Source organism: Antennarius striatus, chromosome 6 (genome assembly GCF_040054535.1).
Source record: "Antennarius striatus isolate MH-2024 chromosome 6, ASM4005453v1, whole genome shotgun sequence".
In the NCBI taxonomy this organism is placed as follows: Eukaryota; Metazoa; Chordata; class Actinopteri; order Lophiiformes; family Antennariidae; genus Antennarius; species Antennarius striatus.
In genome coordinates this window covers 24,964,758-25,086,653 of record NC_090781.1, presented here as the reverse complement: position 1 = coordinate 25,086,653, position 121,896 = coordinate 24,964,758, and the positions used below count along the sequence as shown (strand labels likewise).

At 43.0% G+C, this 121,896-nt stretch overlaps 3 protein-coding genes across 8 annotated transcripts; 1 reads left to right on the top strand and 2 right to left on the bottom strand.

Annotated features, from left to right (window-relative positions):
• Positions 1 to 1,408: 1,408 nt before the first annotated feature.
• Positions 1,409 to 35,424, bottom strand: LOC137596317 (SPRY domain-containing SOCS box protein 4-like). 3 transcript variants are annotated; one of them, XM_068316713.1, is made up of 4 exons: positions 35,273 to 35,424; positions 25,043 to 25,132; positions 13,098 to 13,965; positions 1,418 to 2,789 (listed from the first exon to the last, which is right to left on the bottom strand). In XM_068316713.1, exons 3-4 carry the CDS (start codon positions 13,804 to 13,806, stop codon positions 2,662 to 2,664), a joined length of 837 nt encoding a protein of 278 aa, XP_068172814.1. In that variant the 5' UTR covers positions 13,807 to 13,965; positions 25,043 to 25,132; positions 35,273 to 35,424; the 3' UTR covers positions 1,418 to 2,661. The 3 variants fall into 3 exon arrangements, with proteins under 3 accessions (XP_068172813.1, XP_068172814.1, XP_068172812.1); XM_068316712.1 differs by lacking the exons at positions 25,043 to 25,132; positions 35,273 to 35,424 and adding an exon at positions 19,653 to 20,323 and having other exon boundaries at positions 1,409 to 2,894; XM_068316711.1 differs by lacking the exons at positions 25,043 to 25,132; positions 35,273 to 35,424 and adding an exon at positions 19,653 to 19,894.
• Positions 35,425 to 40,361: 4,937 nt separating this feature from the next.
• LOC137596939 (solute carrier family 25 member 36-A-like) lies at positions 40,362 to 50,321 on the bottom strand. 2 transcript variants are annotated; one of them, XM_068317770.1, is made up of 7 exons: positions 49,912 to 50,321; positions 48,298 to 48,462; positions 46,975 to 47,052; positions 44,756 to 44,856; positions 42,992 to 43,058; positions 42,442 to 42,731; positions 40,362 to 42,358 (listed from the first exon to the last, which is right to left on the bottom strand). In XM_068317770.1, the coding sequence occupies exons 1-7, from the start codon at positions 49,950 to 49,952 to the stop codon at positions 42,165 to 42,167; spliced, it is 936 nt and encodes a 311-aa protein (XP_068173871.1). In that variant the 5' UTR covers positions 49,953 to 50,321; the 3' UTR covers positions 40,362 to 42,164. The 2 variants fall into 2 exon arrangements, with proteins under 2 accessions (XP_068173871.1, XP_068173873.1); XM_068317772.1 differs by lacking the exons at positions 44,756 to 44,856; positions 46,975 to 47,052; positions 48,298 to 48,462; positions 49,912 to 50,321 and adding an exon at positions 43,470 to 44,737.
• A 14,463-nt stretch (positions 50,322 to 64,784) lies between these two features.
• Positions 64,785 to 77,078, top strand: pxylp1 (2-phosphoxylose phosphatase 1). 3 transcript variants are annotated; one of them, XM_068318191.1, is made up of 6 exons: positions 64,785 to 64,929; positions 66,782 to 66,925; positions 70,399 to 70,584; positions 71,766 to 71,892; positions 75,137 to 75,276; positions 75,384 to 77,078. In XM_068318191.1, exons 2-6 carry the CDS (start codon positions 66,820 to 66,822, stop codon positions 76,370 to 76,372), a joined length of 1,548 nt encoding a protein of 515 aa, XP_068174292.1. In that variant the 5' UTR covers positions 64,785 to 64,929; positions 66,782 to 66,819; the 3' UTR covers positions 76,373 to 77,078. The 3 variants fall into 3 exon arrangements, with proteins under 3 accessions (XP_068174292.1, XP_068174293.1, XP_068174294.1); XM_068318192.1 differs by having other exon boundaries at positions 64,787 to 64,929; positions 66,789 to 66,925; XM_068318193.1 differs by lacking the exons at positions 64,785 to 64,929; positions 66,782 to 66,925 and adding an exon at positions 69,421 to 69,572.
• Positions 77,079 to 121,896: the final 44,818 nt, after the last annotated feature.

Here is a 121,896-nt window from a genome sequence, read left to right as displayed (position 1 = left end):
CGATGAAAGACGGAGCAGATGTTAGGAGTTCCATCCTGATCTGCGATCTGTGTTTGGATGAAGTAGGTCAGACGAGCATCCCTCGCTTTGAGGAGAGAGGTCTGGAGTCGAGGAGGAAATACGAGATGTAAGCTTTTACGTGACTTAAGCTCTGCAGGCACAGGACTTTTTTTTTCCTCCATAAATTATGGATCTGTGCCTCCAGCAGACAACCAGTCTGTGTAAACCACCTCCTCTACAGCCACTCGTATATACGTGTGTATGCTGGAACACCTTTTACCTTCCATCCAAAGAGAACAGAGAAACGACAGGCCCGCCCTGATACATGCATGACAGGGAAAGGGGGGAAACTTAAATATTCCAGGCATGGGGGGTGAAAGGGAATTTAGCAGGAGGAGGAGGAGGCAGAATAAAAGACAGCGAGATGAATTGAAGTGAAGCCTCACTGTCAAGAGGCTGCTAAATATGGATCCAGCAAAGACAAGTGACTCTTAACCAGATCAAACATCAGCTTTAACTCTCAGGCTTGTTCAATGATCGTCTAAAGTGCCGCTCTCTGCATTATTGAGCAGCACTCTGGGCTGGAGGGGGAGACGCTACGGATCAGGATCGATGGTGAACCGAGCCCACAGCGGATCGGAGCCAAGGCCACGTCTGGACAGGAGGGCGTACTCCAGTCCAAAAGCCTTCTGTAACAAGTCATTCTGGAGACGCTAAGCGGCCATCGGTTCTCTGCAGGCAGACAGGAGGACACCACGAGGAGCTGGGGTGTGATCACACCACAGGCCGCCTGGTGATCAGAGGCTCACGTCGACACCAAACCGGCGTCTGAGGCTCCATCACAGTGGGCCCGGCGTTTGAGGCTCCGTCACAGTGGACCCGAGGCTCGACGCTACAGAAGACTCCTCACCACCTTCATCATCAACAACTGGCGGTTCTCATGCCGTTCACTCTGCAGCGACTACAGACCATGTGATCTTTAAAATCCACATCCTGGGCCAAGTTATAGTTGGTCAAGTCGACCAAATCTGTGTATTTTAGACTCAGCTATAAACATTTTAATCTAGTTTTAAAATGAAACCACTGAAATTCCAACTTTTAAATGTTAGTAAGTTTAACATTTCAGGCTACTAAGACAAATACAGGTTCGTCGGTTCCAGGAGATGCGATGCGACTTTTAAAAACGTTAGTTGAACTAGTCTCTGAACTTGATTAATGAACGTATTTTAATAATATTTAGCTAAAACAAATCTATTTACAATTAGATTTTTTTAATATAGTACAGAAAAAAACGTCTACAGCTGCTTCTTCCTCATTGTGGGTCACGGGGGTTGCTACGGGCTACCGACATGTTTTTATTCTATTATTTTTATTTCATGTGGTTTTAATGGTTTCCTAGAGATTTTAGGATTCCGATATTTGTGATTGACGGACGAAAGATGTAGTAAAATGACGTAAACTTGTTTTTCCAACAAAAACTGACGTATAATCAGAACGTAAGCAGAGGTTTTCCTGTATATGACGACAAAAACGTATATCCTGTATATCAGGCTCAAAAATGGACATTTCAAGATGATAGTTTTACCTTAACATCATTGCTTCAGTTTGGGAGTGAAAAATACTCAACTTTGGTTAAGTGAGTGATTTAAAGAGCAGCTAGTAGCCGTTAACACATTAAAAAAAAAGAATCACCAGAGACGGGTATATATAAGCTTAGCCGACTTTATTCTTGTTCACATTAAAAAGACTCATGGAGACACATTCTTCCATCTCCACCTGTGAGACAACTGTTCCACAGACAAGTGTCAGAATCCATAGAAAAGAAAAAAAAAAAAAAACATTTTAAAAATCTCACCATAAGACCATTGTTCTCAGAAGAAAAAAAAAATTCAGGGATTAAAATAAACCCACATGGGAGGAAAACGGAAGAAAAAAGATGGATAAAAAGCAGCATTTTAAAACTTTTAGAAGACAAAAAAAAAAAGAAACGTCTTCCGTTCCAACAGAAGACGTCGTGTGCTTCTTCTTTTTTTGTTTTTTTTCTGAAGCAGGAACACATCAGCAGTCGGAGACGGCTTCACCTTCCAGATCCACCTCCACGGAGGCTGGAATCAAACCGACTGACGAGGCTGGAGGCGGCGGCTGACAAGTTGTGTTCTTACGACAGTTAGGGCTTTGATTCTGCACACACACACACACACACACACACACACACACATGCAATCCATGCATGTTGCACACACACACACAAACACACACACACACACACACACACAATCTCCCATGGCTTGGAGGGATTGTTGTGTCTCCACAGATCCTGCTGCGTAGCTGCGACTATAAATACCGACGAGTTTCCACGCCGTCGCCCCCGACGACGTGGAGGCCGCCGCCCCTCCAGTCGCGATTATCAGAACCCTAGAATTGCAATATACTCTTTAAAATCTCACATTCATTTCAGTTCCTCCGGTAATATCAGTTTGGGAAAGACAATAAAAACAAAAACTGCTGTAAACAAAAACAAAAACAGCCTTTGTAGCTCCGCCTTCCCCGCCCGGCGTCATCCAGTCGATGCTGATGTCTGCAGGTCAGTCCGCGTCGGAGGCACCATGTGATCAGATGGGCCTCTCGTCGTCGTCCCGTCTGTGGGGGTGTGTGGGGGGGTCACTGGTACTGGAGGTAGTTCTTGAGCGTCTGCGGCAGCGGCAGCGCGTCGATGTGATGGATGCGATCCCGACCCAGCGCCAGCCGAGTGACCCGCCGGCACAGGTCCATGAGGGGGAGGGGCTCCGCTGCGGGACACAGGAGACACGGTGAGACAACGGGATTCCAGGCGGGAATGTGGAAACACGGAACGATTCGCACGCAAAGGGCCGATCACACGTCGCAGATGAAAGCTGTCAGAGGAGAAGAGGTTTAATGTCATCGAGCTGGTTTTTATTCTTTATTCTAAGGGCGCGTGACTCCAGCGAGGACAGAGGAACCATTGAGACGGTCTCCGATCGGTCTGATCTTCGAGCGTCAGGGAGGGGCTCGCCTCCAGGGAGAACGATGGAGACGAGCAATGAATGACAGGATGTTAAATGGGGTTATTTCATGAATGTACTAGAAATAAAGATAAAGTAGAACCTCGAGATGCGGGGTTAATCCGATCCGTGACTGAGCTCGTAAGTCAAACATTTAGCCATTTAAATTAAATCATTTTAATCCATTCCAGCCTGAAAAAAAAGTTCCAAAGCCCCTAAATTATGAAAAAACAAAACATTTTTATCAACCAATAGACACACAGACTTTACTTGTGTGTAATTAATGATATATAAGTTACATAAACAATGATAAAGAATGAAAAGAAACACAAAAGTCACGAGAACACACGAGCTACGTCTTTACTCCACCAACGAGAACGAGATCCGGTCTCACTGATGTTGTATCCATCCACCAACACGTGGGAAAGAACAAGATACGGTCTCACTGATGTTGTATCCATCCACCGACACGCGGTAAAGAACGAGATCCGGTCTCACTGATGTTCTAGCCATCCGCCAACATGTGGGAAAGAACGAGATACGGTCTCACTCACGTTGTATCCATCCACTAACTAGCAGTGGTGTCCTGAAGGAAACGATCGTCTCATATATATGTAAACAAGTAGAGACGTCAGCGAGAGATGCTAAAATTATCTCCGTGCTAATCGCACGCTAGTGGAACATGGCAGCGCCCCCTCTGATTGGTCTGGAGGCAGGTGATGTCCATGAATGTCAGACACAGACTCCTCCACTCAAGCTTCTCCACCTGGACGCACCATCTGGTCGCGCGAAGCTCCCGCTGCTCCGAGTCCGCTGAAGTCACCGTGTGAAGGACGTGAGCACGGCGTTCACACTCAACCATAGACATCACACACACACACACACACACACACACACACACACACACACACACACACACACACACACACACTAGCCGACACGATGGACCTGTCCTGGCTTATCTTGATGTCTTGTCTAAAACAAAGTGCATCACATGACACCAGGAGACCTCAATCATCGCTCCCCTCTCTGAGAGCGCCTCTTAAAACTCTTTCTACTTTTTCAAATTTAAATTTTGGACTGTTATTGAATTTATCTTCCGTGTGACCTTCGGGAGGAAATAATGACATCCCCGCTAACCAGCGGCTAACGAGGCGTGCAGACGTGTCTGGATCCATCAGACCGTCGTTTGCTTAATGAAGAGCCCGTCTAAGAGCACCGTGGGGACCTGAGGTGTCTGTCGGTCTCATCTCCAGCCACATCGACGTGGTGAGCGTCCCGGAGACGCGTCGACTGAATTCAACTGCAGCGATGTGCCCGCAACGCGGGGCTTGTCAGCTTCTGCTAATGCTTTAGCGCTCCAGAGTCAAAATACTGGTGGAACTGGTTTTGGACTCTGAGGAACTAGTCTCCATTTACCCTGCACCTTGAGACCACCTGAACCTGAATCTCAATCAGTCCACCCCAACCAGCACAGCCCCCCACATGTAAGGTAGTTCCCATAGCAACAGTCTCCTCGCACCACAGCTGTGTGATGTCACGGCTCTGCAAAGTGTAGGTCAGGTGTGTTACATTCACTATATGTGATGTTCTGGGGAGCCTTATTAATAGATGATGCTCCTAATGGGCGCCAGCGGTGAAGCGCGTTAGCATTCCCTGGAAAGACCTTCCATTTGACGGGTGTTAATAGACGTGTACACATTCACTCCTTCTCGAAAAGCCCGTGCCATTAAAACCGATTAAAAAAAAGTGGACCATAACTTTAAGTGCAACACTTAAATTCCCCGTCAAAAGTAAGTTAAACACGTCCAGAAACACGAGTGACGCCGTAACGGGGAGCATCATTAAACTCTGACACGGCTCTCTGGAGCGGGGGAGATGACATAATGATGGGAGAAACTTGCTGAAAACTGGCCAATCCCTGCTGGCGCAAGCCGATCTCCATGGTAAGGGTTGCCCCGGGTGACAGTTGGTCCTGTCAGACGGCAGTGATGAGCAGAGCCAGGAAGAGCACACCGTCCGTCAGCAGCTATCTGACTAATAACGCAGCTAAACGGATTCTATGGCTGGAATGAAATTGCACCGTGATTTATGAATTCACAGGATGTGTGGATGTAAATTCCTATTTCTAGTTGTCTATACAGACTGTTGTTTGGAGGTTTGTTGTTCCTCAAAGCATTTCAAGACTCATTAACTCACTGAGAAACTGGATGACAGCCCCTTAACAGAAGTTGAGTAACGGCGCTAACGGGACGCACCGACTCATATCAGCAAAGCATCACTGAAGAGAAATCCACATAGAAACGTATTCTTTGTTTAGAAAGACCCATGTTGATCTTGAGAGATATTTAGCATTAACTCCATCTGTATATACAGAAGAACCTCGAGATACGAGCTGCTTGACACACAAGTTTTTTTAGATATGTGCCGTCGCTCTCTTTTTGTTCGACATATCAGTGAGACCGTATCTCATTCTTAACCACGTTTTGGCGGATGGATACAACATCAGCGAGACCATATCTCGTTCTTTACCATGTGTTGGTGGATGGATACAACATTAGTGAGACCGGATCTCGTTCTCGTTGGTGGAGTAAAGACATAACTCGTGTGTTCATGACTTTTGTGTTTTTCATTCTTTATCATTATTTATGTAACTTAAATATAATTATACACAGGTAAAGTCTACATGTCTATTGGTTGATGAGTATATGATTTTTTTTATAATTTAGGGGGTTTGGGGCTTGTTCACAAGGTTAGAACAGATTAAAATGATTGTAGTTATTTTAAATGAGAAGAATTTGCTTGGCTTACAAACGGAAGGGATTAAACTCGTATCTCATGTTACTACTACAAGACTTATTACTCACTTTTCATTCATCTCTCTCTATCTTCAATCACGTTTAAAAATGAGCACTTGTCCAGTGTTTAGATGATCCCGCCCCTTAACAGACACGTTTTATAGCAGATCACACATTTCACAGATTACGAGGCAGCAATTAGCGTGTTGGTGACGGGAATGTCACCAATGCCATCCCAGCACATCCAAGAGACCTCTCAGCGTCAGCCATCTTGACCTTAATGACCACATTGAGACCACCGGACAAATGTTTCTGCCCCGATTTCAGAAAACCAGCTCAAGGTGACTCAACTCGAAGATGGTCAATCATCTCCTTACACCATGACAGCACAACTGCGACAACTACTACTGAAAGGAAGTGGACTAACATCCAACTGAAGGCGATCAACTCCATTGAAGGGGCAGATATCAAACATATCTGCCCCACACCTCTTCAGATCTCTAGAGGAGTAAGTCGTCTGCGTGGATAAAAATAGTCCGACATGTTTTATGTTCTCATGAAAAATGGGAGCATCATAAACAAGCTGTGTTTATGGCATAAATGTCACATCAACATAAACAAGTGTTTCCTTATTTAAAATCGACCTGCGTGTCCACGTCGTCTTCCATACACAAAAACACAAGCAGCTTTTAAAAGACAATTAATAATCAATTAATGCTAACCAGCCAGAGGCATTGAGGTTAACTCCAGGTGAACGATAGCACTTCCTGCTACTTAATATTTCCTCTTCGATCCAATCTGTCATGTAAATGTCTGTCTGCACTCTCCCCATTTCTCCAAGCACTTAAGTCTTTTTTGGAATGGCCAGAGTCCTGTTTCTGACAGATTTATGGTGCAGTAGAGGAAATGGAGGGTGGAAAAGTGCAGTTAAGGACGACTGAGCGCCTGATGCGCCGTTTGCCAGGCAGGTGAACGCCCCCCGCCCAGCAGCTAATGGAATGGAGGCAAAATTTAGGCCGTCAACAAATTGAGTTCCTATCAATTTCCTTCTTATAGTCACCTGAGTGGGTGACATGTGAACGGCATACAAAGACAACATGACCCAGTTACGTCCCATTTTAAATTATGCCACCAATCTTTTCGGCACAAGTTCCGATTTTCCCGTTCCCCTAACTCAACCTCTTCCACCTGCACACCCTTCATTACGAGAGAAGGTGGTAACAGGAGAGGACGCAGACTCCCCAGCCATGCTTATCTAATAGATTAGCATAAAACTGTTGGAGCTGTCTGACCTAGTTTTAAGATGACGAGTCCGCCAGCTTCGCATAGGCAGGCCTCAAGGTACACATCTGCTTCGCTTTCCAGCAATAAGTCAAAAGATATATAAAGAGGAAGTTTTATCTATGGACAGATTTAGATCAATAATCTACGGCACAGAAGAAAATTGGAGCGCAGCGGTGTTGTCAGCACCAGACTTTAGAACGGTGAGGCGAGCAGCAGGCCTCGCTTACAACAAATTGGAAACGCATGTGTCCAAATTGAATCGTCCACTCAGAGCGGAAACCAATTGTTCACTGAACGAGTTATTCCTGCCACTGGCGATATCTGACTGACTATTACATCACACGGCAAGCTAGCGAGGTCCACAACGACGGTCTCCGGCTGCTCAGGAGAAGAAAAAAAGAGTGCAAGTGTATAGTGTGGGGGGTTTGTGTGTGAACACGCACCATTTAACAGCCATGCACACAAAGAATAGCTGCGAAATTGGAACATCTTCGTTTGGGTTCAGCAAGTTCTTGAATAGGTTTTCTTTTTTAAACTAGCAGAAGTGTTGTGAAATTATTAGCATAAGGAACTGAGCAACCACCAAAATAGTCCACTTTGTCTACGAACACTTAAAGTTCATGAACTACCTCAATTTTAATTTAGTTTCCCCAAACACTTAACGTTTCCACCCTGATAGGATCCCTGATGGGATCCTGAAAAGTGTCGTTTGCCTAAAACTTCGAGATGAATTTGAACGAAAAGTTGAAAAGGTGAAGGATTGAAACACCTCAATTCCTCCCCAACAATACAACAATACACTGTTGTTCAAACCACATTTGCCTGTGGGGAAACGGTGCAACAGAAACGGATCGACAGAAAACAGATGCATCACCAACCCTGTGCAAACAACAGACAAAACCTCAGACAAATGTGTCCCAGACGCAGATGTGGCCGTCCTGATAGGAAACAGGTGGAACACAGTTTTACCAACAAGTCTGACTGGGAATACTTCAAAGGCTGTTATCACACTCCCATTGTATCACCGTTTATCAACCGTTGATAGAATCACATCTCTATAGACCTGGTATGTGACCGCCCCCTGCTTATTCCAGCATTTCAAGTCTTGCTTTAATCACCGTTAACATACCGCAATTTATTCCCTGTAAAAGACGCCCACCCATCTACCGCGACCAGCAGGGGTGGGAGACCCATGAGCAGCCAATTACTGCCTTTAATGTCCATGCACCGCTGCCTTCTTATTCAGCCTTTAACTGTCACTGCATAATTGGTGTGAAGAGACTTTTCCAGACAACATTCATTTACTTCTTCAAGAGAAAAAGGGAATACTTGGGAAACTACAGTGCTCCAAGCAGGAAGAGAAACACCCAACACATACCAAGTGTTACCCGACGCAAACCAGTGTCAGAGGAACATGTCCAAAGCTTCTTGAGATCACGAAAGTTTCACCCCAACACCATGACATCTGTACTAACATGGTAGTGGGAGCAAACGCCGTTATCTTGGTAGAGATCCACAGGATTTCTACCAGGATGAGTCCAGACAATGACTTTGTTCGTGAAAGACAAAGAAAGCAGGGAAGTACTCACAGCAACGTTCACTATGTTGTCCCAAACATGGCAGAAGTGATAAATCCCTGACCACCGGTAAGTCTGCCCGTTTCGTGATGCTTTAGGAACATTAAACATCAGTGTCGTCTAAGTCTTGTTACTTGTCTTAAACTTTTGAGGTACTATTTGGGAGTTTAACTTCTTCATTACACTTCATACTTCAAAAAGGTAAACTACTGGCCAACCTCAATCATATATTTGCTTTTTTGTGGTTTTGCACTTTACAGGCATGTCTTTTTTTCTTTCTTTTTTTTTAAAAAAGGTTTTGCACTTTACAGGCATGTCTTGACAACCATTCCAGAATTTCTTTACACCAACTTCCACAGAACAGGATTCTGGAGTGTTATTCAAGCCTCTTATTCACTAACACAATAAAGACTAATAATCTAACCACCACTGACTAGCTGATGTAGCATCTGGGGTTGTCTTCTGCAAAGTTCTACTTTACGTTATTGCTTGAATCAGTGCAGGAAATCCTGTTGACAGCTCTGAACAGCAGAGTCTATTTGTGTAGAGCACAAACTGGACCGACAAACGAGCGAGCAGGCTACCTGGTCAACCTCCCACTTACCCAGTAAGTCAGCTTAACCCGGCGCTGCAGAAATGTGACACCACAGCAGGGGGTGTAAAATGTCAAAAGGAGGGATTAATGCTGAAGACAAAGAACTACAAAACACAGCAGGAGATACAAGATGGAACACAAACAGCACGTTTTACACAGCTGACTGTTGTGTACACCGTCTTTTTGATTCACGCCGAACAATCAAAGGTGGCACAATGCTGTTCCAGCGTGTTTTCAGACAGCACTTCGACATGCGAAGTGGAATAACAACGTACAGCACAGCAGTACATGTTGTGTGACATTTCACTTGTGGAAGAACATGGCAAATGCGATCAATACCTTTCCTGTTACAAGGAGGCTAATCACACCTTCAGGTAAAGGGCATGTTGGGGGAAATACCCTGTCGAGAAACGGAGTCCGACAGGGTTCATTTACAAAAGACGGCAAAAATAAGAGCAACTCTTCGTCTCTAGTGTTCAGCTAGGTTTTTCCCGTTTTCATAAGAAGGAAAAAAGGAAAATTATTCAGTCATTCTGATGTTTAGAAATTAGGGATATAAGAAAGAGCAGGCTGACAGTGGTGCGAGTCCGTGGTGTGAAAGCAATCATCATGTCTCAGTAGGGTTAGCTTTCAACAGCTTTTGCCCTCAGTCTGTGGGACTGAGGGCAAAAGCTTTCATAGAAGGACTGGAGGGAAGAGAGAACCGCATTAATGCAGCGCATTAAGAGACTAAACAGGAGGGAGTAAATAGTTACCACACGGAATAACAAATGAACGCAGGAGACGCAGGAGAGGGAATGGACGACACGACAAAGAGCAGAACCAGAAATCCTTAGTCCTTTTGACAGGATGTACAATGACAAGATCTGGGAATGGGGTAACACCTGGTTCCATTGTTCTTATAACACAACATGGAGATGAATTCATCACCCGGTAGAATAGAACAAAGTTCTATCAAGAGGTCTGAGTCCAACTGAAGCTGTTGCTTTTAGTGTGTGCCTCCTTGGTACAAAGAGATTGCAAATCATGCACCATAATTTAATTTTACAGGTAAACCTCGGCTTATGTGATTCCCAAGTATAGATTGGTTTAAAAAAAAAGGGGGGGGAGACACATCATTTTCCTCCACTTTATATCTGTCTGCCATAAATACTGGAATCATTAAATCCCTAGTAAACCCTAAAACATACATAATGTTACTGTACAATAAATCAGAATAAAAATATATCATTAGCCCGTAGCAACCCCCGTGACCCACAATGAGGAAGAAGCGGCTAAAGACTAGACGGAGACGTTTTTTTGTACTATTAAAAAATGAAATGAAATGGTCTGTAATCTTAAAATACAAGTAGATTCCTATTAACCAAATATTAAAATGCATTCATTAATAAAGTCCAGTACAGAACTGAGAAGAGTTATCTTCAGGTTAACTTACTGGAACTAGTAAACAACATAAACCAAGGTTTACCTCTACAACCATTTACACGAGGCGTCATTTCTATTTTAGTAATAAACTGTTATGGTCGTTCACCAAAAGAATAACAAACACAACCAGAACTCCAGATTCTGGTAGGACCACTTGGCCCAGGACTGAATGGCGGTCCAGCCATTGGAGTAAAGTGTGTTAGTGGTGCACATAAAAGAAGCTTTAAAACGTTTCAACCCAATCAGCCCTGAACTCGCATAAAACACTTGAATGCACTGCAGTAGAGCAATTACAAGTTTGTGCTGTACCCACAAAACTCAAAGAGTCGTGACAGGAAGGCTTGAGGATTGAAGTCGCCTGAACACACCTCTGCTGCTAACACTACAGTAAAATAGTGCCGATATTTCAACTCAAGTGGCAACGATATACCAAAATACATACAGGATTCTACTCTGCCACATGTTTTAACAGAAGATGAATGAGTGCCACTCTTCATTATGTGTGTTTCAGCTGTGTAATGTGTGTGTACACACACACATACACATTTAACTCGACAGACCTCTCTCCGCATGGCCAGACGCTGAGCTCAGGGGCATGATGGGACATCCTCCAGAATTCCTTCACTACTGGCCACTTTCCACCAATGCGTGCGCACACAAACACACACACACACACACACACACACACAGACATGGCTCGAAGCCATGGACATGGTGTCCATGCTTCGCTGTCGGCGACGCCTCCAGGCCGCTCTGGGTCTTTGTACAACATGCAGGTTAAAGTAGGAAGTGGACTAAACCCCATTGCACGAAACACAAAGACGAGCTGCGACACACAAACACCAACCATGGCAACTTCAGGACGACGGTGGATAAAAATGTGCCGATTATACAAGAGCCTTTGATGCCGTTTAGAGAAAAAAGCAAGGTTGGAATGGAGATAAGGCATGTTAGAAGAAAGAAAAAGCATCCCGGTATTGCACACACACAGCGCTAACTGGAGATTAGCAACCATTTGTGGTATGATAACTATTTCCAGAGTACAGCGCCCTGCGACACCGGCGCACCGCTACTCCCAGTGCGAGGAAAGTTTGAGGGAGACTGTCTGAAAGCCTGGGAGACGACTCAGCGGTGTTGGAGGCAGGCAGGCTAGAAATAGTACCCGTTGAAGCCGTTTCCTGTTGGTAAACAAAGCAGCTCTTCTCATGATGGGCTTTTAATAGATCAGTGCAGACTAATATGAGCTGAATATCAATTCGCTGCACGCCAAATAAATAATGAGTCATCAGCGTGTAAAGCTTTCCTAAATCCTGAGCTTCACGGCCGACCAGCAGCGAAGTATTTGCAAATCAGTCACGCCGGCGTTGCTTGAGCAGATTGTTTTTCCATCTTTAAAAGATCCGCTGTATTTTGAAATAATGAGTCAATTCAGCCGTTCTTAAGATGTTTTCCACTGACTTCCAAAAACTTCAAGAGTTTTGCTGTTTAACTCTCGTTCGGTCCGCCTTCAAAAAAAGTCGGACGGATGAGATGCGCATCTCGTACGTGAGGTCAAAATTAAGGCACTGCAATTTTTGGAATGCTCACTTTTGTGACTGTATCTCGTTCTTTCCCGCGTGCTGGCCGATGGATACAACATCAGTGAGACCAGATCTTGTTCTTTACCGCATGTTGGAGGATGGATACAACATCAGTGAGACCGCATCTCATTCTTTCCCACATGTTGGTGGATGGATACAGCATCAGCGAGACCGGATCTCGTTCTCGTTGGTGGAGTAAAGACGTAGCTCGTGTGTACTTGTGACTTTTGAGTTTCTTTTCATTCTTTATCATTGTTTATGTAACTTATGTATTATTAATTATACACAGGTAAATTCTGCATGTCTATTGGTTGATTAAAAAAAGGTGCGATTTTTTATAATTTAGGGGGCTTGAGGCTTTTTTCACAAGGCTGGAATGGATTAGGATAATTGAGATAACTCTGGACAGTTTAATTAAGATGGGACTCAAACGCCACAGGAAACAGTTAAGAGACCTCTTCAGCTTTTCCGTGGTTGTGGTTTATGGAGCGGCGCTGCAGTCGGTTTTGGAGCTAACCAAGTCATCCTTGGATTTCCTGGGATTCCGTTCCATTCTGCGTACCAACCACACACACTTGAAAACTGCACTAGGTCAGCTGATTGCGTGGCCTAGTACTGTGGGAAAAGTAGTCCCTGCATTTTAAAGTTGTTACCCCGAACTTGGTAGAACACAAATGTCACGCTGGGTGTTAATAGCCGAATGTGTTAGACATTAATTTAGGAGTTCAGCAGCAGTAAACCAACAATTTGTTGCGCATTTTAATTCCTGTGTCGTCCTGATTTTTCAAGCGTGTGTGTGTTTGTGTGCAACTTACGATCCAGTCCGTTGACGTAGCGAATAGAAACCTCGCAGTGCCCCCAAACGGCGCTGACTATGGGATACAGTTTCTTGCCCTTCAGCCCTCTGAAAGCCACCCCTAGATACTGTCCGTCCACCATGAAGCTCAGCGTCCCTTCGTCCATGTCCAGTATGACCGTCAGAGCGTCTGGAAGTACAAACGACTCGTCCGGCTCCAGGAAACAGGGGTACGTTGGTGCCGACGTGGCGGCGGGACGGTTCTTTCCATCGTGATAGAGTCTGTTTCGACCCAGATCCCACCCCCAGGACTCGGAGTCCGAGCCCACCAGGGCCGTGTAGCCCACAGAGTGTAAAGACGCCTCGGGGGTGGCCACGCCTACGACGGCGTGGGTGCCTCTCTGCCTGGACGGCCAGTGGATCCTCCAAACATGGAGACCCCTGGTGTATCCCACCTTCCCTCGGATGCAGTCCGTGCTCTGTGCCACCGGGTGGCGATGAAACGTCAGCTTGTCATCCTCCTTGACGAAGACGTTGAGCGAACGGTCGTCGGGGTTCCAGGCGTGGCGAAGTTGGGTCTCGGGTGTGGCCGACGGCATGTCGAGCAGCAAGTCCAGCCGGGGCGGTCGACAGAAATCTGGGCCGCGTAATTCGCGGCGTACCGGACGATATGACGACTCTCCGCGTACATCCACTGATTTGATGCTGCCGGAGATCTTCTGTCCCATGATTGGCTGGTCCAAGGGAGGAAGGAGGGGTAGAGGGGTGGGAACCGGATGGACCGAGGGTGGTAAAAAGGGGGCAGCGGGTCTTGGCGTTACCTCATGTGCGTAAAGGTGGCACAGTGGGTCCTGGATGGAAGGGTTCAACCAGGAGGAACCAAACTCCTGAAACAAAAGCAGAAAATAGTTTCAGCTTTTTATTTGGCAACAAGAAATAATCACAACTTAAAATCTGAACAAATAATTTGATTTCCCGCCCAAAGAAATTTAATATAGATGAAAGTTATTTCGTGGAGACAAATCAAAAGCGATGACTTCAAACTTCTTCGAAATGAAAATAACTACCATCTCTAATTTGGCCCCACAAATCCGACAATCCGATTTGCTTGTCAAATCAGTACCTCGAGATTGGAAACTGTGCGATGAAGAGATATTCAAACCTGGCTCTCTCTGCTGCACATTTACACTCAACGCTGGATGTGCAAAAATCTCTAGGCACCTCGAGATTCCACTCAAATCCCAGACAGAGAGTGGTGATGCAATGACGAACAGAATATGGATGAGTGGTGATGCATCAAAATGATGATTTCATCACCGTGTGACTGCCTGCTGTGTGAAAACCACGAGTTTATCAGTAAAACTTTCACTAGCATCCAGTGAAACTCCTCTCCAGCAACCTTTTCCTTCATGGAATGAAATTCTTCCATGTTCTAGAGGTAAAAGGAAGGAGATACGAATCTTGATCGATCTACAACCAAGCCAGAGTGTTAACATTCTACCTCCAGAGATGGAGAGCGGCGTCTTGCCAGCACCGTTTGTTCCCAGGAAAGCAGTTTTTAAGTGAAGCAGACAGAATGCAAACATTTTTCTAAGGCATAATTGGCTTAAACAGTTTAATTCTACAGCGCGTTGATCAGCTAGGTTCCTGCTTTGTGTCTGGGTGCTGGAATACGAACAATATACCAAACATCTGCCTTGCAAATGTCATTATTTCAACATTATATCACACTTATCAATGTTAATAATGAGATTTTTTCATGCACCACTTCCCCAACTCTTAAAGAAACACCATTAAACCCTCAACTCGTGAATGCATATTAATAAATTTGTGCTTTTTTACGTGAAACCAATGCTATGTGACAATAAACTGTGTGCCGACATCCCTATTAGTCATCCAGCATTTCCAAATGTTCTGCTCTGACACAACTCCTCACCCTGCCTCTCACTCTTTCCGATACGCAGACCTTCAAGTGTTTTAATTCGCCTATAGTTTCTCAGGAAACGGCACCACGTGTTTCTTCCAAGGGAAAGTCCAGAGAGTTTACCGACGCCGACCCTCAAGGGAAGTTTTGAACCAGACCAGACAGAATCAGATGATTAAAATCGGAAAGTCCAGTTAGGCAAAGGCCATTCCGATGCAAGAAAGAGAAGATAGTCATTTCAATCCGTCGGGATTGGTTCTTACAGAATCAATCGGAGATGTGAGATGCAGGGGGGGGGGTGGCCATGGCGCAGATGCTAAATGAGCCAACAAGTCACAAGACTCATGACTCAACACATGTAACGGTTGACAGACAAAATGTTATCTCGTGACAGAAAGCCATTAGAAGTGACAGGCGCTACGCTCCCTCATTAATTAATGCCTACCATCTGACGTGATGCATGGATCCATGACAAATAAAGATACTCATCTGACAGTTCAATTTAGCTACAGGCGCTAATCCGTGGTGGTCAAATACACACTTGACATTTGCTCATTTGTACATGTGACATACGTGACAAACACAAGCCCTTCTGCTGTTATGTATGTTTAGGCTCGCCAACAGTGAGCGAAAAAAATCTGGGGGGTAGGACGACATAATGAGGAAAATATTTTCTTTTATTTAGCTTTCCATATTTACGGAGACGAACCAAGCTACAATTACAAATCCCGGCTCACACACACACTTCTATATTTGTAGTTTTTGTGAGTCATGTGTCTAAAGTCTGCTTACACAAGAATGAAGGCGTCTTTGATATAATTGTGACGATTGCACTTAGCAACGGTTGATTAATTTGAGTAACTAGAAGTTCCAACGTCTGAAAGTGCAATAATTTGGCTTGAAAAGGCAAACAAACGTCATCCCTAGACGGACGGCCCGACTGCATCGCGTACATAAAACTATCAAGCTCATATTTCAAACCAATCAGATCCTGCGTGCATCAGCGATTTGAGGTTCTTGCTGAGGGCGTTTGAGAGAAAGGACAATTTATATCCTTGTCAAGGTGGGACCGGTGCCACCGATTGAAGAGGGGAGAGGGTTGAAATGTTGATAACTTGTGTGCATGGGGTTCAAACCAGATGACATATAATGCAGCTAGTAGCAGCTAGCAGCTAATGCAAAAGAATGTAAACCAAGAAGACAACAAAATGGTTAATTCGTGCATGCTAAATACAATCGCACACTCAAGGTGTTGTTCTGTAGTCTCGTTCAGACTAGACATGTAAAGTTGGGCAGAAGTGGTCGTCGAAACATCTCAATGAAACACACTAGTGGAGTATTAGAGGTTAGTCGTTCAACGTGGAACACAATGGGAACTTCCTGCTGCTGATCACCCACTTTGACCGATTCTCCACGAGAAGAACCGCCAGAGGCGTCGAGACAAACCAACCCAAACTCATTCAAAGTCTACAGAACAGGCTAATAATACATCAGTTACGTAATTACAAGAGGAACAGACGCCAACATTGTTCCTGCTAATGTAGTTCCTAGTTCTGTGGCCTGACAGTTGTTAACAGTGGAAAATGGCGTGAAATCCTCACACATTTTAATCAACATCTGTCAATTTCTTTCTGAAACATTTGCGATTGATGGCCAGAGGTACGTTTTTATCCCTCTACCTTTGACTATGCGTTAGGCAGCTAGCTTCCTATGTAAACATTTTTTATTGCTTCAGGGGTCAGTCAGTCATCTTCAGATTACCACCGCTACATCCGCCGCAGCGGGTCACGTGGAGCCGGAGCCTATCTCGGCGGCATAGGGCGTGAGGCGGGGGACACCGCGGAGCCACCCAGTGCACCGCGGAGCTTCAGGGGTGACAGATAGAAATCAATCAATCTCAGATGTCAGATATTACTACTGATTAAACACCTTTCTCTCAACACTTCACCGTCTTGCAGTAACATGTTTCTAACGCTCATGAAACAGTCCCCTTACACATTAACATTCCGGATTGACTGTCTCCAATTCCTGCTAATTAATGACTTCTTTTTCATACTTTCTAAGGAAGCAGTAATTTTTTCAGCAGCATTGGATTCACAACCAACAGCTGGTGGAAACGGAAAATACCAGTTCAGTCAGGGAGTAGAATAAAGTAGGAGGATTTCCAGCAGTTACTCATCACTGCCAGCATAAAGAAATCAGTTCTTGCACAGATGTGAAGACAGTTGGCTGATTAGTGCAGATGAAATAAAAAAAAAAAAAAACGTTGATGAAAGGACAGATTAAATTTGGGCTATGACAAAAGGTTTGTTGATGAGGACGAAGATGAAGGAGATGAGAAGCAAGGATGCGGAAAGGGGAGTTAAGGACAAATATCAGGTGACTTCAAGGTGATGTGGGGGAAACCCTGAAAGACCTTTTCTTCGGATGAAAATGATTTGAATTCAGTGGAAAAGACGATCCAACACTCATTGCCTCGTCTCCTGTACGTCTTCCCAGAATATCCCAGAGATTCGCTTCTGCTAGGCATGAGAGATGGAAGACAAGGAGAGTCTGGGACAGTTTAAAGCAAGAAAGCCTCTGTTAGCATATCAAACAGACACAGCCTGAAAGAACCCCAAGCAGAAACAAACAACACACACAGATGTGTGTGTGTCCATAAGGCGGGAACACTGAAGTACAACCAACATGAACCCAAGAACCCACGTAGCAACACACCAGCTGGGGCCGACGACGACATGCGAATGTGTGTTCATACACACACTCAGTCAACGAGATGCAAGCAACCTTTAAATAACCATAACCTTTATTAAGGTTTGTGAAGCAAAAGGCAGATAGAAATAGAAGCTAAGCTCCATTTTTAGTAGACAAAGAGGATCATCATGTTTCATGTGTTCAGAAAACAGTGAACGGAACTAGACCTGGTAAAGTAGTACCTCGAGATACAAGTTGAATCTGTTCTGCGACTGAACTCGTAAGTCAAACAACATTTGAACATTAAAATAACTAAAATCATTTTTACTTGTTTAAGCCCAAAACCCTCTCAAGTATTAAAAAATAGACATGTCAACCAATAAAGAACGAGATGCGGCCTCCGCTGATGTTGTATCCATCCGCCAACACGGGAAAGAACGATATCCGGTCTCAGCTGATGTTGTAACCTTCCGCCAACGAGCGGTAGTATCCTGAAGCACAACTCGTATCAGTTTTTGCTCGTATGTCGAACAAAAATATGGACAGAGTGACAACTTGTATCTCAAAAAGCTTGTATGTTGAGGTTCTAATGCATATTAAAAGAGAATTATTGAAAACAGTCCATGACTGGTTGAATTTGTGACTAAATAAATAAATAAATATAGGATTAGTTGGTGCTCTGGCTCAACATTTCTCGTTGCCTTCCCAAAGCCTTTGTGTGGCTGTAACACTTCCAATCTATGATTTTCTGTTTTCCAACATCTTTGAATGTCGGTTCACAATCTCTGATCCAACTGCGAGACAAAACACTGGCAGCTAACTTTATAGCTTCAACCAACAGTCTGCCACTTCCAGTTGGACATTCGAGGGGTTTTTCCATGTTGCCCTGAGTCTATCAGAAACAACTGGAAGTAGATCAGAGATTTTTTTTTGAGGCCCAAAACAAGTAGAGACAAGTTACAGTTGTACCCCAACGACCTGACGTCCTCTTGATGAACTATTCTCCATAGCAAGAAGACGTCTTTGATGAGAACTTTGATGTCATTTGATACATGTCATAAAACGATCACGACATTAAACTACAACCCTATAGCTGGCTGACTGTAATTATTAGACGTCCACCTGTTTTAAGTTTCCTCCCAATTTATTCCCCAATAAACTTCACTCTAACTCGAGTAGCCTTTCAGTTTAACGGCAGTAGTCCGTTTCCAGCCCATTGAGCTCATGAATGAGTCATTCATAACCGATGATACTCTCAAGAGGACGGCGTGTACAAAATGTTTTCTTATCAGTGACATAAGTATGTGGACGGTTCTGACTCATCCCTTCAAAAGAACTGGGATCGAGAAACTTCCACAACCGGAGAGCAGAGTAGTGTTGAAATCCACATGATGCCCAATTATAGCTGTTAAAGACCAAAACCTTAACAACTATTTTATTGTTCTGCTGAACCCACAGTTTATTCGGACCTCCTTTTCACAATCTCTCTGCTCTGTTTTAACAAGACAGAACATCTTACTGCTTTTCTGTGGCAAGTGAATTCAGACATTTAATATAGTATCTAAAAAGTCTGAATAGAACTAAACTGGGATGGTGAAGCGCAGTGTTCCCGTCCCAACACTTCAACATTCAAGTGAGTGAAACAAAGTTCTAACGCTAATGGCTGTAATCAAGTGGACCCAAAAGCATTTAAGATAAAAAAAAGTGACCGACTTAATATTTTAAATTATACAACAATACACAACATTTAACCAACTTCTCAGAAGATGTTAGCGCAGCAGCTCCATCAAACTTTTACAAACAAAACCCTTTGTGTTCTTGTTTTCTTCCCATTCATTGAAAAGGTTTTTCTGGGGCTTGATGAGCCCAGCGACGGTCCAGCCAACAGCCAGACGGGAAACTGGAGGAAAGACAAACAAGCCATCAACTGACTGAAGCCGGGAAGAGACGTCTTACCATGAAAGCATTTCTCCGAACCGTCAGGTGGACTCACAAAGAAACGCGAAACCAGCGGCTGAAGAGCACAGTAGGAATAGTTGCTCCACAGGCTGGAGACCAAAAAATGAGGTCAGCACACCGTCAACCGCCAGACGAGTGTGTGGGACAGTCCACAGGCAGACAAAAACTGTGTGTGGATGTCAGTAAGTCGGCAAGTTCCTGCTTGTGACGTGAGGATGGGGGGGAAAAAACAGCTTGGCTCTGGTTCCCAGCGAAGACAGGAAAACAGCTGCTGGGTGGGAGGGAAGAGAGACGGAGGGAGGGAGAGAGAGTAGGCTTAGTGTGGAGCACGTTCAAAGTCTTTCCCCACAGATGTACCGACTGGGAACCACCAGAAAGCAAGAGGAAAAAGGAATCATGTGGACACGCACGCTAACGGCTGGTTTCCACTCGGGACGCAGGACAATGGGCCGGACAGCGTCAACGACATCAACGACGGCCTTTTGTGTGCTCAGAGGTTATTTTGGGTGTTTCCAGCTGGAGTTGTTGAATTAATTATTCCTCATCAAACACAGTTTGTGAACGTGTCCCCAGCAGACAGTATGGTGGTTTGGTGTGAACACAAGCAGACTTTGTGACAGCTCACACACACTTTAATTTCTACATTCACCACAGGCTCTGTTTGTCAGTGGAGTGCAATAAATTCTAACTGAAACGCTTTTGTTGCTTCGTTCATTTTTACAAGACAAATACGTCGTATGACAATCGATGCAGTTTGTGCATTTCAGGCGTTTGTTCACCAGTCAGACTGATGCTTAAACAGAGATTTAGAAACAGACAAAGGCATCAGTTTCTGCATCATTTAAAAAAGAACAGTAGAACCTCGAGATATGAGCTGCTCGACATACAAGTTCTTTGAAATACGAGACAACGCTCTGTCCATATTTTTGTTTGACATACCAGCAGAGCCTGAGACAAGAGTCGTGCTTCAAGACACCACCACTAGTTGGTGGATGGATACGACATCAGCGAGACCGCATCCCTTTCTTTACCACGTGTTGGCGGATGGATATAACATCAGTGAGACCGCATCTCGTTCTTTACCACGTGTTAGCGGATGGCTACAACATCAGTGAGATTGCATCTCATTCTTTACCACATGTTGACGGATGGTTACAACATCAGCTGAGATCGTATCTCGTTCTTTACCGCGTGTTGGTGGTCTATTGGTTGATTTTTTTTAAAAATTCATCATAATTTAAGGAGTTTGGAGCTTTTCTTACAAGGTTGGAATGGATTAAAATTATTTATTTAAATGGTTAAATGCTTTTTGACTTACGAGTTGAATTTGTTCCATGCCTGAACTCGTATCTCGAGGTACTACTTTATCTGACACTGTGACGGCAATCAGCTCCGTTATGGCAGGGAACCCCTCCCCAGCCATCGCTGCTCCGTCCTGACATCACTCCCCATTCTCTGCCTATGCATGAATGCTTCTCTGCCTCTCATCTTTCTCCCCTGGGTGACAAGAAAGCCTTCCTCTCACGTGCCCCGCCCCCTCGCAAAACACCACACAACGTCATTCTAGTATAAACGCTTACAGTTTCCAGCAAAATGACCCAGCTGAAACAAACTCAAGCCAGTACTGCACTGGATCTTTCCCCATGGATAAAAACCAGCCACATTTATTCCCATTCGCAGCTACACCCACCCCCCACTGAAGGCTGCTGCTCGCCGCAGGACCTCCTTGTTCTGACATTGTCTGCAGTGATAAGAGTGCATCAAGATGGCTTCAAGCAAGAAATGAAAATCAGTTAGCTGTGCAAGAGATTACGTCACAGCAGGAATTGCCTTGCATCATTTTGAATCATTAATTAGTTCTGTCTCAACTGTTTAAAGTCTGAACCATAAAATAATTGCGAGAAAAAGCAATATTTTGGAAAATAAGGTCTAATGTAATTTGTATAATTTTGGCTAAATCCCAAATTTTAACAGGTGGAGTACGATACAGGTTCACCACAATTATGTACCATCATGTGAGCGCCAGAAGAAGGTCCATCCACAATCATCTGTGGCTGGTTTTGCAAGTTTCATGGTAGAATGCTGAACAATAAGCTCACAGATGATTGCTAAAAATAGGTAATACTTCAGGGAGGTACACCCGCAGATGATTGATGCAGAAAGGCTAGCCATTGGTGTTTATGCTTGATCAATCCCCAGTACCGATGACGTCATGGGTTTAAATTACAGATCAAAAAACAAAGAATAATAGGACAGGGTCAGTCCCATGTGACAACTCTTTTGAGTCCATTTAGATGAATTAAATTAGAAATTTGAGTGATTTCTTAACAACTTATGCACAAAAACATGGAGGTGTGGGGTGATTGCGGGGTGATGTCTTGCTGCAGACAATGAGGATTCATGTTTCATTATAACAAGTCAGCATTGTTGTATAAATATACAGTATATCACACACATATATAATTACATATGATTACAGTATATGAAAAAATGAAAAAGGTGGTATATTGGGAGTCAATTATCAAAATTTTTACAATTAAGCACTTGTGTGCAAATAGTGAAAATCTGCTATTCTATACACTTTCAATGACAGCCGTTAAGTCATTTAGAAAATAAAAATGAAATAAATTTATAGGAAAAATTTCATATACTTGGCCTTTTGACTGACTCATTTAGAGAGGAAGACATAAAAACAACAAAAATGTCCGTTTTTGGCCCAAAGTGTATCCATCCCACCGAACTAAAAGCAGACATCCGAGTACGAATGACCCTCGAAGGGTTTACTTCAGCGAGACAAGAAGATCGAGGACTCTCCTCTAAGACAACATGCTGCCCAAATTACTTCCTGATTTTTAACTACAAGCACACAGCAGACGATGAGGAGCAGTTCGAGGTCTCCACGTCTCAGCTTATCCACAAGAAGAATCTGTTGGCAACCACACGTTGGAAGTAAAAACCGGAGCTCGCCCTCTCTGAGAGCCTAATTCTCATGTTCACACATGGCTGCATTCCAAACAGCAAAGACACAAAAGCAAAGACATGCCTCCGTGATAATGTTGTCGTAAAAGTGCAGCAAGGAAATCTAATCACGGCAAAATATGATTCGCAACCAAGAAACTTTGCCTTGTTGCTGAGAAGTTTTTCCAGTAAATAGGGTTCAGGATGGAAGGAATAAATCACCAATAGCGGGATTTCCGGTCTTTTACCCAGCACGCACTGGGCTACTTTGGGTCCACAGTTGTCTGGATAACCATGGAAGTAGTTTGGATACAACTCTGACCATCGGGATCAAATAATTTGGTAAGTATGATAGATTTCCAGCCACTGGCAGAACTGGTTTTACTGGGGCTGAGCAAGAACACATTTATATTTATATTCAATGCAGATAATAACCGGTTACTAAATGTCTGAGTTATGATGAAGCCACAGTCGTGCAGACATGGAGGAAAAAGCCATTTCTGTCTTCATTAATGCAGTGAGTAAAGAATGTGCACGCATAGTTGTGGACCCAGACTGGAAAACTGACAGGATGTGCTACTGGTTGCTTTGGCACTGACTCACATCCCGATCATACTTTCATTAACTAACACACACATGCACGCTGACCACACTCACTTCGTTCCCTCACGTAATTCGATTGAGGCTGCAGACTTATTAAAAGCTGAACCGGAGAAAAATCCGATGGGGAAATTCCAGACGTATGGCCGACGTTTGTACAGATGCAGGCAGAGACAAGACCTGTTGCTGCATCGACTCAGCCGGCCGATAGAGTGTTTTATTTAAATCGAAACATTAACGCATTGCAGAAAACTTTGAGATGTAGTGAATAAGAGCATTCCTGATATTCATACCATTAAACATGGCAATATGGAGATAACTGCAAAGTTGGCAAACATGACAGATCAGGAAATACGGCCACTTGAATACACGTTTATTTCATTTGAAGTCATTGCATCATCACCGAATCAGGAAGTGCAGATTTAGCTAATTTTTACCATCTGACGTCGATGCTTCCAGTGGCTTTCTTCAGTATGGACACCAATTGAAATGTGAAATTAGACCTGAAAAAAGTAAGACTCAAACAAGACTTGTCGAGATGCTTGCCTGGGTCACATGACCATCTTCTTAAAGGGGGGGCCGCTCCGGCTGCTAACACAAAAATACATTACCGCCAAACTGAAACTCCCAAGCTAGCAGAAACAAAAAGAAACAAACGTTGGTCTGACGTTACGAGAACGCTGCTAATAAAGTTGATGCAAACTGGATTCACCTATTATATATATATATATATATATATATATATATATATATATATATATATATATATATATATATAAGGGAAGCATTTCTATTAAAAACTCAGTAATTCATGAGAATGTTTAGTATAACTGATGTAATCATGGGAGCTCAGCTCAATGTACCGATCAGGTTACACTAGTTTCTAAAGATTTATCTTCACCTCAAGGATAGTCGTTTCAACGACTGAGAAGATTGAAACCGCATTTAGTTGAAGTTGCTTTGAAGCTTCTACAAAAGATCATCCCTGCCTGTGGCTGTGCTTTTATTTCTTTTCTTGCTGTTCTACAAACATGCTGCTAATATTCTCCTTTGTTTTTTGTACAACAGCAATCAGCATCACATATCAAACACAATCAGCAACGTGCACTAACTTCCTGTCCGCTAGATGTAATCACTTCAGGGTTTGTGTGGTGATGAGAATAAATCAAGAAAAAGGGATGAAGATATGGCCTTTCCTTGGGGAGGAGGCACCAACCTCAGTCACGTGGATGTAGTTGAACTGCAGTGTTTACAGGGTTTTTTGCATTATTTACTGTGAGATCTTTTTACTTTTGTCTGCAAACATTAAACAGCTTTACTATTCTCACGTCTAAACTTCAATTGTCAATGCTTTCCATCAAAACCTTCACTGACCAATATCTCCTTTTAGAACATGCTTGATTTTTGTCTTATATACTTACAGTAATATAAGTACAAGGTTATGGGTCAGAGACTTCAGAAGTAGGTAACAATTAAGGATGAAACCCTAGCCAAAACTCTTAAGGCCTGAAGTAACACATCTGCTGCTTTTGGGTTTGACTTGTTGAAATATTTAGCAGCTGCCTCGGATCGTTTTCTTTGTCACTACAGGTAAGGCCAAACCAGTCTGATCAGATTTCCACAGCTGGGTTATACAATTCGGAGGTGGGCCAATGAAATTAGTTGACCTGTTTTCACTTCTCTAACCATCAACTGCTTCCTGTCACGGGTGTCATCAGCGAACAAAAGGCGTATCCAACGCTCGCTGGGGTGACTAGCTGGGCTTCGACTGGTTCAACAAAGCAAATAAAGGTCCGAAGAGGTGTAAGGGTGGGTCGTCGGAAACTGACCTCTTTAATCCATCCGAGTTTGGGCGTCTTGACAACCACGTATCTCTGCCAAGCCAGCAGGGCACAGGTTAGACGATGACTGGTTCTATCCTGTTGAGAGAAGATGGAAAGGTACGATTAGGGTGGTGCTGGGAAACACCAGTTAAAAGTCCATTAACAGTCTTTATGTAAAACAAGGGGAAGGTGTGTCTGGAAGGGAGGGAGTTTGCTCAATGCCGTTGGGTTCATTTACATGTGAAAGAACCAACCAACCAAATCATAAATATGTTTGCATTTGCTTTAAAAGAAAAAGACTAAAAATACTGAACAGTGCAGAGGGAGTGTTCTGACAATAGTTTAATTAAGCTCTACATATTAATTAGTTTTACGAAGTTAGCTTGTATTCTCATGACGACCCGTCAGGCTAGTGTAGGTCAAGTTCACGATGACTGACTAGAAGACCCAAGAACTGTGATGCTGACTGGACAACAGACAGCTGGAGAAGGTAGTTTGTGATCGGCTGTCAATCTAACTCAGGTTTGTTTGGTTTGAAAACAAATGAACCGACCAGAAAAAGTCGTTAAACCTGCTGTGCTTGGATCCAACATGTTTGCACAGTGAGGATCCCTGAATTATTACAAGACATCCGATTCTCCTCCTCCCTCCACCGTTTACCTACCATAGACACAATGTGATCAAAACCCATGCAGGGTGTTAGATGTTATCTACGCAAGAGTAACTTGTCTATGCTTTTAGAGTTGAAACTTTCTGTACTTGCGTCTATTCGTGGAAAAACATTTAAAAAACAACGCACAAAAACCAAACAAGTTATAAGATGAATGACAAAACTTCTATAAATCTGTTGTTGTAATGGCTTGAAGGTGATGCCTCTAGATTAGAGGTCCCAAACCTTTTTTGATCCACAGACCAGTTCGACGTCAGACAATATTTTCAAAACAGTCACTTAAGGATGACCAGCATAAAAACTTTTTTTTGTTTGTTTATTGTTGGTTCTGCTAGCTTGGGAGTGTCAGTTTAGTAATGTATTCTGTGTTAGCGGCCCGAGCGGCCCCTTTAAGATGGTAGCCATGTGACCGAGGAAATCATCTCGACAAACATCAACAGTAGACAGATGTGGAGGAGAGAATCCACTCATTTAAAACAAAATATCATTCAGAATCAGATCAGAAAGAAAACAGAAATAATGGAAGTTCACAGACCAAATAACCCAAAAACTGGTACCGACTAACCCAAGGACTGGTACTGGTCCTCGACGCTGGGGTTGGGGACCATGGCACTACAACACCGTGAGAAAATATGTTGAAATATCAAGGTTAAAGTGACCTTACAAGGATGAGTCACTGAACAAATGAACGTGCTTCACCGTGACTAGTTAATGACATCCAACTCTCTAACCACCCAGATAATGCAACCAATTTTCTTGAATTATTGTGGTCATGTACTGAAAATCTAAATGAGAAATGTATTCTGGACCAAATGAACCAGACTGCAGATGAAAAAACAGCATTTAACTTCCAGCTGTTGGATCTTCAATTCCAACATTGCTCCCAGTGGTCAAGCACTATTTTACCCCTGTAATAGTCTCTCGACTTAAGCACTCAAATCAATTCCTACTTTTCCTTGAGTGTAATAATCAGCAGCAACTGTCTGCTCAGCTTTCAGAACCCTTCAGGAGATCAACGATCTGTGTTTGTACACTTGACATCACATCGTTCTTCTTTTACACCTGAATGAGGTCAAATGTGCCTCATCTGGTGTCGTAGTGAAGAGACTATCACAGACTGCTATTTTAATACCAGTTTCTATTTTCCTATCACTTTGCACACAATTCAGCAGATGACTTTATCTTGATTATACATTCAAACGGATAATAGAAGGAATTTGGCAACAAAAGAAGTGGTAGATTGGTGCAGATTGTGAGATTTAACAGTTATCTTTGAGGTCATGTGGGTTCTCGTGTTGATTTCACGGGTCACGAAACTTCAGCGTCAGTGCTCGTCTTGAGGCGCCAATGCTTCCCACATTGAGTTAATTAACGAAGGAACGATGACGTCAATCGCAACTTTAATGAACAACAGATTAATAAGCAGAAGCCACTCCGTCCATCAGTTTAGTTTGTTGTCAACAAGCCAAAGGACTTTTTAAAAAGACTTTTAAAAAACCTGCAATCCAAGCTGTTTTGAGCCACGTCGCAGTGTAATGGCTTTAGAAACGATCGACTGATTCAGGGTGATGACTTTGGGGTGTCCTCGACCGAAAGAGCCGCCGTAGGGAGAAACAAGTAGACACATGCAGACACACAAAGACACGTCTGACGACGGAGAGTGTGTGGACTTACAGACAGCAGGGTGGCTTACGAGGCTTATGCAATAGTCTTCTCTCTAATGCCCCTAACCCCTCACAACCGGTTTGTTCCCAGACTGTCCAGCTTCAATTCGCTGAGCTGTGGTTGAACAAGAGTCAAAGTTTGAATCTACCTTAAACTAACTCAACTTCTTTGCCCCAAATCTACCCCCCCCCCTGCATCCTGTTGGGGCAGCTACCACAGTCAGCACGTACTACATCAATTTGGCTCCAAATCTTGGGAGAAAAACTTAACACGCTCTACAAGAGCACAACAAAAGTGTCTCCAGTCGGAGTTTATGGGACACGGATGTATCTTTTAATGATCTGACATTGTTAACGATGGCGACAGGAAAGAGGAGGTGATCCGTTCTTCGGTATGAGGCCCTTGGGAGGATGCAGCTCTCAATTGTTTCAGCCTCATCTACCCCTACGTCTCAATCCAAAAGGCATTCACGAGAGACCCATCACTGATTGTCTGATTCGGTTTAATCCAAGCCCCGGCTCCAACTGCACCCATCAGCATGGTTATCACCTCGTACAGTAAAGATGTCAATATGGTGTAAAGGTAGACGAGCACTAACAAGCATCTTCTACCCATCCTTATGCTGAATAAAATCCCCATATAAAAACACATCCCTGCCTGATGATTGTTGCAACCGTGAACCCAAACCCTCCTGGAGTGTCAAAGTCAGCCCTCCTTCTGACAGCCACTAGAATTCTGCAACCAACACCCAGCAGTAACAAGATTGTGCAGTTCATGCTGTCTAACATTATACTGCAATACCTTATGAGTGACAGTCTGGTGATCTGCTCCCATTTGCCCAGTTAGTGACCTCACAAGAAATCAACTGATTAGCTTTAGAGCATCTCAGCAGAGAGGAACCCTTCATTTGCTTGAAACTTGTTGCTGGGATCAGATTCAGAAAAAGAATACAGTAGAACCTCATGATACGAGCTTCTTGATGTACCAATTGTTTGAGATACGATCCGTCGGTCTTTCCATACTTCAGTTTGACATATGAGCGACAATCCAAGATACGAGCCATGGTTGTTTACCACGTATTGGTGGATGGATACATCATCAGTGAGACCAGATCTCCTTCTCATTGGTGGAGTAAAGACGTAGCTCGTGTTTCTTTTCATTCTTTATCATTGTTCACGTAACATATATACTGTAATTAATTATACGGAAGTCTGCATCTCTATTGGTTGATAACGTTTTCTATCCACAACAGAACGGATTGAACTTGTATCTCGAGGTTCTACTCTCGATTTAGTGAAACTGATAAAACATTAGATCTACTGTATTGTTCCGTATACACCCGAGGCAATTAGCAAATTATCCCAAAATGTTTTTAACACATCTAACTTGTTTCGCACTGAGGGTTGTTTACCAGCAACATTTTTTTTTCCTTCTTGAAAAGATTCAGAAAAAAAATGAGTAATTGCATATATTATATATTTCTGTAACCTTTGCACAAAAATAGTCCAAGTGCAGTAAGTAAATAATTAGGGCAGATTCCAGCATCTTTGACACATTTCCACCACCGAATCGGCCAATCAGCAGCATTTTCACAACTGTAACTGAAATTACTTGACATGCTGCACATTTGGCCACAGGGTGGTTCCGATGACACATCACTTAACTTGAGTCGTGTCAGCAGATCACCATCACTTCAACATCTAAATGATCCCAAAGCGTTATTATTACGTTGGAGAAAATAAGTCTTTAGTCAAACATGCTGCGAATTAAATTGGATAATTAACAAGGTTACTTGGATCAAACCGTTGACAGTTCTAACTGAATACAAGCCTTGGCCATTAGTAAAAATAACATTACTATAAGTAAGGGAAGACTAATGCTGCAAAGACGACTAGATGACACAAAAACGACTGACTAACATGGAAGTTAGAGGCTGGGCCAAACAACCCCGAGAAAAACTGCACATCAGTTTTGTTTAGAATTTTTCACGAATCGTGGGCACAATTTTTTCTCAAATTGAAATGTCTCTTAATCTATAATTTCTCTCTTGACACTGTCGTCTAATGCCATGTTGTCACCGGTGAACAATGAAGGCATCAGCGTTGCTTTCAGGAGCGTTTGGATTCTGTAGCAGCGTCTGTTTGTGATGCAGGGGATGAAATAAAAACATTTACAAAAAAACCCCCCAGAAAAGACAGATTAGAAAAGGTTGTTGAAATGCATTGTGAAGGGAGACCAAAGCAGACCACAAAGCTGTTTAAAGCCAGTCGGGTAATGGGATTCCAGGAGGGCACAAACGACTACTGTATAATTAATGTCAGGGCGGTGAGGCCAGGCAGCAGAGGCTTACAACGAGGGCTGGATAGCATAGAACAGGATAGAATAGGTACAGCTTTGTGGAAATTCGTGAAATGGTCGTCATCTGGCTAACAAAACAGGAGAAAACGTGACTGGTTTGGTTTTTTTCACCTCGAGATACTAGCTGCTCGACATACGAGTAAACTGAGATACGAGCCGTCACTCTGTCCGTATTTTTGTTCAACATACGAGCGAAGAAGTGTGATTGGTTCTTTTTATTATTTAGGGGCTTTTTTTACAAGGCTGGAATGAATTAAAATGATTTTAGTTATTTTAATTGGAGAAAAGTTTGACTTACAAGTTCACGGAACGGATTAAACTCGTATCTCGAGGTTCTGCTGTATTGAATTTCAAGACAATTTCCCTCACATTCCTGCACCAAAACAGAAGGTGTTATTGACATTACCAAGATTTAATATGGATCTAATCCTGATCATTGGTGAAATGTCAAAAAGTTCCAAAAAAGTTTTTCTTGCACTCAAATACCTGTAATTATGAATTTATGATTGGCCATGAAAACATTTCATACATGTTTCTGTGCGTCTCAGTTTTTCCAATGGTGACAGCAGACAGTATAGGGCAGCAAACCTAGAAATGATCTAAACAAAATGGGAAAAAAAACTTGGATGTATAAAATGTCCGATCGAGCCGTTTCTTCCGATTCCTGAAGCTGACATTTCGAGCTCCCATCTCTGCTGGCTGAAGCAGTAAGAAGCCTTTAAAACCTCACATTAAGTGTTTGAAAAAGTCAGACTTAATTGAGTCCATCCCTCCAGCCATCCTTATCTCTTCTTCCATCTGCTATTGATCACTCCATTACTACCCCTCCCCTCTTCAGTTTTTCATTAAGAAGAATCAAACTGTTAAAGTCGAGTTTCTCCTCAATAAAATCATTAAAAATTATTTGCTTCTGTTGACTTTAGTTTGCCTGGGGGGTGCCGATCTAATCAATTACCCCAGTGATCCTTCTAACTACCCACATGCTGCTAGCGCTCTCCCAGCTGTCTCACATCAAACCGAACCGTTTCCAGGTCGTAAACCAGACCGCAAACCAGCCCACCGCCGAGGTGGAACACCTTCTTAGATCATCAGATGCTAGCCTGAGAAGCTAACAATCGCTGCGAGGACGTGGTTGAACAAAACTCCTGCCAGGAGTCTTTAGAAGTCGATGCAGAGCTTGATTCAGAACTCTAACGCACCAGTATAGAAACACGTGGGTGGAAGCGTCTTGCAGGAGGACGACTTTACATCACATCCGTGTCAGATGTGAAGGATAAGCAGCTCCAGAAACTCATGCATCCATCCGACGACCGACAAGCTGGGCAAGAATACGCTTTTAATCACGCGTCACTCAGCCTGCAGCAACAGGCCGGGTAACCATTTGTTAACATGCACACGACGCCTGAGGAAGATCAGCATCATCATCATCAGAGAAACGGGCTCTTTTAAGAGGCCACTCAAAGTAATCAGATTGCATTACGCGGTGCAAACGAGGGCACCGCTGCTCTCTTTAAAACTACCTGCTGTCCCGTAAAGCCTGGGGCGGGGCCGCTGCCCAGCACCGGATTGCTCTTAATGGGATTTCACAACATTAACATTCTGCTGAGTCAGCATCAGACACACCGGCTACAGCGCCAGACGCACCGGCCCGATCGCTAAAGCGCCCCTTTGTGTGTGTGTGTGTGTGTGTGTGTGTGTGTGTGTGTGGCCTCAGCCAGACGAAGGTCATCATGAGCTCATCATGCTACCGCTAATGCAGAGCCAGACCTTAACCCTAATCTCTCACTGCGCAAATTACAAAAAAAACCAAAAACAAAGGGAGATGCTCGCATCCGTTCAACCTTTATCATTAATTCATAAAAAACAAAACCCCTTCCCTCTCTTTTATTTCTTCAGGTTTTTGTTGAGTTTCATTTTCGCACGTTTTATTCTCCAGACGCTTAGCCGTTTTAAACCCAAGCGGGACCTCTGCTTGACTTCCATCCTGGAACCCGTTCGTCTCTTCCTGGGACGATGCAGCTGATCTCACAGAATGTAAATACTACAAAACGGTCAGTGATCATTCATGAAAGATAGAATCCATCGCCCTGAATCCAAACCCTTCCCCTCCGATACCGATCAGAGCGTTTCTCTCATGAATACTACATGTTTAGGCAATTACAGCGACTAAAAAAGGACTAAAGGATAAATGCAGTTTGAAGGAGCTCCCAGCAGCTGCAATCTCAACTTATTGATATGGAAATGATGGGATGTGAGCATCTACCGTATATGTGGGCGTGAAGGAAGGGGAACCAGATTCCATCTCAGCTGCTGCGCGAGTCGTCCAACCGTCAATGAAATACAGTTCATTCAAATTAAATCAGAAAAAAGGCGAAACACTTGGACAGGAATTGTGTTTTTCTTCATAAACTATCGGTTCTGGAAGAAATTAGAGATGTAATGCCGTTTCAATTGTTTTAAATACATTTCCGTCTCGACATTTTTCACTGACAATTTTGCATGTTCACTGGAAATTTTCTAAACATCAGAATCTCTCGACGTGATGCAGACGACTGATTGCTATTCTTTCGTGCAGCAGCTGTTTGGATCTGAAGCTAAATACTGTTGTCGTTTCTACAGAAATCATTTCTGGAGAGCCTGTTTTTTTTGTTTGTTTTTTTCCATGTGTGTAACATCTTTTATGCAAACCGCCAATAGAAGGCATGTGCACATAAGCAAGAATTAGCACCTGGCTTTCCAACAAACATTAGAACAAACGTACAGATCCATGGATTTACAAAGTACAGTTTAACCTCGGGATAAGAGTACTTTGAGATACGAGTTGCTCTGTACATATTTTTGTTCACCATACGAGCAAATTTTGGAGATACGAGCTGTGCTTCAGGACGCCACCACTAGTTGGCGGATGGATAAAACATCAGTGAGACCGTATCTCGTTCTTTACCATGTGTTGGCAGATGGATACAACATCAGAGACCGGATTTCGAGGTTCTAGTGCATAAATGTCTTCCCCTCTGGGAAATGTTTGTTGGACACAATGAAGTTAGAGTCAGAACTGCTGAGTTCATTGTTAATTATTTGTTTCTCTAAAAGTTGTCCCCACTAAAATGCCAAAACAGAAAAAAGCTCCATTCATCATCCTGTTCCTGGTCTCCTAACAACAACATCGAGGAAAGTTTAGGACGTCTTAATTAGGAGGAAACACCATAAATATGGGCCGAGAAGCCGGGCGTGCTGAAGCCTCATTTTCATGATCAATGCTGGTCTGCCTCCTGTCAGCATCCGGAGACTAAATGAGACCATCAGCGCTGCGTGGACGTCACGCAGATCTGTCATTAGAAGAACGGTCTGCTACCTGACACAGCAGAGACGACGGGCACAGCAATCACTCCCCCCACCTGATCCGTCAGCATCCATTCATTAAATAGTCCAACGTGAAAATGAGCTGCATCATCCAAATGCCACTGATGAAGCATGAAAGCTCCATCAGGACGCCGCCGTTCATCTCCCAGTCGCGTTCCAGGAGGACGGCGTCAAACTCAGCCGTGAGCTCAGTTCAACTGTTTGTTACCAACAGCTGACTTCTGTTAAAGAATCGAGTCAAAGGTAAATATGAAGCAATGTGCATTAGAAACTCGAGAGATGAGTTAGCTGAGATACAAGTCGTCGCTCTGTCCATAATTTTGTTCGAAATACAAGCAAAAAATCAGATACGAGTCGTTCTTCAGGACACCACGTGTTGGCTGATGGATACAGCATCAGCTGAGACCGTATCTCGTTCTTTACCGCGTGTTGGCGGATGGATACAACATCGACTGTGGCCGTATCTCGCTCTTTACCACGTGTTGGTGTATGGGTACAACATCAGCTGAGACGTATCTTGTTCTTTACATGTTAGTGGGTGGGCACAACATCAGCTGAGACGTATCTCGTTCTTTACATGTTAGTGGGTGGGTACAAAATCAGTCAGACCGGATCTCGTTCTTTACCACGTGTTGTCGGATGGATACAACATCAGTGAGACAGGATCTCCTTCTTTACCACGTGTTGGTGGATGGATACAACATCGGTGGGACCGGATCACATTCTTTACCGCGTGTTGGCGGATGGATACAACATCAGTGAGAATGTATCTCGTTCTTTACCACGTGTTGGTGGGTGGATACAACATCAGTGAGACTGTATCTCGTTCTTTACCACGTGTTGGTGGATGGATACACCATCGGTGACACTGTATCTCGTTCTTTTCCATGTGTTAACTCGTATTAAACTTGTATCTCGAGGTACTTCTGTATTTCAAAGGAGGACAAACTAACTTTCCAGCCCACATCGTGTATTTATGTGCAGCTATTCCTTGATACTGATCAGTAATCTGCCGCGTGGTCGAAGATAGACGAGTACCGACGTTCTCAGAGGCCTGAACTCTAAAACATCTGCTCCGTCTCACGTTCCATGGGAGTCCATTCACACCAGATAAACCGTCTGGGGTCCTTACGTGACGTAAAGAACAACCTCTGTTCTGTTGCGCTCTCTCTCACTCTCACACACCCACACACACACACACACACACACACACGACCATCACCTCCAATAAACACACCACTCGCCTCAGTGTCTGTTTAATCGCTTCCTGGTCGACTGCGGGTGAATTAAACATGACAAAGGACCGATGACCTCCGACCGGCGTGAACCTGGGCGCATCTATGTGATGCAAATCAACTGATGTGACAGGGGTCATGGGGTCAAACCCCAGATGGTGGTAAATTACTTGTGGGGGGGGGGGCGAGTCTAGTCCCTGTTTGGTGCATAAGGGAGCGTGAAAGTCATCAACATTCAAACCATTTGTCATCCAGATTATGATGCAAGTGTCAGAAGTTTGATTTCTTTATCTCCCCATCTGACACCAGTTTGTGTGGACGGCAGCCTGTTAATGCCCCGGAGGGGGGCAGCAGATGGAACGTTTACCAGCATTTAGCCTCAAACGCCACACGGAACTGGTAATTAATTAAAACAAATAGTTCCCCTCTGTGGGGATCAGACTGCAATGTTTGCTCACCTGGGGTAACGCGCGCACACACACACACACACACACACAATCTGACATTTAATTAGCGAGCGAAGCCGAAAAAAACGGAGCGTCCCTGAAGGCAGCATAGGTAGGTTCGTGCGAGCCAGAACCGAGCCGAACCACTACCTCCAGTTATCTCCAAACAATCCGCCATCAGGACACTTCCGGTGTGTGTTTAGAGGTGATTCCTACCTGATGCCCCGCGCGAGACAAATCAATAAGTTCGAAAGTGGTTCCAAAATAAAAGCCTCACTTTAAAAAAAATTAATAAAAAAAAAAAAAAAAATCCTACTCGTATTTTAAGCAGGAAGGGAATGTGTTTATTTCCGCTTTAGAACACAACACGACTCACTTTGGACGCGGTTCGGTTCTTCTGAAACCGGAAAGTTTGGAAGCGGACTTTCCGCCTCCTGCACCGTAAACCGATTAAAGTCCACTCAAACCGGTCAGAAGCATTGAAACGACTTCACGTTACCTGAACAACGCGGGTATCGGGACCGGACTCGGACCCGAAGCGGCTCCGCTGACGTCGCGGAGGTTTCCTCGTTCCTCCGCTGGAGTGAACAGGACGGCTTCAGGCGCGGTGGGAATTTTAACAACTGCGTGGAAAAGTGAACCAAAAAAGAAACAAAAAAAAAACCCCCACGTCCGTCCGCGTTTGACGACGTCTCTCCGGAGACGAGCGGCTCTCTTTGTTCGCCCTGCCCGCGGCCTGTGAACGTTATCACCGTTCGTGAGTCCCCGACAGCCGCTGATTGGCTGGAGCCTCGGGATCAGGGAAAGGTGACTGCTGTGAAGCTGCTCAGCGCAGCAGCGGGTGCTGCTAACGGTCCAGCAGAAACATGAACAATTAAAAACAGGTCATATTTATATTTAAAATACGGGAGTGAAGCCAAATCGATATTTATTCATAGTTTTTGTATAACTTCTCGTTTTTAGAGTTTAAAAGAGTTATTAATGATAATTTGGTTCAATTGGATGCTTTAATTGTGAAAGGATCACTTTTGACTTCCTTTTAAAGTCTAGATTTTATCAAACTCGACGCAGAGTGGAGGACACACACACACACACACACACACACACACACACACACACACACTTGATTGTAATCTCACCTATAACGGCATCATAAAATAAAAATAAAAATAATTTTTTTTAAAAAACCAGCGGATTTGAACATGATTGGAGAAGTCAATAATAAAGACCTGAAACTGATCAATTAACCAATCTATCAATCAATCTATCCATCTGCCACTAATGCAACTAATTTTCAACAAATAGGGGAACCCAACCCAACTTTCCTTTCCTTTTGTCAGGTGTTCCACTTCGGTGAAAGCTCTAAAATCTTCAGTCGTGTTTGCTGTCGTGAAATTTTCGTGCATTCGTGGTGCCCTGAGGATTGATTCTAAAATCGATCTAAATGTCCAGTCGTCATTTTTCTCGCCCACTCGGCGCCTTTTGTGGGTGGAAATGTGTAAGAGTCCAAAGTCCAGACCTGTCCATTCAGTCCACAGTGGCTTCAGAGTGGACTTTGATCCCCTCAGAAAATCCAGTTAGACTGAAAACTTTACTGTTTTTTTAACATGGACAACTACAATTTTATTATTAAAGTGTAAAACAATTCATTAAACCATTGTTCAAGTTGTCGGCGATGGTTACAAATAAAGCTTGAAATGCTTCAGTCCACAAGTCCAACTTTGACTTTTTTTTACTATTACCTTTGGTTTTTATCTCCAGACAATTCTACTTGGTCAGCACCAATAGGAAATTGTCTAATCGAGCTTTAATTTGTGTAATTTTTGCTAAATCCAGAATTTTTGCTCATGCTAAATGCCCATGCATGCGTTTGATTGTTTACATGACATTTTTCAGGAGAAAAATATCAAACTTATGACGTAGAAGTTTCAAAATCCTGAAACACGAACTGTATCAGATATTACACACCTGGCTTTAAAGGGTTAAACACGTTACCATGGCGCAACCAGAAGAATGTTGACATTATTGTTTGAAGATCAACGGTCAGAAAAACCTGTCAATATTAGCACTATCACGCTACATGAGCTGCATTGGAAAAACCTTTATTCCAAGAAGTTAGTTTGGAGTTAGCGCAGATGCTAATCGTTTAGTAACATCAAATAAATAAAGAGAACCTGACTAGTTTTCACGTGTTAAACATGTATGACTGTTTGTTAACAATGGTAAAATAAAAGAAAAGCATTGTGTGTCTGTTTCTTAAATTAAATATATTGATTAAAGAAGTTCTAATCTTGGATATTTAGTCAACTGCGACGAGACATAAATTGCTACAGGCTAATAACATGATATTATATGTTTTATTCTGATTTATAGTACAGTAAATTGACGTAGACTTGATTTTATTTTTCCGCGTCTTTTTTTTTTTTTTGAAAACCAACATAATTGAAAACGACGTAACTCGAAAACGACGTAAGCCGAGGTTGACCTGTAGTTTTAATTGGGTGACTGGTTGGTCTAGAGCAGACCTGGGTAAACCGCGGCCCGGGGGCCACATCCGGCCCTTCGTTTATCCCTGTACGGCCCACGTGAGGCCAATCATAAATTATGTACACACAAATTTTATTTTCCCATTTTTTTGTTTTTTGTGGAAAACTGATATACAGTATAATCGAGAACGATGTAACTCCAATCAAAGCAGATTGAAGTTTACCTGTAGACTTAAAAATACTAAAAGCAAATACAAAATAATATATTGATAGATTATGTTATTGGACTAAAATGAATGATGCACTGATTTGTTGATGAAACATGAGCCCATTTCATTTCATTCCCTTTAATTTCCTAAGTGCATGAACTCATAATTACACCTAAGTACAGTGCTTGAAGAAAAATGTAATTAGAACCATTCCAGCAGACATGTGAAGTGGCTGGCTGGGGTCAGACGGAGGCGGATAGGCAGACAAACTCTCCACGGGGGCAGAAAAACAAAGAGTTCACCCAGTAAATTGGTGACTGTCATGATGTCCTCTGGGTAATATTGTGGTTCCAACTGAAGCCCAGAAACCACGATCGAAAGCTTTCATTATAAAACAAAATTCATACAAGGACAAAGAAATGTTGTAACTCCATGTTAGCGTGGGTGATTAGCGTGAGCTGAGCGTGAAAGGGCACTGGACACGTCTGTTCCACGCTGGCTTCTGGTCTTTTTACACACGCTGACCAAATAAACTCAATTTCTGTTGACATCAGAACTCAAATGGAAGCGCTTGTGCGTGTGGATAGTTTTTTCTCTTTTTTACTTAAAAATATAGGGCAGAACATTTAACTTCAGCAATTTCCAGTTAGTTATCAGAATAACTGCTCAATAATCTATTTTAAACTTATAAATTGTATTTTTTAAATCAATTAAATTAAATTAATTTGATTTTTTAATTAATTAAAACCGTCTTCAGCTGCTTCTTCCTCATTGTGGGTCACGGGGGTTGCTACGGGCTAATAATCCGATATTATATGTTTTTATTCTGATTTATTGTACCGTCACATGATATTATGTGTTTTTAAGTAATGATTTTATGATTCCAATATTTGTGGATTTTAATAAGATGTTATATTTTGCATTTTCTGGTTTGTTGTAGCTTTGAATTTGAAATCAGAATTTAAACTTAAATAAAAGATGTTTGTAATGTTCTTGGAGCTGAAGCAGTATATATACTGGAGGCTCTAATATTTAGAGAATCTAGCTTCAGTTTGAATAATTCCTGAAAAATAAATCTGTTATCTGTTCCAATGAAAGTGCTATTCAAAAATACGTAACATGTCTTTAATTATAAATGCATGCTGTGAAATGCGACTCCACTCTGCGCGTAACTAGAGATTAGTGACCAGATTAAACTATACAGAAGGAAATGTCACAGATCCAACAAGCTTGTCAAACAAAGATGGTGGAAATGGAAGGAGAAAAAAAATTCTGAACACTTTTCTCTTCCATTCCAGTTGAGATGTAAACAAGATGCCAGTCATAAAACTCCACTGGACCCAACAGGTATTTTTCTGTTTTTGCACTTTTTCCCCAAAGCTCAATTTAAAAGTGAGCATCAACCAACACCCCCAAGCACTTTGCATTCTGAAACACATTTCTGGCAGGTTGTTGAGCGTGATCCGGGGACACACTCCTACCTATCATTGCGACACTGAGTGAAACCTTACTGAGTGACTCATGCAGGCCCCGCTGGCGCTAACGGGATGCTGATGCTCACATCTGGGGATGAGCTGTGAATCAGCTGCATGTGCTTTACAGCTGAAGTCATGCCATCATTCAAGGTTCAGTTTATGGTGTAATTTTCTGAATTAATATGTCTCACGTTAGATTTAAATTGGATCTGAGAATGCAGGGAAATTTTTTTGTGGTAGACTGATGTATGAGGCAACAGGATCCAGTTATCTTTAGGGAATCTAAGTGGCTGTTAGATGTTTTCATTTTAAAATGCAAAAGTGAAAAACATTTTTTATCCTTGCACAAATGGAAGAGGGGGATAGTAGAAAATGGATTTCAGAATGAATAAAAATCATTACAAAACAATTGTAGTTATTTTTTAAATGTAATTCTTTTTTTTATTAATTTTTTATTTTGTATCATTCTTGTCATTGTTGTTATTACAGTACAGTATTTTGTTTCCAGGGACCGGATGTAATTATCTGTCTGCAAAATAAAAGCACCTATACTGATGTCGGGCTGTCGTTGAATAGAATGGAATTTTCAGTGTTCACATACAGGAATAAAATAGAGAATTACATTTTCTATTGTTAGAATGTTCAATTTTCTCATTGTACAACGTTCCGTTCCACACCTTGACTCTTATTGTGTAGACCGATGACAGCTTCCGGTCCCATAAAATGAAGAAAAAAAAAGATATTTTTTCATTCATGTTTTCAAGCAATATCATTTTGTCTTTTTTAAATTGAAAAAAAACAACCGAAAATATATTTTTTGAAAGTCTGATGGTTTAATTTTAAAAATCAAACGATCCCTTTTAAAAAAATAAAAATCAATTCATGAAATGAAAATTCAAAAAAGATCACTACACCCGGACGCAGCAGGAAGTCCTGCACATACCGGTAAACATCGCCCTCTCGTGGCTGGAGATAAAATTACAACTGAAAGCAATACGCCTTTCTATTTTGTATTGGCAGATTTAATTGTACACATGCTTATTATGTTGGATATATGTATATAATTGATTTTTATTATTTATATTTTTATACCTGCATTTTGCACCAGCAAAGTCTTGGAAAATAAAAGCATTCTTATTCTCTTACTCATGTCTGAGGGTTACAGAATTTTGTTCAGACCTTCAATGAAATACAATTTTAATTTAAAATTTCAGTGAAAGCAAAAAGATAAAATGCATAAAATTTGAGGAAAATAAGCAATGCATTTGTGCTTTTTTACATTTTAGAGCATTTTCATGAACACATTTCTTCACTGCATCTGGGAATCAACTGCATATCAAGCACCAGCAGCACTAATCTGATCAAGTTTGACTTAGTAGGCTCATCAGTGATAAAATGGAAAACAAAACTGCATCAGGAGAAGGCAACAATTTATTTAAAAAGATAAAAACAACACTGTTTGCAGCTTACATGAGAACAAGCACACATAAAACACATGAATGCCGAAGAACAACCACCAGTTGTACAAAGACTGCCGGTGATACGAGGAAGAGAGACGTCTGTAGCCGTCAAAATAAAAATTAAAGTGTTTGTACATTTGATTACGGTAAAATGAGCACCCGCTGCTCCCATCCATCACGGTTGTTGTGTGGAGGAGAAGGTGAAGCTTTTCAGAGGTCGAGCTGCGAGCCAAGCTCGTCCGACGTGGACTGGAAGCAGGGATGCTAACGGATGTGCGACAGGTTGTGTGTTTGGAGGAGTTACCATTTAGGAGCAGCAGCTCGTGCTGCTAAAGTGAGGTGAGAATTTAGCATCGTGTGTATTTGTAAGTTTGTGGTGAAGCAGAGCAGAAGAAACAACAGGATCGACTTTGTCATGTGACTAAAAGAAAGGAAGCTATCGCCACGGTAACCAATATGAAAGGAGGTGCGGCCCCAGAACAATGCTTTATTCTTATTCAGGGTACAAACAACAAGAGCAAGCAGCTTTCCTTTACAGCAGGACGTCCCGGAGCCCAAACAAAAAGCAGAACTGGTTTCCATAGCGACTGAAGTCCAGTTATTACAGGCAGACATGATTCGACACGTTCTCTAAACTTAATGTGCGCTTGTGAGAATTACATTCCTGGACTCTCGCGTCTCAGAGGATCGTCAAGTTGCAACGGAATTAAAAAAAGACGACAGGAAACTCAGACCTGAACAACTTCCTGTTTGGAGCACCGACAAGCGAATCCCACTCCCCCCCCCAGCCACACATATCCAAAAATGCACGTTTGCGTTTTTGTCACTATCGAGCACACAATTGAAACACAATCACGCTTTGTGGGGATTTTTAAATATATCTCTGATGTTAAAAATTGATGCAAAGGGTTAGATTTATTTTTTAAAGTCACAACAAGTCGGTTTAGTACGCGGGGCGTGGATATTCTGGGAATAAAACCTCAGCGTTCACGAGTGCCGGGCTCGCCCCACAGGAGTCTGAACGTCACAACGGATTCGGCTGAAAAACGTAGGATTCTCCTCAACCTTCTCCTGAATTCTGAAACTTCTCCGACCTGAAGGCTGATCCAGGCTAACCCGTAGCGTGAGCCCGGCGTCATCAGCGTACGACTCTACATTCTTTCCAGTGTGGTGACAGGTACCAGGAGCCCCACCCCCCACCCCCAGCGCTCATTGCACGTTGCGTCTGTGTTGTTCTCCGACCGCGCCTCCGTAAGCTCCACCCGTCTGCTCCGTCCCTACGGCACTAAACCAACGTCACGCGCGGATTTCCTTCTCGCTAACCTTCCCTCCCGATGCATTCTGGTCCTCTACCGGCTCTCTGATGGATGCAGAACATGCTGCACAACATTATTATATTACTTTTGAACCCCCGATCGTGTACCCACAAATAGGAACTATTTGAATGACTGTACTGGTCGTTTATTAGTAGGACTGTTAGAACAAACGCTAACTCTGAGCTTCTAGAGGCAACACAAACCGAAGGGAGAAAAAACGGATAGAAATGAACCCAGATTTCTAATCCGACTTGAGGAACGTCTCCATCCTCCTCTACTAGACCCCCAGGGGTTCAAACAAAAAGGAACCAGTTCATTTCCATCACTGACACGCAGGTCAGTGTCCTCTGACAGCTAGCGGGTCACTCTGATCGCTTCCTCTTCCGTTTTTCCAAAACCGGGTAGAGTCGAGGGTTCTTGTCCAGGTGGGGGTGGGGGAGGAGCTTTAACCCTTCATGAGGTAGACCACCACCTCGTAGGTGCACATGGTGATGGCGGTGTTGGGGATCTGTCGCACCAGATGGGTGGTGAGGCCGCGGTAGAGGGCGCGGTAGCCCTCCTCTCGGGGAACTGTCCTCAAAGTCTGGAAGAATGACTTGTACTTGGTGCCTTCCTCCCGTAGCCTCGTCCGGATCACTTCTGCAAGGGGGGGAGAGCAAATAAAAGAAGGTGAAATGAAGAAGAAGAAGAATATCGGCTAACCGCTTATGACCAATTCGTACCGTGTGGGTAAGTGATTGAGGTGGCGCAGGTCTTGGAGGTGGCAGCGGCGAGCATCATCCCCGCAAAGTCTGAAGCGTATTTGGAGCGATTCTCCTCCTCGTCCAGGCTTTGCGGCGCCTTGTACTCCAGGATGCGGCGCTTGATGCTTTCATAGATCACAAAGTGGATCACAGTCTCTGAGATGCCGGCGTAGGACGCCGACATGCCCCGGTAGAAGCCTCGCAGTCCATCCGCCTGATACACCCGACGCACGCACTCCAGCGCGCTCATCCGCTGCTCGCCGCGTTTCCTTGGAGACACGGAAAACACAAAAAAAATTCAAGCAAACGATGACGATAAAAAGTCAAGGCTCACCTTCCACAAAGGGCACTAAATTAATTGGTTCTGGAAGACATTCCGTAAGTAGAAAATTTCGTAAGTACGTATGTAGAGACATTTGTAAGTAGAGGTACCACTGTATAAGGCGCACTGTTTGGTATTTGAGAAAATTAAAGGCTTTTAGGTGCGTCTTATAGTGCGGAATATACTGTAATAAAGCCTCGTATTCACCTGGTGTCCAGCTGCAGTCGGGTCTTTACCAGCCAGATCGGATTAGTCGCTGTCGTGGCTGTAAAACCTGCGGAGGAAAAACACCTGTAGGATTACCTCGACTACAAAATCCGATGATAATATTGTCAAGCTTCAACTGGTACAAAAAAACAACAACAACTAACGTTCTAAGTATGATCTTTAAGCTGCGTTCATGTGAAAAGTTAAATGTACACATTAGTTTTGAATAAACATGGATGTAAAAGTCACAAAGGCAGCTTAGAGAGAGAAAGCAAGCCTCTCTGGAGTCTAAACTATGTGTGTGTGAGTAGGGGAGCGACTGGCTGCCAGAAAACACTGAATGTTGTGCAAAGCAATCGTCTTAAAAACCTGCTTCTGATGCAAACACCTAGACAGAAATGGAGTAGACAGAGAGGAAAAGGAGAGACAGAGAACAAGCAGATATTAAAAGAAGCACAGATCTGTGGTGAGTACTCACGCAGACCCAAGTAACTCCTCACAGATGCAGCTAGAGACCCCTGGTGGTGCGGGGGTCTCATGCCCTTTGCGAGAGGAGAGCTATGGTAGAGTTTAAGCCTAAAACAGACACAGGCTTGTGTGTAGCAAAAATGACCGGCATGCAACCATTTTACTTCCCATTCCCAGACCATTGCACAGAAGTTTTTTTTTGTTTTTTTTAACCACATCCCAGCCCCTCGTTTGAAATGATCGACACCCACCAAGACAACAGAACAGACAGAAAACACCAGAGGCCGTGTTAATTAAAACATCTGCTTTACAACAAACAAATCCATTCGCTGTGAGTGACATTTATGCAGATGACACCACGTTAGGAGGCGTAGTTGGACATGTGATAGCAGTGCTGGGAAGCTAGTATGTCCATTGTTAGCCGCGGCGGTAGCCAACTGTAACGTTAATCTCTGCACTGTCGAAGGATGAAGGATCTAAGTCACACGTGTCAAACTCGAGGCCCGGGGGCCAAATGTGGCCCGCCACATCATTTTATGTGGCCCGTGAGAACATCAAAGGTCAGAGTGTCTAAAATTAGTTTGCTTTGACCAAAAACTACATTTCCCACAATGCACTAAGCCCATTTTAACATAGTCATAAAAAGGACTTGCAACTGTTATGTTTATAACTTTAATAAGTAATAAATTCAGAGTGATTTAACATGAAGGAGTAGTTACATTTATGTTAAGTTACATTTAGTTACATTTATAAGTTACATCTGGCCCTTTGATGTGTGTGCTGACGTGGCCCTCGGTGATCTAAGTCATGACTCGCTAAAAGTGGCGGCACCTTGAACCCAGACACGCAAAGTGTGTGCTGTATGTATGTACACACACACACACACACGCACACACACACACACACACACACACACACACACACACACACACACACACACACACACACACACACACACACACACACACACACACACACACTAAAGTCAGAATTAAATGTAGGCTTTTGATGTGGTACGTTTGAACCTGCTGTCACATGATGGTGAGGTTGGTACCGTATTTAGGTCAGGGAAACAGGATCGTCTTGTTTTTAATACACAGGGTGTTGCACGTCATCGGATTTTTTTACGCTTAATCAACTGTTCTAACGCTGTGAAGAAAGTAACAGCAGGAGCTGTTACGGTAACGCCATAGAGTGTGATGGGAATGTTTCTTTGGGTTTTTTTTAGGTTATTGTAGAGTAAAAAAGCCTCACACGTCAGTGAATGTCACCCTGATGGGATACATGTATAGTTACCTGCCATTCCAGCCGACGCGATGTGTACCTGTTTGGAGTCTGGTTCCAACACACCGTTCAGTTTCTCTTTAGACGTGGAGTAGACGGCGAAGTAGATCGCTCTGTGGAAGGAGAACAAATAGACAAAGAGGAATAAACCTGGTTTCTGTGTCTGAATGCAGAAATAATTCATCCCAGTCACCCGTGGGGGGTGGGGGGGTTGTTCATTATAATGCATAAACCAGTTAAAGCGTCCATGTGTCGGGTTCTGCTTTAATGAGCTTTGATATGTATTCAGTGTGGAGCTGAGAGCAGAAGCAACATCCTCAGCAAATCAGCCTAATGAGACGCAAAGACCTGTTTTCATTTATTGGTGATAATCACCGTCATTATGCTGTTATGTGTGTTTTTTTGTCTTCTAGCTGAGAGACACAACCTGGTCCTCCAGAAAATTATTTGTCATATATTTCTTGTTTGACTGTTAAGAATGTGACGCCCACGGGTCTCTACACGACATCGATCAACTGTTCTGTTCTATGTTTTTCCTCCTTTGGGGTATCGATCGGATGTGATCACGACTGTGTGAGCAGGAAGGAAGTGCACGGAACCAGATATCCTGTGATTGGAATAGGATCTCATTCATATGTGGACATAAACGGGAACCCAAGTAATGAAAGCGTATAAGGGTTCTCCTCCTTCTCCTCCACCTTAAAATACAATTGATGTTTTCCCCACCTCTACTAATGCTTCAGAAAGCATCACTTTGGATAATTATCACTATGACACACTTGTCTGCTTCCTCTGTAATTAACGCAGTTATTGAGTCAAAAACCACAAATTCACTTGAAGAATGTTTCCATAAACCAAAGGAAATGGAGTTGAATACAGAAGAGCTTTGAGACGCAACTAAAATCAATTTAATCCATTCCAACCCCCAAAACCCCCTAAATTATGAAAAAAACAACATATTTCTATCAACCAATAGACATGCAGACTTAACCTGTGTATAATTAATTATATATGAGTTACATAAACAATGATAAAGAATGAAAAGAAGCTCAAAAGTCATGAGAACACAGACAACAAACCTAAATTGTGTACTGATCCTGTGGAGTTAAAATCAGAGCTCTGGACGCTCGGCTGCCTTCCTCTGCTTTCGTTATTCATTCATGCGAGATGCTAACAAAACTCTCCAAATGCTCTTAGCATTGGCACCTGCTAGCAGCGCTAACTGCCACCTGCCCCCATTAGGCTCCGCTTTGCAGCCGTCATTATGGGTAATTAATGATAACGACTGGAACATGCCACCACCTGTCCCTCGGTAATTGAATTTCCAGCACAAAAATGAAATGTTTTCAACGCGCTGCTGCGAAAGCACAGAAGACGAATGAGAGCAGGATGACGACGCGTTTGTGTTTGTCTCACATAGGAGCATCTCTTCTTACGGTTATGTGTCCTGAACTGATGTGGGAACAGAACAAAGTCAATATTTGTGCAAATCCCACGAAGAATCAGCTGCCAACGAGTGAGAACAGTAAACGTTTAAGAAAACTCAGAAGAGACAAGAAGTTCAGGACCCTTCTTCTGTAATTTTAAGTTCCAAACTCAAAAGAACAGCTTGTTTCCCAGGTTCTTAGTCCTGGTTCTCCTTGGTTTATGATCACACTGCTTTAATTGGGGTCAAAATGACCGTGGCAGCTTTGGTTAGAGAGAACTGGCATAAGTTAGGCCATTCAAATGATTAAGCGCTTAGTGCAGGTTAGGCTGTCAAACACTGAGCAGCACAAAACTATTAGTGAACAGTTCAGAGACCCCAGAACTGGAGAACCATCTGGAAACTCTGAACCAAATTTTCTTTGTTTCAAAAAGAACTTCTTCCTTTCTTCTTCATTCGTGTGGTGCAGCGATGTGCTGGCAACGTGTGTGGAGCGTCTCCCCGCCTCCTGCGACCCCCGTGACCCGCGAAGGTGGAAGAAGCGGTTCGGGAAAATGAACGAGTGAATATAAAATTTAATAAAACAGAATGTAAAATGTAATTAAATAAAACCCAAAGTCAATTTCAGGAAAATCTCTTTTTAGCAGATTTTTGCATAGACCTGCTTATATGTGACAAACAGTAATAAACACAAAATACAATGTCAAAAAAACAAGTCGACAGAAGGCAGTACTTAATCGTAGTTTCCAACTCATGGAGGGAAGCAAGGTTAAAAATCCAATAATAAAAAGTCGTGATGTCTTACCTGGAAGGTGCCACACCCACCAGGTTTGGTCCCAAGCCTCTGAAGAGAGAACGAGGTCCTTCTTTCTCCAAAATCAGCCTGAAAATCAAACACAAACAAAGATTCTGACTATCAAGCACAGAGACTGGACTAATTGTCTACTTTATTGGGCAGATTTAATCCCTTCAGCAAATAATCCGGACAAATTAGATCTACAAGAATGATTTATGGGTCCTAGGACCCATAAATCCTGGCAAACCTGCAAAAAATCTTACAAGAAAACAAAGCAGATTGGTGATCAGTGCAGCGTTCTCCTCTGTCAAGGTCACTACATTCTGATATACTTGTCTGAAAACACAGCAACCAGACAAGATTGTTATCAGTCTCTATTAAGATCACCTAAAAGCAGACAGCCTATATTTGACGAGTGTTTTCTGCAAATGCACACAAAATCTAGCATTGTGGCTTATTTCTGAGCAGGCGTGGGCTGGACTACCTGTGTTTCAGAATGGAACTGTAACTGATTTATTGTGGAGCACCAGAGGAGCTGGGATTCTTTCATCTCGATATCGCTCTGTTGCTTTGTCACTGGCGTGACATGCCCAAGTGATTTGTTGTATGACCAGTTTTTCAGTTTGACCGCCTGTTATGACTTTCTACATAAAACTGTCGCTGGCAACAATCTTTTATTTTTGTGGAAAATGGTGTCAAATCCTACTAACAGACAAACACTGGGGAAAACAGAACCTCCTTAGCAAAGGTAAAAATAACCTGAAGCTGGTTTGGCTTAAATGACAGGATATCTAAAATATTTAGTGAACATTTTGACTACTTCCAGATCCTACTTTTAGGGTTTAACTACATGCAAACTTACACACTGGGCAACTATTCCTGAAAAAGTTCACAAAGAAGAAGAATCAGTCTTATTTGCTTTCATGCTCCCTCAGATATTTCAGTAAAACTAGTCCCTCCTCCATCTTTTTCTTTTGAACACATCGTTACAGTTGAGGCGCATTTGACTTTCAGAGCTGGAGTGTTTGCAGTTATGAAGCAAGCATGACCGTATATTCATCAGAACAGAAGGTGGAGGCCATGAAACTCTGAATAAAACCTGAATTCTAAATAAGCGCTTGAGGCGGAAGCCTTTGTCACCCAATTCTAGGGAAAACTTGCATTTACATTTATGATCTTCTGGAATATTATAAATATTTTATCACTGCCTCATGATTCCAGACCTATACAATATATAAAAGCCTGTAAGAGAGTAGAAGCAAATATGAATATATCAATTAAAACCCTGTCAATGTCAAAGACAAAGCAGTCTGAGAAATACTGTACACCCACTTGAGACAGTGCAGGGGCCCGGGCGGGGCCACGCGGGCCACGCTAGCTCCATTAACAGCGCTGAGATGAACCCCAGACACATAGAGAGTGATGGTGGACGACTGCAGACGGGTCTTCAGGACTTCCAGTGGGCAAGTCAATATGGCTCCAACCGTGCCCCCACATCTGGAAGGAGAGACAGACGTAAACGATGATGGTGATACAGTGAAGAATCACCAGTTTCACCTGAGAGAATAAAACAACTCAATACGTTTTAGTGACGCCAGAACCTCAGCAACAGACGGGATTGTGTGCAGGAAGACAGACGTCAGTGATGCAGTTACAGGAATTCTAACGATTCCTGACACGTGGACTTTAAACAGAATAGAAACAAAGAGCCAGTCTGGAATGCTTTACGTTCATTTGGCTTCCATTTAGCACCACATGACATTCCAGACTCACAAAATGCATTCACGTATCAGCATGATAATAATAATAACAAATAGAAATCTGAAACAAAAACTTGTGCTTTCAGTGTTTTTATGGCTGGAAACAATCAGCTGATAGAATAACAATAAATTACAGAAAAACACATAAAACGTTTCATATCTGAAAACATATGAGCAAAGATATTAAAACAAGCATCGGGACATCTGTTTATGATCAGTTTGTGCATTTCTATAAACTTGATATCAACATTTACAATGAACAGGTAAAGAAACTGAATATATTGACCACATCAGCGACAGGATATCAGTAATCGAAATGTTGGGTTAATTTTTAATCCACACTGCAGAGGGAGAAGTCTGTGTGTGTGATTGTTGTGATGCAGGAAGTCTGGAAACAGTTAATATCAACCAAATGTAACTGATAAACATGAACCAGCGGAAAAAAATTATGGTTTAATTAAAATTATTAGTTTTAGAATATGGAAAAGATGCGTTCTGGTACATTTAGGCGATTTTCATGGCGTTACAATTCTGCTAAAAGCCTGCAAATCTAGTGCAGGAAAAATATGATTTTACAAAAGTTCAATAAGTTCCACGTCTGCCAAAACTCGCATTGCATGTCTAGGGTTGCTTGTGCATATTTGTATTTGATTTAGAATCGTTTGCATTGTCATTTTCACCTTTGGTGGAGCAGCGCGACTGAAAAAAACGAGCCTCCAGCGTGACGTTTGAACGTTACATCAGTCGTATTTGAATAAGGATTATTTCCCGAACGCTACGTCCACGCGTGTTTATAGAACCCGCTTTTATAAACAGTTACTCCGTGAAACGACGGATATACACGCGTGAAAGTGACGTGGAAAAAAAAAACCACGTTCCTGTGGAATGACAAAACCGCTACGACGGTTCACAACGAACACGAGAACGAACGAACGAAGGTGTTTTGGAGTCTTTGAAAATGTGACATTGGGCGTTCACGGGTGGGTACACATGGCCACGCCGCCAGTTAGCTGCTGCCGGACATGTTTGTGTTACCGTGGGTCACATCGTTACACAATTCCCACGTAATGAAAAAAAAGAAAACATTCAATTCTATTGAAAAGAACTAGCCAAACAAGCTAGCAACTCTTAGCTGGTACCTAGCATCTAGCTAGCTGTGCGTTGCGTGTCCGTAAAGAATACTCACCCTCCAGCAAACAGATGAACTAAAGTGTCTCTTTGGCTCATTGTGGATCATATTCGGGAACCGTCCACGGGACACCACACGGGGGGTAAAGATGGGGGAGAACGTGCAGAAACACGGTGATGACGTCCCAGGGCTAGCGTGTGAATGTGTGCCGTGGTGGAGGTCAGCTGCGTGGAGAGAGCGAGGACATATAACAGCTAGCTTAGCTCTGCTAGCATGCTTGCTATAGCTGCGATAAAAATGTATCTGCGTCACAGCGACAAAGTCTGATTATCAATAATATTGGTGAAATATTCCAGTCTTCCTGTATCAATATCACCCACGAACTCGCCTTGGCCTCGCCAGCGTCGACATGCCCTACTTCTGTTTAACTCGGTGGGTTAGGTCGCGGTGGTTATTGTCGAATGGGAAACCACAAAACAGAGGCGCTGATTGGCTGAGGCCGAACGTAGACACGCCCCCCTCTCACGGCCGTTTCACGTGATGTGCTTTTATTTTGAAAGGACAATGATTGTCACGCAGCTTGAGAATGTGAAACAAATTGTCGTTTATTATGCAAACAATAAAAAAAATCTAATAAAAATACAGTAAAATAGCATATGAAAATAGAATAATATCCATCCTCGTTGCTAAAAATACAATTACAATACATTAACAGTAAATAGACACACAAATAGGTGATGAGTTCAATACACACATTAAAAAAAAAAAGTGTTACACAACGTATTTGTCTTGGTTATTGTTCCTGTCCTGACCCCCCAGGACAAAATGAAAGGACAACAATCATAATTGTGTCATATCCCGTTGCTCAATAAACATACACAGAACTGTGTAGTAATTACAATAAAAGAGCATTCTGAGAAAATTGAAACAAATAATCACATATTCCGAGTTACCAATACCTAATATAACGCACATGTGGAAGAGTAACATTCATGGTTATTTACTGTTAAATAATACAGTAAAAATCAAGACAACATTATTGATTTGTCTCTCATTGGCGTTATCAATAAAATACCACAGTATACAAGTCATCACTAGCAAACGCAGGCCTAAGTACTTCAGCCTCAATCACAATGAAAATGATGCACCATCGTTTGGGAAAATGTGTCTCTATAGCCACAAAAATTGTATGATATTGTTTTTAAAGATTAAATTAAAAACATTTGAACTTTTTATATACTTCCACTGTTTCTGTTCTCAATAGTCAGGTCCATTGTCTGGTCCAAATATCTACAGGACAAACTTTCCCACTGGAACTATGTTATGTAACACTGCTTGACTTGGAAGGACTTAAAAAGCTTAAAAAGAAAGAGCTGATTGTTGTCGTCTGCCAGCAAATCCTGCTTGGGACACACGTTTGACATATTACACACATATGATGTAGTTATAGAAAAAATGTTATTCAGACGGACTTGATCTCAATCCATTTTGGTGTATCTGATCTAAATATTCTGACACACAGAGGTTCTTTGTGCGTCTACTTTGGGGAAGAGTGTGTTTGTGTAAAAGCAAGGGAAGGGGAGGCGAAGTGACGCACGAGACCCGGAAAATGAAGTTTACCAATTTAGACAACATGATGAAATCCTTACGCCGCTTCATTTCATAATTAAAAACTGGGGTGGATCATGCGCCGCAGTTCCTTCTGAAATCACGTTAGTGTCTAACTGTACTGAAGACGAAATAAAACCAGCGTGCCTCCTGGAGTCAGTGACCTGAGCTTGTTTGCTGACGTCCTGGAACTGTTATCTCAACATCTTTGTCTTGTCTTAATGCACATGACACAGCTATGAGATATTTAGAAGCATAAGTGAAATAAACTCAACTGGACCTTCAGAGAAGCTTGAAGACCATCTGGAACCCACACCCAGCCATACAGGCTGGTCCTTCTGGTCTTTCTGACATCAATTCAAAGCATGTTGTCTTGCATAGCAGCTAAATGGTGTGTGTTTTAACACCTCTTCCATTCTCTCAGCTGGTTATGAGGTCAGAGTCCAGAAAAAACTGTCTTCACACCAACGACTCCGTATTTCTGGTTGCTTCAGGATTAGGATACTGAGGGTGATGCGTTAAGATCTTCATCACCAATCAACATCTACATGACGACTTCCTGTCGTAGACTCCCCTGTCCGGTTGTCTATTGTCTGGTCGTTTCTTTCACATGCATGACCCTCTTGTTGACCCGGCTTTAAATTACATCGTAAATAAATTCCTTTCTTTGAAGTTTCTTTGAAGCTGAGGTGAATTTAATTAACACGATATCACGATATAATTCATGTAGGATAGTGAAATCCTGGACAGGATCCTCTCTTGAGGCCCCATCTGTTTCCGGAGTCCTAAATTCCAGCTGTTGACAGTCACAATGCAAGAATGATTTTTTTCAGAGCAGCCTAGCAACAAATAAAAACAGGCAAAGTCAGATTTATATTGCATTCCGTTGCATTAATGTTAAATTTCGGAGGACGTGTGACAAAACCAAATTTGAGCTGAGAAAATAATACTGCCTGTGTTGTACTGCATGTTGTACTGCCCATTGTACTGCCTAGGTTGTACTGCCTGTTGTACTGCCTGTTGTACTACCTATGTTGTACTGCCTGTTGTACTGCCCATTGTACTGCCTGTTGTACTACCTATGTTGTACTGCCTGTGTTGTACTGCCTGTTGTACTGCCTGTGTTGTACTGCCTGTGTTGTACTGCCTGTGTTGTACTGCCTGTGTTGTACTGCCCGTTCTATTGCCTGTGTTGTACTGCCCGTTGTACTGCCTGTGTTGCACTGCCTGTGTTGTACTGCCCATTGTACTGCCCGTTGTACTGCCCATTGTACTGCCTGTTGTACTGACTGTGGTACTAACTGTGTTGTACTGCCTGTGTTGTACTGCCTGTTGTACTGCCCGTTGTACTGCCTGTGTTGTACTGCCTGTTCTACTGCCTGTGTTGTACTGCCCGTTGTACTGCCTGTGTTGTACTGCCTGTATTGTACTGCCCGTTGTACTGCCTGTGTTGTACTGCCTGTTGTACTGCCCGTTTGTCCTGCTTGAGTTGTGCTGCCCGTTGTACTGGTGTTGTACTGCCTGTTGTACTGCCTGTGGTACTACCTGTGTTGTACTGCCTGTGTTGTACTGCCAGTTGTACTGCCTGTGTTGTACTGCCTGTGTTGTACTGCCCGTTGTACTGCCCGTATTGTACTGCCCGTTGTACTGCCTGTTCTAATGTGGTTCTGAGAGGACTGCAATTTCATCTGTGCTGTATGTTGTGCAGACATGGTGCATTTGACAATAAAGCTGACTTTATTGGCTAAATCCACATTCTAATCAGAATGTGGATTTAGCCAAAATGAAGGACAATGGGAAATTTTTGGGGGTTTCCTGTTTCAGAACCTACATGTCAACAGATAGAAAGTCATAAAACCATTCAGAGCAAAACCAAAACAAGGGCAAAAAAATGAGTTGATATCTGTGATGGACGCGGCCTGAACTCTGGGCCCGCGAGCCGTTTGCCAAACAGAAGTATTTTTGGTCTCTGCTGTTTGTTTTGGCCGTCCGGGCCGAGGCCAACATTTTGGTGTCTTCCGTGAAGGTCAGTCTTGAAATAGTCAAATAAAATGTTAGTCTAAACTTTGAGAGCAAACATTCTTTCTGGGACATTTAGCCGGCCTCTGAACACAAACATGGGTCCTGACACTAAAGTAGGATTTGGACAATGAGGACAACGCTGTACTGTCTTTTCATGTTGGGATTTATTTTGATCTTTTGTTCAAAATGTGTGCATTAATGGAAATTAATGAGAAATGAATTAATTCAGATGGAGAATAATAATGTTTACATCTCTTTCTACAAACCAAAGTTTTATTATTCCTGATTTCAATTTATAAAAAAATCGAAAACACTGCATGTCAATCACTTGTCATGAATTTTAATAAAGCCCCGGTCAGGATGTGCGTTGGTTCCTGTCCCATCTGGATTAGCAGAAAGCATTGAATGACAACCATATTAGGGTGCTCCATTGATTTAGGGAATCCCTTACTGTTAAGTAATCCCTGGCAGGTCCTGTGGACCATATTAGGAACATTTATGTTCTTTATTCACCAGGAAACACTGACTAGTAGATCGGGTGCAGAAATATAAAGGAAAAAGGGCATCTTATGTGTCTTAATGTTTTATTACCTCATAATAATTATTCCATCATCATCACTGAGAGGGTTATATTAATTTAATTTATACAAATGCAGTGTATGTGAATAATGAATTCATCTTTATTACTGTTTGTCTTCTGAATAGATCTGTGACGTGAGAACACCATCAGTGATCGACCATCGTTTGATCACGAGATGAGATCCATACTGTTTATATTCCAGCGTAACATGATGGTGAAACACGGGTTGAACTTTAAACATTTTCAGGGCACTGGGTTTATGTGATCAACGTGACGAAGGAGCTATCAGTACAGATACTCGTGCTTCGCTCACGTGTTACCTGGGTCAGTGCTGCACCTATTTGTGGTCAACTTCAAAGAGTCGACCCTTCATCTGAGGTAGAGGATGATTCTGTGAACAGAGAAAGTTCACATCTGACATTTTGAAAGTGAAAAGTGACCTGTGTGTACAATGTCAACTTCATCACCACATTTCTAAATGACACAAACTCTGGACCCTCTAGTTCAGGGGTGGGCAATTAATACTTACAAGGGGCCACATGAGAAACCTGAATTGTGTCAGAGGGCCACACCAGCAATAACCTGAACTTAATTCTCAACTTTCTTCCATTGTAAAATGAACTAAATTTAATATTTTGAATAGCTGGTGCTGATAATGGGAAAAATAAAACTGAGGTTTACCTGTATAATTACAGATTAGATTTTTTTTTTTTAATGAAAGTCCCCTACATGTAGAAATAATCTTGGTTTGTGGACATTAGCCTGCTCCTCTACCAAGTTTCTTTAAAATGTATAATATAGTCAAAAGACAACCCAATTTTTGCAATGATTATTAAAAAAAAAAAATCAAATATATGGGTTATTCCCTGTCATTTACCTAAAATGTCTATTTTCCCCAGATTTTTCAGTTCCTCTAAACTCTATGGAACATTTTGTCCCCTTTCAGCCCATTGTTTCTGCTTACTGGCTTGAAGCTGCTTAAGTTCCCTCACACACTCCTGTAGGCCCACATCAAATCATCTCACTGACTGAGTTCAACTTTACTTTCTCTGATAGTAATTCACAAGCTGTATAAAATCTTGATCCGCAAAATAATTGAAAACCTCAGCAGTCACATGAAACGTCGATGAAACCCAATGTTTCCCTTTAAATAATTGGCGGCTTAGCAATGGAGTCTCCGGATTTTATTTCTATCTGCAAAATGAATTGTGTTTTGATTTCACCTTGTAAAAATGATATTAAATGTCTATTTTGTTTGCATATCCTGGCGGATGGTTATCTGAAAGATAATCAAGGCAGCTCTCAAGTATGCACTCACTGCAGGCTGTTAGAATTAAATTAGTGTCTCCTGACGTTCACACACATCTGAATGTCATGCGTCATTTGGATTCTCTCTAAATTATATCCACAAAGCGTTAGCATTACTGCAGCTATAGGTCGCTATATAGTATGGAGACAACATATTATACGCTCGTAAGGCCTCCAGAAAATGACATGAAGTTTTTCACATTTCCAAAAGTACATATTACTCCCACATGCCACATACATACCGTTCCAAATCAGCCACACCACCCCCGTCATCCCCGTCCCATGACTTCCATTGGTGCAGAGCAGAGTGGGAGGGAAGAAGGTCATGCTAAGTGGTTGCACGTTCAGCAGCTGGGCTCATATGACTGCCGTACCTTCAGATATTACTGCAATGGAAGCTAAAGCCAATGATCCATTTCCTCTGGAATGCCTGATTCAATCACTATAATAATGACAGATTTCCGTGACCGTTTTGCCGATGCAAGAATCAATTTGGGGCTTTATTTGAAAGGAAGAATCCCACTACAAAATATAGTACCCTAATAATTACATAAGACATCAGCTAAAACGTCATGTGCTCTGAACAGCTGATGTAAGGTCACACTAAACTAATGCAGATTCTTGTTATAATCTTGTTATGTCATTAGCCTCTTATGGTAGCATATAACATCACAGCATTGAAATGTCATTGAGGACAAAGTTGTAAAATGACAAGAGGCAATTTGTGTGAAGAGTTAGATGAGAAAATCGATGCCACTCTTACGTCTCTAATTCCCTGCGAGACCCGAAAAACTAGTTAGCTAGCCTACTTTAATTATTATTGTATAATAGTGACACACTTCCTGAATTGTGTTTTTCATCACTTTTTCTTTTTAGGCTCTTGTTTCTTCTGTTTCAAGATGAAAGATTTGACTTTAGTTACTGACATTCTCCAGAGACGCAAGATTTTCAGATCAGTGGTTTAATGAACAAAAATACAAATCCAAGCTTAACAAGGAGCTACGAAAAGAGAACGTGAAACGAGGACAGGGGGCAAGGGACATGAAAATAAAGGAGAACAGACAGGAAGTGTAAAGCATGGGAGGTAACTTACAAAATAAAATAATAAGCAGTTACATAAAGCCGGAAGACCAAAATCGTGACATAACTCTTGTCTGGTGTAGGGTTTCGTCTGCTCAAATCTTTGGGGTCTCCTTACGTTGCATAATGCGCCAAATATTTTAGATTTTATTTTGTTGAAATGCATGCAGAATGTGGTTGCATGTCTGAAACAAGCAGAACTTTCTCTGAGAAAGTACAGACGTGTGTGTATCCTTTAATAATGAATGCGCGTTCACAAATATGCAGATGAATGCTGCACAAATTCATGCTTGTATAAACTGTCTCCAAGCCATGCGCTCCTTCTTTTCTCCCGTTGGGACATTCTGTGGTCGTCTTTGACATGGAAAACGTATTTTGGTCGACGCCCAAACCAAAACCCAATGTTTTCTCAATATTCGAATGAAACCTGATAAAAGTCAAAGTTTCAACATTAGCCCCGGTCTGCTTCAACACGCGCTGGCCAACGTTTATTCTGGCTATTGTCTCAGTTCATTGGTGGTGAACAGAGTGGTGCATTTAGCAGCTAGAGAGACGGATATTACCCTTTGGGGGGGGGGGGGCTGAATGAGAGCACAGATAGAGCTTACAGATGCATAGTGGATGTTCACTGGGGGAGAGGAACAATAAGATCTCTTCCCTGGAGCTAGCATGTTATGTTGATTTTGCGCTCACAGTGTGTCTCAGCTGCAGAGACACTGGCAGGTTTTGCATCTCAGATGAGAACGGAAGCAGACAAATGAAACTGGTCAGATGAGTTTGTCTGCAGGATCCACTCATGGGCGTCTGGGGTAGCGGGCCAGTCGGCATCAATAACGTTCAGCCAGTAAATACCCCTCATGAGGCTGGGAGTTGAGTGTTGACTTAAGTCATTTTCAGGGTCATTGTGAAACTCAGAATTCACAAAAAGACAGTAGGTAGAGTGTGAAACATCCATCCATCCATCCATGAGAAGACTGCAACAGCCGCTTATCCACCTCGTGGATCATGTGTCTGCTGGAGCCTATCTCAGCTAATGATGGGCGAGAGGCAGGGTACACTCTGGATGAAACGCCAGCTCGTGAAAGACAAACAACTGTGCACACTCACATTCCGTACAGGTAAACTGCATGTTTCTTGTGTTGGGAGGAAGTTGGAGAATCTGAAGAGAACCCATGTAGACACTGGGAGAACAAACTCCACCCAGACAGGAAGTGAACAGTGTTGCCCGCTGCACCACTTCCTGTTAAACTAGAATTAAATTGATCCATACTTATTATATCCAGTCACGTTTTCCTTTCCTGTCAGTTATTCAATTCCCAACAATTGCCAGACCCTGGAATCCCGAAGAAACTGGACTTTTCAGGAAATTTCAAGTTTGAATAGGTCAACTTTGACTTACACTTAAATTGGTCGTGAGTCATATGATGTCCTATTAGGCACACTAACGGCCTTAAATGACTGTAAGGAACCATAACAGCACCTGTGAATCATCTGTAAAGGTTAAACATCCTTGAAGGCCGAATCTGAAGCCGTTGGATTTCTGTGTAGGGCTTGAAGACTTCTGGAGGGAAGTCTTCATCTCAAAGCTCATCCTGTCTACCTAGGTTCCACATAAAGATCATTATATCTCCAAATGAAGTCAGTCATCTACGACACCGATCTACAGAATCAGTACATGATAACAATGACAAGATGCTCGGTGGGGAACATAGACTGAAATACGTCTGTATGCCATTGTTAGCTTTTTCCTAAATGTTGCTAAACCTAGCCATACACCTGTCATAGCTGTCATGCCACTTTGATATCTTAGTTTCTTTTTAGCTTTAATGTCTTTCATTTTATTTCTGATCTCCTCACTTATATAAACCTGTTGACAGTTGGAACAGGCACCTGTTGATATTGTGATGAGAACAAGATCAACAATGTCGGGGTCAAAACGAGGCGAGGACCCTTCTTGTGACGTCGTCATCTGTGCTGGGGATGTTGGTTTTAATGTTCAAAGGAAGATTATGTGTGAATGCAGTCCATACTTTGAGTGAGTAATTTATTGATTATTAATGTGAGCTGATAGAGTTACAGTTCATCTTCTGATAACACTCACCACCAGGTGGTGTCAAGTGCCAAGAACGTGCTTCTTTTTTGGTTTGGTCACAGCCACTGAATTACTTTTCTTTATTCCCAGGTGTCTTTTCTTGTGTTCTGCTAGAGGACCTATTCCCATCCCAGGTGTGTCTGCAGAGGTGATGGCGGTCATCATTGACTTTGCATACTCTGGTTCCGTCTTTGTGACAGAAGAGAACGTTCAAGATCTGCTCATAGCAGCTGATTATTTGAATATACCTGATATTGTAGAGCTATGCAACAGCGTCCTGGAAGAGAATCTCGCTCCAGAGAACTGCATTGGCGTCCGTCGGTTCACCATCTCAGGTCCTAAAGTGCAGCGCAAGGCTCACTTCCTGTTAATGAACAGGTTTGAAGAGGTGGTTTCTAGCGAGGAGTTCCTGGAGCTCAGTTTGCAGGAACTCTCTGACATCCTTAACAGTGATGAGCTCAATGTGAGTGACGAGAAAACCGTGTATGAGGCCGCCGTTAGGTGGATCAACCATGCACCTGAGCAAAGAACCTCACATTTACCTGCACTCTTGTCAAAGGTAAGACAACGTTCTGTCATCACGCTTTGTTTAAATGTTCAGGCTCAGTATTTGGATCATTCTTTTACAGGAAAAATAAATAAAATTATATAAATACCATACTAGTATACTATTATATAAATATTATATGATATATATTAATCATATATTATACATTATTATTATTATTATTATTATTATTATCATCATCATCACATTATTATAATAACATTAGAATAATAATAATTATTATTATATTACAATATCTAAATTATTATATTATAAAAATAATTATATGGTTACACGGGTGCTTTTATACCTGCAGCTAAATTAAATTTTAATCAGGATAAAGTAACAAAAATATATTCTTTGTTTATTTTTTGTGTGAATCCTGTCAATACAAAAATATCGCTAAAGTTAAAAGTCTTAACAGACTGAAACTGCTGTTTTTTATTGTTCACGTCTGTAACAAAAATATGGAATATGAAAATTTCATTCTGTTCCAGTCAAATTCTGTCCCGTTTCCCCTGCAGGCTCGGCTGTTGTTGTGCAGTACAGACGACGTTAAGACCCTGATGTCCGATCCATATTTGAGCAACAACACTCAGTGTGTGAAAATTCTAACAGATGTCTTGCAACTCAAACATCATCTGTCCAATCTCAGACCACCCATTAGATTTTGCTCTAACCTCGTTGGTCGTCCTCGTTTGCCTAGTGCCGTCATTTTTGCTGACGGGGGCTGCAGCAAAAACGGTCCAACTCACATCACCGGGGCTTACGATTTCCGCGCCGATTGCTGGTTGGACATTACAGATCATCAGGAAAAGCCTCGTTGCTATCATGGCACCGTCTACCACGATGGGTTCATCTACTGCGTTGGTGGTTTTGATGGGAAGGAGTCTTGGAACAGCGTTCGCAAATTTAATGTGGAAAGACGCATTTGGCTTGAAGCAGCACCCATGAACCAGCGCCGCTGGGGTGTGAGTGTCGCTCTTTTGGATGGATATATTTACGCGTTAGGAGGTCAAGATGGAGAACATGAACTGAACACTGCAGAGCGCTACAGGCCTGAGACGAACCAATGGAGTCTAATTGCACCCATGAACGATGTGAGAAGTTTTGCTGGTTGTGCAGCATTCAATAAGAAGGTGAGTGAAGGTACAGAGTAGCTGGAAAGAGCTGTGGAGTTGTTCTGATGCTGATAGGGAACATTGTTAGCTGTCATTTTAAATATCTGTGGATTAGACTATATGCTGGAGGTTATTCAATATTTGCACAAATAAGAAGTCTTCCATTATATAAAAGAAAAGAGAGTAGAAAATGAGATCTTTCCTGGGGCTTCTGTCAAGAATGGTGGTATTTATCGACTGCCTTCCTTTTTTTCCTCTCTAGATTTACGTTTGTGGTGGTTTCAATGAGTTTAATCACCTTCAAAGTTGTGAATATTATAATCCAGAGTCCGACCAATGGACACGCTTCTCCAACACGAACACCAGCCGCTGTGGATTAGGTGTCGTGTTGTATGACAACCGGATCTTTGCGGTGAGTAAATGAAGAACTAACCTAGATTGAGGCCAGAACTTGATTTTATCTAGTAGAGCTGACATAAAGACAACGTCCTCTGATTGGTGTCTAGTTGGCGTTACACAAGTTTCTTAGCACGCTGCACTTTAAGTTAAATGTGAACCCAAACACTCACATGACTATTTGATTTTGCTCTCACAGCTCGGTGGCAAAGATGGAAAGAACGATCTAAAAAACGTCGAGGCCTACGACCCAGAGACCGATGAGTGGAATGAAGTACCCCCCATGTCCACCGCCCGCTGCAACTTTGGCACTGCAGTGCTTAACAACAAACTGTTTGTCATGGGGGGCCGCAACGGCTCTGACAACACCAACTCTGTTGAGTACTATGACGCTAAAGCTAACACCTGGACTACAGTCCGTCAGATGGGGACCGCTCGCTGGGGTCTCAGCTGCTGCACCGTCTCCAACCACCCCAGTGTGAAACAATACACCACCAGCCGTAACACCGGGCCACATCTAGAGGGGATGTATGGATGGATGGATGGATGATGGATGGATGATGGATGGATAGTCAGTTATTTAGTCAGTTAGTCAATCAGTTAGTCGGTTAGTCAGTCAGTTGGTTAATAATCACCTTGCAGTACAGACTGACAGCCATGATTGTGACCAAGAATCATAAATCTATGACAACAACGATAAGAGGCTCAGTGAGAACAGTTTGAAGGACGTCTGTCATCATTATTGGGGAATTCAGGATGTATACTGGTTCTCAACCTACAAACCCAACTGGTTCCTGGAGGCTGTTTGCAACCTGAATTGTTGGCAAGTTGTTATTTATTAAATTTCAATCTATAATCTCCATTTGAGGTCATTTAAATGTCATTACTACACTAAATACTGAAGTAATGTCATTACTGATCTAAATACTAAAGTATTGTCATTACTACTGTAAATACTAAAGTGATGTCATTACTACTGTAAATACTGAAGTTTTATTCCCTCAGACTGACCAGAAACACTAATAGAACATTAAAACATCCCATAATAATAAAATCTTGTTGTACTGTAATGTAACTTTAACATCTCTACCTCTGCTGAATGAATTTTCTCCTGGGGGGTGTAGAGGCTAAGCCCACCTAACCTGGACAACATTGGTTCCTACATCATTTAGTTCCTACAGGAGGACAACATTGGTTCCTACATCATTTAGTTCCTACAGGAGGACAACATTGGTTCCTACATCATTTAGTTCCTACAGGAGGACAACATTGGTTCCTACATCATTTAGTTCCTACAGGAGGACAACATTGGTTCCTACATCATTTAGTTCCTACAGGAGGACAACATTGGTTCCTACATCATTTAGTTCCTACAGGAGGACAACATTGGTTCCTACATCATTTAGTTCCTACAGGAGGACAACATTGGTTCCTACATCATTTAGTTCCTACAGGAGGACAACATTGGTTCCTACATCATTTAGTTCCTACAGGAGGACAACATTGGTTCCTACATCATTTAGTTCCTACAGGAGGACAACATTGGTTCCTACATCATTTAGTTCCTACAGGAGGACAACATTGGTTCCTACATCATTTAGTTCCTACAGGAGGACAACATTGGTTCCTACATCATTTAGTTCCTACAGGAGGACAACATTGGTTCCTACATCATTTAGTTCCTACAGGAGGACAACATTGGTTCCTACATCATTTAGTTCCTACAGGAGGACAACATTGGTTCCTACATCATTTAGTTCCTACAGGAGGACAACATTGGTTCCTACATCATTTAGTTCCTACAGGAGGACAACATTGGTTCCTACATCATTTAGTTCCTACAGGAGGACGACCCTGTCAGTAATGAATGAATGTGAACTAACAGCAGATGGTGATAGTTTTCTTCGTCCCCATTGCTTTAACCTGACCTCAATTGTCTTCAGTCACTAAGACCAAGAGTTTGGAAAACGAGGTGAAAAGTACTAACAAATCATGATCAGGAGCCTTAAGTTCAGTGAAAATGTTTTAATGTTTAGAGGAGAAGCTTCTCCAGAATAGATTGACGCAGTTTATGAATTTAAATAAACTGAAAACGAAAACTCAATAAAAAAGCAAAATCGCAGGCGTGAACTTTGTGGTTTGTGTCTTCCAGCAGACGAGGACTGAACTGAGGAATGGGGGTTTTGGCATCCATTTAGCTGTAATTCAACCAGGTGAGCTGACAAAGAATGTGCTGTGACGCACAATGTCATTCTGTGGGGAAGAGAGAACCACTTTAAGCTTGTTTTCCTCTCATTCTTTGAGAAACGTCTCAGAATGTTGTTCTGACCCAGACTGAATGTCAGAAATTTGATACGTCTTTGCAGAATTTGCAAAAGGCGCGAGAGAAGGATGGCAGGAATTCCTGCCAACCACATGAATTATGGAGGGACCAGCTTGTTATAGGATTATTAGATTCATACACTTAAAGCTGACTGTAAGAGTCATTTTACAATGTTTGATTCCACCGCGTTTCTTAAAAATAATTCCTGTCGATGTTGGATGAAAGTAGGTAGTCAAACATTTCTTTACTCTAAAATGGGCTCCTAAAGCAATCATAAAAATCATTCTGTCCAGTTCGAATCTATCAATGAAGGGCTGAAGGCAAGTAGAAGGACTTTAGAGATACAGTATTTTCTAATGGCAAAGTGGGAGAATAGTGGATTCTGCACTCAGAACAATACTTAAGAAAATGTATTAATTGCAGAATTTGCTGCATTGAAGTACCCTCTATAAAATTTAATTATCATAGTTCTGTGTTGTAGAAAATCAATAACCAATCCATGATCCTATTAATTTTTTTGCTACTCAGCTTTGAAATATTACTCTGTCCATAAATGTTCCTCTTAATCTATGAGACATTTTATTTGGACATTTATTCAGAGTTCAGTCTCTCCTCGGTCCCATGGATTCTAACACCAGCTCTTTATGTTTTTTTTTTAAATTTCTTAATTTAAAGCCCCAAAATTCCACGTTCACACTGCCCACTTTGGTGCAGTGCCGCCGCTGTTCCACTAGAGGGAGCACTGGTTTTGGATTTTGCGTGGACTGGCTGCCCACAGCCACCAGCACGACCAGTTTTTCCATTCATGTCAAGTTACAAATTGGTAGCAGAAACCGTATGACTGGCTTTCAAAATAAAATCAATTTTTGACCGTTCATACTAATTTTCTTATAAAAACTAAAACAGTAATATGATTGATTTGTTCAGCATCTCCAATCAGTGTAGATGATGCTAATAGGATCAATACTTCTTTGTCTCAACTAAGTGTGTCTGATCATATGAGCATATGTCAATAATACCTAAACACCTTATATTGGACATGCAGACACCAGAAGGACATGAATGCTGTGATTTGTTAAGGGTGGGTATATTATACTGACATAAATAATGGGGGGGGGGGTAGCCATCAGTATGTTTTTCCCCGGGTAGTCCTCAACCTACGAACAACTCAGTTCTGAGAGGCTGTTCATAAGTTGAATTGTTCAAAAGTTGTTATTTATTCAAATTCCAATCTCTAATCTCCATATGAGGTCATTTGAATGCCATTACTACACTGAATACTAAAGTACTTTTCCCCTTTTATGTTTGATGACTCTGTTTTATTTCATTAAGTTTCTCAGTTAACTCCACCAATAGTTAACATCAACTAGTAAAGCATTCAGAGTTCAGAGGTTAATGCTTCCAGACAGAAACATAACCCGGCCAACATTGGTTCCTACATCATCATCACTGAGTCTGAGATCTGCTGAGTTATTTAACATGGTGTGAAATCTTAATATATGTCACACTGCCCGGCGTGGGGTTGTGGCAAAAAGGGAAACCACGGTAGTCGAACGTAAGGTTGTTCAAATCTACGAATGTTCCTAAATCACATGTTCGTATCTTGAGGACTACTTGAATTCTCTTTTTTGGGGGGGGGCAGGGTGGCTGGAACATATCCTACTCACTAAAATAATAATTTAATAATCTTAAAAACACATATAGAGCATGTTATATGTATGAGATTTTCCATAAAAAGTTAGTGTTTTCCTAACAACTATCCGCCGTTTCGGCTCTTACTGAACGTGTATTTTGAAAGTCCTCACCGGAAGCGCTGCTGCTGAGTGCGTCTGACTTGCCGCAGCCGGTTCGGTCGTGTCCACTCGGCAGCCGTAGCGCTGCAGAGACCGAAGCGGTGGATTCAAGTGTCGGTCGTGGGATCTCCTCGGCTTCCACACACTCTGCTCTCACCGGGACGGACACCCGTGGAAACCGGGAGACCGTGGAGCATCTGTGGCGGTAAGAGATGTGCATTTGGTGTGTGTGTAACTGTTTTAAGTGGTGTTTAATTCCACGAACCGGTAACTCGTTGCGTGGATTTACGTGGATTTAAAGCCACGACATCTTCATTCCGGATTATTTCAGCAACAAGTAGTGGGGGGGGGGGAGTGTGGAAGATTTCCACGATCACTCACTAGTGTGGTGGTCTCCCCACGCCTGAGTGGGGGGGGGGGGTGTCCGGCTGACGTGTGATCACTAAGTAGCTAGCTAACCACTAGCTAACTAGCGTTTAGTTAACCGGTCTTCATTTAAACTGCGTGGATTTGTCCCGTTAAGAAGTGTTTCTACTGCGGGGGTGGGCAGTGTGTGGGAATTTATTTAAATTCCACCAGAAACTCGGGTGTGAGGTCACCGTGGGTGCTTAATCACCAGGACTATACGGTGATATTTAATTTAATAATGTTTAATTTATATAAGAGCGCTATATATATATATGCTTTTATTTTGAAGAAACGTATGCGCCATCAGATGTAATGGTGCGTTTAAGTGCAGGTATGTTAATTGGACTTTGTGACGTTTGTGACGTTTGTGACGTTTACCGCTGGCAACGTTTCGTCGCTTTTATTAAATTAAATAAATAAAGCCACTCCCTGCTGTTTCTATTTATTCACTTCTAATGGTAGGGTTGACTGTAGGGCTGCTGTGCTTGTAGGCTTTTCTCCCACATGTTTCTAATTACAGACTCTTCGTGACAGCATTTAATACCATAAACTCAATAATTCAACGTGTGCTGAGTTGTGGTGTGTTCAGGTACACAACATTTGAATCTTTTATGTTTAAGATCTTTGAATCATAAAACAGATGAGATGTTAGTTTATTTGGCCTCGTTTGTTTTATTCCTTATGGCGCAAACCTTCAATAATTTCAATATAAATAGAGGAAAATCAAATTACATGTTGCGGACAGACATGTTGGAATACTTTAAACTTCTAAAAAGTTGTAACAGCAGCTTCGTAACCATTATATAGTATGTTTTTGTCTTTTAATAACACACGTCATGCATGTGGGGAGGAATTATTGAACTTTAAAAGTGGAATTTTGTCCCATGCTTTTGTAGATGAAGGATTTAAGGTGAATTCTTGAGGGATTTGGTGCTAAATACTTGAGGTCAACCATTCAAACCAGTGGAGGGTGTGGAACAGACGTGGAACAGAGAGGACAGGCAGGGTGAGAAACATCTCAGCTATGTTGAAGGGGAACATATACAAAAGCATGAAAAGCAGCAGCATAAAAAGCTTTATTCTAAATATAATAATGAACAGTTTGGATCAACTTTATTAGCAGCGTCCTCGTAACCAGCACCGACGGACCCAGAGGAGGAGTTAGTGGCGTCTTTGCTCTCCGTCGTGGAGTCCTGAGCCTCTCTAGTCATAATAAACTTTGGTTTTTCAGACGCATCCCCGCCTGAGGGATGGAAAGTCACAGGAATGCAATGTTGGTTTTTCATCTGTTCTGTTCCAAATGGTCTGTTTTCTTTCTGAAGTTAGCGGCTATAGATCCTCAAATATGTTGAAGCTCTCAGTGTCTTTTCTTGCGACTGACTCATCCGCTCTGGAATGCCCTTTATAATACGATCGCCGGTTAACAGTAAACTCTTTTTTATTTATCTGTCAAAATGTTCAACGAGGTGATTTTAAAGAAAACAACATTTTTTGCTCTTTTTCTCCCAACTTTTTAAGAGACACTAGATTAGATCTCTCTCTTCCCAACAAAAACACACCTTTTGGAAAATCTTTTTTGGACTTGAGGAGAAACAAATGCATTAAAACCATTAGCGTTAGCGTTAGCTAATCCACCCTGTTGTGTCCAGGCTGCAGGGGTTGCCTGGGGGGGGGTGGTGACTGGCTGATGGAAAGCGACGTGGACCAGCCCCCTAAGATGCTGACTCGGAACTACTTCCTCCTCCTGCTGATGGGGTGTGTGTTGGTGCTGGCCATCATCAGCCTCCAGTTCTGTAAGTGCGCTATTAAGTCAATTGATTTACCTATTGATTAATCTATTTATTTATCTTTGATCGCTCAGTAACCACCGACTCTGATCCAACGAGCTCGTCTAGCTGGATTTTTTCCTCTCGTCCTCTTCTGGAAAACATTTATGAATGTTAACGGATTTATGTTGAACCTTTGACCTCTTGACTGTGAAGCTGTCATTCTGATGTGGAAAAAAAATTCCTCCTTAAATCAGAAATCTTCAGTTCTCCTGTTGTTTCATGTCTGCACATCCTCTCAAAACAAAGCCGACGCCTCTATAGGCGTCCTATAAATATCCTGCACCAGCGGTGGGATATTTAATGCATTCATGTCTGCCGTGGAACCAGTGGGTTATGGGGTGTTTTCCCTCATCGGGGTCATTGTTCAGCATCTGGAGGGATTGTCTGCACGAGGTTTCCCTGCCCTGCGCAGTCAATGCAAGGAAATTTGGTAAAGAGAGACGTTCCTGCTATTTTCATTTTCAAGCTTTACAGGATCGTACAGTACGTTTATATAAGCTCAACATACAAGTTTAAGCAAGTAAATTGCAGAATTGGTGATGGTGAGACCAAATTAAAGGATCAGAGTCATAAATAATTCTGTCAAACAAAAGATCCTGAGTCTGCTTTCTGCTTTTTTTAAGATGCACTATTAAAAAAAATGTCTTTATACAAAACTGCTTTTATATGAAAGAATTGCTCCTTCATTATGAATGACTCATTCATATATTAATAACCGACGCCAATGCGTAAGCAAATGAAGGCAGGTCTGGATTAACAGTTATGAAAACTGTAAATTAAAACCCTTTTTGAGACATCTAATCCTTTCCTTTTGGGAGCTTAACGTTTAATTTTCTCCTAAATACTTTTCTCTCGCGTTGAGGTTGTGTTCTTAGTCTTCAGGGCAAAATAAAGACACGCTTTTGAGTCGTGTTTGCTGAAGGTGCACACCTTGAAATTCCCAGGCAGGTAGAGAACAGCAGGCTGTTGCCACGGAAACCGCTAAGAACTAGAACCTGACTGATATTTATCTAGAAACCAATGAGCACAATGGATTTAGCATTACTTATTGAGACTTGGAACCTGGTCGTATCACATGTGGTTCAGGCGGTGAGATATTTCTTCAGATTAAAACCAGAATGATTGCAAATGTCAGCATAACATCCCAGATTAAATCTCCCGTGGTCTCCTAGCGACCACATAGCTGAGAGAAGACAGGACGCTTCTTTGAAACGTTGGTAACAGCGAAGGGAAGCAGGATTTGATGTGTGACCGTTTTATTTTTAAGTTATTAAAAAATGAACGAGACGTACGACACGGACGGTTCCTGATCGTCCAACAAAGACAAGCTTATTGTGAAACCAACAGAAATTAGAGCACGTTGAAGCGTCCTCTTGTTCGCATTCCTCACATTCCCACTCCGTCCAGCGCCGGTGCCTCCTGGTGACCCCCAGCGATCACCCCTGTCTCCAGAGGAAAGAGCAAGTCTTCACTTTCTGCTGATGTTTGCTATTTCTGCTGACATTGCTCTAAGTCATGTATAGCAGCTATAAGCACCCCCCCCCCCGGGTTAATTCCAACCTTTTTAACTGCCAGCTCGCAAACCACAACTCTGCGTCAGTGATGAGTTGTCGCATGTACTGAGTGCTGCCACAGGAGGCGCTGTTCTGTACGTCTGCACTATTCTACGCCGAGGTGGAACGATGAAAAGAACGTTCTGTCCCAGGTGTCAGGTCAGGGAAAAGCCCCCACTAGAACAGTGTCAGGGTGGTTGTTTCAGGTTACTATGGTAACCGTTCTGTCCACATGTTTCCATCTATTGGAAAAGGCTTTTAGAAACAACATCAATTTAAAAACTGCTTCAGTACAGTAGAACCTTGAGATACGAGATAATTGAGATACGAGTTATTTGAGATACGAGTCGTTGCTCCGTTCGACATACGAGCGGAAATCTAGGATATTCTGAATGAGAACGTCTCACTGATGTATCCATCCACCAACACGGCGTAAAGAACGAGATGCGGGCTCACTTATGTTGTATCCATCCACTAACACATGGTAAAGAACGAGATGCGGTCTCACTGATGTTGTATCCATCCACTAACACATGGTAAAGAACGAGGTGCGGTCTCACTGATGTTGTATCCATCCACCAACAACACGACTCGTATTTCAGATTTTCACTCGTATGTCGAACAAAAATATGGACAGAGGAACGACTTGTATCTCAAATAACTCGTATGTCGAGGTTCTACTGTATATTTTCATTTAACTGATAGAGAGAGTTGTTCACACACGTTCAGGAGGTGTGTGTGAATCTCGTAGGCGTGTTGTGTCTTACGGTGTGAGGACTATTTCTATGCGTGTCCGCGGCCGTGTGGGGAAGCAGGTTACAAAAGCCTCATTGTGTGACTGAATGAGGCGGCCTTCGAAAGTTTAGTTAGGCCAGTGTGTGTGTGTGTGTGTGTGTGTGTGTGTGTGTGTGTGTGTGTGTGGGGCACAGACCATAGAGAGGGGACAGCTTGTGGTGATGAATGAGCTCCAGTGTTTGCGTTTTGGAACTAAAGCTACCCAGCAGTCACCAGAATGGCGTCCGCCGTGGACGCGTACCTTCTCCTCTTCCTCATCGGCGGTAAGTTTACCCAGAAAGCTTCTCCTGGAGGTCGGAATCTTTTAATGAAGACCTTCCTGCTCACGTGTAGAACCAGAGAAGGTCGTCTCACGAAGCGATCACGTTGTTCCAGGCTCTCACTGCCAGACAGGAAGTGTGGATTGAGTGTGTTTTTGTCTTTAAACTAGGTTTTTGTCACGCTTTGATTGTGAAAAGTGTGTTTTCTGTTCTTCAGCTTTAGTGTGTTTGACTGTTGTTTGGTCTATTTGTGATTTTTCTGTCGTTTTGTGTATCCAAAGTTTAGGACAGCACCTAATGTAACTTTTAGCATTGATAAATTAGTTGTTTACTTGGACATTAATTGTTTATTAAGTAACAAAACAATCTATTCTATACTTTAAATTCAAATGAAGCTCTCCATACCATAAACAGTATTTTTTGTGCAGACGATGCAGCAGCGTTGTTCTGTTTTGTGTTTTTGTTGCATGCATCAGATTCCACACCCCATCGAGGTTACGTCCACAACAACAATCACTGCAAGAAAAAAAAGAGAATCTGAGGCTTGTTGGAACAAACATGACGCCTTCACAGACAAACAGGAACTTTCTCCCCAGCCGGATGTTTTATAGTTCATATTCATTGTTGGGTCCAGTTCCCATACAATTGGACCGTTCCCTCAGGGGTCAAAGGTGACGAGCGTTGGACTAGTTCAGTTCTTATTTAAAGGACGCTGCTCCATTTGGGTTTTCTTGTCGTTGTTCCCATCCATGAATTAATGGCTATAAATCTTAAATGTGAACGTTTAGTCATTTGGATCGTTTCTTTATTCTGTGTTCTTGTCCTGCAGTGAATCTGATCCCCCTCACACCTCTGGAGGAGGAGCAACAGGTCCCCCCTGATGGGGGCTTTCAGGTGTCTCTGATCAAGAGCAGGAAGAGAGTCTTCCCGGCCCCCCATGACCTGAAGCCAGACCCAGTGTCCGAGGCTTACGGCTACTGCAACACCCCCAACCACACGGAGCAGGCCTGGGAGGGTGAGACGCGCACACACACACGCACACGCACACGCACACGCACACGCACACACACACACACACACACACACACACGCACAGGGACCCTGTGGATGTAAACCTGAAACTCAGCCACTGCAGGATTTGTGTTTCTGTATCATTTAAAGTGAAATTATATGAGATCAACGATGGATGATTGAATTCCACTGTCATCATCATCATCATCATCATCATCATCATCATCATCATCATCATCATCATCATCATCGTCATGTATATACTGACTACAGTAGAACCTTGAGATACGAGTAATTTAAGATACGAGTCGTGTTTGAGTACTTAACGGCTAGTTGGCGGATGGATACGACATCAGTGAGACCACATCTCGTTCTTTACCACGTGTTGGCGGATGGATACGACATCAGTGAGACCACATCTCGTTCTTTACCACGTGTTGGCGGATGGATACGACATCAGTGAGACCGCATCTCGTTCTTTACCATGTGTTGGTGGATGGATACAACATCAGTGAGACCGTATCTCGTTCTTTTCTTTATCATATCAGATCTGCTCAGTTACACAAGAACTCGTCATCCATTCCGCTTTACTCTCACATTTCAGCCCAAGGAGGTGTACAAATACTCTCTGATTAAGACGAGTTTTATGCCAGTCTCTATTTGTAGAATTCTGTTTAGAGAAAATATATATATTTTAAATTTATAATGTATTTTATTATGTATTTTGTGACATTTTAATATGCATTTTCTGTAAAGAAGATCTTTGTTTTCGTAAAAACATTTACAAAAGGGCTGTAACAGAGTCAGGTTAATGGTCTGCAGGTCTGCAAGACAAATCCTTTCCACTCCGTATTAAAGAATCACAGTGAGGGAGGGGGGGCGCCATTTAAATACGTGCTTTTAAGGTTAAGTGGTAGCATCTCATAAATAAGATTGAAGGCCCTGCTGTCTGGATGTTCCCGATGTCGGAGGATCAAGTCGACCGCTGCATGCCAGCGCTGAGCGCAAACAGAACTCACGTCTCCTGTCACGACTCGTATCTCGGATTTTCGCTCGTATGTCGAACAAAAACCGTGAACAGAGCGACGCTCGTATGTCATAAAGAACTGGTATCTGGAGGCTCTGCTGTACTTCCTAACGGAGACATCGTGATAACGTGATGCTGACGGACGTCTCCTCTGACAGGACACAGTCCTGCTGACTACAAGCTGCTGTCGGTCCAGGTGATGATTCGCCATGGCGACCGCTACCCACTCTACTTCATCCCCAAAACCAAAAGACCTGCCATCAACTGCACTTTGTCCACCAGCAAGTATGTATGCACGTCTTACATCACCAGATGAATGTTGTCTGTCCATTCAGCTTCCTGCTAATAAACCGAAAAAATAGAACCTACCCGAACTACTTTCCCCCGAAACTCAGAAAAAGAGGAAGGATGTCCTCCCGTTCACTTTCTGCTTCTCATTTTAAATATATACTTTCAAGAATTAGTGATGTGTGATAGGGAGGAGCCCAAAACAAGCCCCTCCCACCTGGAACGCTTCCTGTTTTCTCTCTGTAAACGGAATTCTGCCGCCATCTCAGTTACATCACAGCTGCTTAAATCCTCTAGAAAAACCCCAAAACACCTGGACTATCAGAAAGTAGTTCCGTTTAAGAGAAGGGAGCCTGAATAATCCGTCCAATGACGTGAGTCGTATTAAACTCGCAGACGGTGGATTTGTTTCTAACGTCTGTTAGAAACGGACGAACACACACAAAGATAAACACGTTCGCATGAGTCAGAGTCGACACATTCACCCAGTTTCCACTCCCTATAGGTGGAAAATGGGTGGAATGCACACACACACACACACACACACACACACACACACACACACACACACACACACACACACTCATTAGTGGAAAATCTAACCCTGTGTAATTAATTGCGCTGCATTCCAGTCCAGTACTGTTCGCCCTCTGGCTCGCGTTCCCCCATCATAAGGGCGAGATGAGGCGTCCTGATTGGACGCTATTGAAAAACATACAAAGTCAGCATTTTCATCCTTCTGTGTGCGTTTGTGTTCTTCACACTACGGTGACAAACTCCCCCAGATATTCGACCCAGACGTTTGAGTTTGTTCTGATGTTTTTTTCTGTCCTCTGGGATGTTTTTTTTTTTTTTTTAGACAAAATTCGACCAATCCCGTTCTCCGTTCCGCTGATCTGAGGTCAGATTCAGCCAATGACAAAGCTTCAACTGCAGCTGTGAACATCTGGATGAATCCGCCGCCTCGTAACCTTTAGTGACATTTCAGATCAGCAGGATGCAGCTCAGCCCTCCATCTAATTATCAGATATTTCCAGCACCCTTGACCTTTGACCTGCAGTTGAATTTGGGCCACCAGCTCTGGCTTTCATTCAGTGATGGATAGAACTTGAATTTTGGCTGAGAGCGTCTTCCTTCCTTCCTGCCCGGCTGGAACATTTTGACCGACATCCAGATTCAGATTAACCGGATCTTAAAAGTAGAAAAATCTGCTCCCGTTATCAACGAGCCTGTTCAGGAGGAAGCCGAGCGTCGCCCGGGAAACGGGAGGCGGGAGGCGGCTAAGGGGCTGCGGTCGAGTCGAGTCGATGTTTTTCCAGCAGCCTTCAGTCTGTACAGGAAGTTAGAGGAACTCAGACGTCGAAGTAGATCAGATTTCTAAATTCTGAATAGACGATCAGATTAAAACGTATTTATACTTTTAAAAAATAGATGCATTCAAGGCAGAATATGCATAAAATCGTCTTTCAGGATGAAGATGTGTGCGGCTCTAGTTCCTGCTGTCCCCTGGTAGTCGCGATGGAATCGACGGTTTGAATGCTAAACAGACGATTAGTGATTTCTGCTCAAAGTCCAGCAGAGACGCGTTTAAAACGTGACCTCATAATGATAGAGGAGGTTCTGTTTGCTTTATAGTCCAGGATGTAATTACAGGCATCTGAAGCAGCACATGCCCACGGCTGTGTGTGTGTGTGTGTGTGTGTGTGTGTGTGTGTGTGTGTGTGTGTGTGTGTGTGTGTGTGTGTGTGTGTGTGTGTGTGTGTGTGTGTGTGTGTGTGTGTTCTGGCACCAGCTTTCCGACCCACTGTCTCTGTCTGAGACGCTTCCCTCTCTCTCTCTCTCTCTCTCTCTCCCTCGCTCCTCTTCCTCGTTTCGATGAAGATCCACGTCTCTCTGCACCTTATTTACACTAAATCATCTCCCGTTTTATCCCCCCCCCACTAATCCCTCCCACGGTCCCGTCCAATGACAATAATCTCTGTTTAATGTAATTGGACTCTGTAATCTTTTGTTAGCAACAGTCAGGCTAATAGACAGTCTGTCTGGCTCTTTGTCCCCATCCGCTGACATCCACCCCCCCACCCCCCCACAGTGAAGCCAATTAAACCCCGATCGCTCCCGACTCCCCCCAGCAAACCCATCATGTGATCACGCACCAGAAAGGATCAACGTCGCTTCGTTCCCCCGCTCACGTGTGTTCCGTGTCGTGCAAAAACGACCACGCACCAACGCAGAGAAATGTGCTTTTATTTTGACGGGTCAGCTCTGCCAGGTCCTGCTTGGTGTCTGTGCTGGTTGTCGGTTCCAATCCCTCAGCATGCAGCGTGATTTCAAGAGTCACGACAGAAGGTCGTCGTTGATGCCAAGTTCCTCAACCGGTCCTCGATTGCCATGGTAACAGTGTGTTTTTAATCTGGTCGGGCTGAGCTGTCGAAGTGTAATCTTCAATCATCTCTAATCTATTAGATGTTGGCTGCTCCTCTTGCTGCCCTCATCCCTGTGTTCATGTGTGTGTGTGTGTGTGTGTGTGTTTAGGTATATATATGTGTGTTCTTAAATCTGTATGTGTGTGTGTGTGTGTGTGTGTGTGTGTGTGTGTGTGTGTCCCAAGGTAGCAGAGGCTTTTATCTTTTTATATCTCATCTCTTGTATTCCCTCCCACACATCAGGAACAGAACTCTGGTCCAGTGGTGAAAGAGAGACACCTGGTGGCAGGTGGGGGTAGTGCGCCACAAATGGCCACGACAAAAAGTGCCAATAAAAATGATTTCCTAATAAATTTGATATCTCATCGATTGATTGAATTATTGTTGAATCAAGTAAGTCGTTCTAAAATAAAATTTTATATTGTTGAAATTAAATTTAAAAAAATTCAACAGCGAGTCTGAATTAACGAAGACAACAACAAAATAGAACTCAGCAAGGAATATTGTTTATTGTCACGATGACCTCTGTGTAGCACAGATACGACAATGAATAAACTACAAAAATGTTTTTGAACCACATTTTATTCAACTGGTTTCTTAAATACTAGATTATTTATGTAAATTATAGATTACAGAGGAAGCTCCGATCATCCTGACCTTGAACCCAATGAACTTGGAATGATTTTTCTTATTCTTAATTCTTATTCCATAAAATTAAAGAAAAAAAAAATTTTTGGGACTAAATTTTCAGAGACTGTAGCTTTCTTAAAAAATGGATCCAGACACTTGATGTTTTATCATTTTCTGGTTCCTAGGAGTCCGTCCCACCCCCTGTTGAAGACTTTCATTGGTCACATGCGCCAAGGGGGGCGTGGCCACTGGGACTCCACACTGAGCTCTATTCCACGGGTTCCCAACCACAGCGCCTGTGAGACAGGAGAACTCACGCAGACAGGTAACGTCTGAACCAACCCATCACAGATCAATATATTAATTTATGGATAATCGGATTTTCACTTCCTGTGAGAAATCAATGAATCCAGAATGTTTCCTGCTTCCTAGGTGTGGTCCAACACTTACGTAACGGCCAACTCCTCCATCACGCCTACAAGCGCCGAAGCTTCCTCTCGTCTGATTGGTCGCCTCGCCAAGTCTGGGTTGAGACGACGAGCAAGGCCCGCACCCTCCAGAGCGGATTGGCCTTCCTCTACGGCTTCCTGCCGCAATTTGATTGGTCGAAATTGACGGTGCGGCATCAATGGAGCACGCTGTTTTGCGGTTCTGAATGCGACTGCCCCGCCCGGGGCAAATACCTGGAGGAGGAGCAGAAGAGGCAGTACCGGCTGCGAGTGAGCGACGCCGAGCTGGAAAAGACTTACGCCCAAATGGCGAAGACTCTGGGGGTCCCCACCCGCCAGCTGCGAGCCGCCAACCCCGTGGACTCCCTGCTGTGCCACCTGTGCCACAACATCTCCTTCCCGTGCGTTGCCGCGGGCGACGGCGGCCCCAAGGACTGCCTGAAAACGGACCAGTTCGCCGTGATTCGCCGGCAGCAGCTGGACGACGAGGCGGATCGCAGGAAAGCAGGTTTGTACCGCAAATACGCCGTCCTCGCCATGCACCCCTACCTCAACCAGACCGCCAACAGGATGGAGCGCGTCGCCCGGGATGGCGAGGCGGCCTTCAGCGTCTCCTCGGCCCACGACGTGACCGTGGCGCCGCTGCTGAGCGCCCTGGGGCTGGAGGAAGCGCGATTCCCGCGTTTCGCGGCCAGAATCGTCTTCGAGATGTGGAAGAGTCCGCCGGCGACGCAAAAGCAGGTGAGGAAGAGGGGCGGGAACGCCAAGGCGAAGGATGGGCAGCTGTTCGTCAGGGTGTTGTACGACGGCGAGGACGTGACGTTTCACACCCCCTTCTGTCGCCCCCGCGGCCGCCAGAACGCCCCGCCCCTCTGCCCGCTGAACAACTTCCTGTCTTTCGTCAGGAGGGACATGTTCAGCGTCGTCAACGCCACTTCCTACAAGGAGGCGTGTTACCGGCGCCCCGCTTGACCCGAGGAAGACTGGTTTTGACTTTTCCACACCGTCGCGCTGCTCACACACTCTTGAAGCTCCACACACACGTTGATATTTCTGAGCACAAACACACACAAACACACACACTACTTTATATAATGCTGATATTTTTAACCTTTCTACAAACTCCACTGTTCTATTAGAAGATACTTTTTTTTTCTCGAGTGAATATAAGAGCTAAATAATTCATGAGAAACTGTACGGCACTTTATTCCTACATTCCATATGAACCATGGAATTGTAAAAGTCCAGTATTTCCGCACAGGGGAGAAAAGGGAATATTGTAACTTGAACTACGATGCTGGATGGATCCTAAATGTAAATTTATTTTCTGTATAGTAAATATCAGTGAGACCTGTAGATGAAGTCTTTATTCAATCTTTATTTAATCCTCTAATTCCTGTTAGACCTATTTGAACGTGTCGTCTCCTGTATTTTTCGATGTGTAGGTTTGACGTGTCGTTCATTCGTTCATCACTTTGCATTTCTTTCTTTAATTTTTTTTAATATATATTATGTCAGTGTCTTCTTCGACATTCCACGTTGTTTTATGTTAAATTGTGAAATGATTGCGGTACGCTGGGAACAATGATTACTGTAGTGTTTGTTTTATTCTGAATCTACATCCACATTGCTGTAGTACAGTAACTAATTCCTGTACTGACATTAATAAAAAAAAAAAATCACTCTTTAGTTTTTACTGATTTTAATTCAGATGCGGTCAGTTGTGACTAATTTACTGGAATCCTGCTAATCCTTCTACTCCCCATCCCCATATTAAATCCCCGTGTGTTTTGTAATCCACCACTAGATGGCGCACTGACTCCACCAATTTACTTCATCCCCAGTTGAACTCGTCTCCTACCATCAGATATTCACTGTCATCAGTTCTGCAGAGGCTCAGCACACAGTCGATTCATGAACTCCCTCTAAATCGACACGGTGTGTGTGTGTGTCATCAACACAGAAACACAACACACACACACACACACGTTGTGTCACTCGCCTTCGATCGGTTCCAGGAGACCCGACGTAATTCTAGAAACGACGTTAGTTGAATGAACTGGTCTCCAGACTAAACTGTAGATGAACATTCCCAGTTCTGGTCTGAACTTTATTAAGGAATGTATTTTAATGATCTACAAATCTATTTTAAGCTTGACAAGAAATTTAATTTTGTTTTTTATATGGTACAGAAAAAACGTCTCCGTCTCGTCTTCAGCTGCTTCTTCCTCACTGTGGGTCACGGGGGTTGCTACGGGCTAATAATATAACGTTATATGTTTTATTCTGATTTATTGTACAGTAACATGATTTTATGTGTTTTTAACGGTTTACTAGTGATTTGATGATTCCAGTAAAGCTTGATTTTTATTTATTTTTATTATTTTTGAAAACTGACATATAATCGAGAAAAAAACGTAACGCCAAATGATGTCAACTCAGGTTTTACCTGTATTAATATTAACATTTGCAGTTGAGTGGTAGAGAAACTCCTCCTCTCATCCTTTAAATAATTGTTTTTACAGTTAATGGTGATTATATGAATTTCAAGGAGTTCAGGAGGTTGATTTTCCAGATATCCAGTAATCTATTTAAATGATCTATTGTTGGATCAAACCATCAGGGGGATTCGTTTGCATTCCCATCCCTAAAAATGAAGGATGAAGGGACATAAACTGACTGGAGGTCAGTTTTCTGACTTAACTTCAGGTGGAGCTGCAACAATAAAGCACCACGCGTTTCTGTAATCTTTATTTTGAAGCTGCTGTCATAAGCTGCTATCTCCCAGCTAATGTTTCACACAAGTTAATAACAAACAGACCGACAGCACGGCCTTGGTTTAAGTCCAACCAGTCCTCACAACTATCTGGACACGCAGACAGCGAGCAAACAATCGAATTATTCAGCTCCAAGCATCCTTATTACAGATCAGGTTCCTCCTGAGACCCCAGAATCAGATCCAGAATCAGATCCAGAATCAGATCCAGAATCAGATCCAGAATCCCACTGTCGAGGCAAAAATGTGGAAATCAATGCAAATGTATTCTCCAGACTTTCTCAGGACCACTTCCCATACTGGGCCATGACGTCAGGGTTAATGATAGGAGATAACCTTCCAGCTCCGGCCTGATTGTTCTGTCATCTCCCACCGACGCCCCCCCACCCCCACCCCCCCGGGGCCCTGACACCCAGACCTCTGATGTCATCGCCTGGATCGAGGTGGAGCAGCAATTTTCTCCGGCCGCAAAACTGCTCAATCTTTGATGTTGTTACACCGCCTCTGGCGGTGTACACCGCATGCACGCCGGTGTGTGTGTGTGTGTGTGTGTGTGTGTGTGTGTGTGTGTGTGTGTGTGTGTGTGTGTGTGTGTGTGTGAAGGCTAAGGACAGATCAAGGTGAACATATCAGTGCGTTGGCCCGCCTCAGTGTGCGTCTGGCCTCTGTACAATGTCGACATGACCCAGTCTGTCTATAAAACCTGACCTGCATGTAAATTAAAAGACACTGAGGCTGCATCCGTGTGTGTGTGTGTGTGTGTGTGTGTGTGTGTGTGTGTGTGTGTGTGTGTGTGTGTGTGTGTGTGTGTGTGTGTGTGAGTTATTTGGTGAAATGATGAGAAGACAGATGATCGACGTCTCGACCAGAAGGAGGGAAGCGTTGTGGTCAACACAGGGTAGAAGCGCAGACGGAAGAGGGGGTAGACGTTGCGGCGGGTTCCTCTCTACCCTCATTGGATCAGCGCTGGACTGTCTCCTCTCTCCAAAACCACAGCTGTAGCCACAAGCTGGTCGAACCGTTGGAGAGAGATTAGGTTTCATGTTATGAAGAGGTTTTCAGAGGACGAGCAGCGACCAGACACGGAGTCAAGGAAGCCAATGTTGGACCGGAGGGAGCAGTTCTGGGTTCAGGCTTGGGCACCGGTGCCAAAAGGACTCCAGCTTCCTACGGTGGCTTCCCTGGGTTGTAATTCATAAGAAATGAGTCGGTTGGAGTGTGTGTGAGAATGACATGTCGTAGTCTTCACCCTCAACGATGTTATCCTCCGATGTTATCCGCCGTTTGAAACCGCAGCATTGTCACTTTTAAGGTCATATTTCGTACGGAGCAAATTTTGCGAGCTACAAAAGGTGGGTTTTGCCACTTTTGGATGATCTTTCCAGTTTGAATGAAGCCAAACCAACTGTTTCCAGTCTCAATGCTAAGCTAACCAGCTGCTAACTCGAGCTACTGACACTCTTTTCATCCAACACCTGGTAACAAATGGTCCGGGAACCTGACCAATCGGTGTGCCTGCGTTTCATTTGCTCTGGCGGGTGCTTCTGTCCTGCCCTGGTTCGTGACGGGCCAATCACAACCAGTTATATAACATGAGATGGGCTCGGTCCTTAAAAAACAGTCTGTGGTTCCGTTGCGTTGGGCAGACTCGCCGTAGGAAAACTTTACGGAATTCAGCTGTCCGTAATTTTCCGAACAAATTCACACAAGAAGTAAGCTAAATAAACTAAACTATTAGATTTACAAAGCCTAATTGTAAGGTTCTACGTTAGCGCTAGAAATAGTGTTGAATAATGTTCAGTCCGAAGAAGCCTAGATATCCTGTCCTCTTTCAGTTTTGCGTGTTTTTTGCTTTGATTGATTTGCAAAAAGATTCTCAGGTAAAAAATTATGTTTTTTATAAAAAAAAATTTTTTAACCATTTTTGAAAACCTGGTCCAACTTGACACCTGGCGAGGATGGAAAAGTGATATTCTCAGCAAGGAGGGAGACATTTTTGTGTGATGAGGTTTAGAGAAACGATGTGTGAGGGATAAAGACACCAAAAGAGAGTGTGTGTGTGTGTGTGTGTGTGTGTGTGTGTGTGTTACATGTAGGGTCTGATAATTGGGGTCTACAGAGTGTGTGTCCTGCCTGTCAGTGTCTAGACTCCACCGCCGGTTGTTTTCTCAGATGTGGGGCTTTATTAAGCCCTTCACTAAAGCAAACACCCCGGCTGCCTTTCCTCACCGAGTCGTCGTACTTCTCTGAAGTTTGTGTTTGACGTTCCTCCTGTTTGTGATTTATCGGGAAGCGGGGAAGCTCTCGTTAGCAGAAATAATCAGGATTTATGACTCTCCGTCTGCGGTAAGTGGCAGGCCGAAGTCTTTACCCCACACAGACTCACACAGCCGGGCTAATTGGGTTTGGTCATTACTGTCTGGTTCCTCCATGAAGGGATCGTTGAGTCGGGCATCCATCACAACACACACAAACACGCTTCATAAAAAGCAGATTATTGTCCAGCACAGCCGCCCACTTTTACTTAAGTCGCGTCTGGCTGCCGTTTTTATTAATATATGGTTGTGTGTTTCTGAAGTTCAGCATCCACACACACCCTGACGTCGGCCACGACAGCTCTCGCCCGTCTTCTGCCTACTGGTTGTGTCACATCTAGTAAAATACAGGTAAACCTGTGCTGGAGTTACGTTGTTCCAGTATACGTCTATTTAAAAAAAATATACAGAAAGAAATCCAGTTTATGTCGTTGTACTCCACTTTATGTCTGTCTGGAATCATTAGTAAACCATTAAAAACACATGATATCATGTTACTGTACAATAAATCAGAATAAAACATGATAGCATATTATTAGCTCGTAGCAACCCCCGTGACCCACGAGAAACTATATTAAAAAATAAAATTTGTCAATTTAGAATAGATTTGTTTCATCCAAATATTATTGAAAATAAAATGAAAATAAATAAAGTTCAGTATAGAACTGCATTTTCAGAATTCTCGGTTTAGTTTGGAAACATTCAACAGGGAAAAAAGCAAAGACGAGTTAAATAGAAAGTAAAAGACATCCGAATCAACACAGCCGATAGCAGGGATGCATACAAATGTACAGCGAGCCAGCGGTGGGGAGGGAGAGATGGAGACGAGGGAGACGAGGGAGGAAAGCGCTGGAAAACTGGGTCAGGCCTGTCTGCCATCCTAAACACACACACTGGGTGGAGTCCTGGGCTGAAGAAGTCAGCGTGCACTGGGACGGTTTGGGACGATCACAGCACAATTTGTAATGTTCCCTCGACTTTAACCCAAAAATCAGATCCCACTTTAACCCCTGGCTATGAGGGACTGTTCACGTCTATAAATGCACATTATTAGTTTAAATGTTTTGCTATATTTTTTTTGTTTTTGTTGCAATGTGATGCAACAACTCTTCTCGGACGTTCTTCTTTCGAGGCGCTCCACCCATCATTCAGTCTGACCACGATAAGCCGGTTTCACTCACGTCTTCTTAGCCCTCATGAGTGACATGCTGCAGGACGGGGAGGATGGGGGGGTCAAACCCGTGACCTGTGACTGAGGCTCTGTGATCGGCTCTGACCCACGATGCTGAATACGCTCCAGCCAGCTGCTGTACAGGTCGCACCAGTTTTTTTGTTTTTTTTTACGGTACGCTGCCGCCCGATGAAAGGACGTGGCGCCCGTGTTCGCTGGACTGGAACCGCATCAAAAGAACCAGAGAGGAGAAAAGATGGCGAGCCGGGCTGATGACAGGCGATGAAAGGGTTAACGTCGTCTGACAACACCCAACAATGAGCCACGACGCCGCAGCCTCCCACTGGTTTCGCTTGCAACTTTCTGGTCCCTGAAGCGTGGCACTATTTGCTGTCCAGCCTCAGCCTCGCCGCCTTGTTTGCCTTGTTTGCCTGCATTGTGTGCGCAGCAGCCGTCTGAGCGCCGAGGTAAACACGCTTTGGGAATAGCAGCAAATTCATCACCAGCGTCACAGTGAAATGTTTCCCGCCCCCGGGGGCCCTGCTGCGCTGTGATATCAGGTGGAACCGTTCCACTTCCTGTCTTTGTGGGCAGGTTCCTGGCTGAGGGGGACAATCTCCCGATTGGCCCCTGGTGGTTTTAGTAAGCAGCCCATGGGCGACGCTACCAGTTCCACCACGGTTCTGGACGGCGCCACTCTGGTCCCTGCAAATGTGTGTGTGTGTGTGTGTGTATGTGTGTGTGTGTGTTATTGTGCACTGTATGTGTAGCAAGAAACTTAATTTCCACAACCAAGAATAGATCAAAGGTTTTATCAACATTATTTCGAGTCCAGGTGAAATATATTTGCAGAAACGTAGCATTGATGGAGTGTCAAATTTTGATTTAATGACATTGTGACACACACACACACACACACACACACACACACACACACACACACACACACACACATACACACGGACAGGATGAGTTTTCCTAGGTGAGCTGCATGGATTTTAAATTGAATCCCTCTCATCCTGGCTGTGGGTGACCTTCCCATTCAGAGCTGAGGACTGATCCAGAGAGCCAATCCGGTCGCTGTGATTTCATTCTCACAAAGCCAGACAGTGACGAGCTGGAGAGAAATCCAAGGAGATAGAAGGCGCCTGACGCCCGACGCACAGTCCTGCAGGTTCCCTCTTCCTCTGGTCGCCTTGTTTGACTCTAAATGTGGCACAGAAGTGACGACATACACATCTTAATGTGTTGTTAGCCATGCATTAGACAGTAGTGAGATGGCTCAAGTTTAAATCTGATGAAGAATGTAGTAGAACTGAGCTCGTAAGTCAAACACTTCTTTATTTAAAATGAATAAAATCATGTTAATCCATTCCATTCTTGTAAAGAAGCCTAAAACCCCCTAAATTATTGAAAAAAATCATATCCATCCGCCAACAGGTGGTAAAGAACGAGATACGGTCCCACTGATGTTGTATCCACCCACCAACACGTGGCAAAGAACGAGATACGGTCCCACCGATGTTGTGCCCATCCGCCAACAGGCGGTAAAGAACGAGATACGGTCCCACTGATGTTGTATCCACCCACCAACACGCGGTAAAGAACGAGATACGGTCCCACTGATGTTGTATCCACCCACCAACACGCGGTAAAGAACGAGATATGGTCCCACCGATGTTGTATCCATCCACCAACACGTGGTAAAGAAACAAGATACGGTCCCACTGATGTTGTATCCACCCACCAACACGTGGTAAAGAACGAGATGCGGTCTCACTGATGGTGTATCCATCCGGCAACTAATGGAGGTGTCCTGAAACAGGACTTGTATCTCGGATTTTGGCTTGTATGTCGAAGAAAAATATGGACAGAGCGACGACTCGTATCTCAAATTACTCGTATCTCGAGGTGCTTCTGTATTTGTGTGTATTACTGATGCACAAGCATTTCCAATCTTCCAGTTCAAGTGAATCCAAAAACAAAAAAACAGTGCCTCATTTCCACCCCCACTCAGCAAAAACATCCTTGGAGGTGAACGAAAAGAAACGGTTTCAACTTTTTCGTCAAGGTGTCTTTTTCATCCGCACCAAATGCAACGTCACGACCGCCTCTGAAGGATTTTTGTGGCATGTTTAGCATCTGATGGGTGTTTGTCCAAATCAACAGTGATCAATAATGCAGTAGCTGATTCCTGCACTGCCTCTGCACCAGAGATTGCTGCAGGTTTTCGACCAATCACAAACTTTCCATTTTCTGGAATTTAAAAAGGAATTAATTTGATTCAGTTTTGTTTAATGAGGGTACGACTGTGCTTGTTTGCCGTCCAGTAAAAAAATAGTGCTCCTGTTCGTTCTTTGCTTTGAGCAGCTTTCATCATCTTATCACGCCACCATAAACTAGAGCCCAACCAACTCTTAATGCCGTTAGATGTGTTAGACTTGCTTTATATCATTCCTTAAAAATACAGGGGCTGCTCATTATTATTCCCAAAAGCTAGTCGTCCAAATAGATCCCCTACTGGCCAGGAAATCCATTTTACCTGACAGCTTGTTATTCCTGAAACAAAAAGTCCAGTGTTGTTTCAAAAACACACACTCCTGCAGGAGTCTGGTGTGATAAATTATGAAAGGGGATCTAGGAGTCAGGTGACCTTTATCTTCCTGAAATAACAAAAAAAAAAAAAAATCCTTGGATGATGTTGTGGAATGAAAGTTTGTTCAGGATGAGGTTACAAAACTACTTGGTTATGTTGGGTTCAGTTTCATTCGTAGGTTTGGACAGCAGAGGAATGGTGTTTGTGGATCAATGGGACGTTTTTTGGACTACCGGGGTTTTCGGAATAATATTTATGGCACCTAAAACAAGAAAAAAACCTGACTGTAACACATGATTGTGTGTGATTTGCATTCCTACCAACATGACCAGAAAGAAAACACTAGAGAAGAACTCCCACGTTGGCTCAGAAAAGCTTCGCCACAGATGGCTTCCACAACAACGACACTCAGATAAAAAAATCACTTGTGTTACCGCGGGTGGAGGGAGGAGGACGAATATATCAGCATCCACACAAAGGCAAAGGGTATGTAGTAATGAAGTGCTGCGCTGAAGACAAAATGATTTAGATGTCTGCGACAGGAGCAACATCTTTAGCTGTGATTGGGTTTTCAAGGAGAAAGCAGCATTACATTACGCCGCGTTGCATAACGCTCACAAATAAAGCTCCAAATTGGAGATTTTTACAAACCGAAATCCATTCAAGGTCACACAGAAGATGGAACTAACTGAGAGCTCCTGAAAGCAGTAATCTCCCATCAGACCACTGGACTAATGGGACTTAAACTATTTCAGTCCTGACTAAACGCAGCTTAATGAGCATCAATCAACGCAACTCAGTCTTTGCCTCCAATCTCCAAGTTTCATACATGAGAGTTTTAACTGTGTTTGACTCACCTTGAACGTGGGGGAGATATTATCGCAGCTAATTATTCTGTCTGTCTCCTGAACAAAATACATAATTTATACTCTAGGTCGGGTGTTCGTGGGATCCAAAATATATACAGTAGGATCTCGAAATACGAATGTAATCCGCGTACGTCAAACATTTCCCAATTTGAAATGACTAAATTTAATCTGTTCCAGCGTTGGAAAAAACCCCCCAAACCTCCTAAATTATAGAAAAAAAAACATTTTTATCAACCGGTAGACATGTCATATCTCAAATAACTCGTATATCGAGCTGCTGTTGTATCATTGTGTGATATATCTTCTCTTGTTATTGTTTTTGGTAATTTTCATCCAATAATTTCTGATTTGACCACAATTTAAGATCTTCTCACAAATGCCATTAAAAAAAAAAAATTCAGCTCTGCAGCACCAACATTAGAGAATATAAATCTTCATCTCTTACGGTTCCTCTTAACAGTGCCAGTAACTTATCATGATAAATATAGTACTGTGTCAGGGTAAAAAATGGAAGAACAAAATAACAAAAAGGGCAAAAGTGAAAGAGAAATAAAAAGATGGAATAATGGCACAGCTCTGCATGACTAGTTCCATCCCTGAATAATACATTCTGATGCTCTTTTCTGCTGCTGATATCAATGAGAAGCACGGTGGGAATTAAATCAATAAGTCTCAATTTTGCAGGTGAGCTTGGCTTTACAGCAGAAATCTATAGCGCTGTTCTGAATTATTATTACTGATCCGTTCCTCTTGTTTTCCCCTGCCCCGGCTAAAAGGGGTGGGAAGGTTGTCGAAACAATGAGACCAAATCGATGGCTACAGCAAACAAAGGTCGTCCCGCTGAGCCCCCCAGCGTAGGTCAAGCCGGGAAAATGCAGTATCGCGATTAGTATGATTCAATTGTTCCTCTGTTAACTCCTGGTGGAGTGTTGCCCTCCGTCATGAGTGGTGGAGAAAGATGGAACGATGGATGGGTCGCGACCCCGTCATCTCGATGGTGAGTCGTCCGGCATCCACACACTCTTGAGTGTATCGTCCCCGAAAGGTCGGATGGAGACGGTCACGCAACACGTGGGCAAACCCTCTCCACCATCCCGTCTTCCTCTCTAGTTTAGAGCCCCATCATAAAAAATCAGAGACTCTAGACACAACGCCATTAAAGGATCCACAGCATTAAATAGTGCCGGATATTGATCTGCAGTTTGGAGGCAATATTTAATAACATTAGTCGAATTATGGTGAAAGTCTTTAATAACTTTACTCATATCATGTTTAATTGATTAGAACCCAACTAAAAGAGTTATGGCTCGGTTTGACTAGAGACTAAAATACCCAGACTTGACTAAAGTTGATTAACAGCATATTTGTCAAAGGATTATGACTAAATCAAAAAAGGTCGCAGACAAAAGTCCGTAGAGAAAGGTTAAGGTGTTAAACAGCCCCAATCTCTGAGCAAAGGTGTGTCCGGTCACTTGGCTTAAATGCGATTGCTCTCCATCCAATAGTTTGCAGGAAACCTGCCTTAAAATATCATTCTGTTGGTGCAGAGCAGCTAACACTGAGTTTCTCTCTCTTGCATTAGCGTTTCATTCCCTATCGTGCTCTTCGAACAGTGTTCTGAGGTAGATCCAGTGGAAACTGTCTCTACTTATGGAGTCAGAAAAACCCAACAGCCCCCTACCAACAGTTCTCTAATAAATGACTATCAATGGTTGGGTTGGGGCAGGAACAAGGGCAACAAGCACATGCAAAACCTAAAGAGACAAGAGTGTAGCCACATGCTGTGTTCCTGCAAAAGCACAAGCTTTTACAATCATTTATTTCTGTATTATCTGCATTTTGGTTCTTTTTAAAGTGTTCATGACCAGAGAAATCAGTGTTTTTGTGGTTGAGGAGTTTTTAAATTTAGTTTGTGAAGACCTTCCTGAGCTGGAACACTGATGCTGAGTCAACAGACTTGCCAGAGCTCCAGGGACAGGGAGGCAACCACCAACTGGGTATTTTAGAGCAAATAGACAGATGCTGGAGCCTATGGCACCATATGCATGTCCATACTGCTGTTACTTTCAGTGCTGGAAGGGAGAAACAAAAGCATCACGTTGTAGGTTTGAGGAAGCTTCAGGAGAAATGGACTTCAGCAAAGTCCAAACCCCTGAATGCAACTGATAACTCAGCAAACCCGCTGGAAACCAGCATTTATACTGGAGCTGAGTAGAAAGCATTACTCAATAAGGTGATGCTGCCCAACAAGCAGCAGATCTAGCAATACACACACACACTCACACACACACACACACACACACACTGCTGAGGATTCTGGGTAAGCCTAAGAGGCAGAGGACAGCTGAAGTCTCTGTTTGACAGATGCGTTGACTCTCAGAGGAGCCAGATCGAATGGTTGACATTGTTTGGATGGAGGACTTTCATGCCCTTCTCTCTCTAACACACACACACACACACACACACACACACACACACACACACACACACACACACACACACACACACACACACACACACACACACACACACACACACACACACACACACACACACACACACCTAGCTGCCCGAGAGAACATAAACACATTTTAGCCGTATCATCTCTCGTCGACACTTAATACCAGAGCTCTGGGTGTTAACACACCGCTAGCTGCACTAATGCTGTGTGTCGAGTGTGGTTATAAGTAGCATCGTTAACGTAAAGGTTCAGGGACTCACACAATGTACAGTATGTATAAACTACAGCAAGGAGTTCGCAAAACAAGCAGTTTTTTTCACGTGATATAATTTACAGTTTGTCAGAACCTGCTGGTTCCTCCAGATGGTTGCAGTGCGGGCCAGTCGCTCTTCCTTGTTCTCAAGTGCCCCTCCATCGCCCCCCTAAACAGCGTTACCAGAGGTAGCGGATGTCATCGTTTATCTAGCAACGGGACGCCACTTGACATTGGCAAACAAGTACGACAGTCAGGTCACCCCCCGCCCCCCCACAGCGGTTTGGCAGCACATTCGTTTTCTGGGGTGGAAATCAAATCAGATGTCTGGTTTGCTCATGAAATCATGACAGTTCTGTGCGAGCCTGTCGATGCTACCGTTATCAGCTTCACCTGCAGAACAGAACAAAAAAAAAACAAAACACAAAAATAACACAAATTTCATGTAAAAAATGCCTTTATTATCCAAAAATAAAAGACATTCCGCTGGACTTTTAAAGTCTTTGCAGAAGTGGTTTGCAGATATTTACACACTTCTTCCAGCGGAACGGTAGCCATCTTTGTGCAAAGCATTCTGGGACTTTCTAACCATATATTCCACGTCTCTATAGAGTCTGAAACAAGGGCTAGGATTAAGGGAGAGTACTGAGATTGGACCTTCTAATCCGGTTCGTCTTGCCTCCGTAATCTTGCAGCAACTTTAGTCAACGGGAAGTTTTGTCCAAAATTTGCACATAAATTAATTCACACACCTTTAACGTCCATTTTTTATGGTTCAGATGGGAAAGTATCTCAGTATGCACGTTATGCAACTTGTCCAGGAATCCATAATTGATATCCTTCAATAGCATTCGGTCGTCTCCTCCAACAGAACTGATGACTCCCTGCAAACGCCTGCATGTATTTATCTGCTGATCCGCTCACAGAGCCGAGGATCATCGTCTCTAATCTCACAGCTTCTTTCTCCATCGATTGTCCCTCTCTTTCAATTTCTTTCTCCCTTTATCCCATTTCTGCTCTAACTGTATTTGCTGGCAGATTATTCTCATTGTTTCCACACAGTAACCGTTCTTTCTGTCCCTTCCTTTCCAATCAGGAGGCCTCCTGGTGTTAATTAGAAGATTTCTTTATTGTCTGAAGGGGAACCAGCAGACTTAGATGCACAAAAACATCTTTTACCCTCAACAGTTTCAACTCATATGTCATTGCAGGTTTTACACGCACGAACGATGGTCTACTGGCGTCTGAAGACTCAACATACTTAGATTGACGGTCCAATAGCTCCAATTTTGCACCAATAATCAACCCAGTCTTGAAAAAACAATTATTTGTACCATATGTAAATGTAACTTATTTCCATATTCATTCTTTTTCTGGATTCAGGTGTAAAAAGCAACTCGACATTTGATATAAATCGTATTTTCTGACCGCTACTGGTTTAATTTATCACGGCGCTGCAGGGATGTTAGCTGGTTCCAGGAGACGCAACTTAAATCAAGAAAGTTGAATTAACCATTCCCAGTTGTGTAATAAACTTTATTCATGAATGTATTTTATTATTATTTGGTTAATATTAATCTCTTTTAAGATGAAAAATTTGATTTTTTTTAACATAGGAAAGCAAAAACGTCTGTCTCGTCTTCAGCTGCTTCTTCCTCATTGTGGGTCACGGGGGTTGCTACGGGCTAATAATATGATATTATATGTTTTATTCTGATTTATTGTACAGTAACATGATATTATGTGCTTGTAAGGGGTTTACTCGTGAGTTTATGATTCTAATATTTGTGCAGGAAAATGAAATAAACTTGATTTTTATTTTTTTGAAAGACGAATGAGTGCAAAGGACGTAAGCCGAGGTCTACCGTGTATTTGCATTCCCTAAAGATGATTCAAAGTAAATACGAAGACTTTCAGCAAGGATTTCATCAAACAAACACTGTATGAACTGAAACATCACACATCAATCATTGGTTTAGGATTACAGGCTCCAACAAGACACCCACGCATCAACATTGGAGTCATTTTTCTCTGGTTTTACAATCACAAAACACACACGCTGACTTACATGAGTGTAACAAGATTCAAGTTTTGCAAGTCAATGCTGGGAGTTGAACAAATATTTCCTGATTGACTGCAGTGAAAGAAGACATGAGGCCACATTTTAAGGTCAAACAAGAACAAACCACTGTCGCGCTGCTAATTCCGAGCTGCCAGAAAATCCCTCTTCTGAGACCTGACACATGGACATGATCTCACGTCCACTGATTTCTTCAGAAACCCCCAACCCCTGCTGATCTTAGAATTGTTTCGAGAAAGTTTGGAGGCAGTCATTTCAAGTTCTTCCCTTCCTCTCCGCGGAAAAAAAGTTACAGGTCTAGCTGCTCCAGTCGTCTCTGATGGAGAGATAAAAGAAGAAGAGGTGCAGGAGAAAAGCTTGATCTCAGCATACGAGAGAAATAGATGACTAACCAAATAGGAGGGCCCAGCCAGCTGTGACCACAATCAATGGGCTTTTTCTAAGTGTCTTCGATTTCGACTCACGGTCTTCTCTCCACTGCAATCTCTGTCTTCATCACTCTCTCCCTCTCCTCCCCTCCCTTCTTAACTGCTCTTTTGTTCCCCTCCATCATTATCATTCCTTTTTAATTTTATTACCCTCCCTCTATCCTGCGCTCCTCTCCCTCTCTTTCCTTCATCTCTCCTCCTCTTCCTCTCTGCGGACCCCATCCTGAGCCGGTATCGATTCAGTCCTCACAGCTTCATTAGGATTCTCCCGCTCGCCTCGTCGGATGCAGCCCCCACACCCCCGGGGGGGGGGGGGGGGGCAGCGATCCAGAGGGAGGGTGGGGGGGCATCTCTTGAGAACAGCCCAACTTGGGTTTCATGTCAACTCTTAGCATATTTCACTTTTAGCTGACGTACTAAAGCTTATCTGCTCATTGCAGACGGCTCAAGTGCTTGAAGGACCACCGTGTCCTGGGGAGGGGGGGCTACTGCTGTGAAGATGTGTCAGGCAAAATGGAGATGAAGACTTGATTTAGAAGTGTGTGTGTGTGTGTGTGTGTGTGTGTTAGACCCTTATACAAATGGTATTTTATGACGTAAGGTGATGCATTTAAAGTCGAAAGAGGAACATGTGTGGTTTTTGAGAGTCATGGAAGTGTTCCGTTCCTAGAATCGTTGCTGTGGGCGACATCTGACATGCACACATCAGAGCCCCTCCTGGACAGATTAGGACTGACCCCCAGAGTTCATTTTACCTCCAGAAAGTAGTGCATCCCCAGGATGCGCTTCAAGAAAAATGTGTGCATCCCAACATGACGTTTATGCATCCCAAAAGTAATAACAGAATATACGGTAGATATAGAATATATAAAATATATAAAAACTGAACAAACTTTATTTCAATGTTTTTATTAATAACAACATAACTGTTTAATTACAAAGAAAACAAGTAAAATTATACATTAGTTTTATCAAAATGCTGAAGACCGGTAGTCATTAAAAAAACACTTTGAGGAATAAAGATGTAATACAGTTTTTTCTTTCACTTTTCACTAGTTTTATTTGCCTTTATTTCATGTATTCTCCTGCGGACGCCGCACAAAGCTGACAGAACCTTCTCCACACACATTTCCGTAATATCTGTAGTAACATCTGTCTTTTTTTCTTCATTAACTTTTGATTGAGAAACTTGCACGGGATCAAAACGTAATGCTGATTTCCGGGTTCGAAATTTACGTGGAGAAATGTAAAAATGATGAATATTTTTGTTGAATGGGACATCCAGGTCACATGACACCAATATTGTTGGAGAACAGTCTTGTTCTACTGAAGTTACTTCAACTATAACCAATCAGTCACTGGTTGGTAAACTGGTCTAACAACTGGTTTCGCGCTTTAGCTCTTGGTGCTAAACGTTTCCATTCTGCAGACTCAAGACCTGACTCACAGATCAGTTTAGATCTAAATCATGATGTAATTGGATTAAGCCAAGTCTGATTTTATTGCCCCAGAGCTCAGATGTGTATCTCAGAATCTTTAATACCTGAGTGGATCCTAAATGCCTGAACATCTATATCACCAGTGTGAATCCCCCCCTTAGAAACTAAACCCAAAAACTACCACAGAACATTAATAACTGTTATAGCTGGACTCGACACGCCCTGGTCTGATTACCAGCAGCCCCGGAGGCTCATTCAGGAAGTCTCCACAGATCCAAAGGAAGTGCAGCTCTGTCTCATCTCAATAAAGGTTGATGGTCATGACTCCACTCTTCCACAGACATCGAGCAGAAATTGCATCCATGGGACAGAGATGAGCCAAAAGTCACTGCTAACCAAGAACAATAAGGCTTTTGTGTTTGGTCACAACACAACCTGATGAACTCAAGAGCTTATTGGAGAATATTCCAAAAGAAGTCCACCTGGAAAAGAGTCAGCTTAAAGTTTTGGGGTGATTTTATCAAAGTCAGGGCGTGAACTCATGAAAGTCTGAGGCAGGACCTGAAAAGAAGAGTTTATGTCAAGTCCTTCATGGATCCCACGAGACAGACATTTCTGTACTATATTGAAAAGAAAATTTAAAATAGATTTGTATTAATGAAAATATTATTAAAATGCATTCATTAATAAAGTTCAGTACAGCACTGGGAATGGTTATCTACAGTTTACGTCATTTTTTTGACTTACGTCGCATCTCCTGGAACTAGTTAATGACCTTTACTTGTACTAAACAACATACTGTAAAATGCGGAGAAAAGGGTGTAATTTCTAGTGCAGCTTCATTCATTAATAAGTAAGTAGTTATTTCATTCATTTAGCCTCATTTCCACAAGTTGAACTCAATAAAACATCCATCCAATGTGTGCTCTCTCTCTAAAAATGTCATAAAAAGGCCCGTAAAGCATTACCACCCCTAAAGTATCTCTTCTATCTCTTCTACACATCTCTTCTTCCACTGTGATGTCTTCATATTGAGCACTTAGCAGGAGGATCCCAACACTCAGTCGGCCTTAACAGTAAACCCAAACATAACTCAGTATCCCAGCTGTTCCGCTGAACCCCCCCCCCCCCCCCCCGTCTCCCTTCTGGTTGTGTTTTGCCCTTGAACATTTCCATCCTTTCAGCTCATGTTTCCAGCAGACGATTACTCACAACTTTGCCTAAATATGTCAGTTTGCGGCGGAGTGACACAAAGCAGGAGCGGCGTGGAGGGTATCAGCTGTGTGGGAGTCGAATGGGGGACCCCCACCAACCAGAACGCACCTCCTGATAACTTTACGAACGTGGACGCACCTTTTTTTTTTCCACGTCCTGTGAAATGGCTCCATTACGGCCGCTGGTTCTGGACGCTGAACAGACAGAACCTGCGGTGGAGATGTGTGTTTGATATGTGTTTTAACCTGTCTCCATTCATGCGCTGTGTAAACCACAGCGTGATTTATTGGGGTGCTGATGCGTTTGTGTGTAGACATACGTAGTTTTGGTTTGAGCTCATGTACAATAAATGCACAGGGCGATGATGACTACACAGCCACGTTCCTCTTTAGCCAATCATTTAGTTGTGTTAGCATTGTCGCCAAATCTCACTAGATTTACTTTGCATGATAGGAAAATAATTGCAAAACTTTGCAAAAAGTGTTTTTTAGTTGCCTTAAAATATAAAAATGCAGACCGTAATCGGTGTTCTTTGCAGCTGTTTTGCAAATCACATGGAACAACACGAAGCCAAATGGATGCTATCGTTGCTGGATGTGTAAACAGGCCTGTTTGCTAAAGCAATGCCAGGTTTTCAAGGTGACATCCGGTGATTATTTTTCTAACATTATGCCAAAAACAAAATGTGTGCAAAAGAGATGTTTAAATATATTTACGAAAGCATTACAGGCACATCGAAAAACGCTCGAGCATCGATGAGCCGTTAGCATCACCCTTGACCCTCTAGAAGTTTGTGGTGTTTTTAATAGTTTGCCTTTATGTTCTTATAAAGACAGTAGATGATGTGTAATGTAAAACAGTCTGTCTGAATTTACACACTGAAGCAATAGCAGGATATAAACCTGGTCTCAAATGAAAAGCATATAATGGTAGGTAATACAAATGATTGAGCAAACTTATTTTTTATAATATTATTATTGTGTAAGTTTGTTGGTATTAAGTCATTTTATTCTGAAGGTTCTGTGCTATTTCTTTGTATTTTTGTGACCTCCACACCCATTTCATTATGGTCTACAGTATACTGCAATGGTCCCCAACTCTTCTCTATTTTCATGGACCGTCTTTTGAGGTTTGGTGGATAAATACAACAATACAAAACGATAAGGCCAGCATAAAAATGGTTTTTTTCTAAATATAGATAAACAGAATTCAATGTGTACCAACTTTATTAGCAGCGTCCTCGTAATGTCACTCCGTTTGTTTCTTGTTGGTTCTTCTAACTTGGGAGTCTAAGGTTAGCAGTAATGTGTTCTGTGTTAGCGGCCGGGGTGGCCCCTTTAAGAAGGTAGTCATGTGACCGAGGCAAGCATCTCCACAAGCATCAATCAACTCATTTAAAGGAATGAGAATCAGTACCGACTGACCCAAAGACCGGTTCTGGTCCATAACCCGCGGGTTGGTAAGACGTATCTAGCTGGCCAGCTATCACCAGCGTGGGAGCGCAAATCCCCTCGAATGCAAAGCGACTATCAGCCCTTCCCCGTAAACACGTCGTTATCTGCCTGTGGAACTCGCATCATTCAAACCTTCATATGACTGATGTCTTGCATTAAGTGCCCCCCCAGTCCCACCACCCCTTCCTCCCGCCTACAGGGAGTGCAGAGGAGTTGGTTCTCCAGCCGACACCCTGTTTATTTAGGCTGACATTCCTCCGCTGCTCCCCGACCGGGAGAACCCACGACTGTCTAGTCTCATTCTGACTCGCGTCCAACCGACCGGCTCACAGGACATCAGAAATACTCATGTGTGTTCTGTGAGAAGGTTGTAACGGGGGGGGGGGGCAGTTTGCGTCTATGAGTCGCCGTTATCGGTCAAGTCTTCACCAACACGCGTGACGACAGCTCGCATTCGGAGGTCAGCCTCGTGGTGACAGAAGAACCAAAGTGGCGGTTTGGCCGTCTCACCAATCTTGGAGTTTATTTATCCTTCACTTCCCATCAGGTCGCCCAGTCTCGCCTGGTGCATTGTGGGCCGTTTGAGATCATTGTGTAACCACAATCCAAAGAGGCCCCTAATGACTTATTGGCCTTTTTGTCGTTACGGCTCACGCACGTCGGTATTTGTCTCTGTTTAGGGTTTTCTAACCGATATTGAGTGCAGACTCGCATTCTGGTCACCATGTGTTCGACTGCTTGTCGCTCCAGATTAGCCGTCTTAGCGATGAAGGCGATGTGTGCTCTGCAAGACGTCCTGGAGGTGCGGTTAGCGACACGATTTATGATTAATTTGCTTTGCCTGGACGTTTGGCTGTGTTGGTATATTCTCTTACTCTTTTGGGGTCAACTTTCCATCTCTTTTATCCCTTCTGGAAAGCTCAGGAACATATTTCAATCCCGCGCCGGGTTCCCCCAAGCCAGAGTATTGGTTTTCTCATTAGAGAACGCTCCAACTCTATTACTTAAAATCCCTCTGTTCATGCTTATTTATTACTGTTATGTGTGAGAAAATCGGTGTACTGTTCATGCGGGCGTGTGATTTCAAATCTGTCATGTAGCGTTGGTATGCAAGCGTGTTTTAGTGCCGCGGTGTGGAGGTGTCTCTCTCTCCATGACCAGTTGCTTCTGGCCTGTCTCACTCGTTACCCTGTCATAACAAGCACTCCGCTGCCGTATTTCACATTACATGTACACACACACACACACACACACACACACACACACACACACACACACACACATGTACCAAGATCCAGCTTACACATTGTGATTTTTCCTCACCTCATTAAGCTCCAGATGGGGGAAGACGAGGTAGAGGAGAAAGAGCAAGAGAGCCATAGAAATGGAGAAAAGTGAGCCAGTGTTGGGTTTTCCAATGCCTGTGTTTTCTGTTGTAAGTCTTTCTAGGTCATGTTGCAGCGACTCAACCCTCTAAGTTGTCTTGTGCTTGGAGAAAACACCAAGCCCAAAAGTGCCTTAGTCGGATCCGTCAACCGACCTCGACAGGAGAGCTGGAGCGAAAGGTGGAGAGGGACAAGAAAGATATGTCTTCGCTACAACTCCCAGACGCTGCTCTTTTCACAATAGAGTCTTGCATGGATGAATACGCAGACACACACACTCTGTCTTTCCCAGCCAAAGAGGTAATGGAGTGTGTGTGTGGTGTGTTGTAGGCCCACTAAAATTTTTTTTTAAAGGGTAGTCTCTCAGCAACCGTCCTGGTCCGTCATGCGCGACACATGAGCAGCCGCTGGATGAGGAACTCTGGCAGCTGTCCTCCTCTGGCCGCCGACGGCCACAAAGGGAATTTACTGCAGGCAATGCGATAGCTACCTTGTCTTATTACGTTAATGCAGCCTCAGCAAACACTAAGATGGATGGATGGCCTGAGAATGCTGCTCTACGCATCTCAGTAATCAATTTTATATTGGTTGTTTTTTTGTTATAATGAATTTTCTGGGTTAGAGTTATATTGTGGTCTTTGTGGCGCAGTTTAATTTGACTTTTCTCTACTTGTGCAACACAATCTGACCCCAAACGTCAGTCTGATTGGAGGAGATTCAAATAGTAAGAATTATTCCCAGGTGAGGTAGACATGTGACATTTTCGAGGTGAAGTTCCTCTTGTGGTCGGACATTTCCATGTAAGCTATACTCAGGGAGTTTACCGCTGCTAAAAGAAACAACACTCCACAAAATGAGTTTTGGAAAATCATAAGCATGACAATCGCAACGGTTGCCAAGAAAAATACTTCGTACTTTTAAAAATGGTAATGGATATGCAGGGGATTTTTTCAGATATTCAGGTGCTTGAGAAATAACGGACTGAGTGATAAATATGTATGTGGAGCTCATTACAGGTAACCAGGTGAGCCTCTTGGTGGAGTCTGTCCACCTAGCTTGACGGTACTCGGATAGCATAAGCTAACTCGCTACAACAACTGCATTCAAACAGGAGGAGTAGAACTTTTCTTCCATCATAATTCTGATAAATGTGATCTCAAGGTGTGAATTTGTCTTACACCATGAATCTCGGAAAGTTTTCGGACTTTCATTTACATGCTCTACCAAGTTTGCATCAGCGTTTTGGTTATTATTTATTTATTTGTCTTTCTTTGTTTTAAAGCACAATGATGCAAAATTTAAAAGAGCAAAGTCAAATTCTTGGGCTGATCATCAACTTTGACGCCACATAATACTCTCTACATCTCTAGACAATTTGAATACATGATAAATTTCCAAATTTTATGTGCAATTGAAGTCAAAACAGACCATAAAACATCACAATACATGTCAAAATGGAGATTCAGCACTGCATCCAAACCCAGTTAACAGCACCAGTTTCACCACAACCCGATTAGGGTAACTGTAGGGTGTGATTTGTAAAAAAAAACTGTTTTAGTCATGAAAATGCTTCAGCAGAGGTAGAGAAGTAAAAACCAGAGGGGAAATGATCCCGCCCTTCCGCCCAATAAAATCCACCTTGACTCAGATGTCACAGGTAGAGCTGACCATCATCAGCATCTTAGTTTAACATTCATGTTCTAACATTCTAACACTGACCTGATGACGACCAGGACGAAAGGCGTTAAAGTGCTATGTTTTATCACATGGACTACGAAGGTTTGGCTTCTCAAACCCACAAGTCTGAGTTGAATGATCTCAATCCTGAATATCAACCTGAATCCTAACTTTAAATCTCTCTGTGGCAGAAAGAGGATTTTCCCGTTGTCAGACAGGTCCGGTGTTCTCGCCGCGGGACTGTTGTGGCTGTAGCCCCGAGGTCTGAACGCCAGAGCGAATACGTCAAATACGTCACCCCTAGGTGACAGGCCTGGGTTGAAAACAACATATTCCCTCCCCCCGACATCCAGCCTAAAGCCAGATAGATCCATCAACCTCAACCACAGTCTGGTGTTGGCAGACGTTTCTTACTTCATCGCTGTCAGTCAGGGTGAAACGCGAGATTGCTGGGATTAAATCAGCAGAAAATCAGCAAACATGTCGATGAGGGCCAAATAAAACTAATAGCAATCGAGGGGTTACGCAAAAAAGGGCATTCCTCCCCACACCTTCACACCAATCCCGTCTCCTCCTTCACATCTCTTTATTTCTTCAGTCTATCCTATCCTCGCGTTTTCCCAACTGAGAGCGAGAAAGTAGATCCTTCTCCCTGAAACTCCACATTTTCCTCTCTGCCATCTGCTCCCCAGGAATCCCCTGCCTCGTTCCAATCAAAACTAAAGGAAATGGAGGTGCGAGGTGGGGGGGGGGACAGGAGGTGATGGATGGCTTCTTTGGTACCGTGTTTGTATGGCGCATACCTGGGACTGCTGATGGGAGGGGCTGTACAGTAACCGAACATATGAAAGGGGACCTGGGGTAGCTGTAACTGCGACAACAGGGTGTGTTTGTGTGACAGCAAAGCAATACAAGTGTTTAGTTACGAAGAACGAGACGCCGTCGAGATGTTTGGTTTGGCCGGGGGACGCGGTTCGGCTACGGGGAGGATGACCTCAGGACGTTAGCGGTGTGCGCTCTCTGTTTGGATTATCCATCTCGCGTCTTTGCAGGCTGTCGGGTCGGCGGGGGGCTAATATGTCTCCACCAGATGTGTCTTTAACTCCTCGTCTTCCACTTTACCTTTGGCTTAATTCTTTCATTTTCTGTCCATCGTTCTCTGTCATTCGTGTTCGGTCAGTTTACGGCCCTTTTGGCTTGTCTGCGGTAACATAAGTGATATCCTCTTTATTCAACTGATTGATGTGTCACCAGAGCTCACATCTTGATGTGGAAAGCAGAATTCTTAAAACCTAAATGTTCTTTCTAATCCCCCCACTCCAAAAATAATAATCCCCAAGTCCAGGATCACAGATTCAGATATGATCACACTTTGAGATACGAGTTTAATTTCTTCCTTGACTGAGCATGTAAATGTGGTAAAGAACGAGATACAGCCGCACTGATGTTGTATACATCCACCAACACGTGGTAAAGAACAAGATACGGCCTCACTGATGTACCCACCCACCAACATATGGTAAAGAACGAGATGCAGTCTCACTGGTGTACCCACCCACCTACTTGTGGTAAAGAACGAGATGCGGTCTCAGCTGATGTATCCATTCACCAACATGCGGTAAAGAACGAGATGCGGTCTCAGCTGATGTTGTATCCATCCACCAACACGTGGTAAAGAACGAGATCCGATCTCACTGACTCGTATCTCGAGTTTTCACTCCTATCTCAAACAAAAACATGGACAGAGGGACGGCTTGTATCTCGAATAACTGGTATGTCGAGCAGCTCGTATCTCGAGGTATGACTGTCGACACTCTCAGCAAAGTAATTGTTGTGTTTGTTTGTTGGTTGTGTATTCTACTGGAGCTACTGAACATGTATTAAATTTGGTAGAAGGACGAGGAAAGAACCCTTTAAATTTGGTTTGCACCCAGTCAAACGATTCCTTTGTTCAGGGCTCTGATTCGTGCGATTATACAGGAGACAACTTTAACTCATTCACTCTGTAACTTCTTCCATAACGCTGCTTTTTCTTCTGAGAGGACTGCATGTGCATCACTGTCAACAGCAGTGAAGAAACGCTTTGAGTCTTTTTTCCTTTTCTTGCCATATTTCCTCAAACCCTCTGACGGCTCCCGCATCCCTCATCTTTTCTCACCGGGAGGCCGAGTTGGAAGATGAAGAGCGAAGCGGGTCGACCGTAGGGTCTTTGGATTGTCAGGGATGAGTGAATGATGGGGGGGGTCACGAGGGCGATGCTCAGGAGAGGACCACAGAGTTTATCCACACATTTGACATTGTTAGAGGAAACCTCAGCCCAGAGACGCTCAGCAGGAGCCGTCAGGCAGAAACAATGGGGTTATAATAAAAAACGGGCCTCGTGGATCCAGTTTGGGAGCAGAGTAAGAATTATAATTGGCCTTCAAGAAGAAACTGTATGCTTTTATGTGTTTTAACTGCTTTGTGGCCAGAACATGCAGGAGAAGACACCTCCAAGCAGAATGGGGGGGCTGTGAGGCCGTGTGGTGTGTGGATGGGTTTCAGATACAGTCAAAACAAGTTCATGAAGAGAAACCGCTATTGATCCGAGCTGCTGGGAGCCATATGATATCAATAGTGACTGTGTCACACACACACACACACACACACACACCATTCAGCAGGAATTCAATCAATTTTCTGGATTGGAACACCGATAGATCAGACTGTAGTGACTGATTCATTCTACTATGCGTGTGTGTGTGTGTGTGTGTGTGTGTGTGTGTGTGTGTGTGTGAAACCATAATGCCATTATGGCACAGACCACACGCTGCCTGATGTGAGGTCACCATCGTTTCATTTCAGCATTCATTTATGAAAATCCATCCTGCAGCATTTAATTCAGACAAAATTTCAGTAGTTTGAGAATTAAAGGGACGACCTTAATCATCATCATCTGATGATGATGATGATGATGAGTTGCACAAAGTACGATAAAATACGAGACAACTTTCCTCAGGAATGAAGCTTTGTTATGTTACGCCTCCTCTAATGTGGTGAAGTCAGATGAAATGTAATAAACTCCACTCCAACACATTCTGTTCATTTGTTTTCTTCTCAACTCTGTAAAAACTTCCTTTTTTCCATCATTGTTTGAAGTTTCTTGTGTTCCAGCATCACTGCATCAGTCTGTTAACTCAGTGCATGAAGTGTATTTATCAGCTACATAAACACAGAGCCTCCACTGGTTTCATTACTGAAACACGTTTATAAGGGAGGATGATTATTAAGAGTGAATACAGTTTCTGAACACCATAACCAGTAAAATAATATGCATTAAATGTTTTGTCTCTAAAAATCCCCACTTTCATCATGATTTTATCTTTAACTTGTAAATTTTGCAAACATAGGCCACAATTAAATGCTTCTGTGCTTCCTAAATATACTAAAACCTGGAGATACAAGCTGCTCGACAAGCAAGGAATCTGAGATACGAGTCATGTTTGAGGTCACCAGTGTTAAATCAACTGTAGGTAACTTACTCGCACCCTAGTATTTTTTTAAATAATGCACATTTATTCCATTTTCAGTCACTGTTCCCAAATAAGAGCTTATCTTTGTATGAGACATGGCATCAGGATGGGGGAATCTTTGTTAGACCTGGAGACGGCAAACTTATTGTAATAATTAGACAACCTTTTACTTTAACAAAACCTATAGTTATGGGTGTGGTTTGGACGCCAGAGGAGGCGTCCACGTTCATAGTTTTATTACAAACTAATTCCTTCAACAGGTTGTCAGAAAATCAAACAAAGAACGGACAAAACAGGAAACAAACAAAAAAACCCTTGTAAAACAGGACGAGTCTCTAGAATCTGAACCAGAATTGAGGTCAGAGGTGAGTTTAAGTAGGCGGAGCCTGATTGGAGATGGGGAACAGGTGCTGCGGAGACACAGGTGACAGGAATGAGTGGAATGAGTGTTGACAACAACCCAATGGAAAATATCCTCACCTAATATTTAGCAATCAGGAGAGTGATGCTAACTAACGTAATTATTTATTGCAGATGATATGTTATAATTAGTCTGTCAGAAAATCTTTGCTGCGCGGCTCCTCAGATGCAAAGATATCGAATGGCGTCGGTAACATGAATGAATTCCAGGAACGGAGAGAATCTTATTAAACACACAGCAGTACCATGATAGATTAAAATTTAAAAAAATAATTGAATATAAAATGAATGTCGTGTTGGTTTTCAGGTTTTCCAAACTCAGCCGAGACAATCAGGTCAGCAATTCAGAATTGGTTTTTATACAAAAGTAGTTGTTGTTGTTGTTTTTTTACAGTGTAGATGTACGATTAAACCAACAGCACACCTTAAGTTTATGAAACCACCTCGGAACAATATCCAGAGGACAGGAAATATCACCAAACTAGTGTTTCCCTTCCCCCTAGATGATTTGTTTGCCTATTGTGCTGCCCCTTCTGCCGTGTACATCCTTAGCTTTCTGGATGAGATTCTCCAGGTCTTGATTTGATGTCCAGGCCTTCATTTATCTCCCTGAGGTTCACCGTCTCCCATCTGCAAACTCAGCTCTTTAAGATGGTCTCCCCTTCTCCTCGTAATTCACAAAGTTTGCTTTAAAAACCTCCACACACACTTCTTTCTAACCCCGTCCAACCCTGGGAATAGATTTAAGGAAGAGGGAGAGAAGGTGGGAAGGGAAGGGGAAAGGATGCTTGTTCTCTTTACCTTTATTCATAATTACCTGGTGAGTGAGTGTGTGTGTGTGTGTGTGTGTGTGTGTGTGTGTGTGTGTGTGTGTGTGTGTGTGTGTGTGTGTGTGTGTGTGTGTGTGTGTGTGTGTGTGTGTGTGTGTGTGTGTGGTCTGGTATCAGACTAAATGCTGATGCAGAGTGGAGACAGCTGGGCAGAGGGGAGCAAAAACAACCAATGCACACACACATTCAGCGCGGCGCTCAATGAGTCTTTTATTTTGAAAAGCAAACAAAAGGCAGGCTTAAAAAATTGAAATTGAAGAAGGAAAACAGAGATCGGGGACAGGGGGGGGGCAAACGAGAGGGCAAACCTGGTCGGAGGACGGACGGTGTTTTTAGAAGCTGCATGTGTATTTGTTCAAGAGAGAACTTCTGAGTGCGTCCCAGACAAAGTAGGGGATTATGGGAGATCAGACGCGACCTTGTGCCGTCCCACACGCTGCCCTGCCCCGCTCCCCCCTGTCAGCATGAACATCCCATTCCCATTAGGGGGTCTGTAGGAACTGTGAGCCTTTGTGCTTCAAAGATGCACCGACTGAACGCAAGAACACCTGACAGGACACAATCTGAAGGTTTGATGGAGACCGACGGCGGAGTTTCCTCAAACCTACGACTGCAGGGAACAAACGTCCGACCAGGATCCATGAAACATCTGGGGATTCAATGTTGGCTTCAGAAACGACGATCAAACCGCTAAAAATGAGTGCTTATTTGATTTTTTATTCTAAAATAGTAAAAGAGAACTTTTCTTTACGTTTTTTACCACGTGTTGGCGGAAGAATACAACATCAGGGAGAACACATCTCGTTCTTTACCACGTGTTGGCCGACGGATACATCAGGGAGACCGGATCTCGTTCTTTACCGCGTGTTGGTGGAAGGATACAACATCAGTGAGACCGCATCTCGTTCTTTTCCATGTGTTGGGGGAAGGATACAACATCAGTGACACTGTATCTCGTTCTTTACCATGTGTTTGTGGAAGGATACAACATCAGTGAGACCGCATCTTGTTCTTTACCACATGTTGGCGGATGAATACAACATCAGGGGAACCGCATCTAGTTCTTTACCACATGTTGGCGGCTGGATACATCAGTGACACTGCATCTCGTTCTTTACCGCGTGTTGGTGGATGGATACAACATCAGTGAGACCGGATCTCGTTCTCGTTGGTGGAGCAAAGACGTAGCTCGTGTGTTCTTGTTATTTTTGCGTTTCTTTTTATTCCTTATAATTTTTTACGTAACTTATATATAATTAATTACACACTGGTAAAGTCTGTGTGTCCATTGGTTAATGATAATATGTTTTTTTTCATAATTTAGGGGATTTTAGTTGTTTTAAACTTGTGTCTTAAGGTTCTACTGCTGACAGACAGAAGTAATTTGATGAGTAATACTATTAATAATAATAATAATAATAATAATAATAATAATAATAATAATAATAATAATATTAATGAGTAATACTCTTCAGATCCTGCTGCTGTTTTCCGTGTCAAACAGAAAACACTCCCAGCCTTCATCCCCGGCTGTGGAGTCGGTCCGGTGACTGAGGTTCGCCACTGCGGCAGATGTCAGGACGCATGAAACAAACGTCCCTCCGGTCGGCCTCCCTCCCAACTTAATTTCATTAAATCTGTGATTTGTTTCTGTTTGTGTGCTGCAGAGTTGGGAGGGGGGGGGGGGGGAGAAATAATGAGATAAATGAATGAGTGAGAGTGAAGCAAACTATGTGTGAGAGAAACAGAAGGCATCGGAGGAGCGATTAGTGCAGTGGTATCCATCACTGGAGCCGCGCTGCTCTGGTCGATCACCATGGACACACACACACACACACACACACACACACACACACACACACACACACACACACACACACACACACACACACACACACACACACGGTGATAAACATATATTATTCTGTAGTGCAGATCTCCACACACAGCATACCTACTTCTCGATGAACCCGCTTTACCTCCACCGTCTTTTCTTTTTCATGTCAGTTTTAATTATTTCTTATCTTTTGTCAAAATTTCCTGATTTTTTTGTGTGTTTTTTTTTGCAGTCTTCTCTATTTGTTCTTTCCCTCCATTGATCCTGATGCTGATCTACCTGTTTCCATTCTGTCTCTGCAGTATCACCACTTCCCATCTCTATTATACCAACGTTCCTCTCACATCCGGTGTGTGTGTGTGTGTGTGTGTGTGTGTGTGTTCATGTCAGCATATTTCAGGCGTGTATGTGTTCATACATGTGTCTCAGTTGACACAGTCGTCTGCATACACAGACATATATATCATTAAAATGACAAGCGAGCAGAGGCTAACGCTGATGGTTATTTCAGGATGGGAAGCATTTGTTTGTCTACCTGCAGCGCGTGTTATCGTTTCCTCCATGAATCACATGATTTTCCATGAGAAGACGCTCCATAACACGCGTGTTGTATGTTCAGTGTGACAGTCTTTCCGTCTTTCCATCAGGGAAGAGCTGCCAGGGCGATACGGTAAATCTCTGATGACTGATCTGTAAAACCGTCGCTGTAAAAGTTCCTTCGCTGATTTATGGATCTACTTTATGGTTCAATCAATCGATGTTTTTGACTGTATTGTATTCTGATTAAAGCTAATTGTAAATCTCAGTTTCATTTAGAGATAATGGAAGAATTACGAGCTATACACCATGTTTTCACAGATTTCTTTTTTGGCTTTTCCCAACAGGACTCCATTCGAGATTTAGAAGAAGAAGAAGAAGAAGAATTTACCTGTAAATGTATATAATCCACCTTTTGCATCGTCAAATTCAAAGATCTTTAATATCAGCACAAATCAGAAATATGTTCTGCTTCACTCCTAAAAAAGTCAAGCCAGAAACATCTGATTTTCCTCACATGAGAACACTGAGGGTATTTTTTCCAAGGGAAGGAAACAATAGTAAAAGTTGGTTCTCTGGCTCTCAGCGGGGGCTGGTGAGAGGGATTTATTTCCATCGGGGGCCAAACCTGGCAGAAGGGAGATGACAGAGGCTCGCTGGCGCTCTGGGGGCTCGGCGGCGAGCATAAATCACCCACCTGGAAGAGCTATGGGGGGCTGGCATTGGCTGTGGCACCGCGCCACCGGATGACAGGCCGTTTGTGTGGAAATGAGGGGGAACAGTCGAGCCGATAACGGCAAAGAAATCCGACTTGTACCCCTTTTTTAAGGTTTCTTTTTGTCAGGGATTGTTGCAGCACAAAGCTTTGCAGGGTTTCCAAAGGAGGGAAGGATGGAGACAAAGATGGGAAATAATATTTTTGGAGGATAAAGGGGAATGAACACAAAGGACACACATGTGGAAAATGTCAAAATCCACCAGCATCCCAAAAAATATTATCTCAACAAAAAATCTCTTCAACTTGATTACATGCCTGATTATCATTTGTTCACTTATTTTCTCATTTGCTAATGAAGCTGTGTTTTCATGGCGTCTATAATGATTTTTAAGTGTGATATTAAAAATAAAATTCAATAAAAATACATTTGTATTAACCAAAATATTATTAAAATACATTTATTAATAAATTTCAGTACAGAACTGGGAATGGTTATCTACAGTTTAGTCTGGAGACGAGTTCATTCAACTTACATCGTTTTTTGACTTACATACCGGTACATTACATACGATGTCGTCAAATGGTCCTCTGTTTCTAAAAAATATATACTGATCAGATCAAATTTAGATGATTCAAAAGTGGATTTCTTTCATGCCTGTTTTTTCTATGACCGCCGATGACATGAAGGGAGTCTACAGTGGATCTGGAGCTGAATTATCCACCAAAGTCACAAAGCAAGAAAACGAGGAACAAGAGCACGACAATGAGAGATAGATGGGAAGAGACCGAACAAAGTAACGACAGGATGCTTTGATATTTGGGGCGAGTCTGTCGGAGTGACAGCAGGAAAAACGGGGAACGACGGGAGGTGGGGGACGAGGAACTGGGGAGGAGGAGGAGGGACTGAGAAATGAGTTCTGGATGTGTCGCAGGAGACAAACTCCAACCCCGGGCAGAATCCTGTCGAGCTCAGAGCGCCTATCGCCGCCGCTGTCGGACAGAAAATAATCAACGCCTCACATCTGAAGAACGCTGTGGTTCGACAAATCACAAAATCGGAGCAACTGGAGTCGAGACGTGGCGTTTGGGACGCTGTAATTACTCAGACATCGAAGCCTACAATCACGTCCGACATCAAAGTCAGTGATCATGTCAGATATCAAAGTCAGTGACCTGGTCAGACATCAAAGTCAATTTGATCATATCAAACATCAAAACCAGTGATCATAACAGACATCAAAGTCAGAGATCCTGTCAGACATCAAAGTCAATTTGACCATATCATACATCAAAGTCAACGATCCTGTCAGACTTCAAAGTCAGTGATCCTGTCAGACATCAAAGTCAGGGATCCTGTCAGACATTAAAGTCAGTGATCCTGTCAGACATCAAAGTCAGGGATCCTGTCAGACATCAAAGTCAGTGATCACAGTAGCTGTCGCCGCTATCAGAATGAGAGACGTCTCCCTGGAGTTTTTAAGGATGCAGCGGTTTGACATAACAGGTGTGATGGTGTGTGTTCTAAATCTGACACACACACACACACACACTTAGGAGCTAGACTCACCGACTCTCCTCTCAACATGTCACCCAGTTGACGCCACCTGTCTCTCTATGTGTGTGTGTGTGTGTGTGTGTGTGTGTGTGTGTGTGTTTGCACAGGTGATGTTTGTGATTTTGCAAGACCAACAAAAGAGGATGCAAATAATCAGTTAGAGAGAAGACAAGAAGAAAACGCCAGCACCACTCAGATTTTTTAAATTTCAATGCCTTTCAACATAAAAATACACAGTATTATTATTCTTAACCAGATGTGAATGTATGAGGATCACACCGGTTCCACGATGCAGTCGCTCACGACTCCCCACTGAGCTCCAGGGATGGGTTAAAGTTAGACACACAGCTGTTGGTAGAGCTCCCTCTACCTTATTTACCATTTCCCACATCAGAGCCATGAAATCAGAAAAATCAGCGGTGCAAAGTCCAGGAAAAAAACACACACAAAAAAACAACAAAATAAGGAAATGTTCTTGAAAGAGCTTGAAATTAAATTTTTACTTTCCTGGAGCCGTTATAGGAGTTTTATTGAGTAATGGACTTTTAAATTCTTCAGGACCCAACAGGATGTGGAGAGGAGCCAGGCAGACACCGTGATGTCAGTGAAGTCGATGTTTGGGCATCAAAACACACACACACACACACACACACACACACACACACACACACACACACACACACACACACACACACACACACACACAAACGTGCAAAAGTGAACAGCTGACGTCATCCATTATAAATAGTGATCCCACCAGGAAGCTGCTGGATGTCACTTCAAGTGTATGTGTGTGTGAGTGTGTGTGTGTGTGTGTGTGTGTGTGTGTGTGTGTGTGTGTGTGTGTGTGTGTGTGTGTGTGTGTGTGTGTGTGTGTGTGTGTGTGTGTGTGTGTGTGTGTGTGTGTGTGTGTGTGTGTGTATGGGGGGTGGGTGAGGATAAGTGATTTTAGTTGAAGGGGCTTTGGGGCTCATCCAGCACATGCCCCTCAGGCAGCTGCAGCTCAGCAGGGGTCCAGAAATCTCCTGACCGGCTGGTGGTCCAAACACACACACACACACACACACACACACACACACACACACACACATGAACACACACATCTTTCTTGTACCAGAGTCCTAATTCCTCCATCTGGATGTAGAGGATTTTTTTTTTTTTAATAGATGCATATTTTTAAGCACTTTTTGAGGGAATGTGTGTGTTTTGACCCGGATCGGTCAACAGAGGGCACTCTCACCCCTCCGTCCACATCCGCTTTCTCCTTCACAGGACAATGAACACACACACACACACACACACACACACACACACACACACACACACACACACACACACACACACACACACACACACACACACACACACACACACACACACACACACACTCACAGATTCCCTTCCTCTCTTTCCTTCCCAGGCTTCATTTTTCCATTTTCTGTCTTTGGCTTCATTGTTTGCTGAGGTTTCGACTGTAATTTTCGGTAATCAGTTCTCCTGAGCAGAAACAATTCTCTTAGCTCTGATTGGTCAGGACTTCATTATGGCTGCGGCGCATTTTTTTTTTTTTTAAAAAGGTGCTGAGTTTAATTTTGTTGACAATGGCGTTTAGTAATCTGGCTGTGTTTGCTCAGGTGGAGATAAGGGACCATCCCCACATGTTTAGTGTTGTTTACGGCCCATAAATAGCGCTGCATTAGCTGGCGGACGCTAACCATTAGCAGCACTTCTGTGTGTGTCTGTTTGTGACATAATCCTCACATTGCAAGCTTTTTTTTTTTTTTCAAATTTAGTCTTAATCTGCTGTCAACAACTTCTGGACATTTTAGTCTCGTTTTATTCAAATAAACTCATTTTTGTCAGTAAAAACTGTCGACTTTTTAATCTTTCGGACATCAGGATGTTATTAACATTTATTTACTGGAGCCAAAACCAATGTTTTTCACCATTTTTGCTCACAGAATTTATCGTATAATCTAATGAAAGCGCTGGACATCGTGTCTGGTCTGACGATGTTGATTTAAGGAATACGTCCGGACCGGAACACGTTCTGATTTGCATATTAATTTGAACCTGGTGTCTACAATCATTCCTTCCCCGAAAATAAAACTGGTAATATCTGGTGAAACTTTTAAGGGAACCATCACTTAGACTCGTGTGTGATTGGTTGTGTGTGTGTGTGTGTTTATGTGTGTGTATGTGTGTGTGTGTGTCGTGTTTACAACTGGGAGTAAATTCCATGTCCACAACTTCCTGTCTGGTGGCGAGCTATCGCACCATCCATCTCTGCTTATGTGTGTTTACACGAGTCCCATTTCTCTAAGAGGACCCCCCCCACCCTTTCACTCATCTTCTCTTTCTCCTTTCACCGCCTTAATTACCCATAATGCACCGCATGGCCCCTCCTTCAGAGCCTTTTGAAGTTATTTTAGCACGGATTCTACTTGCAGACAAAACAAGCGAACGAACGTTGCGTTTAAGGACCTCTGGAGATGTGTGTTTCTTTTGTTTGCACACAATATATGGCAATCGTATCTCTGCGATGGTGCGCATGCGTGTTTGCGTGTGTTTTGCGTGTCTTTGTGTGTCATTCTAAGAGCCCTGCATGAATGCAGGCCTTCAGAACTCTCGCCTGTTCCGGTTGTGTTGGTCTGAATGGAGTCACACAAAGCCACATGTTGTCTCTGTGTAATTATCAGAAGTCAGTCCACACACACACACACACACACACACACACACACACACACACACACACACACACACACACACACACACACACTGTAATGTGATGATGATAATGATGATAACATGATCCTGCGAAGCGTCCATTTAATTACCATTACAGCATCCACCGCAAAAACAAACTTGTGTGAAAGAAATAGCCGCGTCCACCGCGCTGCAAACGCACCGTCTGACAGCGCCGGTGTGAGGAGAGCTTTGAGATTATTTTAAAAAAGAAGATAAAAAAAGATTTTTGGGGGGATATCTGTGGGAACAACATCCAAAGATTCACGTCTCACTGAGTGCTTCTTCCTCATCGTGGGTCACGGGGGTTGCTACGGGCTAATAGATATTATGTTTTATTCTGATTTATTGGACAGTAAAATGATATCATGTGTTTTTTTTAATGGTTTACTAATGATTTAATGATTCCAGTATTTGTGGCAGATGTAAAATGACAAAAACTTGATTTGATTTTTCCGTGTATTTTTTTGGAAATCTTATATAACCATATAATCGAGAACGACGTAACTCAAAACGAGGTAATTTAATTAATTTTTTTTTAATTTTATTAAATTAAAAAAAATTAAAAAAAAAAAAAAAATTAGTCAAATATTCTTTTTTTCCTCACAAACATCTTCCATGTTGGATGCGTTTATTTTGTCCCGACTTCCTGACGGGGTCTGACGGGGACGGGTGAGATGGGGGGGTGAGGATGTGACGCCATGAGAGGATGAGGGGAAGAGAAAAAAGGAAACAGCGTCATGATGATGACCGGCGGCTCGCACACGAGGGGTGAGGAGACTGAACATCACCAATGGGAGAGCTAAAAGAGAAAGAGAATGCAATGGGTGGGTGGGGGGACACTTGATTTACGAGACAAGTGTCGAGGCACGGGGGTGAGTATCCAATATTTCCCATGTGACTCAGCCCCTACCGCAAACCAGACTTAATGAAAAACACAAACAGTTGCACCGTGGCCCAGAAACGGGGCAAACTAGCGACTTGTGCTGCCTCTCCTCGATGGCGTCGCCTCACTATCGTCCCATTTCGTTCCTGAGTGATTAAAGAGGACGTTTGGTTCACCACAGTAAATTATTGCTGGATGGTTTTTTTTGGTTGTGCATCGCCGTGACGATGGGATGACTTATTTCGCAGTCGGGGCTCCTCCAGCTGTTCCTGCGGGACGTCCTTACATGCCTTCCATATGTCGCCATCCTCCCTGAGATCGTGGCAACATATGGAACCACGCACCTGCACCGAGACGTCGATGCAAGCATGAAACGTCACCCTAGGAGTCCGACAAAAGCATTAAACTGATTAACATTCCCTTTTCACACCCACTTGGGTCCATATGTAGACCACATTTCTGCGTTAGAAGTCGTTTCGGAGCCACGGGGAGACGCGTCGACTCTTTAAATCATCACAAACCTACAGTCTGGATGGAATGGGGTGCAGATCTACACAGATCTGTTCAGATAGTCATCATTCCGGGTCATTCTTCATTCGGGCAGGTGTATATCGTTACCATGGCAGCCCAAAAAAGGTAAATGATGGGTGGTACAAGTGATGGAGAATTCCCAAATTCTCTTTCTGGGTTATTAAAGTACCCCATGTGAAGGTTTGAGTGATGAGTGACATCCATGAATCAGAACTGGACGATTCATCAGCTGTGATGTCATAAATGTTTTATATCAGTTCCTCAACTTTTATCCGACATAATCCAGCAGCTGACCTGAGATGACCCTCTTAGATCTTTCTTCCACTTGAACCCGTCCCGATTGATTCTGACTGTTGGTGTTTGGTTCCAATCCTAAACGAATAATCTATCAATTGATTTTTGCAAGGGTTACACAAATTACTTCCAATCTTTATGCTAAGCTAAACTAATTTAATCGGTGGTTGTTGCCTCATTAAATTTCAACACAATTAAAGCTTTTGCCTCATTTTAGGAGTAACTAATAAAGTTTCAGGCTATTTTTGAGATGTAAATAGTTGATGCTCAATTGACTTATTCTGTTCACACATCCCATCAAACGCTCGTCTGCCTGCGTAGCTCCCCTCACCTATAATCTGCCTAAGCAGAACCAGGTCGCTAATGGAGATTCCTCAGGAGAGTTCACAAGGCTGATTGCATCTTCACTGCAACATTTCATCTTTAACAACGCCTAATTTGCTCTGATGTGTCTCCTGGCTTCATGGGGTGTGCTTCCCCCAGTCTGGTCGATGCTGTCTGCGACATTGGGGGGGGGTTAAAGGGTGATGAAATGCATAGATATCGCACAGAATATGTGATCGGTAAAAAAGAACATCCGTCTGCCGCTGAGGACGGGGTCAGCGCTTCGGCTCGACGGGTCGATGTTGTTTACTCAAACCGGAGCGCTAAAATGTTCCCAGCGAGGTCGACTTCCCTGCACTTTTGATTCGCGATGCTTCTAGGTGCAACAAAAACTCTTACTTGCATGTTTTTGCAAACAGTCTCTGAATGCAACACGACCGTATCTTTGGGCGTTCTTCGGTCATCCATCAGTGGATTCCTCCGCCGTGACCACACAGAAGAGGGAGGACTCACTTTTGAGCTTCATCTTTAGTCATAATTCATGGCGGAATTCATCTGTCAGTAAATGTAAGCTTTGAGGATGAGCAGAGAGTGGGGGCATCCAGTTCCTTCCAGCTCCCCCCTCCTGTTAAATATGCAGATACGGCGGCGGCGGCGGCGGCGACATCGGGCTTTTTTTGTGGCTTCCTTTCTAAGAAGTGGGTCAGCGGCGACGTCACGGTGATTTAAAGTGAGGATGGGTTTCTTTAGAAGCTCTGGTACTTCTGCAGGAGAGGATGACTGTCTGCAGCCCCCACCCCCCAACTCCGTTCACGATGGATTTGGGTTTTACCGAGCTGTGCAGTCCCAGATCCCCACTTCAGAATAACCCTAAATCACAAGTAGCCCTTAAACATTTTCTCAACATTTATACCATTAGAATGACATTCATCATGGACGCATCATGGAGGGAGGGGGTTCTGTCGTTGTTTCGGAGCTCTTACGCTAACATGACAGTAGACATTTAGGTTGGAGTCCTTCCAGTTTGGTTCCGAGGTGCCCCGTATATTAGAATGAAAACGTTTCCTCCCCTGGATGCCAAATGATAGATGAGAACTTTTTACGTACGCATTTTCACGCACCATTTATCTCGACTGTTACAACTGGAGCTCCAGATGTGAAGCGTTTAAGCGTGCCGACTTTTTGGAAACCGTAAAAAAATCTGACAAATACTGGTGGAAAATGTAGGTTTTTTTTTTTTTTTTTTTAGTTTCAAATCTTGCAAAAAAAACTATCTCACAAAGTAAAAAGAGAGTCTTCGTGATTCATCCGACTCGTTTCGCTCGGAGCGATCGAGACATAAGAACTCGTACGTCACCTTGAGAGGAGCTTGGAGGATTCGCCTCTCCTGGAGATCTGGCAGGAAACCAGAGAGTCGTCAGCGTAGTTGTTGTTCTCTAGTTTCCAGAACAAAGATCTCACCCTGGTTTTGTCGTCACCCCCTCCCTCCAGCAGGTTTACAGCTCAATCCCCCCCCCCCCGTCGCGTCTGCGAGTTCAGCCTTACCCGGATCAGAGGAAACCTCGCTGAACTTGTTTCTCCAGCGAGTCGGGGTTCTGGACGCTCTTTTGTTTCTTCAGAATTGATCTGAGGACAACCAGATGGTTCGGGTGAACGTGGTGCAGCCAAGACAAACAGGCCTCCTCTGGGCAGAACAAATCCAGAAAACATGTTTATATATATTCATATATTGGCCAATCTGATGCAGTTTATTTCATTTTTCTTTCCCTCACGCCTCCAACTTTACGACTTGATTCGTCTTCTTCCATCGCCTGCTGCTCGTCTTCCCACTCATCCTTTACCCTTTTAGCGATCTTCCTTTTTCTTCCTTATCGTTGGCTATCCCTTCCCTTTTACTTGCCTACACGTTTTGGCTCCCTGCTGTGCATCGTGTCCACATGTGGCCACCGACTGGCTTCCAAAATTCCCTCCAGCAACATTTTATGAAATTCCAGTGTGGAAACAGGTGATTCAAAAAAAAAAATGAATTGGATTCTTCTTCCTTTTTGAGTCGGTCCAGGGGTTTGGGGGCAGGCGAGCATGGGGGTGGGGGCAGGCGAGCTCCTGGCCCAGGTGTTGCTCGCGATGGGCTTTGTGGGGCTGCTTTGTCTGTGTGTTTATTTGATATCTGGCCTGAATGCATGAAGATAAAAGAGGAAGACGGGGGTAAATATATTATAAAAAAAAAGAACGAATGGAGAAACAAAGACGAAAAGAAAGCAAGACAAAAGGAAAATGAAAGACAGATTCCGCTCAGAAGTGTTTGAATCATCATGTGTGTTTGTTTGTCCAGGGGGGGGGTGTCCATCTAAATGTAATGACTCCATGTGTCTCACTTCCTCCCCATCTCATTAACAAACAGGGAATAAAACAAACACGTTAGAGCGATTCCAGGATGATGAGGGCCTCTTGTCTCCCCGCTTTGAAACCCAGTGTGCTCCGGAATAATTAAGGCGGCTTACGCCTGAGTACAAAGGCAGAATAATGTTGAGTATCACTGTGTGTGTGTGTGTGTGTGTGTGTGTGTGTGTGTGTGTGTGTGTGTTAGAGACAGAGGGGCACCTGCATGCTATTGCAAAAACATGAGCGGAGTTTGCATGTGAATGTGTAGGTGTGTCTGTTCTGTGTGATTGTTTTTCTTTTTCAATAATTGTCGTGTGTGTGTGTGTGTGTGTGTGTGTGTGTGTGTGTGTGGGTGTGTGTGTGTGTGTGTGTGAGGCATCTCTGTCTCAGAGCATTAGCAGTGAGTCTGTTCTCTGTATCTCAATGAGGGGATTAGAGGGCTTTTCATTAGGAGGGCTTTGATAGGTGACTGGTCGCGTCCATCCATCCGCCGCCACCGCCACCTACTGCCAGACAGAGATGCCAGAATGGGGGAATGGAGGAAACCTCATCTCTAGTCTCTTTCCTCATCCTGTCTTGTGTGTGGTCTGATCCAACTCCTCCATTGAACAGTTTTTATTTTTTTAAAACCATATCGTGTGTTTTTAATGGTTTACTGGTGATTTTATGATTCCAGTATTTGTGTCAGACGGACGTAAAGTGGAGTAAAATGACGTAAACTTGATTTTTTATTTTTCCCTTTTTACTCTGTATGATCTATTCTCGACGTATATTCTAAAATCTTCTCCTTATTGTGTAAAATCCACGCATGAGGAAACGCCTTAAACCGTTAAAATTTGCCCCGGCTTGAGGTACAAACATGGATTCTACCATTCAGTTCTGAGTCCGGCGGGTCCTCACCTCCGTCCACAGCCGGTTTGAACACGCTGTCATGTTTGAAGATGAAAACATTCCTCCCATCTTCTCCATGAAACCTCAGATTTGGGTTTATTTACAGTGTAGAGTGGGATTAACCGACTGACGCCTGAATCTTTAATCTGGGAATATCTTGATCTTGAGTTCCATAACTGACTCGGAGGCAGCAGACGGAGCTGCTGTTGTGTTTTTCAGCCGACCTGATGGGAAGCATCACTCTAGGAAAATGGTTATTGAGAAATCACCCCATCTGTCAGCGCCGAATGTTACCTGTGAAAGCTGAGGGCCTTGAATGCAACACGAAGATAACCTGAGCAGACGCACGGATGTCACTGAAGGTGACACGCAGGTTTTATTCCCTAACAAAAAAAAAAATCCCTCTAAAAGCACACGCAAAGTCAACTTCCTGTGTGTGTGTGTGTGTGTGTGTGTGTGTGTGTGTGTGTGTGTGTGTGTGTGTGTGTGTGTGTGTGTCAGTGATGAAGAATCTCATAAAGCAGGCCACAGGGATGGAAAAAAGAATTCCTTCCCCTCCACTCCCGTCCCCTCCTCTTCCTCGTCTCCTCTTTCCTTTATTTTCTCGGAGGCCTCAGGAATCTCGACTCGGGACGAGGAGGAGGAGGAGGAGGAGGAGGAGATGCTGTCAGAGGATGAAGAGGAGGAGAAAGCTAGGTATGAGAGGAGGAAGGAGCTGGGGACCCATTCTGATCGCTGCCTCTTAATAAATCTGTCAGAGCGAGACAGAAAGGGAGCAGGAGCGAGAGACGTAGATGATGGAGGAGAGAGGGATGGATCCGTCCACAGAGTCTCCACCAGGTGGTTTGAGGCGAGTCATCCCTCTCCTCCTCCTCCTCCATCTCTTCATCCTCCTCCTCCTCCTCAGTGGAACTTTCTTTTGATTCTGCCTGCATTCATTTCCCTGTTGTTTTGAACTTCTGGTATATGAAAACGATGATGATGATGATGATGATAAAGAAGAGCACAACTTCACGCGTCTCATCTTCCACACTGATGATCCTACGGAGTTACATCCAAGAGAAAGGTACAAAATGTGGAAATCAGTTTGAGATATTGATGAAATTCCCCTTTAACCTCTAAAGTGATTGCTGATAAACTGTTGGACTGAGTCTTTATTCGGGTAAACCTCGGCTAACGCTGTTCGGATTTATGTCCTTCTCCATTATACGTCGGTTTTTCGGAAAAATCAAAATCACGTCATTTTCCACTTTACGTCTGTGTGCCACAAATACTAGAATCAGAAAGAAAGAAGAAGAAAGAAATTCAACCTTCTTGTCCCCAAAGGGGAAATTATCTTCTCACTCATGTGGTACATGTACAGTACTTTTTGCATACAATATTGTGTAGAGGCCCCTGAAAGAAACACACAACACACTAGGGGCCTGTAAGCATGTAATTAGTATAAAATCACTAATAAACCATTAAAAACACATAATATCATGTTACTGTACAATGAATCAGAATAAAACATATATCATATTATTAGCCTGTAGCAACCCCCGTGACCCACAATGAGGAAGAAGCAGCTGAAGACGGGACGGAGACGATTTTTCTGTACTATATTAAAGAATAACATTTAATTAAAATTTAATTAAAATTTAATTAAAAATTTTAAATTTAATTTAAAATACATTCATTAATAAAGTTCAGTCCAGAACTGCATATGTTTATCTACATTTAGCCTCAAACTTACATCGTTTTTGTTGACTTGCGTTGCGTCTCCTGGAACCGATTAGTGACATAAAACGATGTTTACCTTCATTTTATGTGTTTTACATGCATTTTTTTTGGTATTGTGTGTACGTTTTGTATATTATATGTGTATCTTGTGTATATTTTTGTGTATTAGATGTTTTTTTGTGTATTTTATGTGCATTTTGTGTATATTTTGTGTATTTTGTGTGTATTTTTCTGTATTTTGTGTATTTTATGTGTATTTTTTTTATTTTATGTGTATTTTGTGTATATTTTGATTGTATTTTGTGTGTTTTGTGTATTTTATGTGTATTTTGTTTATGTTTTGCATGTATTTTATCTGTATTTTCTGTATATTTTCTACGTGATCTCTTAGCTGACGCCTGCAGCTGAGGCCTGGAGGCGCCGCGTGGAGCTGAATGAAGAGGTTTACCTTCCGGCGCCGCTGACGTTTGATTTATCGCCTCCCACAGATAAATGTTTTCCACCCATGAACGACATCACGCGCTCACGTCCCCGAATCACGCTAAGTGGCGCCGTGTTGAATGTGCACATGCAAATTCCTGGGGTGTAATTGAATAATTAATTAGCGCCTCTTGTGAACGATGCCTCTTTCCTGAGCGAAGCAACAAATCATCAGTCATTCTCCGCGCCGCGTTGCTGCAGCGGCCCCGTCTATTTGCTGCTTTTTAAATAATTGCTCTAATCTCATCACATTCATCTCCATCACCACACGTGATGCTAGCGACTTTCTCTTTGTCTGGGTGTCTTTTACCCAAAGTGGGGGCTAATTTTCCTCGTCTTGACTCCACACACACACACACGACGCGTGTGTGTGTGTGTGTGTGTGTGTGTGTTCTCTCATTTCTCCATCTTTATTTTTTTTTCCCAGTGCACCATCATTAGATTTACACTCTCCCTCACCCCCAACGACTCCGCTTCCTTTGCATCGTCTCCCCCTTCCTCACTCTGGTTCACAATAACAAACACACACACACACACACACACACACACACACACACACACACACACACACACACACACACACACACACACACACACACACACACACACACACACACACACACACACACACAGACACACACACACACAAGTACCGCAGCATCGCTATACATTATCTCTTTGCTCCCACGGCTGCATGTATACTCTACAGATGCACATCAAACACTAATAAAGTCAACAGAGAAACAATAAAAACACACACTGCAGCCGGTAAACACACACACACACACACACTGGTGTCACACACTACATATATATATTTATTCTATTTCCTCTATGAATTGTATTTATTGTTTCATATCGCTGCTGGTTTATGGGATCTGTGTGACACCAGGACTCCCTGCTGGAGAGTAAACACAAGGCAGATGTGTGTGTGTGAGTGTGTGTGTGTGTGAGTGTGTGTGTGTTCCACGTGTGTGTATGTTGCGTTATGTTATGGCTCGTCTCTGTGGCAGCTCATATAATTCAGGTTAATGTTATCTTATTTCACACAGCCTCGGGGCGACTTCAGGGAATAGATCATTTGGAGCGCTCTTATTATTTTTCATTAGGCTAATGTGACAGGTAGGGGGATTTACAGCACACACACACACACACACACACACACACACACACACACACACACACACACACACACACACACACACACACACACACACACACACACACACACACACACACACACACACACACACACACACACACACACACACACACACACACACACACACACACACACACAATGATTATAGTGTGTTTTGAAGCTTGAGTTCTTTGCAGAAAAGAGTCGTGATCGGGTCACGAACAGATCAATAACTCCTGAGACGTATCGATCAGGAGAAAAACCAGGTGAGAGTTGGAAGCGCCGCCCGGGGCGTTGTGGGTTTGACCCCGGCGGTTGTGTTGCCTCGGCGACACGGAGACAGGAAGTGAAGGCGGCTGTGGGCGGATGAATACGTGTTTGTTAGTCCTGGTTCTCTGAAGGAAGCGGTGGAGCAGGCGAGGCGCCGACACGTGAACCTGAACTTTTGATTATGTTTGGGTTCAGTTTAGTATTTCTATGAGTCATATATTGGAGGAGAGGAGTGAGAAGGAGCACTTTATATAACGTATAACGTCTCAGACTGTAATCAGTCGTCAGAGGATTATTTTTCTGGCATTTGACCAAAGAATTTTATTTTATAAAAAGTTACATGATCAGCAAATAATGGATGCATTTTCTGTTTTTACTGCATCTGATCTGATTTTAATTTAATATATTTCTTTAATTTAATTTATAATTTGAATTAATTTACATTTTTAATTTACAATTTAATTAATTAATTTTTTAATCAAAAAAAATTAATGTGTACAGGTAAACTTTGGCTTACGTCGTTTGTTGTTACGTCGTTCTTGATTATATATAAATTTAACAAAAAAACCCCCAAAACTACAGAGAATATTAATAAAGTAATTTTCCTCCACTTAACTTTCGTTCACCATAAATATCGGATTCATAAAATCACTATTAAACTGCTATGAGCACATAATATCATGTTCCTGCAGAGTAGATCAGAATAAAACCATATAATATCATATTATTAGTCCGCGCAACCCCCCTGACCCACAAAGAGGAAGCAGTTGAAGATACGAAGACTGAGACTTTTTTTTATGTATTGTATTAAAAAATAACATTTAATTGTCAGCTTAAAATAGATCCCCAAATGTTATTAAAATACATTCATTAATGAAGTTCAGTACAGAACTGGGAATGGTTATCTACATTTAGCCTCAAACTTACATCGTTATTTGACTTGAGTTGCGTTTCCTGGAACCGACTGACATAAACCGATGATTACATCTATTTTTTGTGTATTTTACATTTATTTTGTGTGTATTTTTTGTGTATTTTTGTGTGTATTTTTGTGTATTTAATGTGTATTTTGCATGTGTTTTGTGTAGTTTAGTCTTGAAACAAGTCTATTGACCAGTTCACCGAGGTTTATCTGTATTATTATACTTTAAAACTGCTTCAGGTTAAACTTTGTTGGTCCTGGAGAGGAAAGTTGTTCAGATGATAAAAAAAAAATCCAAGTCGTCCAACAGAACTCAGGACAACGGATCCAGATACAGACTCTGCTTCAGTTAAGTCAACTTTAACGTAAATTATGAAGCATCCAAAGAGCAAAATCCTGAACAGACTTGAAAGATTTAAAGACTTTCACAGTAAAAAGCTCTTCCAGCATCCTCTGTGCCTCTGAAAATAGAAAAGACCGTGTTCTTAATGTCCATTTTAATTTACCAGATCTGGATCCAGTGTGGAACATTGAGTTTTACTTTTATTATTCAGTTGATATTGGCAAAGTTTAAAATCCCCTCATATCCCAGGTGACCAGAATCCACATCTGTTCCCAGATCGGCCTTAAAATTTCATCAGCCCTCTGCAATTCCTTCAAAAATCCATCGACAACTTTCAGAGACTTCACGTTACGTTAGAAGACCAGAAGGTTAAATCAGGTGAGGAGCATCTACAGGCAGTTAAACAAGACAAATCTGAAACTAATGAGGAGAACAAACATGGAATCATGACTGAACCTGATGCAGGAACCTAGAAAGAGAAGAAAAAGGAAAGCTGGAGGGAGAACGCAACAAAGAACAAGAAGAACTAATCAGGGAAGTTAGACAGGAAGTAGAAAACAAAACAAACTTCAAACCACAAATCGTTTCTGGTCGTGTCTTTGGATTAATTCCACTTGAACATTCGTTCTTTTCATTTATTTTGGAACCAAAGAGGTAGAAGCTGACATCAGAGGTTTAAAATCCAGAACAACAAGGAGCAGCCGACAGAGAAACAAACACGATCCAAGATCCGAGAAGTCGATTGACTCGAAAACAGAAAACTGGAAACTGAAACGCAAGGAGAGAAAACAGGAAGCTGGGAGCGTTAATGGGAATCAGGCGGTCCGAGGACGAGGAGAGTGGAAGCAATCAGATGCTCACCGAGGGGGGGGGGGCAACCAACAATGGGGCAAACAGAACGACAAGCGACAGGAAGCAGGAAAGCAAAAGATGCATCGTGGACGGATAAACTTTCAAAATAAAAGAGGAATAAGAAGCCCAAAGAAGGGTTAGATAATAAACCTCAGAATAAACTAGGGGATGATGAAAGCGAGAGGAAAACATCTAGTTCAATGGTATTTTTTTATTTTTCCTCACTAAACTCACTTCCTGTCCTCACGTCTCCTTTTCTGGAAGTTTTCCCTCCCAGCGTCTGGGTGGTCTGATCATCTCTGGGATCAGGAACGAGTCTCTTCCTGTCAGATTCTGCTGATAGAGAAACACGTTTCAGGTTTTTCTAACGACTGACCTCCCTCCCTCCCCCCCCAGTCTCTGTCATCCCCTCCATCTGCTGTCCAGACTGTGAAGCCACTGACGTTTGTTTTCATCCTTTCATTTCTTTTCTTCTCCTCCTTACAGTAAACACCTGCACACACTCTGAATGGAAACGCGTGATGAATAGCGGCGTTGAAAGAGTGGTGACAGCCCTGAAGAGGTCTCTTTCACATGCACAAACACTGGGAATGAGTGTGTGTGTGTGTGTGTGTGTGTGTAGGCCTGGATGGAAAGCCTAATTTGCATTCTCATTCAGTCATTATCAGTCATGTTACATTATTCAAATTTTTCTTTTTCTTTTCTTTTCTTTTTTTTTTTTTAATGTCGGCAGCGTTTTCACTTTTTGTCATCCGTTTATAAATTCCAGATGAAATCTCATTATCGCATCATCCGATGCTGCGTTTTCGATTTTTAAGAGCAAAGCGAGAGAGAGAGAGAACAGTGATGGATCCAGACTAAACGCTGGAAATGTATTATTACTTTAAGCGAGCGGCGGCGCCCGTAAAGCTGCCACTTATTTAACAGGATGGTGTCGATGTTTTTTAGTGTTTCACTCTATTAAAGCTTAAACAGCCTGTTTTACATTTCTGCTGACTGTTTTCCAGAGTATTCCGGTTTGTAGATTGATCCTCCACCCTCCAGGCCGTGGCCGCGTTCCATTTATTTCACCACCAACACCAGATTGGAGGGATTTGAACCTTAGAGCACATTTGTCATATTTACCTTTGTTTTTTCAGTTTCAGCAAAACTTAAATCATATTCTTACAACTGGATGTGAAGTTT

Excerpts from the sequence above, each read along its gene's own strand:
- LOC137596939 (XM_068317770.1), bottom strand. The coding sequence starts at position 49,952 with ATGAGCCAAAGAGACACTTTAGTTCATCTGTTTGCTGGAGG. Across the intron at positions 47,053-48,297 it reads GGGCCCCTGCACTGTCTCAA|GCTGATTTTGGAGAAAGAAG; the intron begins GTGGGTGTACAG and ends TTTGATTTTCAG. Across the intron at positions 43,059-44,755 it reads CGCGTCGGCTGGAATGGCAG|GTTTTACAGCCACGACAGCG; the intron begins GTAACTATACAT and ends TTTCCTCCGCAG.
- pxylp1 (XM_068318191.1), top strand. The coding sequence starts at position 66,820 with ATGGAAAGCGACGTGGACCAGCCCCCTAAGATGCTGACTCGGAACTAC. Across the intron at positions 66,926-70,398 it reads CATCATCAGCCTCCAGTTCT|TGAATCTGATCCCCCTCACA; the intron begins GTAAGTGCGCTA and ends CTTGTCCTGCAG. Across the intron at positions 75,277-75,383 it reads AGGAGAACTCACGCAGACAG|GTGTGGTCCAACACTTACGT; the intron begins GTAACGTCTGAA and ends CCTGCTTCCTAG.
- LOC137596317 (XM_068316711.1), bottom strand. Across the intron at positions 2,790-13,097 it reads CTACGTCAACGGACTGGATC|CGGAGCCCCTCCCCCTCATG; the intron begins GTAAGTTGCACA and ends TGTGTCCCGCAG.